The sequence below is a fragment of the Callorhinus ursinus genome, unplaced genomic scaffold (assembly GCF_003265705.2).
Source record: "Callorhinus ursinus isolate GAN/ISIS: 27379988/994484 unplaced genomic scaffold, GSC_fseal_2.0 scaffold10, whole genome shotgun sequence".
NCBI classification, from domain to species: Eukaryota; Metazoa; Chordata; class Mammalia; order Carnivora; family Otariidae; genus Callorhinus; species Callorhinus ursinus.
In genome coordinates, this window is record NW_027397072.1 from 15,369,855 (window position 1) to 15,514,033 (window position 144,179).

The window sequence follows — 144,179 nt, forward strand, 5'->3', positions numbered from 1 at the left end:
TTATTTACTGGGAAAACTGGGCCCTTTTCATCTGCGATCCAGGAGTTGCCACCCTTTGGAGAATGCTAAGATCCAATTTTAAATAAAGAAGGGCTTCTTGTATTTCTCCTTTCTATTTTAGGGAGAAGGAGGAGCAAGATTGATCCCAGTTTTCAACATGGATTGAAAATGGAGTTTTGCCAGTTTTCTATGTTTTACCCTGTAGTTCTCTGCCAGCCAAGGTAGGAGGAGAACAAGCAGCCTGTGTTCCTAGAGCATTTTTCTGAGAACAGGGAAATGGCAGTGATTTGGATAATTGAATGTCTAGATTAAAATTTACCTATGCCACATCTTTGAATAAAAAGGGTTTTGATTAACTAATACCAGCAAAGCAAACAGGACGATAAAGTAGAATTTCTGTCTGATTTAATGAAAAAACTATTTATATTGATCGTATACATAAGTAATGTTAATTGTGATCCAATTCAATCTCCTATTAAAACATATCCCATAAGGCCCTCTACTAATCAGGAAGCATTTATTGGTCTAGTTTGGGTATAAAACTGGCTTTCTTGGGTTTTGTTAGTTTTGATAATTCCGAGTTCAGTTTTCCTCTTGTCAGAGACTATTGGCGTCTTTGAGGTTTCACCAGGGTTTTACCTGGGGAAAGTTCTCGTGGGAAGAGCCTGCCAGAGAATCATTTGTCAGGACCAACCTTGGCCTGAGAAACGTGACGAAGCTGCCTGGGCTCTCTGGGTGTCAGAGGTAGGCACGTCGTGGGCTGTGAAAGGGGATGGAACATAGACAGAAAGGTCTTTGGACAGAATTCCAAGAGCAGATGAATCTCCACTTTGGTTTTGCAATCTTCAGTAGCATGGAGATCTTTCAGCATGCTGCTTTATGTGATAAAATTTTTTAAAAGAGGTGAAGAAATTGGCTTGTGATGCAATAATTCCATCTGTGCCCAAATATCTTGTAAACAAGGAGCGATTTCGAGTGCAGAGTGACGTTGCTTTTGGGGGCTTCCAAGGGCAAGGTGGTGCTGAAGGAAGAAGTTGACAAGGAGCCGAGGGAGTCTGATGAGGGCCCTTCCCCTTCATGGACCAGGGAACCCTGCCAACCATTTGTGGGCACCCTGACTCCCTTTACCAAACAAGTCTGGCCTCAGAGCTGGAAGACTCTCCAGATGTTACCTGGGCAACACCATACAATTGGCTGAAATAGAAACATCTGCCTGATAAGACACCCCAGTTTCCTGAAGAGACCAACAGAAAGTTAATCATACCGGATGGTAAGAACTTAGGTTTTCTACCACCTCAGCTGAAGGAATCATGTTATTCCACTCTGCTTCCTCTGGCCTGGCCCTACATGTTTACAGAGAAAATATCCGCACATAGCATCAAAATCGATCACACATCTTCATGCATCACAGATAGAAGTCCTACCATGGTTTTCCAAATAACTAGCCTCTGAAAGCCTGGTGGACTGTTCTCTCCTCTCCTCCTCCCACCCCCTACACACACACACGCACGCGCGCGCGTGCACACACACACACACACAGATTTGTGTTGTCTCAGCTCCTCTTCAAAACCTTCCTAGACCGTGCCCACCACAGTGGTCTCTCCATCAGCTGAATTCCCCAGGAACTCATTATTCTCTCCGCCAGAGATTCTTCTCAAAAGAGTGAAAGCTCTTAAGCAAGCACTTCATCTTTCACAAAGCTGGCACTTAGTTCTGGCTTTCTGGTTGACTGAGTCATTTCAGTATAGTAAATACACACAGAGAAGCTACTCCTCCTTCCTGCTCCTCTCCATATGTATGCCCCTCCCACCAGCCTTCTAGAGCCCAGGGATCCCTGCCCTGTCTGGTCAGTTGTGTGGTTGGGGCTTGGAGCCATTTGCCTCTCAGTTCCCTCCGCGTAAACTAACTGGGTTGGGCTTCTAGTGTGTAAGAACCTTTTCCAGTGTTACCTGACAGGTTTATGTGACACATGACTTTTCAAAGAGTCATTCAGTTAGTTCCCCAGGCAGTAGCTTCATAATTTCATTTTCAACCTTTGAAGGAAAGAAATTAAGCTTTTTTGGTCTCATTAGTCTTTGTGGCTTGTCTTTATCTTGATTATCCAAGCTCCTTTCTGCCCCAGGAAAAATGTCAAATACTGTGCTCAGCATTATCCTGGGATCTACTAAGGACCTGCTCAGTCCTTCTGCAGGGATTCGCGCAGACGTCCCTCCCCCTTGGCCTGGTAGGTAGAACTACCTCCCGCCACCCAAGCCCTCTGCCCATCCGTCCTCCCCTGACCTTCTCTAGTGCAGCGCCCCCTGACCTACTGGCCACATGGACATCTGAGTGAGGAAGCTCTGAGCACTTGACCTCCTGAACAGGCCCTGCTGCCTGACCCCCTCAATCCCCTCAAGACCGCTGCCTTTCATTTGAAAGTTGGATTGTTGTTGCTATTTGTTTCTGTTTGTCTCCTGCACACAGGTCTCTTCCCCTTTCCTCTCCACAACCTTCATGCTGAGATGACCACAGGGGCTTTCCAGGCCTTTGCTTTCCACTCACCTACAACCCAGACAACCATATGTGAACTGGATCTGCCTCTTCCCTCCCCAATAAATTTCTTTCTAAATGAGAGCCAGAAAGTCAGCTGGACAGTCGGCTAGAACCCTATCGGCCTAGGCTGGGGCACAACACCTGCCCACTCACACTGGCCCTGCTCCTCCCCCAGACCACTGAAATGCTCCCATGAATGCTCACAGCCACATGCACTACCAAATCCAGCGGGATGAGTACATACCATGCTTCCTAGACTGTAGCTCTCAGAAAGCCGAAAATATATTGCCATCACGTTGCATTGCCCACACACACCGGGGACTGGCACAGAGCTGTGAGCAGCAAACTTTGTTGAACGAACGAATGAATGAGGAGCCATCTGGGCCATGCTCCTTCCTCCACACACAGATTTCTCATTCCCTTCACCTTATGAGCCCTTCGAACTCCTACCCCGCATGCCATGACTGGCTTCTCCTCTGCTTCCTCCCTGTCCTATTCTCACCGCCTTCCGTAATAATATTTGTGAACTACAAGTTACCCCTCTAGGATTTAAACTAAGCAATCCCAAATCTTTTGCCTTTCTTCACAAAACTTGCCTTTTGACCATTATCTTCCTTCTATCTGGACTCTCTCCAAATGGTCCGCCTCCCTTCTGAGTTGTAAAGCTGAGAAAGAGGTTAGGCTTATAAAGCCAAATCATTAGGTTTTATCTACTCAGATGGGAGCCTCAGAGAGTTTGGTTTCTAGCTCTCGGAGGGTATAATAAGTCTCAATTAGCCAGAATGACAAAATTACCCCCAAAGCAGCAACTTCTTCTATGCACTGGCCATAGCTGCAGTGAGGTGTGACCCCTGCTCATTGCGTTCTGAGCAGATCGCAGGAGGTCGGTGACACCGTGAGACTGTCTTTACAATCAAGGTGGGAATTAATTGGCAAGAGCATGATGATCCAGGATACCACTGTGGTCTCGGCACTTCCACTGGGAGGCTTATCATCCTCTTCTGTTTACCAGGGTCTTCTAAAAATTATTATTATTATTAAACACCTAGGATTGTGGGGTTCATGAGCTGCATGATAGGAAGGCTTAAGCTCAAGTTGTCTAAGTTGCCTTTGGAAGAGGATCAAAACCCAAGCTGAAGCTCCTTCCCGCCTGACTCACAAGGCCATTGTTATTATATTTAGCTTTGGATAAACTTTCCTATGGAAGGTGATTGCTCACAGCAGTTCATTTGAAATGTGCAGGCTTAGATCTGGCTTCATGTGTGAGCGCAGGCCTGTCATCGTGCATTCCAGGTCACTCTCCGAAATGAATTTGTCTTTCCTCAACGTTTCTCAGAGCCAGGGAGCAGACATTCCTTCGGCTCTGCATTAATCCAATTACTAAACACCTGCAGACGTGCAATAACAGTGTGGGTGCCAAGAGCCTTAGAAATGGTTTTATAGCCGAATGTAATCTGCTGTCCTGCTATCAGGAGTCAGGTTACACACCTGCCAAGATCCAAGCCAAAAACATAACATTCACAGCTCTTACTCCAGGCAAGAATGTTCAGTGCACATTAGAGAGACAAAGTGACAGGCATTTTAACTGGACTGCCACAGAGCCCATTAAACATCTTGAACTTCTTAGTAATTATATTCAAAGTCATTTTAGTACTAAAATATTTATAAGAAATGTATGACAAAACAGGATTTTTCTTCCAGGGACAGTTACAGCAAAACCTTCCCCCGCCAAATAGAATTCAATGAGCATGATGACTCAGGCTGATCCCTTGTGCTGCAGAGGAGGTCAGAGGCGGCTTCTTAAGGATCATCTCCAGCATGCCCGCGGGTGCCTGAAATGGGAAAATAATCCTATCCCACATACGCATTCTACCACATACGCTTCCAAATAATGTAGATGTTCAGAGACCAAAGAGCCCCAGTGTTCCCAAAGATCCTGAGCTCAAGCCTAAAACCAGGGACACTTGGAACACACCGACTCTTTTTTCCAACACAGCCACCTCTGAAGGAAATGCAAGAAGAATTTGGAGGGGAGCTCTTTTTGAGAGTCAGTCAGAAACAACTCAACACTGGCCTTGATTGAGAAGTAGTTGTTCATTTTCGCTTTTGAGCCAGTTTTGAGGAAGTTCTATGGCTGTCTATGGCAAGCATTAAATAAACCATTCACAGAAAGCCCTTAGTTCCATGTCTCTCACAAGAAGCAAATTTCTCTGCAAGCAGAGCAGTCATGTTATCTAATTGTCACCAGCCTGAACTCTTAAAGGACAACGACAGTATCTCCCTGTGTCTGGCCTCAGGACCTCGTGGGGACCAGGCCTGAAATACAGTGTGCCTTCAGGAGATGTCCGCTGGATGAATTCCCGGGTCAAGGGTCACTTCCCATGATGCACCATCCTGGGCGTCCTTTCCCTCCTCCTGGTTGCTTCATCTGCATAAAAAAAACAAAACAAACAAACAAACAAAAACAGCACCAGAAACATGAGTGGCCAGGACATAAGAGAGTAGCCAGTATCCTGGGGAAGGAGGCAAAGAGGGGGCGTATCCTTTACACACGGCCTCCCTTGAGTTACCCACCCTCGCCTTGGAACAAACCTCCCCTTGAACCAAGATTTCCAAAGCCCCTCAGACAGCTTGCCACTTCCCCCAGCAGAGCATGCAGAACTCACAGTCCAGACCCCTCTGCTGGCTCTTCAGCAGCAGTAAAACAGGACATGGGATTGATCTCTGCACATGTGTGCGCCCTGTCCTTCCGACTGGATGCAAGCTGCCTCAGGGCAGAGAGTGGCATCATGTTTCTCACCCCCTCAGCTTATGTTCCACACGGCATCCCAGGTCCAGGCACTCAGCAAGGAGAGAGAGTTCCTTAGCATTTCCTCTCCTTGGATTTTCTTTCCAAAAAAAAAAAAATACACACACACACACACACACACACACACACAGCTTAGAGGCCACAGCTAACTTGGTTTCCAGCTGTTATTCCAAGGCCATGCTAGCCAAAGTGTGGCCCAGGGGCCAGCAGCACTGGCATCACCTGGGAGCTTGTTAAAAACACAGAATCCGAAGCCCCATTCCTAAACCCACTGGGAAAGCACCTGCATTTTAGCAAGATCTTCAGGAGATTCAAATGCGTGTAAGACTAGGGAATCTAGTTAAGGTATAAACCCCTGTTCTTGGAACACAACCCCTGCAGAGCTTTGAGATGTCACTATCTCTGGCAGAGAAGGTCTCAAAGCAGAGTGAGTTGGGCGCGCCACGCACCACTCAGTCTAGCTCCCCATCACAGAGAAACACACTGATGATCCGAGAGAGGTCTGAGCGGAAGAGAAGGCGAACAACAGCATCGCCCTATGCCTGAGAGGATGATTCTCGGTGTCCAGAGAGAGCGGGCATAGAGCCAGAGGCAAGGCGGCCAGAAGCTGGCTCCGGAGCAGCATTCCAGGGCCGGGGCTCCATCTGCCCACCCCTCCCGCGCAGCCCTGCATTCCCAGCCCACATGTAACCTCCAGCCCCTGCCCAGAGCAGTCAGCGTGACAGTAATAATAGTAGTCACAAGAAAATGCAACCTCGATCATGCTAACAACTTCTGAAAAGTAAAATGCTCGGGATATGATTTCAATTAAAACTCACATTGTCTGACTTGTCTCTCTGCATAGCAAAAGTTCACCGCCCCTTGCCCTCGTACCTCCTCGTTTCAAAACTAAGGCAGACAGGAGGAGCTGTGGCAATGCCCACTCTCACCTTGAGGCGCAGGGTTCTGGGGGCCCCGCATCACATCCCCCTGCCCTGGTCTGCTGATTCCCCACCACCAAAAAAAAAAAAAAAAAAAAAATGCCCTTCATGCTAACCTCGCCCCAAATAAATCCCAAGGATCTTGAATAGAACCCAAGTTCCTCTCTCTCCCTCCTTCTCTTTCTCTTTCTCTCTTCCCTCTCTCTTTCCCTCTCTCCTGCCCTCTCTCTCTCTCTCCCTCTCTTTCTGTCTCTGTCTCTCTCTCTCAATCAATTTATTCATAAAGCATTCTGAACTTAAAAGGAAACTGCTCTCGCACAAATGGGAAGAGCCTAAATTCTTTGCCCGGGCTTGTCTCACGCAGACAGGCCAATGATTTACCTCATTTGTGCAGAAGGTGGCTTTTTCTAAATCAGTTCTGATCACCTAGCAGGTGAGTGCCAGACAGCCAGGTGGGGATGGGGAAACACTGACCTAGTGGGAATCCTGGTGCATAATTTCCCCAAGGAAACAGAACTGCTGTCATCCTCAAGATCTCTAATGCCTCCTTTCAACAAGATGCTAAGCGGAATACAACAAATAAGGCCCACATCAAAACCATTTGAGTATGTGTAAACAATCAAACTTATGCTTCCTAAGAAATTTCTGAACTAATGCAGCAAGTATTTGTTTAGTGTTTGACCCTCTTTCTGGATCTTCTTCCCACCTTTTCTTACCCGAATAATGCCTGTTCACAATGCTTTAACAATTAGCTCAAATGTTATCTACACCTAAACTTTTGCAAATCTCCCCACATTTCCCAAACGCTCCCTCCCATTCTGCTTGGGGCAAGTGTCCTCCTTTGATGGGGGTTTTCAGGAAAAACAAAATTAGCAATTGTTGCTCAGATGGTATCTGTCTATTACTTTGGGAGGAATTAACTGTGACTTTGAAATTCAAATGAAGTAATTTCTATAATAATGTCATATTTTTGTTCCTGATAAACCTCACATTTTGTAAAACCACACATTAAAAGCAGCAGGGCTTGGGGGGAGCGGGGAATGTTTAAGGGCAGACCACTCAAAACATTTGAAATTTTAACCAGAACACTAACAAACATAGTAACAATCAGTAACACAAATAATAGAACAGTGAAATCACTGGCATTTGCTCCCAGCATCAAAGCCACTCCGCCCTTTGCATCTTTAATTCCTTTAATTTTTAACTGAATTCCTTCAATTTCTGCCTTTGAGACATAGGTCCTGGAGGGTATTTATATCTATGAGAGATCAGTTTCACCAAAGTGTAATATATGATCCAAGGTGTAAACCCTCCTCATCCGTTGATGTTTTATTAACACTAGGGGAAATGTATTTGCAGCTTCCTCATATGCATGGAGACCTTCCCCAAATAGTTTCAAACAGAAGAAAGTGTACTGGTCATCATATCAGTCACTTCTTGCTCTAAAGTAGAGCATTGTGCAGGATTTTCAGCTTCTTTTTTAAGGTCTTTATATATCACAAAGGCATTCTCTTTACTTGAGAACAAGCTTGCTTTCCTTTGTTCGAACATTAAAACATTTTGTTACAAATCACTATTATACTGATGCCACTTAGCCTATTGAAAGAAACATGTTGTAGCAGAATGGAGCGCATGAGATATTTGCAACTACTACTATATGAAGGTTTCAAGTATGAGTCCTGTGGTGGACAGAATAATGTCCCTTAAGCAGCAAAAGGGAGTTGACTTGGCAGACTTGATCAGGGATATCAAGATGGAGGGAGGTGGGTGGGGGATGGGCTAGATGGGAGATGGGGATTAAGGAGGGCACTTGTGATGAGCACCGGATGTTGTACGTAAGTGATGAACCACTGAATTCTACTCCGGAAACCAATATTGCACTATATGTTCACGACTAGAATTTAAATAAAAATTTGAAAAAAACGGGAAGATTTTCTTGGATTATCTAGCTGGGTGTAACATAAACACAGGGTCCTTACAAGAGGGAGGCAGGCAGGGAAACAGAGTCAGTAAGATGTGATGACAGTAGCTGCCACTGGAGTGATGTGGGGCCACAGACCAAGGGACGCAGGCAGACCTACCCACTGGAAAAGTCCCAGAAACGGATTCTTCTCTAGGGCCGCCAAAGGAACACAGCCCTGCTGACCCATCTTAGACTTCTGACCTCTAGAGCCATAAGAGAATACATTTGTGTTGTTCTAAGCCACTATGGTCATGGTAATCTGTCACAGCAGTGATACGAAACTAGTACAAATGGTAAAACCAGCACGGTGAGGTCAACAGGTGTCATTATTACTTCATCTGTCTTCTTTACCATGACCACCTCCCCAATTTTCCAACTGGGGAGCCATTATACAACTTTTTTTACTGTGGGCATACCACATCAAGAGTTTTGCCAATATTGTTTCATACCAGATATGCATTTACGCAAAGATTGAGACAAGAAAGTGATGAATAGAAAGCAAAAAGGTCTTTGTTAAATATTTAACATACACTGAATAAATCCTTATACTTACTTTAGGAAGCCCCGAGGTTAAATAATTCCTCAAGGTACCGCACCAAGTAATATTTAGACCAAAGAGCTCATCCAGCTATTGAATTCAAGGTCTTGGAATCAATTCTGTGTATAATAGGTGTAATGGGGCCCGAACTCTGTTTGATCCAATCCGGGAGAACTACTCCTTACCCTTGCGAAAGTGCATCGCTCCTGCCCAAGAAGACTGAAAAGCAGGCCCAAGCTGGAGGCTCATCCCCAGGCTGGGTAAGCAGAGAGAACCCATGCCCACAGTCGTAAGTAAGCAGGGTCAGGGTCCCCACCTCACCTCCTTATGCCAAGCCAGGCCCTTTCTTTCCAGGACCAGAAGCAAGCAGCTTGCAAAAGTATGTAAAATGTAACACACACCACAAAATATAATTCTCAAACCAAGGCCGTTGACTTTCTATTGAACTTCATTGTAATGAACAAAGAGGAAAGAGAAATGGCCAGAGGCCTTTAGCACCTCCTCAAGGGATTCTGCCTGATCTGAGAAGGCATGCGTGGAAGTCCCTCTCCTATCACTACCACTCTTTCTAGTTAAAGCACCAGGATCATGTCATTGCCTTTCAGTATAGGAAAGAAAAGCCTAGTGCTTCACATTGCCTGTGCTCATTCCACACATTTCCAGATCAAAAATAGACTTCATGGGGTGATGTAGTCAATAATCATTCAACAAACATACAAAGTAGCCCTGGGGATTTTATGCAAAGTCCAAATAGAAACATGGTTTTGGCTGATTGGGTAGATCTGCGTTGTGGTTGGCAGAGTTCAAAATACATACCCTATTCCCACACCTCCCCAGTTTCTTACCATGATGGCTCCTCCCTCACTTTCTAATATTTTCAGATTAGTCTAAGAGGGAACTTCAATTCTTCCCTCAAAGGTAGGAAAAGTGAGTGCTTTTCTCCCAGGACTCAGGAGCTCCCAGCCATGTCACCAACGCATTCGGTGACGCAGCATTGCAGGGAGCCAACTGCAGCTCTCCGAAGCACACGGAATGTGGTGGACTGTCTGCAAAGATGGTGCCTAACATCCCCCTCCCTTCGCAGTCCTGCAAGCTCACACCAGTCCTCCCACCAAGAAGGGCAATCTGCTTCCTCTCCTCTAAATGCCAGGCTGCCCTGTGACTTGCTTTGGCCCATCCCTTGGGAGGCCAGGCAGCTTCCACCTTGTGTCTCTCAGAGGCCAGCCTCCGTGTGAGGACACTCAGGCTGACAGGTGAATGGTGAGAGACCACATGGAGAAAAAATGGCCGCCTAGAGGACAACCAAGGTTCCCAGCGCAAACTACCTGGTACAGAAAGAGACAACTCCACCAAGCCCCACCCACACTGAAAAATCATGAGCAAATAAATGATGGGGGTTGATTAGCCATTACATTTTGGGGTGATTTGTTATGTAGCAACAGAAAATTGAAACAGGAAGTCTGGCGTGAGTGATGGCTAAAATCCCTTCTTGTTCTAAAATCCTTTGCTTTTCATTTCAAAACAAAGTACTCATCTGAAAGGGCCCAAACTAAGATGTGATTAGTTGAGAGGACATTATTTCAAGAGAAAGAGACATCCGCTTACCTCCACCTCAGAGGGGCTCTGCAGTTCTCACACCTAGCCAGGATGGAGTTCATAGGCTGAGCCACTTTCCACCAAGCTTTGGCCCCTGGCATCTTAGCAAGAAAAGGAGGTCAGGAGATGGGTACCCCAAGCCTCGATGCCCAGAGCCCCTGAGAGGGAAAGGAAGGGAGAAATAAAACTGTTACAGGAAAACTGGGTGGATAACTGAGCAAGGATTATGCTGTAATAACAATGAGGATTGGATTTCATAAAATCCCCAGTTCATAAGTTCATGGCTGGAAACAAGGTCCCCTCCGGAGCACTGAGTTCAGCAGTCTTGAAAAAGTCAGCCCGACGTTTACATCTCTGCTTTCTCCTCTCTGTGAGGAAGACCTGGTTTGTAACCACAGCCCAGGCAGACAACTGAGAACACACAAAAACATAAAACGTGACCCAGTGATACGGAAAAGCAGCTTGCCGCCGGGTGTGACTTAGAAATGCCACCCAAAGAGAGGAGGCGGAGGGTGCGAGCCATACCAGGTGCCTGGAATAAAGCAAAGAAAGGGGGAGACAGTCAGATCCTGGGGGAAAATAAAAACAAAATAAGCCTTGACAAAAAAGAGGTCATAAGGGCGTTCCAGAAAACATCCCCCAGCACACGTGTACATTTTGTGATTCCAGCATTTAATGATGTCAGAGGTTATTTCACAGGTTACCTGGCAGAGGTGGAGAGCCTGGGGTTTGAGGAATAGCAACCACCTTGCTCAGCTCTCCTCACAAAACAGGCAGAGCCCAGCCACCAGGGAGTCCCCCGGCAGCAGCCTCTGCTCTGAAAGGCAAATGAGCGTGCCACAGTCACTTGGATCTACAGCTGAGCGATCTCAGCATGTGCTGGAGGCCCCGCTTCTTGCTTGGGGATAAACCTGTAGAGCAGGACAAACGCACAGAACTGAGAACCCACCAGGAGACTCGGGCACCAGCCAGATTTTGTTTGCTATACCAACTGGGGACAAAGCCCTTCCCCTCTCTGGTCTTCACTCCCTCCTCTGTAAGATGAGATGGTGGGACAGAATGGTGTCTTAAGAACCTTCCTAACTCCATACTTCTTTTTTAAATCATTTCCTATATTTCTCTCTTTCTAAAAACTATCATAAAGTTGCCTGCAGTAACTTTCTATTCACTCCCTGCTGGGGTGTATCACTTCATGTTGTTCCCCTTGTGAAAATTCCAACAGCACAGAGTGCAAAATGCCTGTCCTTAAAGGCAAGGCTGTGATGGTCTGAACAGAGAGGCGAGGCGTTCACAGAGAGCTTCATCCAATGATGGATGCTGTATTCATTATTTTTTTATTAAAGCTTTTTGGTCAGACACAGTAGCCAGAATCCTTTCTGTTTGGGGCCCTGGAGGCATTTTTTATTGAGACGTTCTTTGTGGCAGAGAAAAGGAGTAATTCAACATTATAAGTGTCCTAAGAACACTTGTCTGTATGGAACCTTATCCGTAAGGACATAAAGTATATTGATAATGTAGAAATTCAACCTGATTTCCCCCAGACCCCTTGGTTCTTATGGTGTTTATCTCTTTCAGGTTTTCTATTGCCTACTTGAACTTTTACACACGGACGTGCTATGTTGACATCTAGCACGATGGGAGTGTTGGTTTTCCCTCAGATTTCTAAGTTTTAGCAGTACCTATGTGGATACTACTGTATTTGTAACAAAAGTGCTCATTATGAATTGACTCTTGGACCAATGGAGCGTGACATTTTGGGGCCCCCTAAATGCTTTTTGTCTTAATTTCTACTTTATCTGATACCAATGTCAGCTAGCTGATTTCTTTTGGTTTCCCTCAGATGTTATTGCTCATAATTTTATTTTTAATCCTTTTCTGTGATTTTCCTTGACTGATCTCTTATGAACATTCAATTTAACTTAAACCAATCTGATTGGATTTTTTTCCCTTGTTATACAAATCTGTTCTATTTGTTCTTGCTTCTGTCATCTCCCCACCGCCCCCCCATTTTCTTGCTATCTCTGTCAACCAGGGAGGTTCTGCTATTATTTATTTATTTTCATCCTTGTTACAGCTTTACTGTTTTCTCTTTCAGGAATTCTTACTGCGCATAGTTTGGTCTCCAAGGTCTAGTTCCAAAATTTCTTTAGCAATCTCTCATTTCCTTCTTAATTTTTCCTTAGTGCTCTAGAGGACTTTTTCAAGCTCTTGTCTCTTCACTGTTTTCTATAGTATCACATCAGCCATTCCTGTTGCAAAAGTAATTTTAAGTTTTTTAATAAAGTACCTCATCCAGATGAGGTTAAATACTCACCTTGATTTTCTCCCTTTTAATGATACTCTGCATGTCCCCTGCTCTCTACTGAGTTTAAGAATACTCGTCAAATACTTTCTCAAACGTTCTTGTTTTCTTATGGTGAAGTTATTTTAGAGCAAGCAGTTGTGCTTTGTCAGGGTCTGTGGCAGCCACCTCCTGACACGCCAAAAGCTCTCAGATGTCTGCAGTGTTGTCCTGTCTGGTCCCCTCGTGGAAGGAAATCTCCACTTTCCCCCTTGTGGCGAGTGCTCACTTCCCCACCTCAACTATTCACTAAGGCCTTCCAGGGTCTCCTCCTACCTGCTCTTTAGTCAAGAGTTCTTGGTTGAAAGTGGAAAGCAGCCAAAAAAATCAGGGTCAAATGAGGATGAGGAGTGTCATGGGGAATGCAGAAGAGTGGATGAGGCTAGAATGGCAGGTTCAGTGGTAACTAAGCTCTAGAATCTTAGGGTTCTCTCAGGACCATGGTCTAGTCCCTTATTCACAGTGTAGCTATGCAGTCAAGAGTCAGAGTGCTTGGGTTCAGATTATGTCTCCTCACTTGTGAGCACTGTGACTGCTCACCTCACTTTCTCCATCTATAAAATAGTCAGAAAGCCAATACCAACCTCATAAAATTGTTGCATCCATTAAGTGAGGCAATGTAAGCATATTACAATACCTAGTACATAATAAGTGTCATAATGTCACCTACCATTGGCTCATATTCAGGGAGGGATTTGTGAGAACCTGGTCTGTACCTTCCTGGTAGAAACTTTAACAGGAGAAACTCTAAACAGATTAAAGAAACCAAAATGGAGGGGAAAACCCAACTCAATGACGGTTTACCAATTCCTAGAACTAGTATCCTAGACAGATGGAGTCAGAAAACAGAGTCACTCCTGAGTAACAACTGGGAGCTTCATCTCAGCACAGAGGGGAAGACAGGATCCGCTGGCCAGGTCTCTGGTAAGTGTGACCACTTCCACCGGGAACTAAGCAAGTTCAGTGCCTCTTTCTCTTGTTAATGGGGAACCAACACTCCCTTCTTCAAGGAGGGTTTCACTGCCAGTGCCCTCGCACACCTGGAATATTTACTGGGCTCGGCCAGGATCAGTTCTCACTCATTTCCTGTCAAGACTCTTTGGTTGGAAGTAACAATAATCAAAATCACCATCTATCAAGGGGATAGTAAAGAGCAGAGAGGATGGGCTAGATTGGGAGCTTCTTCAACAACTAGACTGGGGACTCAACATCTTAAGAACTTCTGTAGAATCTCTACCTCCACTTCCCCTTGTGGAAATTTTTTCTCTTAGACAAGCTCCCCCATGTGGCAGGGGCATGGTTGTGGAGAGTTGCAAGATTCTCTACTATGTAACCTAAGAGGCAGCTCCCATTAAAAACAAATTATCTAGGTGACCTGGCTTGAGTTACCTATTCTTCCGTGAACCAAGCACTGTAGCCAGAGTAATGGGGAGATGTTTGTCATCCTCCAGCAGAACTGCATGTTCGATGTAGGGAAGAAGCAGTCCCCTCAAAGAAGGGGCTACTGTTTTGAGAAGATTAACACTCAGTGAGAGCAACACCTCTCTCTCACACACCATCTCAGCTGACAAATCAAGAGTGCTGACACTGAAACCATCTAACAAGCACATACAGCTTGGGCAATCACAATGGCCACTGAAGTCAAATTCTGGAGATGTCCCGTTGTGCCAAGCATTACCCTGTTATTTGCTGGATCGTGGAGGAGGACTGTTAGAGGAGGGACCCACCTGATGACAAGGACAGCATGAGAGCACTCAAGAGGCTCTGGGAAGTGGCCATCTACCAATCAATATAAATGCACTTCAATGTTTTCACAATTGTTTGGTCATGCCACTGTATACTGGTTGCATTTGGTTCCATGGACATTGCCTCTAACAAAACTCCCCAAGTGTCTAGACATGTGGATGACACCCTTCACTGTTCACTCAGGTCAATAAAGATCTCTTTTCCTTTTTTGGCATATTCTGTTGATTGTTTTGAGGTGAATTTGAGAGAGAATAGTTCAGCATCAGTTCTCATGTTAACAGCTTGCCTAGAAATCTCTGGAATTTTTAAGATAACCTTTTTCACTAAAAACCAAACCTCATGGACGCCTGGAAACTCAGGAAACTGGTCTGGTCCCTGCAGCTGAATGTGTGTCTACTCCCAGAATGCCCAGGGACAACAGGAAGAAGTCAGAAATCAACATTTGAGAGCAAGTATTCTTCGCATCACAGTCCAGACAAGTGAGTCCCAAGTATCTGATGTTGCTGGCTCTAAAAGCTAGTAAAAACACAGATATGGGTCTTCTAAGGTTTTGTTGTGTTTATTTTGTCATTGTTATTTCATTATTTTGTTGAAAATTTACCAAAACTAAAAACCAGAACTGAATATTCCTCACAACCCACTAATTGTTCTACAGAAAACCTTTCTGTTCCTTCCTAATCTCAACTGGACTCAGCCCAACTGGACGAAATTAGTGAGCTTTATCAAGCTGATTACACCCTCCTGCCACACACATGCGTTCCCTCCTCATTCCCCAAATGACCACATACTTTAAAGAAAAAAAGACCACAACTGATATCTCTAAGATATTTCAACTTGTTTAAAAAATATAATATGCTTTCCTGAGGTCATTATTTTTCTGTTCCTCTGCCTCTTTCAGAGCTATCAGAATTCTCTGAATTTTTTCCCCATAAAGACACCTTCAGCTTTTTCACTGCTATAGACTGCATAGTCATTTTTTTAAATAATAAAAGGTATTCTTTGTTAACAAAATACTGAGGTGCTTGTAAGTTATTTCAGGCATATGTGGAATTGCTATTTAAAAATAGAGAAAGGCTGGCTACTTTAAGAAGCATGTGGATTGAAGTGGAAAAGAATACCACATCTTCTGAGAAAGCATCACCCACCTCTTCCAATGTCCATGATGCATTTATAGGCCCCTCCTTTGTTAATGATGTCTGCTAGGTCCTCACCAAATCCATCTTTCCTGGAGCCATCCAATGACTGGGTTCAAGGTTTCTCCTTCATAAACCCCAGGTGAAAGTTTTGCTACAGACCATGCAACTCCAGAGAGCATTTTCCAGGGAATTGGGGGACCGATTCAAACACCAAAAGCCTGTCTTGATAAGCCTAATAGGGGCAGTTCCCACAAAAGTATCCAGAAAGCTCTAGGTATGACTCACGTAGTTCATAGAGTATTTGGAGCTCTTGGATGGTCTGGTCCTGATTCCTCTTCAACCTTATCTCGTACTACAACACTCCATTACCCTGTCCCTTGAACACACCAATGACTACTCTACACACACCAACACACAAAATGTTTCTTCTCATGCTCATTTGTCATCTGATATCCTCCTTGTCTGCTTTACCTATCAAGACACTAACATTGAGGGGCGCCTCGGTGGCTCAGTCGTTGGGCGTCTGCCTTCAGCTCAGGTCATGATCCCGGGGTCCTGGGATCGAGCCCCACATCGGGCTCCCTGCTCAGCAGGAAACCTGCTTCTCCCTCTCCCACTCCCCCTGCTTGTGTTCCCTCTCTCGCTGTGTCTCTCTCTCTGTCAAATAAATAAATAAAATCTTTAAAAAAAAAAAGACACTAACATTGAATCTGTTCGGCAAATAATACAGAGCCAGTAAATCATGGGTATTCAATGATTGGCAACTGTTCTCTCTCCCTTCTTCTTCCTCTTCCTCTTCTTCTTTTCTTCCTTTCTTCTCCTTTTCTCTTCTTCTTCTCCTTCTCCCCCCCTTCTTCTTCTTCATCACCACCATCATCATCACCACCACAACCACCCACTATCATGCTCACAATTATCCTCAAAGATGTAGTTCAAACACAACCGCTTCTGAGAAAACTTCCCTAATCCTCTAGTCAGAATTAATTGGACCACCTCCTCATACTCAGTGCTTCTTTATCTCGGCTCATCACAGATTTATTTTACTTTGCATTAAAGTCAGTTTATTGTTATCGTTACTACTGTTGTTGTTATTTTTATACATAAGCTCACCCATTGGTGTCCACTCTCCTTGAAAATAGAAATCATGTCTGAATCTTTTTAGAATACTCATCCACATCCTGGTCATGCTTTACGCTTTCCTTTGATAGGCACTTGGTAAACATTAGTTGAATTGGACTGGCTGCCAGTAAAATTTCCTTATTTTGTTGATGTTTTAATATTAGATCTGGGTTTTGGTTTTGCTGTACTGTATCTCATATTCAGTAACTTCTACAAAGTTAAACATGCTTATCTTTTCAAATATTTATCTCAGAAGTCAATTTTGAGATGGGTACATTGATGTTCTCAATAGCACAACCTGGCTCCTCTGGAATGAGCTTCATGCTGTTCAAATGTGTTTCCATTTTGGATCCACATAGAGGTAAAAGACTAGGTTGTTCTTGATATTTTCACAGGATATCCTCTGACCCCTAAATTAATTTAAGTGTACTGTAGGAAGGCAGTGAAACATTTGTTTGGGTTTCAAATCCCAAAACCTGACCTCCTAACTCTCAGCCCCCAAACTGCACAGGAAATTTCTAACAGTAAATCAAGAGCTGAAAGTGCATTTATGACAAAGTCAAAGAAAAGGAAAGAAAGACTGAGAATGACCAATAGGATCTTTCTATTGTAATTTAAAGATAGTCCGCCAGCATGGCAGAAATCTAGTCCTTGGCTGCATGGTGTAATTATGTAATTCTTTACAAGAAAACTCAGTTGTCCCATCTCTATCCTCAGTCATTTCAGTAGAGGCTTATCCTCCCTGGAACTGGAGGCACAGAGGACACAGACCACATGGGCCACTTCCTAACCACAGGATTCCTTACCCAAGATCCAGATCCATTTTCTTCACTTCTCTCTACTCTCTTCCTCTTTCCAGTCCCCACACTGATCTTACCTCGATGCAGTTGACTCTTAATTTTGTAATTGAAATCCTGCTTCATCAAGTTCAAGACCATATACCAATTGAACATCTACAACTGCATAATCCAGCAGGACTCACAATCAAATGTCCAAAACCATTGTCCAAAACTCAGCTTCTAACTAGTTCTCCCACACCAGACTGACCCTATTAATGTCATGCTACATCTCCCAGGCTGGAAGTCTCAGAGAACCCTTTGGAGACCTTGATTCTTCACATCCAATTAACTGCCACAGTTTATCATTCTTGGACCATGCTCCTCACTCAAAGTACGCAGCAGTTTTTGAATTACTCCTCAATTACCACATGTGGCTGCTCTTAAAACATAGCTCTGGTCATGATATTCCCCCTGTTCAAAAATGTCCTATGGTTCCTCACTATCCCCCCCAGTCTAGCAGCCAAGGCTGGCCAGATCATCCTCATCTCCCATTGTTACTATGCACACTAACCACAGATGTCTTACATACATTCTCCAGGAAGGCACAGTCTCTGTTCACTTCATTCTATCCCCCTCATAGCCTTTCACTGTGCTTAGCCTATAGTAGGTATCATTAAATATTTATAAATTGAATCTCATATGCCTATCTTGATTCCAGAGTCCTAGGTCTGGACCCACTCAAATGAAACCCTTCTTTCTTCATGTACTATTTTGTACCCGATCCAAATTCCCCTAATTGGAATTTTTGGTAATTTGGCTAGAAGCCAGACTAGATTTTATCATTGCACTAGCTACTTGAAAAGTAAATTAATACTGTGAAGTAGCTAGCATGGCATATATTTTACCTACATATATATATATATATATATATATATGCTTTTCTTATACATATCTAACCCTGAATGCATCTTAACTTTATCAAAATACATTTCTCATTAAATATTTTATAATTAGACCAATCCCATCCCCTGATCCCAACCAGTGAGGTTCTACTGTGTATACTGATTACTCAGCTCTTCCTCCTCCTTTGACCCCCTACTTCTCAGCGATCCATGCAAAGTGAGCCTCCTCTGCGTGACATCAAAACCAACTATTATTTTCTACTTTAAATTCATGTCACACTATCACTGCAAGACTGGGATGTCTTCCCAGAGGCAAGAGCAACAGCTTCAAAATCTTGAGTCACAAAGCCTTGGAAAACTGGAGTGACCCCGCGCTATCTGTGGGCTCCTCGTCTATGAAAAGGAAAATGGTGATCGGTGCTCTTGTGCCTAGGCTCCAGCACTCCCTGGCCCTTTGAACTTAGAAGCATTTCCCTTTGCCCAAGCCATGAGGACTAGTTAGCTGAGTTGCAAAGGGTCAATTCTGACCCCCTGGTTATTGCCAGGTGGACATAACTGGCTCCGGAACCAGCCTGGAATCAGATTTTACCTTCTTACCCCAATCTGCTGTCCACACCTCCTCAGCTGACTGATGAGGTTCCTATCATCCCAATTGCCCCCAGCAAATGATAATCATTGCTGAATCCAGCACAACATGGGAGCAATTTGGAGAATTCTAGGCTACCATGCCTACAGACATCATCGAACTGGGGGGAAATGCTGTGGTTGGATGCGTCATGTGGCATTAATTAAAAACAACCTGCATTTTTACAAATACACTGAATGCCCACTTACACTCCTCTACAGTTTCTAGCTAGCAACCACAAAAAACAGTCTCCGTCCCTTTAACTTCACAGAAACCACCACCCGTAATTCACTGCAAGGCACAGAATTCCAAAGGATTGGTTCTTAATTAATCTGTGCAGGGGAGACATTTTCCCATGCAAGTTACCATGTGAGTGATAACCCAGTGTTGCAATATCCCACTCAATTTGCCTTAATATTCACACAAGCAAGGAATCTGAGACCTAGGGAAACCAGTAACTCCTTGGAAGACTGCCATCTACTATCAAGTTACTTTAGCCTAGAGGCTGCCCTTCAGGATATATCACATTAGGAAGGACTTCCTTGAGAAAGGGGTGCTTCAGGACAAATTATTCTGTGTGGGCTCATGCCTACATACACAGATCTTCAGATGAGACCCTGATGTGTTAATGTTACCCTCTCGGCCTCTGTTTTCTCATCTGTTCAATAGGGATAATAATCTCTACTCAACTTTACAAAATTGTTATAAAAATAAATGGAAAACAGCAACTCAATATGCAATGCAAGGAAAGCAAGTGCAATGCCTTCTTTGGAAAAATGGGCACCCCACTGGTCGTTTCTACTTCCAGTCTTCAGTTCCCTTTTCTCCTTTCCTCAGGCACAAGCATGACATAAAATGACAGGTAAATGACACTAAGATACTGCCATTAAGAGAAGAGAAAGAAAAATTAAAGGTGATCGTTATCCATGTACCCAATATGCCTAGCATATTTTGAGAGAGGGGGAAAAGTGGGTCAGTCCATGGATAGCAAGCATATTGTGCTTTCTAAATCAAACCATCAAGATGGAAATGCTGATATAGTTGAAAAAATGCAATTCAACACTACCTAAAAAAAGAGATGTAGAGATAGTAGGACACGCATACACACACAGGCACACACATGATGGTAAATTGTTATTAGTAGGTCAAAATCAATTACAATACATATTAAGGACAACCTTGGAAGGTAAATCATCAGAAAATGGCAATCTGGAGGCTGGGTGTGGAAGAGAATGGAGCAACTCAAACTTTATGGTGTGTAATGGGAGTTAGAGTTTATAGGATTCTTGCAGAGATAGAATTTCTGTTATTTCTAGTTCCTTAATTATAGGGCCACCTCTTTTTCTCACCATCAGAAGTCCTGCCCAGAATCCTGTCACTTTTGGTGGCTTTGGCATTAGTGGTTTCATGGTTAAAATGATCCTTTGCTGGTAGAAATGAGCAAAAAGAACATGACCAACAAAGTTAGGTCTTGGGTGAGTGTTTGGGGGATTAACAGGGCATAGTGTTGTTTGAAGTCAGAAAAGATAAGAATTACAAGGGTTCTCACATAACATGTGGTCCAAACCCTTCATTGGAGGCATTAAAGCTCACAAAGAGGAAGAGACTCACCCAAATTCAAAGCAAGTAAAGTAGGAGCTAGTAGGAGTCCACCGAGTAAGGCTGGCCTCATATCACATGTGAGCAGAAGGAATTCACCACTATTTTCCCAAGGACTGATGCTCAGAAGATCTAATGTCTTTGTTATTCTGTTGAGTAACTGTAACTTAATCAAAAACAAGTATTTCGTTAGGAAAATGAGAATCTGACCACTCATTTTTCTCTTCTTGGAAATTTTGGTGAATCGTGGGCAATTTCTCAAAATTCTAGCTTTTTAATTCAGTATTATATATTTTATGGAATTCTTGGTTGGGGTGATGAGATCTGTCCTACTTTTTTCCTTTCATTTTCCAAGTATTTTCTAAGTTTTCCCCTTTTTTTCTTGTTCTTGCTTAGCTTCCCTCTCAAAATGAATCATCTGAAACAAATTTGTCAAAAATGAATGTTCACAATCACCACTTCACATTCTTTAAACCTGTGACTGTGTACAATCAAGATTAAAGTGCCAGTTTTGTCATAAATTTCTAGTTCTATTCACTCCCTCAGTAATTTGGACTTTTTCCCAAATTTAAAGTAATTTCTATCAATACTAGCTACTTCATGTCTTTAGCTATCTTACCACCTTTTCAATCGTACGTGGTTTTTATGCTTTAGAAATTCTTGTGTAACTCTTCTGCAACATTATATTGCAATCATTATACTGCAAACAAAACTAGTCTTTTCTAAAACTTGAGGTCATGAGGAAAAGCATGAAAAACCTCTGTAAAGATTTAGGGACAAGCTATGGTGAAGCTTTTAAGCCAGCTGTTGGCATTAAGGGCACAAACAAATGCAGAGGAGTGAGCTGTGACTGGCAAGGTGCCCTCTGAGTGAAGGACAGGCCAACAGCTGGAAATCCTGGAGACCGCAGAAATCCACATTGGACATTTGTGGAAGAGTCAGGAGTTGAAAATTGAGTATAAATTTTGATATATATTGGACACTCTGAGTTGATGGAGGTAAATTCGGCTTTATTCATGATCTAGATCTATAGTGGCTTTATTTATTTACATGTATCAATTTGTTTAATCCTCAAAAGAGCCCTAGAAGGTAAGCACTAGTGTGACCTGCATTTCACTGATGCCAAAATGCAGAACAGCTTAGTGATTTGCACAAAGTCACATGACCTTGCTTTCATATGCAAGGAGTCAGGCTCCAGATTTGTTTCTTCCATTGTCTGCAAGGATCTCACATCTGAAAAGCAGTCGTACTATGAAAGGGAAGGAGGGAATAATTCAAAGCCTAGGTTGTGAAGAGTGTTTTCTGAGCAAAGACAGGAGACCTCCCAGCTGTAGCTGCACTTTGGCCTGAGCTGAGGGACCCCGACCCCTCACCCCACCTCAGCATGGCTATGCAGGACCATGTGCAAGCACGCCGTCTGCGGGACTCTGCCACGCTGGATAACATGGCCAGCTCTGGGATGGGTGTGTGGGTCCTCACCCCGACAGAAGGACCTGATTGAAGAGGTGGCGTGCACTGGAAGCTCATGGGGATTTCACAGCCACGTCTTCCGACTTGGGCAAAGGGCACTGATGTTTGTTTTCAAGAGAACTGAGCTGGAGGAGCAGAAGGTGTTTCCAATGAAGGCCCACCTGTATCATGTTAAGGAACACACGGAAACCATGGCTTTGAACTTCAGCACTGATGACTGTTTCTCATGCAAGTAATAAAAAAGCAGACTGTGAGTATCTGTAGGGTCTATCACAGGCTGAGGATCACTGCTGACCCCTGACCCAATAGATATACCCCCCATGCTGGCTCTGGGCTGACCTTGCTGGGGCCAGAATCCATCACTTTAGCACAGGAGGCTGCCCTATTTCTCAAATCAAGAGCCCTGTGATTGCTTCCCCCAAAGTAACCACACATCACACAGACCAGCTTCCTTTTCTCCCAGAACGAGCCTTGGCTGGATGCTCTCCCCTGCCTGCGTGATACACCACTCTGCCTTCCCAGAAAGGTCAACAGGAAGGAAGCCCTCATTGTGCTTTGCTTCCTTCCAGGACAGCCTCAGAAATGTGGAGGTGATTTCTAAGGGATGCCCTGAGGAGCAGTTGTCCAAGATCGGATGAAATTCAAAGTCTCCGGGCCAGGAGCACCAGGATCTTGAGGCAAACTGGAGGATCTCTGTGTTCTCCCCAGCACCCCCTGTGCTACCTCCTCCCAATGTAGCCCACTGGTTTCACACAGAAGCTCCAAAGTTTTCCTAAAACAAACAAACAAAACAAATTTACTTCACCTTAGGGCTCTTTCCCAAGTAACTGGTAACTCAAATAATTGATAACCTGAGCAATGGATAACCCAACTGACATTGCAGTGATATTAATTGGTGGCTTCGATCTTAGGTCTTCCTCTCCTGCAGACATCTCTGGTTTAAACAGAAGACTGAGGCAGGCAATGTTTGATCCAATAGATGGCTTTACTAACAGTGGGATTTCTGGCACCGTGATCCTAAACTCGTGTTTGGTGACACGGCAGTTCCTTCCAGACCCTTCTGAAGCCCTAGTGGGTGCCCTTCATCACCCACATTTGTGAATGTCCACTCAAACCACAGTGAAGGCTAGCTCCCCTGAGACCACAGGCTGACTTGCTATACATTTAAGGAGCCCTGTACCAAATCAGGGCCATGAGAGTTGCCTCATTCTCTGGGTCGCTCCTGTGTAAGTTAGCAAAGTCACAGCTTGAGTCCTGGGTCTTCCCAGGGACAGCTCTGCTCTCTTGGGGAATTAAAAAAACCCAAGTTTCAGGTTTGTCTGCACTAATGCAAAACTATGACACTAACAAAGATGTCTGCCCCCAAAGTTCACTGTGAAGATCCAGTGAAGTACAGGACAATGTTTTGTGAACTATAAATACTGAGCAAATGGAGGCATTTCTGTTACTAGAAGCCAGGATGTTAAAACATATTTTAAAAGTTCACTGGACATGTAGCTTCATGTGTAAATGTTCGGTCACAATTTTATTTTTATTCTTTCGGTCACCAGCACTGCATTTAAATGAATGCCACTATGACCAGCCTTGTGTTGTGTGCACAAAGAATGTGAGACACAGTCCTACCCTCCATGCATTTACAGCCTGGTCAGAAGGCCAGGTCGCACGTGGGAAATAACTATATAAGCAATGCAAGACAGACATCCTCGTTGCTGGGGCCTCGTGGACAAGGACAGACTCGTGGACAATTCACACTCAGCAGTGTTGCCCATCCGACCTCCGCCACAATCGCAGTTGTCCAGGGCCCCTGGGGCAGGGTCCCCCACCATTGCCCCACCCCTGCAGCCAGAGCCCCGCTCCTCCTGCCTCCATGCCAAAGCCCCTTCCCACCCCGAGCCTGTAGTAGCATGTGGGTTTAGAATCACCCCAAAATGGGACTAGGAACATGTTCTTCCAAGAAGCAATGAGCTCCATGGTATTAGCCAGGTCTGCTCCCTGCAGCCTGGTCTAGATGACCCTTGTCTGCGCTCCTGGGAGCCCTCTCCCTCATTACACTAAGCACGCACTCCTGTAACTCCCTGAGATCGGAGTCTGTATCCAATTCATCCTCGTACCCACAATCCCTAGCACAGGACCTGACACAAAGTTACCCAAAACAGATATTAGTGGGAAAAACAAATGACAGAGCAACCATATCATGGGCTAACTGTGTTTGGGGAGGCTAGCCTGAGAACCAATGCTCCCCCAGGAACTCTTGTTAAAAATGACACAAAAAAGTGAAAATAGATATGCGCATTTGTGTTTGCACATAAATACAAGAGCGTGCGGAAATGTGGGAAAGAAAACGCTCTGGGTTGTTAACATAGCGGGGGGCGGCCAAGGGTGAGGGGCGGAGAGAAGAAAGAGAGCAAGAACCACAGATGAAAAGAGAGAATTGAAAGGAAAAAACTCGAGGATTTATAGTAGAAGCACCTATATGTATCTAAGTAAAATTAGGAAAGGGGAATGCTAACTCTCTGGGACAAACCAAGTAAGTAATGAGGACAAACCCAAGAGAGGAGATGAGGTGAATGTCCGCCAGGCACACAAGCGAAGGAATGAGCGCCACGCCAGGAACCAAAGGGCACCTTTACAGCAGCAACGTCGGGGCCTGGGTGCTCCCTAAAAGATCTGGGGCCCCCAGACTGCTGGCTCTGGAGGCTCCAGGCTTTCCCACTAGCATGTCCAACTCCAGCCGAGGACAGGTCCAAGTAAAATGGTTCACACAGCTACGCCTGCATCATATGAGCTGAACTAATATCAACAATTACATCAGGAAAAATGTGTTTACCTTGGTTTCCCGCCACAGAAAATGGGTCCAAAATGATGTTGAACATACGCCTTTCATTCCTGCTTCTATTAGAAGAACAAATAATTTAACAGGTGGGACTCAGAATTCCATGGTTCTTTTTTTTTTTTTTTTTTAAACTGTGGAGTATTAAACATTCCACTTTTGGTCAACGGAATCTGGAACCCTTCTTAACAGACCTCGGCGAGCTCTATTTATTTTGCAAAAGCCCTCCTAATGCTCGCATGAGCAGTGGGTTGGAAAGGCCTGTGGAGTCCAATCAGACTGTAGTTTCACGTGTTATCAGTACAATATGTTGCTTCAACTGAGAAAGCAAATTCTCTGACTAACTCCTCCAAGAATTGATCCAGACAGCTAAAAGAGAGGAAATCCATTCGACTTTAACAAGGCAATTGGTCCAGACTTCATACAATATCATTTCAGTCTAGAATTTTCATCGTCACTGCCAAAAACATCAAACAGAAACATTACAGGACTTTTGCTCGCTTTTCACTCTCCAAAGAATAGCCAGCTTGTTCCAGGCTTGAGCAGTAAGAAAGGAATTAAAGGGAGATGGGGTGCGCAATAGTCACATGGGGCATTTAACTGTTTCTCACTGTCTGATTTCTGAGCCTCGTGACAATTATTCCTAAAAAGTTGAGGTTTTGAAATAAAGGACAATCAGAAGTTTCCCCATATGTTAAATGCTCCACCTCTCAAAGACTCTCCAACCATATCCATCAGGTTATCATATTCACCTTTTCTTTTTCACTCATCTGTCCTGTGTCATCATTCAATAGATTACTCAGGGAACTGTAATGTTTATGCCAGATATCAATTAAAAAGTATCTCAATGATCTATGCATATTAGAATGCACTAGTAAAGGTAACTCTAACTACTATAATGAACAAGCCCAAAAATACATAATGTGCCAAACTCAATAAGCATAAATAACTTGTTCCCATGAAGTTCAAAACAGGTAGTACAGATTGGTAGCAGGCTGATTTCACATGAGATTTGGGACCCATGATCTTTCCATCGTATTCTCAGTTCTCAGCTAGGACTGTGGAGTCCTCTGTGTTCTGCCAGCAGACAGGGAATCAGAGACTGGGAGACTGCAATCCACTTCTCAAAAACCTCAGCCCAGAAGGACACACATGACTCCCACTCACAACCCATCAATCACCTAACTGCAGAGAAAGCTGAGGCGTATTGCCTAGCTGTGTGTTCCAGAAGAGGAAACATATTTAACGAAAAGCTAGCCACTGTCCACCACAGACAGCCAACTGGAATCATCCATACTCTAATAAGCCATACTTTAGAGTACTGGCTTTGTTATTACCATGGTAATTTAGGAATCACATTTTGGTTCGGGGTGTGTCGGTGTCTTGTGTGTTACCCAGATAACTGGGCTATAATGACCTAGCTCCAGAATCATGCACAGAGTTCAACACCTGATACTGGCCACAGATAAATACCCAGGGAATCCTGAGGCGGTTCCCTACTATGAAATTGAAGTCCAAAGTGATTCAGATATACTTAGGATAATCCAAACTCTGAGGCAGAGAGTTTGTCTAAATAAGAATCTGGGGATTGATACAAAAATTTTCCAAGCACTTTGCCTTCACTGAAGACACTGGCCAGACTGGATGCTCATGGGCTCCTGGCCTGCAGTTCAGACACCTGGGGGCTTTGCATGGACAGGGACAATACCCATTGTGTTCCAGCTTGTTACAGGTCACAAAGCATACCAGTAATTCTCCTTTGATCTTCAACAAAACTTTGTAAAATAGAGCAGAAATTACTGTCTTATTTTTAAAAATTCTCAAGGTGGAAACAGAAAGCCTAGTGATCTAAAAGTAAGTAGAGGTGGGACAAAACTCAAAACTCAGACCAGCACCCACTCACTGTCATTTCAACAATTACAGTTGGCTTCTTTTTTCCACACAGATTATTTTTCCAGATCATACCTAATGCTTTTATTTAACAAAAGAAACATCTACCACACATTGTTCCTAAAATATGATGGAATTCTGCCAGATAAAACCCATAAACCCTAAGACTTTGTGGCCCAGAGTATGGTTTGTGGACCAGTAGCATTGGAAGCCCCTGGGAGATTGTTAGAAATGCATATTCTCAGGCCCATTCCCTGACCCAATGAATCAGATTCTCTGTTTAAACAAGATACCCAAGTGATATGAAAGCACATTAAAGTTTGAGCAGCATTAACCTGAATGGTTAGTAGGGGAAAAAATGACCTAATATAAAAAGAGTTCCTACAAATCAATAAGAAAAACAGATAGGGGCACCTGGCTGGCTCAGTCAGTGGAGCATACAACTCTTGATCTCAGGGTTGTAGGTTTGAGACCCACATTGGGTGTAGAGATTACATAAAAATAGAATCTTAAAAACAAAAAGAAAGGAAAAAAGATAGAAATTGATAAAATATAAGAACAGTTTATTCACAGAAGAAAAGGAAATAGAAAATAAACATAAAGATAAAAGTGTTCATCCTCTCCAGCAGTTTGGGAAATACAAGCTAAAGTGACAACGTGATACCACTTTTCACCTGATCAGACTGGGAAATCTTGTAAAGTCTAATAATTTCAAATAGAAAATACTTTAGGAAAAGGGCATTTTCTTATGAGTGGGAGCTTAAATTGCTATAATCTCTTTTTTTAATTTTAAAAATTTTGACCAAAAAATTCCACTTCTAGGACTCCAATCTATTGAAATATCTGTTACAATGTCAAAGATAAGTAGAAAAGGATCTCCATTACTCAATTTGAATTGTGAAATGTATAGGGATTCTAAACAACTGTCTATAAGGAAATAGTTCATTACATTACTGGTATCCATACCAAGGAACTATGCAATAATTTAAAAGGAGGTCAGTGTCATGAAAAAAAAAAAAATGTCCATGACATCAAATGCCTAAACCAGTTGCAGAATAGTACATACAGTGTGACCTCACCCCTATATTTTAAAACTCAATAGGACATAGGTGTATATAGTTGTCAAAATTCAGGAGACGCTAAATCTAAAATTGGTGCATTCTACTTTATGGAAATTATACCTCAATAAAGTTTATTAAAAGGAAAATATGTATATATGTTAGTGGATGTTATGTATGTATTTTGGGGCCTGTACATACCTTACAAAATGGTCTGTAAGGAAATAAAACAAGCCTTTAAAAGAGGCAGAAGCCTAGGAGAGGAGAATGGGAATGGGGACTTTCTACAGTGTTAGTGATTTTCCAAAAAGCATGTACACTTCTTGTATTCTTAAGTCAGGAATCTAAATGAAATAATCAGAGTCATCTGCAGTGAGCCTGAATCCACGTGGAAACCCACCTCCAGCTTGGCCTCATTCATGGCTTCCATTGGCTGAGTTTAGTCATTTGGTATCTGGTGTGAGGCTCTATATTCAGAAGGGTGTCAACATCACACATACCATCGCCAGACTGGCTCTATAGAAACACCTGGTTATTACTTCATACATAACTACTAAGCATCCTTAAACATCAAGCTACAAATCTTATGGAAATTTGATACACAAAAGAAGACACAGTTCCAGCCCCCGGCCTTATCACTCTTCTACTGAAAAAGCTTAATGCATTCTGTACCAGGTAGTGTAATGAGTCTAAAAGCATAAACCCACCTTTAAAGACTCCTCTTTCTGCCTCACCCAGAGAGCATTGTTTATCATTACTTTTACTGGCCCTCTCACCTGGGACCCCTGTCTCCGGCATTATTGCATGCCCCCATCCACCCAACAAGACCCGTCTCTGTGTCTTCCAGGAATATCTTGCTTAGCCCAGGAACTCTCAATCACCTCCCTTTCCCCCACATTCTGCCTTGTTTGTTGGATGGTCTTGTCTTTATAAGGAGAAAGGGGATCAGGTCTTCCCCTTCCTTATCATTGCCATCGTCTTGTGCAATATCAAGAACATAGGAATAATTAACTGACAACTATCAATGATATATACTATCAATATATAGTATCAACATATCACTATATCAATGATATCTACAACTATCAATGATATGTTACTTTATAATTGTTTAAATGTTGGACAAAGGAGAGAAAATGAATAGGAAGTAAGTGTTTTTCCAAAGCCTGATGAGGTAGGTATTTTCCCCCATTCCATAGATAGATAGACTGAGGCTTAGTGAGATTAGGTGATCTGGTCTGGCTTATACAGCTCATAAGTAATAGGACCAGCCTTCAAATCTATTTCTGAATGCCTCTAAAGCCTACGTCTTTGCTCTGTACCACACTGCCTTCCTAACTTGTCACTTAGGTGATCTCACTGAATTCCCACACTGCTGTCTCAAGAAATACTTGTTGATTGATTGATGACACGTTCAGTAGCAATGTGGTCCAGTTCAAGGGTTTCCCACAGCTGAATTTGATGAAAAGCCCCTGCTGTGCTCAGAGATATTTAACCTGCTTCAAACTCTGGCTTTCCCTCAATATCATCAGTCTCAGTCTCAAGACCTGTGCAATACATAGCATGAACTTTTATAGACTCGCAGAGCTTAAATGTAGTCTGAGAGGACAGAGTTCAAGCTCAAGGCCTGGCATCTGGGGCAAAGGTTCAGTGCCAGGGAGTCTACCAACACTCAGCTTCCCAAGGTTCTCTCTGGGAGGCACTGGGCCATGTATGGGTCAGGCTGTCTCAGACCAGCTGCTTTGGCTTCACCTCCTGAGAAGTGGACTGTTGACACATCAATGAAGAACACTCATCCCTGGAATGCAGGGACACAGTGATGGCCTAGGCAAGCACTGAACACTCCAGAGTCAACAAACTGGGTTCCAGGTACAGTTCTCCATTAATTAGCTGCATGCTTTTGGGAAAATTCTCAACATTTCTGAGCCTGTTCACTCAGAGATACTATGGGAATAATAGCACTTCTCCTGCCTACCTTCAGGAGGTTAAGAGAACCAGAGAGATGCTATTTACGGAAAGACTGTAGAACCACAAATCCTTGCCTGTATACTATATGGTGAAGAGTCACTGTCATTATAGGAGGTGGCATGCTTCCATGGACAAAGCACTGGGAAAAAGTCAGGAGACCTGGGATCCACTCATGGCTGAGCTGCTAAATCTCTTCATGTTGTAACAGCCAAGATGCTCTAGACTCACAGATCCTGTGGGTCAGAAAGATAGATTTCCAAGATGGCTTCACCCAGAAATAACATATTCTTACTAGCAGAATACTCCAGAGGAGAAGCTTAAGAGGCTGGGACATATGTGGATAAGGCATGATAGCTCTGGCTAATTTCAGCTGCAATATCCTGGGATTCTGGGACTCTAGACATAATACTGGCCATCAGTGACCATTCAGTCTTGGTGCTTGAAGCATCTCTTTTGCATTGTGTTTTATTATTTTCGATTCTGTTGTTATTTTTAACCATCTTGACTTAAGTGCATTTTAATCCTATAAGCCACCTCAAATCCTTTTTTGAACCATGTCATCTATAAAACACATCAATTAACAAGCAACTCGCTTTGATCTTAGTAAGTCATAGAACTGCAGATCTGGAAAAGAGCTCAGAAATCAAATTGAGCCTCAAATGTTGTAAGTGGTAAGACAGAGGCCCACAGAGAGAGAGAGAGAGAGAGAGAGAAGGCATGTCCGAAGTCACACAACTGGTTGAAGGAAGAGCCAGAAAATGACCTCAGTGTTCACAGTCCATTGCTGTCCATATCATTCTATATCATGAGCCTGGGTCTCAGTTTCTCCAGCAATAAAATGGAAATAATATTGTGGTTTTGCAACATTATACAAGAACAAACTTGTATAATTATTACATATGGTTTTCAAAACTTTAATAACAAATAATGTTCTTCCTTGTATAAACATTGTATAAGAAGAAACTGTGAATCATTATTGCATATGGTTTTCAAAACTTTAATAATAACTCAATAATGTTCTTCCTAAAAACTCATGGAAAGATTCTTGGAAACCTAAGAACACAGAGTAAGCTTGACTTGTGCTACTCATCAGAACACTTTGAACTGGGCTGTTCAGACATACAATTTGTACACTGCATTAAGCTGGCCTTTGAAAGGGCCAAGGAAAGCCTGTATAGACCAGCTGCAGACTGGCTTTGAAGCTACGTCTTTTTAGGTGCAGACCACTGTGGCACAGAGAATCTCAGTGACAAATAACTCAAAAACTTATCCCTGAGGGTTTCTGAAGCGGGCAGAAATATTGGTGGCTGTGCATTGGAGGGTCCTCAGAAGACAAACTACATCTCATTGATACAGCAGTGACAATACAACAAAAGAGAGACACTGAGCTCCCTGATCAAGAAATTGGGCAGAGCCGTCAAAACACTGAGATGCAGACTCTAACATGGCTACTTACTAACTCTGTGGTCATGATCAGGTCACATGACCTCTGAGCTCAGGTTTATTGTCTCTAAAATTGGAGTAAAAATAGTCTGTCTCTCATGGGGTGTTCCTAAAAACTAAATTAGTTAATAATGTAAATCGCTTAAAACAAGGACTAATGCATGGTAAATACTCACTAATTGTCAGCTCTTGTTCCATGACTACAGGCAAAGAGTGCTGGGGTTGGTGGCAGAGTTTATAAATCCTGCAGCTGGACTCACTAGACATGAATCTCCAGCCCTCCTGTCACAACTTCTGCACACGGTTGACAGTTTCAGAGTTTACAAATATTCCATTTCCCCAACACCAATTTTAAACTGTATGACAGAAACTTCCCATTCTTCTTGAGTATTCACAGAGAAGGGTACAGGCAGAGGAGAGCCTCGGTGCCTGTGACGACAGCACCGGTAACCACTCCTGGACCCTCACCTTGCCCCTCAGGCCTAATGGCTCCCCATGGTTGCTGGTCCCTAGGTGACCAGTCCCCGTCAATTCCCTTCACTTGCCCCTGCTCTGACTACAACTTCTTCATTAAACTCTCTGCTGGGGGACACCTGGGGGACTCAGTCCGTTAAGCATCTGCCTTTGACTCAGGTCATGATCCCGGGGTCCTGGGATCAAGCCCCGCATCAGGCTTCCTGCTCAGCAAGGAGTCTGCTTGTCCTTCTCCCTCTGCCCTTCCCCCTGCTCATGCACTCTCTCTCCCTCCCTCTAAGAAATAAATAAAATCTTTAAAAAATAAAAATAAAGATCTTGGATACCAGCCCTTTGTCTGTAATGTCATTTGCAAACATCTCTCATTCTGTAGGTTGCCTTTTAGTTCTGTTGATTGTTTCCTTTGCTGTGCAGAAGCTTAATGAATGGGAAGAAATCAGAGAGGGAGACAAACCATATGAGACTCTAGGCTCCAGGAAACGAATTGAGGGTTGCAGAAAGGGAGGTGGGTGGGGAATGGGGTAACTGGGTGATGGGAATTAGGGAGGGCACGTGATGTGATGAGCACTGGATGTTATCTTCAGCTGATGAATTATTGAACATTATATCAAAAACTAATGATGTTACTATACCTTGGCTAATTGAATTTCAATAAAAAATAAAATAAAAATAAAAATAAGCTCTGCTGGGACTGATCCACACAAGCCATCAGCTGAGGTGGAGTCAATATTAGGCTCCACTAGCTGCCTTAAAGAGTCATTAGAGCCACAGAAAGGCTTCTCTAGCATTTGAGTAAAAATCAGTGGCTTCTCTAGCATTTGAGTAAAGATTCAGTTAACAGGTTTTGTAGGAAGATGGTTGTTACAAAAGGCAGGTAGAGTCTGAATCCAGTGCTCTCAACAAGAGAACATGCGACCAACTTTCCAAGGGCAGTTGAGATGCCAAATGCTTTCTCTCTTAACCCATTACTACTTGGCAATTAGGAGGAGTCAGAGAACACAAATGAACTTGTGAGTTCGTCAGGAAATCTTTTCTCAAACAAAACATAAAAGAGACAGGAGCAGCTACTGTGAATGATTGTGGAAACGAGTGTGATTGTGATGCATTTTAGGAAGCCGCATTAACTCCACACATCATGGTTGCTCATGTGTGGCCGAGGAACCAAGGGGTGTCAAACCTTGGAACACGCCAGGGGCTCCAAGCAGACATCTCTCTTATCACCAAGATCACAAAGACTTCTGGGTCTATGGCAGAAACATAGAGGTGATACACCCCTTCTTTCTACCCTGGAAGTTCTCTGAGTTGACCACTACCTCTTTCTGCCTCCCTCTTGGCAGAAACCGGAAGGGCCTAGACATTCATTCCCTCATTCCCAAATACATGGGAAACACGTCTGCTTTCCCAACCTCAGAGGACGTCATAGCAAAGAAGGCGAACTCTTCCTTTCTCGTCCCCCACAGACTCAGGGATGCTGACCACATCTCTTAGGGCATCTCTTATAGTCTGTGATACAGGCTGCTGACAATTTGGTTTTCATCTGAGTATAATCACTTGCTGTTTATTCACCCACTGAACAAATATTGATTGTGTCTACTTCATGCCAACTACATGCATAAACACCGAGGAGACAGTAATTAAGACATTTAACTTACATTAAGAGTTAAACTTAAGGTGGACAAATAATTTCAGCTAGTGAGAACTGCTCTGAAGGAAAGCAAGCAGAGGAATGGGCCTGCAGGTGCCTGAGGGCAGGAGAATGGGGCTACCTCAGGAAAGCAGGTCATGAGAGAAGCCACAGAGAAGAAACCTGTCACCGGCCCCATGTCGTGCCTCTGCCCACGATGAGAGTCAGCCCCTGCCCGGGCACACCGCACGTGGGTCACACTCAGTCACACAGCTCCGTGAGCCCATGGCTGCCTCCACACTTTACCTTCATTCAGAGCTAGCTCTCTAGACTGACTGCACCCTCGTTTCAGCCTTCAGGGAGGCCAGCCCACGTTCACATCCGTGCAGTCACCTGTGACGCTGCGCCCATTGTACTAGATGATTGCTCTGATCACCTGTCTTCTGGGGAAGCAGCAAGGCCCTCTTCCTCTCACTGGTCTGGGCCCAAAACACACTGCACCAAACCAAATCATCCTCCCCAGACCGTGTGAGTTTAAAATGGTATGTATCCTGATTTTACAAATGAGGAAGCAATAGCTCAGAGAGGTGAACTCACTTACCTAAGGTCACACAGCTAGTAACAGGTTGGAGCCGGAATTTACAACTGGATGTTCGGAAGCCAAATCCTAAGAGTAGAGGAGAGCGTCCAGCTAGTGGGAGTAACAGAGGGGAAGCTGGGTCTGAAACACCAGACTCACTGGCAGCCCCCACACAGAGCTCTGCTTGAGCCCCTTTCGCCACTAGCCAGAAACTGGAGCTTATCTGTGGTATTTAAAGGTCCAAGAAATTGGGCAAAGTTTCCTGATGGGGATGGAAAATGTCTGCTTGTCAGATTTCAAAATCTTGCAGTAATTGTCTTATTTTTTAAAAAGGTCCTTCGTTCTAAAAATATCCTCCCCGTGACCCCTGCAAGAAGTTCCCCTTTGTCATTTAATTGGTCAGAGAAAACCCTGAAGAGCTCAAAAAGCAGCAATGGAGGGTAAGCCAACCAGAGGCCTAGCCTAACCAGATGTCTGACATTCTCTAGCCCATTGAGGCTGCTGCAGCTGACCTTTATTTTAAAAGCCATTCTCCTCCCACGGCAGGGAAGGCAGCCTTCAGGTGAACACACTCCCTGGAAAATGCGGATGCCTGTGGGGATTTTGGGTGAGCATCCCAGCACCCCCGTGTCCCATCCCCGCTTGTCCACATAAGAAGTCAGGACCCTCCTCTCTTTTTCTATAACTTTGTCACCCCCAGCCCCAATTTTTCCCTGAAATCTGCAGCTGCGGTCCCCATTGATCCATCCTGTCTTTTCCGCGTGCAATGTGGTTTCACTTGTCTCTCTTCCAGAATGATCCATTGGAAGCCAGGCCCATGCCCCATACCTGTACACTCCCCACAGTGTTTCCCACACTGCTCTGTGCACAGTAGGTGCTTAATAACTGAGGTCGATGGATTGGTCCTCCACGCCTACACATCCACAGCTCTGAGTGGTCCCCACACAACACAAGCGGCTCTGATCATGAGATCAACTGTCCGGATAGGGCTCTTTCTGCATCTTCATGTACTATTCTAAGGAGGCACCAGCTGGAAGTGGAGAAGCACCTTCACCAAACTCCTGAGTAAAGAGTGAGGAAGGGCCCAGTTATTGGAACAGGAGTCCCCAAAAGTATCGTGTGTGTGTGTGTATGTGTGTGTGTGATAACACTGACACAGGCCACAGCCTTCCCTCCTGACTACCCTTCCATCCAGGGCAGACTGTAAACCCAGCTTTGGGATGGATAAGGCTGGGTTGGGCCCCAAGAGAACTGGGCCCCTTTTCTCCCCCACAGCTGCCTGGGTAGAACACAGGGAAGGATGGTGCTTTTCCTAAATCCAGCTTTGTTCAAAGAAGAAATTGTCCTATAATTCGGCAGTCTCCTTCCTGAAGCTTGGCCTGTATTTTAGGCAGTGTCTGTTCACAAGGGAAGGAACAATTGAATGATGAATGAGTCAACCACACTCTGAGAGGTGTTCCCTGATATATTTGCATAAATATTCTTTCCAAAAATGAAGTTAAGCTATACACTGGGCCTCTGGCAGTCTCTAGTGGGTCCTACTCATGCCACCAATGTAGCAAAACCAGAATGAAGAGGTCCCTGGGCTGTAGTTAAACCAGAAGGCCAGACTTTCTGCTTCACCTTCCTGAGTCTTCCCAGGTAATGTGCCCAAGAAGATCACAGGCAGGGTCAGGACAGAAGAGTGGACTAGTGGACTAGTAGCCACTGGTCCATTCTCACTCTCCCAGGTGGAGTAACAAAGGACCATGGACATAAATTCAAGAAGCCCAGGCCTCCTGATAGTAAGACCCTACCCTTCCCATTGTCTTTGGGATGTGCACTCAGAGCCATATCCCTGGGCAAGGATGCATCACCCTGGTTCAGCCATGCTTTTTCAGAGATTTCCTGTCTAGCTAGGACTGCCTGCTGAGTCTCACCTGAGAAGCTAAGTGGCCCATTGGACCCCATGTGAACATAACTGTACTAGTGAGACAGATTCATGGGCACTTAAAACTCAAGGCAAAATTTGCCCTCAGGGTGACAAGAAACTTTCAGACTTTGTTGTTGGGGCACCTAGAGATGGATGCCGCAAGAATACAGACTGACAACATCATGCATGAGTATGTGCATCGATGCCCGGGAGACAAACTGGGTTTACCTTGACTGTGAGCCCACACCCTTCTAGACAATGCATTATCTCCACTTCCTCATAAAATTCTTTCCTTCTGTGACCTCGGCTAAGTCGCATCATAAGCTACTTAAAACACACACACACACACTCACACACTCATACTCACACTCATACAGACACCAAAAGAGCAAGAGCAAAAGTGGAAACAAATATACATCTAGTGTAGGCAAATCCTGATAGCCTCTGTTCTGAAAGTGTGTGATTTATGGGTCTGTCAGTGGGACAGATGGGGAAGAGAAGGCAGTGAATTCATAGAGGTGATACTCATGATACTATGAGGTCCGACCAGAAAGAACAGGCCCAAGGCCTCAGGGGATTCCCCCAAAGGAATCAGTGGGCCGCTGCAAGCTTCTACTGCTTCTGAGAACCCATAATCTCAAGTCAGAGACACCACTTGGACTTCTCTTCTGCCTTCTGTGTGGAGGTTCTAGGCAATGGGAGCCCTATGAGCGAGGGATCTTCCAGGTGACAAATGGAATTCTTAGGGTGTGCCACTGTGGAGGTGGCCTGTACCCTTGGATCCAGCCCAGGCTGGAGGATAGTACAGGATACCCCTGGATGCAGCCTGGTCTTAGAAGGATATGGGCATGATTGCTAGTTTTTGGAAGATGATAAAAATTGATGCTCAGTACAGAGGAACGAGTGCAAAGTAATTCATACTGGAAAGGTCTGAGTTAGGGACCTTTACTCTGTCCTTAATGCACAGCATATGGTTTAGTTTGGGAAAATGAGGAAAGGTTTTGTGTGTGTGTGTGTGTGTGTGTGTGTGTGTGTGTGTGTGTGTGTATAAAGCCATCATAAAAGCATGATTGAAAAGAGTCCATCCTCTATTGTAACCCTAGAAAACTTAGCCCATGCTAAGTCAGTGGGTATTCCACTGCCAAGAGCCACTCTCCAGCCTCTTTCTCCGGGGCGCCCAGCCCTGGACTGTAGAATTGTACTGACTGGATGCACATGCCCCAGCAACTACTCATCTGTCTCCTATTCTTGTCTCCAGTGCCAACCACCTGCATCCTTCTGCAAACCTCTAACATCTAGATCTGCTCACACTTTCCATCTGTCTCCATTCAGGGCAGCCATTAGACCACCATCCTCTTGTCTCCTAGCTTCCTGGGAAAGTTGAAACTACAGTGATTACTCCATCAACACGAGAGACCAAACAAACATGTTTCTTCTTTAAAATCTGGCTTTATTATTCATTTTATGGAAGATCTTGGCAAGAAACTGGTTGTAGCTGAGTAATGTCATTTTCTCAACCCAAGACAACTGCAGAAACTGTGAGGTCTTGAGAAAAATGATGCCTGAGGGCATGTCCACAACCCTGGGTAATGTTTGGAAAAGCAGACATGAAAGGCCTGCTTCTTAGGCAGACTCCCATTCTGTCCTCCATATATAGGGGTCTAATTCACCCAGGATATGTAGGATGAGAGAATGAAGCACTAACTAGCACCCTATCCTACTGAAGAGTGAACTACTTCTGACAGTATGAGCCCTGGGGCTCCTTATCTCAGCAAAAGTCAAGGCAGAATTAGGTCCTGGGGCCAGACTTGCTCACCTTTGTTGATGGAAGTTGCCAGTGGACCTGGGCTCCATTTTGGTAGGTATTACTCTGTGAGGCTTCCAAGGTTTGCTTCACAAAAACTCTGGCAACTCGACTGATAAAGTCATTGTATAAAGCATGTTGAATTATTCCCTTGGGAGAAGTGACTGGAGAAACCAAGTCTTCACACCCTCTCTATCCATGTCTTCTGATGACCATATGATTTAGTTATGGCAGCCACCATTATGTGGCAACCAGAGGCAAAGAAGACTCTCCTTTTCTTCCATGTGAAAGTGACTGATGTCTAATTGGGAATCAGATCTGCAACTAAGTTTTATTGGCCCTAGACTCCCACCAACTGAGTTAATCTACCCCAGATCCATAGACAACCCAACTGCAGAATGAAGTAGAACCAGACTTAGTTTATCTTGCCAAAAGAATGGTATGATAAGTTCTGTTGCCAATGGCACAGTCTGCAATACCATAGTAAAATAAAAATCAATGCCTCTTGGTCCTAGACATAACCACAATACTTTTATGGATCCACATTCTGAAAACTATGATAGTGCATACCTTATTAGTTTGATTTTGGCAACTTCCAAAGATGTTGTGTATCTCTTCCTGCCACCCTCTAAGCCTCCCACCCTTGCCACTTCATCAGTGACTCCACATTTATAAAGAAAATCTGCATAAGAGAAATTCCCACTCCTCATAAAACTAAGATCTCTACACATAGGAATGTTTTATTGGAAAAAGTACTTTTAAATGAAAGTTCTCAAAAAAAATACTTAAGCAAGGATTGTCTCATTGTTTGGGTACCAAATAAAGAATAAATGTGTATCATAGGGAATAATTTTCAAGGTCTGTGCTCCATTTACAATGGTGAAAGAGATCCAACTCCAATGTAAGCACCTTGAGGGACCAGGGTTTAATTAACTGCATAGCCCCCAAAACTATGAAGGTTCCTGGAACATGGGAGACTATAAATATTTGTTGAAAGACTAAATGTCAGACTTAACCACACTGGGGGACACATAATAAATCCTGTGTGCCTGCTTTGAGCATAATCAACCCCCTTGCCCCACTCTCTCCCCTCCTCTCAAAACATGCATCCATATACATACACTTATACACATACATGATCAGCTAATTTACGCTGTTACATACAAAGAAAACAAAATAAAAGATATGGCATTATATCTGGAAATTACAATTTAGAAAGGTCAGGAAAAACCCAATATTCTCATTCTGGTAGCCACACATCGTAAGAGATTGCATATCTGGGGTAGGTCAAAGTAAAAGTACACAGTTCTATGAAGCATCCTTTGGTTACAATTTAAAACTTCAAATAAACTTTAAAAATTGGGGATTGGAAACCTACAATGAATTCTCTGCTTGTGCTCTACCTATTTTTTGTTAATGTTGTTGTTGTTGTTGCTGTTGTTTAGCATATTAAAACATAAGACAAACCTGTTTAAACTCTCCTGATTTTTCCATACAGAACAGTGAGATGACCTCAGAAGAAATCCCACTCACAAACAGACACTACACACTCTCAAACCCAAAGCCCTAGTTGCTCATATTTATTTCCCAAACTGATTAGCAAACACTGGCTTGTTGAAGACTAGACCCAGGGATCATTTTCATATATATGGCTCATTGGTTTTATGAGTTCTTGGTGACTATAAAGGTCTTGAATTCCTTTGCAAACAGCAAAAACAGATTTCCTCTTTGTAGGGTACCCACAGTTTACACCAAAGGTTTCGGTCTGTGCCTATGGGTAACTGAAGGCCACCACTCCACTGACACGAAGATAAGCAGGCATTAATAAAAGCAGAAAGAGAACATTTTAAAGAGAAAGACACATGTGATTTGAACCTGATCGATCTTGGAAATGACCATTTGCTAATGAATTGCCTCAATGATAAAGATACAGCACTAAAAATACAGTAAATGTATTTTAAAGGATAGAACTATGATTTATTTCTACATGCAGATTTTCTGACTTACATTTAAAAGGATAATTTTAAGAATAATGCTCAATAATTCAATAGGATGTTAGAGTTTGAGAAGCCTCTTTCCTTCCATGACCCCTTTTGAAATCTACCTCCACCCTGCAAGGCATACGAGGCAAGTTCCAATGTGATTTGCCTGCACCTCAAATGGAAGGGTAACAGGAGTTAAAACGGGATCCTGCTGAAATAACACATTATAAAATGAAATGATAGCCCTCTGGTGCAGGATTTGCAAAGGAAATGTTTCAGAAATCATATTTGCAATCCTTAGTCCAACATCGACTCTGAAAAACTCTGAGGTTGAAGAGACCTTGAAGAAAGGATGTCTTTGGCAAGAATGCTAAGCATTACCACCATCCCTACACACATTCCATGAAGGAAGGAAAGGAGATGCATCCCTTTACCTGCGGGGGGGCTTCAGAATGACAGGTTGGAGAGCTCGATCTGTTGTCTAAAGGCCAGAGACTGGGACTGGTTCCAAGCCTGGAGAAACTCGTGAGAGAGGCAGTGAAGGCCCAGTGACCCTGAGAGTAGAAGCAGGAGAGATACCTGGGTTTTGGGTTTCCCCTGGTTCCATATGGACCCTGTAGAAAGATACCAGAATATATCATGGTATGAAAAGCTCTGCCCAGGAAGTCCTTGTGGGAACCATGTAACAAGACAACCCCAAGAAAGGCTGGACATTGACATCTAGAGTCGTAAGTAGCCAATCTGAAGAGGCAGCAACCTTGGTAAGGGAAGCAGTTGATACTCAGTATGAGTAACAAGCATCCACCAAACCCAGACGGCAACAATATTGGATCATGACAGGCCCCATCAAGGAGTACCTTTCTCACTCCCTAACTCTCCCCCACAAACCCCTAGATGATCTAGAGCAGACTAAAGGCAGGTATTGGGGAAGGACAAACAGCGTAGATGGGAAACAGAGAAGACCAACATAGTCCCCCACCCTGAGCTGCGGGCTTTCCTGCCTGAGGTACTATTGAGTTGGGACAGGGGAAAGCTGTAGTATAAAATAAAATTCAAAGCATCAAAAATTCGAAATATCTAGTGGCTCCCCCATAAAAGCTTGACTGCCCAGCAAGTGGGCAGTCAACTGATTACATTTCCTGGCATACCCCTATGATACATGAATCTGGGGCTCTTGGGCTGGGACTGGGCTACCCCACAAGTCTATTATGGAGAATCAAATCCAGGATGAAAGGAAGGATAGTCAACAGAAATAGTTCCAGCTTTGCTCTTCAGAGACCCCACTCCCCCACAATCGAAAAAGACATACTAAGTACTTAGAATGCTCCTGGGCTAGCACCCTTGCCTAAAGGCTGGTCCTTCCTCAGAGGCTACCCTGCTCTCTGTCATGCTCCCTTTTCCCCATTGGGGATGTAGGGCATGAATCTGCCCAGAAGTGACCAGGGGAGCAGCTACTCAAAGCCCTATGTGCTGAGAGTCCCCAAAGCTCACAGTCATGTGTAAGTTTCAAATATGGAGAGAAGAAACTGAAGAGTGTGCTTCCTTTGTGGGATGGAGCTCATAAGGACCTGGAAAGTCGGTAGATTTCAAAGTCAAGAAAGTCAGGATAGCCCACAATTGCCTTCTTTTGATACCTACACCTGATTACCCTTGAATTTCATTGTTGTATAATACCTGAAGCTGTTTCATTTGAACTCATCCATCATTGGCTAGGTGCCTTCTCTATAACAGACACTGCTTTTTGTTGTTGTTGTTGTTGTTTGTTTTATAAAAAAAAAAAAAAAAAGCATCTAGGGCTCCTGGGTGGTTCAGTCAGTTAAGCATCTACCTTCAGCTCAGGTCATGATCCCATGGTCCTGGGACTGAGTCCCGCATCCAGCTCGCTGCTCCGCGGGGAGTCTGCTTCTCCCCACTGCTAGGGCTCACATGCACTCTCTCTCTCAAATAAATAAAATCTTTTCAAAAAATAAATGTAAAAAGCATCTAAAGGGAGTCGTATCTCCTAGCTCTAGCTTCAGCCCTGGCACTACCATGCCACATTACTTTGTGGGCAAATCCCTCTCTCCATGCCTCTCTTTCAGCTTCCTGCACATAAAATCAGAGCACTGAATGAGATGACCTCTAAGACTATCATTGCTCTAATGCAGTATAGCACGTATGGAGTCTGGAAGGACTTAAATGTTGCTAAAATATGTAGAATTAAGTAGCCCTTGAATTTTATAGCATTTTGTCACCTTTGCAAAATTCGTTCACACCCATTACCTCACTGGTTTGTATTTCCACTTCTGATGATAAGGCATTGGTATCATTAGCTTACTAAATAAAGAAAGAATCAGACTCAGGGAAGGTAAATGAATTATCTGGGGTCACACAAATAGCAGGAGGGCTTGGACCAGGAGCTAGGCATCTTGATTCCCAGCCTGGTCCCCTTTCCTTGCCCCACAAATTCTGGCATTTGCAGCTAATAACAACACAGGAAGCTCCTGGGAACCAGTCAGGGCCCCTTCTCACTACTGTCAGGTAACAACATTACACTGGTCTTTCTCAAAGTCCCAGTGGCTGGTCTAAGTGGGCTCTTCCCAGAGGGTCTTGTGAACCTCAAGTAACCTCTCCAAGTTTTTTTCAGTAACTCTGACCATTTGGAGAAAAAACAAATCCATACACAGAGGAATTTGAAGTGTTATTTTAACTTTGTATACCACACATAAAAAGTTACCCTTTAACTTGAATTTTTGAATGTAAGTTGGGGAAAAGAAAAGATTTTGGCACATGTTCATGTTCTCCAGGTGAATGTGCCAGGGCCTGAAGTTTAACTACAGGACCCCCAACCAAACTCCAGAGTCACCCTTTCCCTAACCCCTCCCCCTGTCCACACACTCCAGGCCCCTCCCCTTCACTGTAGCTCACCAGCCACCTGGAAGTTTCCAGACCTTCTCCAGGCAGGTATGAGCTTAAAGCAAGGAATTTGCCCCAAACTCTCAGGACCCAAAGTAGACGTAGACACACACACACACACACACACACACACACACACAAATGGTAAAGAACATAAATTACTCAATAGTTATTTCGAATGTCAGAATGTTGTTATATTCAATATCTGCTGATGAATAAGAGTAAGTTTTAAAGATTTCTATTAAAAATGACTAAAATATAAAAAATTTCCGTTCTTTGAGAAATAATCAATATTTGGGGAAAAGTCACTTATGGAAAAGAGTTCACTCCTTAACAATGTGTACGTCCTTACATTTCTTTCCTTATATACACAGATTCAACTCTGATTTTTGTTCATTAAACTTTTACATCAAACATCAAATAACTGGCTATAACCACACAAAGAGAGAAGAGAATTATATAGAAGCATTAATAAGATCATGTTTCCTAAACTATGATTAAGAAAAACTCATTTGAGGATTCCAAAACATGTCGTCACAACCAGGTCCATGAGCTCCCTGCTCAGAATTCTACTTGGCCTAGTTCTGGAAAGGTGGGGGGGGGTTGCGGAGAAGTCAGCTAAGAAGAAGAAAAACCTAGAAACAAATGCAGGTCTTCCGAGAGCTTTGACCACCACCCCCAAGTAACCCTTGGATGGTCTGAAAATGGCACAGATAACATTAGATAATTCTATCAGTACTCAGTTCCCAAAATTTGCCACTGCAACAAGAGTGTTACTGGCAAGTGAGCAGTATCCTGCAGAGCTGAGGGTGTACCCTGCTCAATGTCAGACTTTTCAGCTGAGTGGACAATCTAGTTTAACAGTGGGATGCTGGGAGCAGGGACACTGGACGCCAAAGCTCTCCTGGTCCTGTTGGTAACTTCATTTCCCAAACGTTCATAATTAAACAGCTTTTATTGAAGTAATCAGCATGAGCTCCTTAGCTTTGTTTTTGCAACCGGTATCGTGTTTATGGAGCCAAATATTGGAGACTTTGATACTGAATACCTCCTCGGATGTGTTAACGTTGGCAGGCTCTCTAGATTCTGAAGATGCCGGGCTGCCTCAGCATAGCCTTCCCTCCACCCTCTGGCTCATCAGCCCCCACCAAACCACAGAGCTGCAGCTCCCCTATAAGACTCCCTTTCACTATTTCTCCTGAAAGTCCCAGGGAATGGTGTGCAATTGAAACAGGGTGAAACCTGATCTCAAAGTGTCTGTCGGACCAGAAGTTTTCAAAGAAAACATTTCTTAAATCTTGTGTTCACTGCTGTTTCAGCAGGCCAATTAGGTTGGATGGGACTTGGGGGTAGCTGTTGCCAGTCACTGCTGCAGGAATAGCAAACAAGACTTAAAGCAAATAAACGAGCCCAAAACTGGCATCCCAGGGGCCCCTGGCCAATGACCTCCTTCACTCCCCAGTCGGATGGCCAGCCCACCCTCTGGGACCAAGAGCCAAACTACAGATTAATCAGCTGAGACATTAGTTAGCAGCCTCGATTACTAGAAAGTAATTAATCAGGGAAAGTCTCCAAACAGGAGGAGAATAAATAAACAGGAGGCACATGCAATCCCATTTTGGATCTAGATAAGGTTGCCATCCAGGTGTCCTGCTGGGGTAGAGCCCATCTGTCTTGTTCAGTTCCTCTTTGGAAACGTGGTGACATTTCTCACATCTGCCTAGAAAATGCAAAGCCAAGAGGGCTCTGAACAGGTAGATGATGAAGGACTTTGGAAACACTACTTGAGGAAAGTCTCCCGAGGGGGTTTTACTGGTAAGCCCTGCCCTACCCTGAACATCCTTTTGTATTGTATATAAACTGCCTCATTTCAACATGCCAAAAAGAAGGCTCTACACAGGTCTCCAAACTCCTTTCCATTTGGAGACAACCGAGGTCCCAGGGGGTCTTTTGGGGTCTGTGCCAAAGAAGCCCATTGGTTTATTAGCCCCAAGACTCTATCCAACCTCAGAGACTCTCAGTATAAGCTCAAAGGATTCAGACCATCTGAAATTATTGATTTCTTCTTCAACCTTGATTTGGGGGTGAGGAAGATTGGAAAGATGGGAAGAAAACGTAGTTAATGCCAGTATCAACCATTGGTCCAGCTTGACCTGACCTATCACATCAAACAGGGTCATTCATCTGTGCTGCGTCTTTTTCCTTCTGGAGGAACCAAAAAAGTCAGCAACTAGAGAATACGCATAATGTAAACACGGCTGTGTTAGCTCAGCGTCAGAGAAAACACACCCAAACGTAAGTCAGCACAGGACATCCTCTGCTCCGAGGACCAGCGCAATGATTTTAACCTGATGACCCCCTCTTCAACGGCTCTACAGCAAATCACAATTAAATAAATACCACTTAATAGCAGAGATTTGTTTTACAGCCCGATTATTTGTGGAGAGAGAAAGAGAAGGTTGGATGAGTCACTTCATTTTTAATTATAAAATTAAGGTAGTTTCCAAATATTAGTATGAATTCAACCCCCAGCTAAATTTACAAAATGCCGCAAAGATGAGTTGTAGGCGTTTGGGGACAACACAGAGAAGCAGGGCACAAGAGGTGTGGAGGGATACAAAAACCGAGGTGGCTTTGTCTTGTTGTCTTGCCCTAAAGTGCAGTGGGGTGGCCTTCCTTCAGCCCAGTGATCAGGCACGTTTTACCAGGGCTGGATAAAATCATGACGCAAGCACCAGTGAGTGAGTGAAAACTCAGCCACGTACATTGCTGTGGGACACTGCAGGACTGGGTGTCAGGAGCGCCAGATTCAAGGCCGAGTTCTGCCACTGTCTGGAGCACCCTGAAGGGGTTAGCCGGAGTGGAGGAGGGGGAGCTAACAAAGCTTATGGCTGACACCGAGAGATCGCGAAGGCTCCTGTGAACCCAGTGACCTGGTCAGCCCTCCCTAAAGAAGGCGCACAGGCAGAGCCGGCACCTGCCCTCCCTCAAGAGCTTACCTCCCTCCCTCTTCCCTCCCTTCCCTGCAAAGTCTCGCCCTCCTTGTTCTCTCCTATCTGGTTATTTAGCTCTGATATTTTGGATGTATTTGATTTTTTCATCTAGGTGCCAACAGGCAGGTGACTTGAAGAAGGCTTTGTGACCTCCGAGAGAATCCAGTGACACTTTTATCTTGCCCTCCACAGACATTTACAACCTCAAAAACTTGATGATTGTGTCTCTGGGAATACTGGGGCTCAACTGAAAGCCAATTCCTGCAAAACCTTTTCCTCCTAGTGCCTCAAATGATCCCTAAAAATTCAGAGTTTCCAGAACTAGCTGTAAGTTCATCTTCCCTGGTTGTGTGCCATTACTGAGATCAAAAAAGGTATTTGAGGCTGCAGACAAAGGGGAACCCTCTTGTACTGTACTGCTGGTGGAAATGCAAACCGGTACAGCCACTCTGGAGAACAGCATGGAGCTTCCTCAAAAAGTTAAGAAACAGAACTACTTACTATCCAGCAAATGCACCACTAAGTATTTACCCAAAGGATACAAAAATACAGATCCGAAAAGGTACGTGCACCTCAGTGTTTACAGCAGCATTATCAATAATAGCCAAACCATGGAGAGAGCCCAAATGTCCATCGAGTAATGAATGGATAAAGAAAATGTGGTAGATAGATAGATAAATAGATAGATAGATAGATAGATATAGATATAGATATATATGCAGTGGAATATTACTTTATCCATTCATCAGCATATATAGATATACATGCAATGGAATATTACTCAGCCATCAGAAAGAATGAAATCTTGCCATTTGCAATGGCGTGGATGGAGCTAGAGTGTATTGGGCAAAATGAAGTAAGTCAGTCAGAGAAAGACAAATACCATATGATTTCACTCATATGTGGAAGTTCAGAAACAAAACAGATGAAAAAAAGAAAAAAGACAGATTAACATATGGAAGAGGGAAAAAGAGAGAAAAGGAAACAGACCATAGGAGACTCTTAATGATAGAGACCAAACTGAGGGTTGATGGAGGGAGGTGGGTGGGGGGTGGGCTAGATGGGGGATGGGGATTAAGGAGCGCACTTGTTGTGATGAGCACTGGGTGTTGTATGTAAGTGATAAATCACTGAATTCTACTCCTGAAACCAATATGGCACTGTATGTTAACTAACTAGAGTTTAAATAAAAGTTTGAAGGAAAAAAAGTAAATAAAAGCAGAATACCAAGCCAAATGTTAAAAAAAAAAAAAAAAAAAAAGCCTTCATGCTGCTGGTAAACCCACAGCCTTCACTGGGGCACAGCAAAGCCCATGAGATTGTAACCACCACTTAGGAGCACTGCCTCCCCCAAAATCAACTTCTCAAAATTCACCACTTAATCATTCATTGATCATATCATGAGAAATCTTTGTCGAAGTCTTTGTGAGAGCAGGTGCCATGTTTTCTGCAGTACAGTACCTAGAATGAGACATGAACATAGCAGTTGCCATTTATTTCACATTTACCAAGTAGATGCCCGGGGCCAGACAGACACTCTGCTTGCAGAAGATGCACAAAAAATAAACTTCAGCTCCTCCTACAAAGAAGCTAATAAAGGAGACAAATATGTAAGTGGATAATTAGAATCCTGAATGGCACATGTGAGGCTAGATGTAGCTGAAACCATGTCATGTGTCACCGAAGCGTGCATATATCTTTCCCTTAATCTGAGTCAAATGATCTCCAAGTCTTGTTGGTCTCTAGATAATCACTCACTGAAGCAAAACTTCAGCCGGAGGCTCTTCCTGATGGCTGCATTAACAGGAGTTCAAAGTCTAGATGGGAGATGACAGCCCTAAACCACTCTAATGGATCCCGTTTGCAGAGGGATCCTGACAGACAAACATATATTCAGGGGAGAAAGATCAAGGTGGTGAGGAACCTCAGGGCCATGACTACGAGGACATGGTGGAAAGAGAGCTCAGAAGGTTTAGCTAGGCTAAGAAGGCTCAGAAGACTCCTGAGTAACCTGTGAGGGCCTCAAGGATGAGAACAGGTAGCGTTCGGTCAGGGCAGCCCCACGTGCCTGCACAGGCTGTGGTCTGTGTGAGCGGAGCCCCCTGGAGCTGTGCAGGACCCAGCTGTGAACTCGCACCCGTTGTCCTGATCAGCTCTCCACCCACTGTGCCCAGAAGAGCAGCCTCCTGATAAGTGTTTGATGAATAGGACACCCTGCTCTCTATAAACAGGTGAAAAACTGCCTGTGTAAAAGCTGGAGCCGATCTGCATTGTTTTAGTTGCTGCCCAAGATGGCAGAAAAAGGCCAGTGGATGCAAGAGCAAGAGAGAGGCAAAATGTTTTTTAAGCTTTGAGGAACTTTCTGTGAAGCAGAACAGTCTAATCATAAAAGGGATGATGGGGGGCAGCTGTGAGCTCCCTCTCATGGACATGCCACAGGTAGAGAGTAGATGAGTGGCCTTCAGGATTTGGGGTGAATATTCCATTCTTAGAAGAGAAGTGGAGGTTGGGCTGCCTTTGGGTCCTGATAAAGAGCAAACCATTGTGAGCAGACCACCGCGAGCCCCCAAAGCTGGGCAGGAGGTAGCCCAAACAGGCCTGAGAGAGTTAAATTTCTATTCGGCTCCAGAACATTTCAAAAAATATTTCTTGTCAAATCAAAACGTTTCTAAACAACTCAGGTCAGAGAATGCCAGGCTTACCACGTGGGTTTGCTCAGCCAGCAGAAGGGCCTACAATGCTGTCCGACTGCATTCTGCACATAGAGGAAGAACTGCCCCATCTGTGCCTCCTAATCTGATGAATCCTTGTCATAAATTCTGCCCAGGCAGTCAGCAGGGCGGCTGCTGGGACTGGGCTGCGGGGAGGGGCTGCTTTACGAGGGCCCGAGGAGACAGCAGGCCGCCAAGCCCTCTGTGAGAAGCTAGTAAATCAGCAGTCAGCGGAAGCTCTGTGAAGAAGAAGCAGCTGCACCTCTGGAGTGCCAGGGGCTCAGAGCCCAGGTGACATGGGCAGGAGAATGTTCTGGTCCGCTTGTAGTAGTGGGATGCTGGGGACCATGGTGGTGAGACCGTGAGGTGGTGAACATGATTCCATAACCCCTGAGCTTCCAGCATGCCCTGATCCCAGGCATTAAGCTCCAAGTTGGAGGTGACAGTGACAGAAAGGATCCCTGCCAATGAGTAGCTCACATTCCAGAAGGGAGACCCAATCAGGGAGGAAAGAACTTCTATTTGTCTGCTTGAGCTGCCCTAACAAAATACCATAGACTGGGTGCCTTAAACAACAGGTCTGAAGGCAAGAAGTCTCAGATCAAGATCCCACAGGATCCGTTTCTGATAAGGCTCTTGTGGAGAAGTGAGCTAAGCTCCTCCGTGGAGTTGCCGCCTCAGCATCTGTTCTGTGCAGCCAAGTGGCTGGCAGGGACCCACACTGACACCAGCCCCTCGTGCAAGAGTGTGCCCTGAGATGCAGCAGCAGAATCACCAGCAAATGTGAGCTCCTGGTAGGCTGTCCCTAACAGCCCTTGTGAGCAACAGTCCCCCTGCCCCCCAGTGTCTGTTTGCCTTATGTGCCCCTTAAAGAGGAGTCCCACACCCTGTTCTCCTGCTTTGAATTGACCAATCCAGCCCTAGCCTGGAAACCTCAACGTGCCTCACCCACAGACCCTCCCTCTCTCTCTCTGTCTGCACTCTGCCTTGACCTCCCCATGTAGTCCCTCAAGGCATGCCACATTCTTCCTTCAGGACCTGGGAATGATAAATTCCTCTTTCTCAATTTCTTTTGTGATCCATTGTTGAACTGAGGGTCACCATCCAGCACCCTGTGCTCCACGTGACAAATGTTAACTTAATGCAGTCCTAACAGCTCACTTCCTGGCTTACAGATGCCTGCCTACTTACTGTGCCCTCAGGTGGCAGAGAGAGAGGGAGTGAGATCTCTAGTCTCTTTGGATAAGGGCACTAATCCATTGGATCAGGATCCCAACCTTATGACTGCATTTAATTTTATCTCCATAAAGGCCCTATCTCCAATTATAGTCACACTGAGGGTTGGGCTTCAACACATACATTTGGGAGGGAGGCAAACACGAAGTCCATAACAGAGCTCTAGGAAACAAACCCTGAGAGAAGAGGTGAGAAATGCTGTTGGAGAATTGAGCAGAACCCTGTGGAGTGATTCATCTGACAGAGGGACTTGGAGGTGAGGGAGAAATCAAGCAAAGTGCCATAGAAGAGGCATCTGATCTGGGCCATGCAGAATAAGAAAGAGGCCATCCAGTGAAAAAATCAAGGGGGGAGACCACACAGGAGGGTGCTGAGGAGTACAAGTCTTGGAGTCAAGCTGTCTGAGTTGCAATCCTGCTTCTGAGCCTATGAGTTCTGTGACCCTGGCCAAGCATTTTAACTTCTCTGAACCTCAGTTTACTCATCTGTAAAATGGAAATAAAAGAGTCTGTTTGACAGGTTGTTGTCCCGTGAAGGGACTTAGCCAATAACGCTAGTGAATAAAGGATGGCATTCCAGGCAGAACATGGGGCAGAGCCTGTCAATCACATGGAGTCTTGAAAATAGATATCCTGTTGAGGTACAGGTATGCAGTTCAATGTGGCAGCTTTGGGAACATTGAGGAGGCAACAAGGACATGGGATCAGTCCAGATTGGAAAGTTATTTAATGCTGCACTTAAAAGTTTGAACTTTCTCTGAGAGCTCTAGGGAGCCGTTGGGAGACTTGAAGCAAAAGAGTGACACAAAGAGGCTTAGTTTTGAGGAAGATCACTCAGATGTCCATGTGAAGTGGGGGCCGTTGGGGAGGGAGAGCAAAGCCAAGGAACAAAGCTAAGGAACCCAAGATGGCAGACAAGAAAATGTCCTGATAACCATTCCACCTGGCAGTTAAATCCTTTTCCCTTCAAAAAGTATCTGCTGAACTTCCACAACATGCAAGACCCAGTGCCAAGGACTGGCACTGAGACTCTGGTACCAACCTCAATCTACTCAGGATTCAAGACCCGCCAGTCTTCTCCAACCCACCTTCCAGTCTCTTCCCCAACACTCCTCAGGAGGCATGCTGGGCTCCAGCCAAATGGACTGAGGGGCCTTTCCTAGTGGAATGAGCTTTAACTATGTCTTCCCTTTGTGCCCTTGTTCTTGTTGTGGGAAGCTTCGTGCCCACATATTATATGAGGTGCAACATGTATGGGGTTAGCCATTTAGTCCAATAACTAGGTTTGAAATACTCCTTTCCCACTCACTAGTACTCTGAGTCCTAAGACAGATCACTTAACCTTTCTGAGCATCCATTCTTTCATATGTGTAATTTAAATAGTGAGAGTACTTACCTCAGTGGCATATTATAAAAAAAATAATGAACCCATTTAGCACAAAATCTGGCATATTTGCTGCCATTTGCCTACAAGACTCCCAAAGCCCTCTCCCAGGACCTCTTTTTCCAGGAACCAGTTCCTGACGCACTGGCCTTCAGGGCCCACCACTGACAGCTACACCCTGTCCGCTCACTCTGCTCTCAGAAGCTAACACACATCACCATCTCTGGGCACTTTGTTTTCCCTACCCCCAAACCACTCCCTCATGGAGAGGTCATACAAGAACCATATATTTCTCCTCTATGGGTCCTCTCAACACTGAGTGTAAGAGACTGTGCATAGATCTGAACTGGGCAGATGTCTATATAATGTTAGGCTATGAGGGATTCACAGAACACCAAGAACCCCCCACCCAACATGCCATGTCCACACCCCCTTCTATGCATGCTTTTTTTTTTTTTCCTGCGATCAGTCTGTGATGATTGGACCAGAAGAGGGCCTAGACCAGATGGAAGCCTGCTAACAAAATGGCCAGTCACGTATGACCTGACCCAACCAAAACCATGAGCTAAGACAACCAGATTCTCTGTTAAGATTGTTGGAAATGAGAAGAAATTCAGGCAAAGACCAGAAAAAGGTCCAGCTGAAAGGAGTCTGAAAGCCTGTACATCAAGATAGAGACACTGAGGGGAATTTAGAGTTGGAGCCACAGGAGGTGACAGCAAGTGAAAGTTATGAGAAACCAAAACTCATCAATAATAATAGAAATCACATGTATTGAAGATCTTCTGTGTGCCACCCACTAAGCTAAACAATACATGGATTATCTTATTTATTTCTTTTAAAAAACCCAATGAGTGGGCACTAATATTAGTCCTATTAGGAGAATTAATTGTGTCACAGAATGGTGAAATACCATAAGCTCCCCATGACCTTTATTACCCCCTCAATTCCTAATAAATCCTCATGCTATCCCCTACGACCGCTGCCCAGTGCTTAAAGTAACCTGAGTAAATCTTTTCTCCTTGTAAGTAACAGGAACAGAAAGTACTATGGAAACAAGGTCTATGTACAAGACATGAAGAAATGTGCAAAAAGCAGAGGACACAAAGAAGTGCCCCATCAAATTTGGCGCAGACCAGCCCTACTGTCCAGAGTGGCTCCCCAGCCCCCAGCTTGGAGGACTCACTCATTCTCCTGGGCCCTGACGGTCTGTGCCATGCATGACTACATGCTGTCTAGTACCTTTAATGATCTTGTACTATAGTGCCTTTTCTTCCAAGCCAGCTTCTGAGCTTCTTAAAAACAGAGGCATTGTGCTTTCTCATGTTGTTTGTCCTTTGGCAAATGAGGGTGCCCTGATCATTTTCAGAAATCATTCCCCTTGGTTCTGTTCAAAGTACCAATGATCCCACCCCTGCACACAGAATCCTTCAGGGCTCTCTGAAGGCCTCAGAGCCCTTAGGTGTAATCTGAGAATCACCAGCAGAATAAATAAATCCCTGCCCTGGTGGCAAACACTTCCTTTTACTTCTTCCCCTATAAAAGCAAACTTCTCCAACCCAACCCCACAAGTGCTCTCTAATGGGTTCTTTGTTTTGTTTATGCCACTTAGTTGAAGCCAGAAGCAAACAAGAGAAAATGCACAAGGAACCACCTAGCACAGCACATGGCATAGAGTCAGGGACTCTGTTTCCTCCAGTACGGCCTTATTTGAAGAGGCAAACTTTCATGTTTTAAATGGCCCAAAAAAATGGTTGGGCAAGGAGTGGTGGGGGCCATTGCCAGAAAGCCTGCTTCTCAGCACTCGTGAAGACTTGCCACACGAGAGCAGCAACAATATAAACCAAGGCACCCATCTTTGGGGCTTCCAGATGCCCTCCCAGCAATCCATGGAGAGTTAGAGGAGTCCGCAACTCCCAAGAGGGGATCCAGCTCAGGATTCATTTGCAGGATCAGCCTCAGAAGAAGCTGGGCTGGGCTGGAGAAGTAAGTCCTATCCTCAGAAAGTGGTAGGTGCTGAGGCTGAAAACCTCATGCAGGGTTCAAAACAGCAAGAAGGGAATTGAGGAGATCCCCACTCGCTGGGGTCAAAGTCAAGCGATAAAGATGGGGCACAAGCAAGCAGACCGGGTGTCTACAAGGCTGGGGCAGTGAGAGTGAGGCAGAAGTACGGGCTTTCAGAGGGATCCTCAGTGCAGTGGTTTTCAATCATTTTTAGTAGATGAACTCTTTATAAATGAAAGATATGCAACCCTAACACAAAAACAGATTTTTTAATCAGTTATTAGTAAATTAGTATATTTACTAATTATAAAGACAACTGATAAGAATAGGAATTTAATTTTACTAAGATGAAGATCTGAAATGGAGGATGACCACTGCAATTTCCCATCACTCTCAGCATCCAGTTTAGTCCAGTGTTTTGTCTTGGTTCTAGTTTCAAAAGAAAAAAAAAATCCTGGTCACAGAGACAAACTGCTGCAAATGATAATAGCTATTTTTAACCAATTGTTTTACAATGAAGATAATCTTCAATTAGCCAGCAATGGTAGGAAAAGTTTTATTCTGAAATAAAAAAAAAAAGAGTAAATATGTTAAAGAACAAAACTCTATAATCCCTAAAAGAGAGAATCCTTTAATTTAAAAATCCCCAGCCAAGAACATCTACTAACATTTGCCACTTGATTTCACAGACTGGCATGGGGTGGAAGCATGAGCCAGTTGCCCGGGCTTAGAAGTTTCTGTATGGGGTGGACATAAGAGCCAAAGAGGCCTCTGGCGGGGAACTGATGAACAGCCTAAGAATTCAAGTTAAGAAGAAAGAAACAACCTAATCCAGACAATCAAGTAGCTTAAAGGGGTAGTAGAAAGAAGCAAAAAATGTAGAGTCTGACAGGTTCAAGGCAAAACCTCACATATATCATTTATTTGACCCTGGGCAAATTATTTACAATTTCTGAGCCTAAGTATTCTTATGCATAAAATTGGGATACTAATGTTCTTTCACTGGATTGTTAGAAATATTAAATGAGGTGCAACAGGTATGGGGTTGGCCATTTAGTCCAATAACTAGGAACAAGGATGGAGTGACCTCAACCTGAGCGGACACGGAAGCCCATTGGTCATCTCTGGGAGACCTGATCCAGACCTGAGACCTGGGAAGGTCTCAGGAGCAGGCCCCCATCAGGTGGAGAGGAGAGGGAGTTGATAGTGGAGCTCACTTGGTTCTTCCTGCCTCCATAGGGATCGATGCAGGGGACAGGTAGAGCCCAAATGAAGAGGTGGAGAAGGTAGAGGCTGAGGGCCACAAAGACCAGAACATGCTAGCAACAAACACAGGCAAGTCCAAGGAGGACCCTTGTGTCCCAGTGATCACTCTTCTGTGAATTCCTCTGCCTGCAGATTTTTACAGATAGACATAACCTTACTTACCCTCCACCGGAAGTCTGCAGAGAAGGAGAAATTGCAGCACCCATGCCAGACTCTTCAGCAGACCAGGAAGAAAGGGGCCACATGAGAGCATGCTGCCTGGAGGTGTCAACCCTAACCCTGCACCCCGAACCCACACACCATGAGGTCACCACTTCATCAGTGGAAGTCCTGGGTACCTCTCCGTGTTCAAAATCAACTTTCTACGTTCTCCTCTCTCTTCCCAAATTAAATAGCTGCTTGTCCCCATTCACGCACATGCTTCCTGGAGAAATCCCTTCCTGTATTTAATACCACTGGAATCTTCTTTACATGGGATCCTCATTTCTCCTTTGCCCTAAGATATTTACCACCACGACAGCCAGCTGACTCACTTTAGTCCACCTTCACCTTCACCTTGGCCTATCCAACCCCGACTGGAGCTGGATGGAGATGAGATGAAAGGGGAGATTCTTCAAGGAGAGGAAGAAAGCAAAGCCCCAAACACTACAGCCTTCCCTACAATGGGCAGGAAGGAAACACCCTTCAACTTCATCTGATACCTTCTCCCAGGCAGGATTTGTCGAGTCCCCGAGGTGCTTTTTACTCCCACACTGCCAATCTGGGACTCAAAGCTTCACGCCCCATGAATGAAGGGCCCCCTAGGCATGTGGCTTCTTGTTGAAACAATAGACCAAAGGACAGAGAGTCCATAACCCTTCTAATGGATCTCTTAACAAGCTTATGTAAAGATCACTGATTCTCAGAGATCATTGTCCTAGTGACAGGGAGCTATAATTGATTATTGTGACTTGGATGCCTAGAGAGTGATTCATTAGGGCCCCTCGTCCCTGTCATTTTTAATGGGAAGGGTTGGGTGGTATGTAAACACAATTATGACAGGCAAGGAGAGAACAAACAAACCAGAGAGAAAGAGAGAACCACAGAGGTCCCTGCAAGGTGAAGCCTTTCTTTCCCAGAAGTTTAAGAGAATTCTGTCAGAGATGCTCTTCCAACAACTACCCTGACCCAATGCAACAGCAAGACCTGGTCAGTGTAAGGCCATACCACCTTCCCAGGCATCTCTGAGCACCAAGCACAGAGCTCCACAAGAGACACAGTAAAGTGAGTGCCTGGGGTAGTATGGTGGCCCTATCTCGGAAGTGTACTAGGTTTGCCTAGAGGACATTTTACAGCAGAATTTATGGTCCTGCTAACCTTTATAGAGGGTGCACTCTAGGTCAGTAACTGATGCGCAACATCTTTATCCTCACTTTACAAATAAGATCACAATGAACCCCAAGGAGCTTGACTTCTTGTTACAGGAAATCATCTCACTGCTGATCTCTAGGAGAAAGTCATGTCTTAATCATCCTGAATCTGTCTCATTTTCTAGCATCCTGCCTGGCACATACTGGGTACTCTATATGGTTTCCTAAAGTACTAGGATTTGGGTGTGTAACCGGTATTACCCACTTCACCAAGACACTGTCACTTTTCTTCTTAACATTCAAATTGACCGTTCAAGTCTCTATCCTATCCAAATTATCAGGATATCCAGTGTCTCTTTCTTTGGATTTTCTCTGCCTAGAATTGTCCACGAGCCCGATATAGATTTAAACCAAAGGGGCTACTTCAACTTTCAAACACCAAGTAAACTGAGAACCAGAGAGTCAGATTGGACCACAACTAAAGGCCCAGGTTTTGACTGCTATGGCTTTTGACTTTGCCACATTGATTTCTGTCAAAAATAGATATATCCTCTTGCACAGCAGTGATAATACCCTGTCTGGTCCAGCTCCCTATTCAAACAGTGGTTTCTTCAAAAGGAACAATCCCGCCTACTCCAGAGTTGGGTTTGGCCAAGGATGTCCCAAGCTTGGTTTCCCAAGGTCTTTGCTTTACCTTCACATGCCTAGCTATTTCCTGAGACAGAAGGGGCTAGATAAAGGGAGGAGCTCTGAGCCCTAGCCTAACTCTATGCCAGATCCAGCCCTGCCCCTCTCCTCCTTGCACTGCCTGGCAGTCCCCTAGCCCCGGCACTGAGGTGGGTCACCAGACCCGATTCCACTGAGTTCTCCTGGGAACACATGGTTTGGAGGAAACTTAGTCAAAACACTCTCAATCCAATCTTGATCCCAAAAAGAAAACTTAAGAGTTTCAATCCTTTCCTCCTAAAGGAAGATTTTTGCCACTATACAAATTACCCAACAGCAACCCTGTACACCCGTGCTAGAAGGGACTGACTTGGTGAAGCCACAAGATTTGGTCTTACATTTACTTAGCAGAATCCTCGCTCAAGTGTTTGTTTTCTGAAAGAAATAAGATCCGCTCCAAAATGTTTTCCTGATTCCTCCTGGAAAGAAAAGCAGAGGAGTTGGCAACTTTTAAATGGAGACTTCTTTACTTTTTCCTCCTTCATTTCTTAAGATCTGAAGTTTTAAATTAACTGTGCTTCCCAATATAGGGCACATTATCATCATTAGTCCACACATATTCTCCTTTAATTATTTCTCCCCCTTAATGCCCATTCTGACTCATTGCCCTCTTAACCCGTAATGCTGACCTTCACCCTAACCCTTCCCCCACATGCGGACTATTTTCATGTGTTTAATGCCCATCCCTTTGTGTATTTGTTTTCTTGTAAAATATGCATTGTATTGTACACACATGGTATCGTGCTATGGATCCCGTTCTATTTTCTACTTTTTAACTCTGTACCATATTTTAAGGTCCACCAATATTTAGTCCATTGCTTCTTACAGCATGCTACCCCATCATATGCAAACCCACATTTTAACTATCCACTTGTCCAGTGATGGACACTGGGTTGCCTTCAACATCTTCCCCCATAAACAACACTGCAATGCCTCTCCTCACGCAGGTCACCTATAGACCTGGGTGAGCATTTCTGTGCAGGGTTAGAGTATGCGTACACTTACTTAGCCAAGCACTGCCCCCACGCTGCTCTTCTGAATGTCTCCAGAAGAGCAGGAGTGTTACTTGATATGCCTACGCTCCCCAACACTTGGCATTATCAAATTTTAGAATTTTAGCCAGAATAACAAGGGTAAAGTCCTCTCTCTTTATTGTTCAATTTTCCTTTAATTTGAATCTCTTCATTAGCCTTTGAGGTCTTTTCTCTGTTACACTAGTGATTCATACCTTTGGCCTGTTTTTCCACTGAGTTTCTCTCTTTTCCATATCGATTTTTAAGAGTCCTTTTTATATCCTAGATATTACTATCTTATCTATAATAATAAGAATGTTATCCGGTTGTTAAACTGTTCCTAACTTTATTCGTGATGTCCTTAAATTTGCCATGATTAAATCCATCAACTTTTCTGCCTTGCGTGCTGTGTTTTAATGGTTTTATTTAAGAAGTTTTTCCTCCCTCCTAGGCCTTAAAATATTCTCCTATATTCTCTTCAACTAACATTACAGTATTTCCTTCCACATTGAAGTCTTTACTCCACCTGAAATTCACCTTTGTATGCTAATGTCTATTTCTTTTTATATTGTGAGGCAGTTTTCCCAAATCCAACTATTAAACTACTTATCTTCCAGCCCCCCACCCGTTTGTGATTTGTTGTGCCAGTTTTCTGGAATATTAAGTTCCCAGATGTAATAAGCATATATGTAGATGGACATACGTATATAATACATGTACATAAAGATGATACAGATACGCATACACTATATAGAGATGATAGAGATATTCAGAAACAGATGTTTCTTTTTTTTAAGATTTTATTTATTTATTTAAGAGAGAGCAAGAGAGATCATAGAGGGAGAGGAAGAAGCAGACTCACCACTGAGCAGGGAGCCTGATGCGGGGCTCGATCCCAGAACCCTGAGATCATGACCTGAGCTGAAGGCAGACGTTTAACCAACTGAGCCGCCCATGCACCCCAGATACAGATGTTTCAGATACATATACAGATCAATAAATACGTAGATATACGTCTGTCTGTGAGTTCTCTATTCTGTTCCATTGGATTGTTTCTTTTTACACAAATATCAGTCTTTTTTTTTAAAGATTTTATTTATTTATTTGAGAGAGAGAATGAAATAGAGAGAGAGAGAGCACGAGAAGGGGGAGGGTCAGAGGGAGAAGCAGACTCCCCGCTGAGCAGGGAGCCCAATGCGGGACTTGATCCCAGGACTCCAGGACCATGACCCGAGCCGAAGACAGTCGCCTAACCAACTGAGCCACCCAGGAGCCCCAAATATCAGTCTGTGTAACATGTCTTAATCTCTGGCAAAATAAATATTCCCTTTTCTCTACTTTTTTAAAGTTCACTTAGCTATTCATGGACCTTATTTCTTCCATATATATATATATATATATATATATATATATATATATATTTAGTGCTGTGAATTGTCTTCCATATATTTTTTAAAATATGTTATTCAAGTTCTTCAAAATATCTCCTCACTGGAACTTTAAATGAAATTATATTGGGTTTGTAAATTAATTGGGGCAGAAAACAGCTTGATAATATTAACTCATTCCACACAGGAATAAGGAATGTCTCCATTTAAATAAATCATCTTCTATGTACTCTAATAGAATTTAACATTTTCCCATAGAAATATGTATACTCTTGATTAAGCTAACTCTTACATACTTTATAGTTTTTATTGATCTATGACGGTTACCTTCTTACTATGTTTTTAAATGATAGTTGATTATTGCTGATAAAAAATCATGTTAAACATACTTAAGCTGAGGGATCCAGCAAACTTGAACTTTATTATTACTTCTAATAGTTTCTGTTTTGTGGGGGAGATTTTTTATTAATGAAAGCTTCTTTTAGTTTTATCTTAACAGTTACCTCACTGAGTTAGAGAAAATATTCCTTCTTGGAATCTTTTTTTTCCCTTTTTCCCATATGAAGATTATAGATTCAAAAAGCTGCATGGTGAATAACTGGACCCAAGAAGAAAGATGTGACTATATTTTAATATGGAACATGTTTTCCATAGGAGATAAAACTGGAAGTAGATACTCCTCTTGCTCTCAGAAGATCTGTGAAAATGTTTAGGGTAAACTTTTGTTTAACAGTTGTAGAGATGATTTTACACATCAGTGATATAATCAGAACACAAATGTTATACCAGGGTTTATGAACATAGGTCTTTCAACAGCTTGTGTCAGGAAAGTGTCTCATGGAAAGATGATGCAGCTATGCTCACTATGCAGTAACACGGATAGATGTGCACACAAGGACAGTCACTCAGCCTGAGTCACCAGGGCAGGACGCTAACTATTCCCAAGAAATGTCCAATGGCACACTCTTTCTCCTTCCCAGGTCCATAGTGCCATATCCTTCATCCTCTGTCCTCTTCACTCCTCTGGCTATTGTACATACAGGTTAAAGTTATCCTGGCTGGAAATACTTGTGAAAAATGTTCCCAGTTCACTGAACTTTGGTCAGTTTTCAAACAGAAGCAGATATTTTCCCCTGTGCTATCCATAGCCTTCGCCATGTTTCTACAAGCAGGAAGAACCCTGAAGCAAACGAACAAACTATCTCTCACTAAAGGCAGGAATAGTATACACTAAAAGAAAATTCAGTCTGGAAGGAATATGTCACAAGTTTCATGATCTTTCTGTGGATTTTGAAATGATGGTAGCAGTCTTGATCACATGGAGGTCATCTGGAATAGTTATATTCTTTCTTTGAAATAGTCCTACTCAATCAGCAAAGGCTGATTCTTTTCTTATAGCCTATCAGAGAGCAGCTGGTAAGCCTCTGTGGCTCCACCCAACAGCAAACATGAAAGTCCATTCCCATCCTGAACAAAGGCCTGAAAATCACCCCACTCTGGAGGGAGCTGGGGCCACCATCCCCAAAGCCAGCTCCCTGAGGCCTGAGCTGAGGCAAGAAGGAAGGAGTGACTGGGAGTGGGACATGAATCTTGCTCAGCTCTTTTAAAACAGACACATGCTGCCACCTGGTTCCCATTACGGCCTCGAGACAGGGAGACTTGCCCACTGGGGCACCCAGGTGGAAGAATGAGGCTGAGGCCCTTGTGCTTGGAGCCCAGAGAATGTTCCCAGCATATCACAATTACAGAAACATCTGTGCCCAACAGCTTTCAGCTGAACTGCTGTGAAAATTTACAGTGTTCGATTGCTTTCAGAATTTCTCACTTCTCAGCCTGAGGCAGGGTGGTCTCAAGGCTGCCAGTGAGTTGCTGCAGGAAGGGAGAGAGATCACAGTTTCCAGTGTTTGGATGAAATGTGGCATAAGGGTGTGAGGGGTGAGCCCAGAGCCCTGAATGCTGTGGACCTCCAACAACTGGGCATTTTTTTTTAATTTAAATTTTGTTAGTTAACATACATTGCAATATTGGTTTCTGGAGGAGAATTCAGTGATTCATCACTTGCCTAAAACACCCAGTGCTTATCCCAGTGAGCACCCTCTTTAATACCCATCACCCATCTAACCCATCCCCCACCCACCACTTTCCATCAATCTTCAGTTTGTTCTCTCTCATTAAGAGTCATTTATGGCTTGTTGCCCTCTCTCCTTTTTTTCTTTTCCCCCTTTCCATATGTTCATCTGTTTTCTTTCTTAAATTCCACATATTCGTGAGATCATATGGTATTGGTCTTTCTCTGGTGGCTTACTTCATTTAGCTTAATAGTTCCATCCACATCACTGTGAATGGCAAGATTTCATTCTTTTTGATGACTGAATAATATTCCATTACACACACACACACACACACACACACACACACCACATCTTCTTTATCCATTCATCAGTCAATGGACATTTGGGCTCTCTCCATGGTTTGGCTATTGTTGATAATGCTGCTATAAACATTGGGGTGCCTGTACCCCTTCAAATCTGTATTTTTGTATCCTTTGGGTAAATCCATAGTAGTGCAATTGCTAGATCATAGGGTAGATATTTTTAGCTTTTTGAGGAAACTCCATCTGTTCTCCAGAGTGGCTGCACCAGTTTGCATTCCCACCAGCAGTGCAAGAAAGTTCTCCTTTTTCCGCATCCTCGCCAACACCTGTCGTTTCTTATGTTGTTAATTGTAGCCATTCTGACAGGTGAGAGGTGATATCTCATCATGGTTTTGATTTGTATTTCCCTGATGATGAGTGATGTTGAGCATTTTTTCATGTGTCTCTGAGCCATCTGGATGTCTTCTTTGGAAAAGTGTCTATTAACGTCTTCTGCCCATTTCTTAACTGGATTATTTGTCTTTTGGGTGTTGAGTTTGGTAAGTTCTTTATAGATTTTAGATACTAACCCTTTATGAGATATGTCATTTGTCAACTGAGCCATTTCTTTCTTCCTTTCTATTCAATCAACATACACCTCCTGAGCATGTTGTGAAACTACCTTAAGATGCATCAAAATCTGAGTCCTCAAAGAGCCAATAACTTAGTGAGAAATAACCAATGGTTAAAAGTCATTCAAATAATATATTATTTATGTTGAAACCACATGACAACAATAAAAAAGCCAATAATAAAAAAGCTATACTAAATGTAAACAGATTTTAGAGGACCATATAGGATAGCACTACACTAAGGTCCTCAAACAAGCAACAATAGCATCACCCGTTATCTTGTTAGAAATGTAAATTTTTTTTTAATTTTTTTATTGTAGAAATGTAAATTCTTTAACCTCCTCCCCCGACTGACTATCCTAGAATAGAGCCCAGTAATCTGTGTATTAAAAAGCTCTCCAGGAAAGAGGAACCCTCTTACACTGTTGGTGGGAATGCAAGTTGGTACAGCCACTTTGGAAAACAGTGTGGAGGTTCCTCAAAAAAATTAAAAATAGAGCTACCCTATGACCCAGCAATTGCACTACTGGGTATTTACCCCAAAGACACAGATGTAGTGAAAAGAAGGGCCATATGTACCCCAATGTTCATAGCAGCAATGTCCACAATAGCTAAACTGTGGAAAGAGCCGAGATGCCCTTCAACAGAAGAATGGATAAAGAAGATGTGGTCCATATATACAATGGAATATTACTCAGCCATCAGAAAGGATGAATACCCAACTCTTACATCCACATGGATGGGACTGGAGGAGATGATGCTAAGTGAAATAAGTCAAGCAGAGAAAGTCAATTATCATATGGTTTCACTTATTTATGGAACATCAGGAACAGCATGGAGGACATTAGGGGAAGGAAGGGAAAAATGAAGGGGGTGGAATTTGAGGGAGAGATGAACCATGAGAGACTATGGACTCTGAGAAACAAACAGGGTTTTAGAGCAGAGGTGGGAGGGGGGATGGGTTAGCCCGGTGATGGGTATTAAGGAGGGCGCGTACTGCATGGAGCACTGGGTGTTATACGATAACAATGGATCGTGGATCACTACATCAAAAACTAATGATGTATTGTATGGTAACTAAGATAACATATTAAAATTAAAAAAAAAAAAAAAGCTCTCCAGGGGGCAGTGTCTGGGTGGCTCAGTTGGTTAAGCATCTGCCTTTGTCTCAGGTCATGATCCCAGGGTCCTGGGATTGAGCCCCACAGCAGGCTCCCTGCTCAGTGGGGAGTCTGCTTCTCCCTCTGCCCCTCCCTCCCTGCTCCTTCTCTCTCTCTCTCTCTCTCTCTTTCTCAAATAAATACAATCTTTAAAAAAAATAAAAAGCTCTCCAGGTGATACTGTCTAAACTTTCAGAAGTAATGCTCTAGAATATACACAAAACCATAAACCAATCCTAGGCAAATGAATTAGCCAAAACAATCCAACCTGACTTTTCCAAGGGACCAGAGGAAACAGGCAAGAAGGACAGACTGCCTGGTGCAGTGTAGCAAAGGGTCATGGCACTCAGTACTGAAAGTGGATTAGGATTTACAGGAGTAGCAGCAACAGCTAGTCAAGGGAGGAATCAATAAAGTCTTAGAGAACTATAGGGATTGCATGTGGATATTTTCTTAAAACACTTAGACAGTGTTAATATATGATGTCATGCAAAGACCTCTCAACAATTAGAGGAGAAACAGTTAGAGGATAAGACTGTGCATGGCTGGGAAATTTGGCCAACAAGGCCTCTATCACAATTTACACAACATCCCCGCAACCATCACTACCACCTTCTAGGCTATGAACCAAGGGTTTTCACTTTTTCCTACTTTTAAATATTGTAACCCATTTGTGATGGTTAATTTTATATGCCAACTTGATGAGGCCACAGGGTGCCCAGGTATTTGTTAAACATTATTCAAGGTACATCTGTGAGGGTATTTCTGGATGACATGAACATTTGAATCAGTTGACTTAGTAAAGCAGATTGACCTTGTCAACATTGGTGGGTCTTATCCAATTTGTCGAAGGCCTGAACAGAACAAAAAGTCAGAGTAAAAGTAAAAGAGAATCCTCTTTCTGCTTGTCCTTGAGCTGGGACATCAACGTCTTCTGCTGCTTTCAGACGCAGACTCCCGGATACCCAAGTTGCTGACTAAAGATCTTGGGTCTCCTTAGCTTCCAAAATCACTTGAGCCAATTCTTTATAATAAATCTCTTTATATATAAATATATATACATATAAATAAACATGTACATATGTATGTGTATATATATACATATAAATAAACATGTACATATGTATGTGTATATATATACATATATATAAATAAACGTACATATGTATGTGTATATATATATACATATATATGTATGTATCTATATATGTATGTTTATGTGTGGTGTGTGTGTGTGTATATTTTTTTCTATTGTTCCTATTCTTCTGGAGATCCCAGACTAATATACCTTTGTTAAAATAATATTTAATATATTAATATTAATAATATATTAAATATATTAAATATTAAAATAATATTTTACCTGAAATCAAAATGCATAGGAATCAGCTGCTCTAGTTAAGAAGTACACTGGGCCTCCAAACTCTTCTATTTCCAGCTTTGAGAGGATCCAACAGAATTCCCAGGGATTTTAAACCACGTTAAAGAAACTTGTGTGTGCTCTTCCTTCTAGCTTACTGTCTTCAACAAGCTCACACATACTCCTTGCCCATCCCAGTCTAGCCTGGTCAGCCCTGTGGAAATAGAGGCTACTGGTTCCAAAATCATTTGAACCATCTCTTATAACCTCCATATGAAAGCCAAGTGTTTCTACTTTCAGTATATTCACATGCCTCTTTGTGAGAGAGAGTTTAATCATCCAGTCTTGTGAAGATTGGGTTCAATTTTCTGACCTGAATCTGAGCTCTGTTCTGAGGCCTGCAGAAGACAGAGACAAGACACTCCACACCACAGACCTCTCTGATGAAGGACAGAAACTACACAAAGGCAATGTGCTTTCAAAAGACTTCTACAACCACCACCACCACCCCTGATCAAGCATTACTCACTACCTATGATGCAAAAGTTCTTATCATAGCTACTTGCCAATTTTATACTGAGTTGAGCCTCTGCCACTAGAGCAACATTGGATGCTTAATTCATGGCCACAACTTGGACCTTCTGATTTCCCATTGCATCACATTTTTTCCTCCCTTTCAAGCTTTATTAAGATATAATTGACAAATAAAAAATGTACAATGTGATGTTTGATAGATGTATAAATTGTGAAGTGTTACCAAAAATAGGTGAATTAACATATCCATCACTTGATATAGTTACTGTGTTTTGTTCATGGTAAGAACACTTAAGATCTACTCTCTTAGGAAATCTCAAATAGCAATAGAATATTGACTATAGTCATCATGCTAATTTTAAATGACTTATCTTCAAGTTAGTAATTCTTTCATCTGCATGAGAGAGCCTGTTGTTGAAGCTCTCTGTTGGGTTTTTCAGTTCAATCATGTATTCTTCAGTTTCAGAATTTCTGTTTGGTTCTTTTTTATGGTTTCTATTTATCAAATTTCTCATGTTGCTCATATATTGTTTTCTTGATTTTGTTTGATTGCCTGTTTTCTCTTGCATCTTGTTGCACTTCAAGATGATTATTTTGAATGCTTTGTCAGGCAACTTGTAGATTTCCATTTCTTTGTGGTTGGTTACTAAAGGTTTATTAGTTTCCTTTGATGGTGTCATGTTTACATGATTTTTCATGATCTATATAGCCTTGCATTGGTGTCTTTGGCATTTGAAGGAGCAAACACCTCTTCCAGCCTTTACAGACTGGTTTTGGCAGGTAAGATCTCCTGTTAGATCTCTGGGTGTTGGTGGTATCTCTGGTATTGCAGTTGAGTAGGGTTGGAGCCACGTCATGTGGTTGCTGTTGGGTCCACAGTTAGCAGACCTGTTTCCAGGAGCTTAGGTGGTTATGGATACTGCCTGGTCCCTAGGAAGACAGGACTGCCTCCAGGACCTTGGTCAGTGAGGCTGGCACTGGGACAAGGGTCCACTTCAGGGTCTACAGTTGGGTACACAGACAGAGGGGCTGTTACCAGGTATGCAGAAAGGTATGGTTCCCACCATTGTCCCTGGGAGGGCTCCTACTTCATCACAGGGCAGATCTCTGGGTGGGTAGGACTGGCCTCAGACCACAGGAGGGTATGGCTCAAACCAAGTCACAGAGCTGCTTCAGGATCTATAGTCAGAACCAAGGTCTGTAGGTCTGCCTCTAGGGACACAGAAATACATCTCCCACTGGATCTCTGGGTAGGCAAGACCAATCCCAGACCATGGCTGAGAGGGGCTAGAGCAAGGTCATGGGTTGCTTCAAGGTCCACAGCCAAGACAGGTCAGTTGGCCTGCTACCCAAGGCATAGAGGGGTGTGGATCTTCCCAGTTCTCTTGGCAGATAGTGCTGGCAGATAGCCTTGGCAGGACCAAGGACAAACAGGACTCTTGCCAAGTCCACAGGGGGATGGGGCTGTTTCTAAGTCTATAATTAGGACCAGAGTTGGCAAACCTGCAACATGAGTGTGTGTGACTCCCTCCACTAAATGGCCCTCCTTGGTCTTGGGCTCCACTGGGGTTTCACGACATACTACCTAGATCCCAGAGCTCCCACAAAGGCCACTTTTGTCCATTGATGGCTGCCAAATTATTATTGCTGTTGAAGGATATGAGTGGAGAACTTCCTGTTATACCACCTTGCTGTCATCCCATTTTTCTGTTTGGTTCGGAGATCCCTGATCTGGTAAAAGATAAGGTGAGGTAGGAGCAGGTGTTGGCAACTGCACAAAAAATTTTAGTTGCTCATGTGTGATTCTTGGTCTAAATTAAAGGGTAATATTAGATCTGATAACGTATGTTGGGGTTCTTTTGTGGTGGTTTAGGTTTGGGTTTTCATTGGTTAGTTGGTTCATTGGTTTAGGGGAATTTTGTTTTGTTTTGATTTGTTGTTGCTTTTGAAACCATCGACCTGAAGGAAAACATGAGTTAGAAACAGCAATGAAGAGGCATGTAATAAATTATCCTAAAAATAAACCATGATCATATATTTAACTTTGTAGAAACAGGATGAATTTATATCTCCTAAGCTTTAAATTTTTTTCTTTATTCTACCACCAGAGAGGAATGGCAGAAAAAGAGAAGAGAGAGGCACCCCCTGGCACCTTTGACAGAAAAATCTGGATTCTGGCCAATCATAAGTATGTGTCTAACTTATAAATATTTGAGGGAATAGAAATGGGAGAAAAAGAGATCTTATTTTTAATTGTTAATGGGAATTTAAAAATAATCAATGAGAGCCAGAAAACTCTCATGGGCTATTGTATGGGAGACTTTTTCTGTGCTGTCCTTGACCTAAGGGGGCCATGAGCTGGCATCAATCCCTAAGACATGCAGCATATTTTAAAGAAAGGAATGCAACATGTGAAAGTAGAGAGCAGCATAAAAATATCAGATTTTGAATCACAGAGCATGTAATTATAAAGGCATTAGAGGGTTTCCAGAATAGTTCCCCTAACTATAAGAGGAGAAATGGACCCCAAAAAGGGAAAAAACAAACAGGCACTTCACCTAAGAGGAATTTCAAATAAGTATAAACATATGTAAAGTTGCTCAATTTGATTAGAAATGAAAGCTGCCAGCTAAAACACCGATAAGATATATTTAACACTTACCATATTGGCAAAAGACTTAAAATATGACAATACCAAGTGTTGGTGAAGATGGGGAAAAAATAGAAACTCTCTACCAACCAGACAGTAAATAGGCTACAATAAATTTAGAAAGCAGTTGGGCATAAAGTTGAACATACATAACTATGACCATCCCATTCTTAGGTGTATATACCCTGGATCCCAGCAGAAAAGTCTAATAATGTGCTTAACAGAATTATTTGTAATATCAGAAAGCTGCAATGACCCAAATGTCCACTGAGAAGGGAATGACTAAATAAACTGAGATAAAGTAGCATGCCATTTAGTACCGAAAATAAGTGAACTATAACTATATAGTTGAATTTCTTTTTTTTTTTAAGGTTTTTTTATTTATTTATTTGACAGAGAGACAGCAAGAGCAGGAACACAAGTAGGGGGAGTGGGAGAGTTTTGAAAAGCAGGCTTCCTGCTGAGCAGGGAGCCTGATGTGGGTCTCGATCCCAGGACCCTGGGATCATGACCTGAGCCGAAGGCAGACGCTCAAGAACTGAGCCACCTAGGCGCCCCTTAGTTGAATTTCATAAATACAGTTAAAAGTATAAAAAGCAAGTCAAAGAAAAATACATTACAGTGTTTCTCAGTTTAATAAGGTACAAAAACAACACTAATGAATATACTGTTTAGGAATAGGGTATGTGTGTTTGTGTGTACATATATAGAAAAACAAAAAAAAATCAAAATCTAAAATAATGGTTAGCTTTGGGGTTTAGTGAGGTTAGCATTGCCAAGAGGGAGGGACACACGGAAGGCTTCAAAAGTATGGGCAATGTTCTACTTCCTAATCTGCTTGAAAGGTACCCAGACATTTGTTTTATTAGTCTATAAACAATACATATGCCCTTTTATATATGTAATTGTCAACTTTAAAAACAAAATTAAACTTGTAACTTTAAAACAATCAACACAGACCAGTAGTCAAAGGTTAAGTAATTTTCCCAGGTCATTCCACAAATAAATGACCAAATATGGGTGATCTAGTTTCATCATCCAAACTTGTAATGACTGTTATTCAGCCTATCATTCCACTAGACAATATATACTAGACTCCTTACTTAACCCTGCTGAGTCTCTGTCTCTTCATCTATAAAATGGAAATTAATTGTAAGTTTGTAAAGCTCTAAGCACATTGCTTCACCCATGTTATGTCTTCAAGCAAAGGTAACCCTAAGAAGGAGGAGGAAAGCAGAAGGAAGGAAGGAAGGAAGGAAGGAAGGAAGGAAGGAAGGAAGGAAGGAAGGAAGGAAGGAAGACATAAATGGAGAGAGGGAGAAAGAAAAGAAAAATGGGAAGGTAAGAAATACCCATGAGGAATGGCATCCTTAAAGAAACTGCACATGCCCAATTTAGAAAATGCACGAAGTGGAAGTGTAAACTAGAAAATCTGTTTTCTCTTCATTGCTGCAGGCCCCAGAGCATCTGGTCTCATTAAAGGTGCAAAAGTCGAATATCCTATTGAAAATTCTCTTTGGTGTAGGAAATTAAGTTAAATTAAAAACATGACCTTTCTTTCAAACTGGCAAAAGTGATCTCGCTCTCTAAGCATGATCGTATCCATCAGCAATACATCAAAACCAGACGTCGCTGTGGGACTTCTATGGCAGAGCCATCAACCTCCTTTGAGACTCCCATTTATTTGGCTCCATTCAGGCAAAGAGGATCAGGTTCTTTATAAAATCCGAAAGAAGAAGGTGATATCCGCCCAGGGAGGAGGGTTTCAGGTCTTCCCTAACATTTCACAGGCCATTCACTCAAAGGGAGAGCTGCTCACAGCCTAGAGGGTTGCTGCCCCCACTCTTCACTTTGGATACAACATTGAGCAGGGCGGTGCAGACGGAACTGCTCTCTCTGGCAGAGATCAAGTCGTGAATTCAATTGTAATCTTATAAAGCCCAGCTGGGAGAGCCCTGGGGACCCGATGGGGACTCTGGGCAGGAACATGCATCCACGATCTGATGTGCCCTCCCTCTCCTTGTTCTCTGCTTTGCCCATCCATCCCCAAGCAGAGACTATCCTTTCCCTACACAAAGATCCTCCAGAGCAACAGGGCATTATCAGTCTCATTTTGCCATCCAACCAACAACTACAAAGCCCATCTTTTTGCAATCCCACTCATACCCAGGTCTTTCTGGAGGTCCTTCTATAGTCCAGAGAGAATGCAAGGGGAAAGGACTCTTCAAAGAGCAGAGCAGCAATGCTGATAAGACAGGAGTCCAGAGCAATGGCAGCCCAATGAGAAAGTAACTGGCCTTCTGGTATCAAACTCTAAAGAGGTATTCAGAAATGCAGACAAAGAATCTATGCATAAGCATAATTGCAGTGTTTTTTTTAATTAATTTATTTATTTTAGAGAGAGAGAGAGTGGGGGTGGGGGGCAGAGGGAGAGGGACAGAGAGAATCCCATGCAGACTCCCTGCTGAGCACAGAGCTTGACACAGGGCTCGATCTCATAACCTGATCATGACCTGAACTGAAATCAAGAGTCAGAGGCTCAACCGACTAAGCCACCCAGGCACTCCAATTGCAGTGTTCTTTACAGGCCCAAGTAGTCTGAAACAATTTAATTGCCCAATTTAGAAGATGGTTATGTAAATTGTGGCTAACTCTACCATATCACTTAAAATAGGCCATGTCATATGAACACTCTGGTCCCCAACAGGGGGATATTTTTCCAATTACATTATTATTACTATAATAATTTTATATTACTATTAAATAGAACCTTACAATTTACAATGAGCATTTCTTTTTTTAAGATTTTACTTATTATTTATTTGAGAGAGAGAGAGAGCACACAAGCAGGGGAAGGAGGGGCAGAGGGGAGGGACAAGGAGACTCCTCACTGAGCAGGGAGCTTGACGTGGGGCTCCATCCCAGGACCCCAGAATCATGACCTGAGCCAAAGGCAGATGCTTAACTGACGGAGCCACCCAGGCACCCCTATAATGAGAATTTCTTATGTCAGATTTATCCCATTTAATCAGCACAAATGTATGAGCTAGACATTGTTCCTGTTTATAGATAAGGAAACATATTTTCAGAAAGATTAAACAATTTGCCCAAGGTCAGATACCTAATAAGTGGCAGAGATGAGATTCAAATCCAGGTTCTCAATTGGAGTTGGGGGGAGTAGATATACATGCAAAAAATACTTGAAAGGGCTTCGGATAATTACGAAATGTACTGGAATATGCGTTTGACCAATATCAAGGGCCAAAAAAGACTTTTGACACTTTGTACTGGAAGAGCAAAACATTTACAACTGTGAGGAGGCTTTCATCCTAGAGCCTTTATAGTCAGGGGTCTGCTAAATAACCTAAAATGATGGGATAGCTGTATCTAAAATAAATAATAATAATAATGAGGAGGAAGAGGAGGAAAAAGAAGAGAATGGAAGAGGAAAAAATGGCACTAAAATAATATTTATTTCATAATTTTCTAACAAGCACCTTATAACTCCTGAAAAATCCCTTAAAAATTACATATTGGAAACCAAAATGACACTTTTGTTTTGATCACCAAAGACTTTTCAGAGTGAAAGTAAGTATAGAAAACTCTCCTCAAATATCTTAGTTATCTTCTGGTCTTGATCCTACTGGTTAGCAGGGGATGTGAAGTCTGAGGCAGTCATTTGGAGAAATGTTAAAAAAAAAAAAAACATGCAATAGCATTATTCACAATAACCAAGATATGGAAACAACTTAAGTGTCCATCAATGGATGCATAAAGAAAATGTGTATATATTATGGAATATATACATATGGAATGTTATACAACCATAAAAAATAAGAAAATCTTGCCATTTGTGACAATATATATGGATCTGGAGGATACTGCGTTAAGTGAAAGAAGCCAGACACAGAAAGAAAATACTGTATGATCTCATTTATATGCGAAATTTTTTTAAAAAGTCAAACTCAGAACCAGAGAGTAGTCATTGCCAGGGCTGAAGGACAGGAAAAATAGATGTTGGTCAAAGGGTACAAACTTCCAGTTAGAAGATGAATAACTTCTGGAGATCTAATGTACAGCATGGCAACTGTAGTTACTACATACTTGAAATTTGCTAAGAGATTAAATCCTAAGTGTTCTTATTACAAAAAGAAAAGGTAACTAAGTGAGGTTATGGGTGTGTATTAGCTTGAATGTGGTAATCATTTCACAATGTATATGTATATCAAATCATCACATTGTATACCTTAAATACATTCTCTTTTATTTGTCAATATGCTTTAACAAAGCTGGAGAAAAACACACACAATATGTGTAGATATAGTCTCATTCATCATCATCATCAATTCAGAAAAAAACAAGCAAACTAAAACGTGCATTGAAATACAAAGAGAAAATTATACTGTGGTAATACAATATGAAATGTTTTGAGTGTTTGTGTGTGTGTGTGCATTTATAAACTAAAGAGAAAAGGGTAGTAAGGAAGAGAAAGGAAAAAATGAGCATTTAATTCCACCCAAGGAGAGAAAGATTAAAGCTACTGTACAAAACACTAATGGGTTTCAAACAGACCCCTAATTTCTGAAGGTCATGCTCAATTCATATTTGTTCATCTGGTCCTTTCAATGGACCCATCTGCTACTCATGGAAACCTACAATTGTTGTTAATGAATCCAATGTTCTCTAAGTTTCCCATAAAAGGTTCTTTAAAATAAATGGAACTTGAGTAGCTAAACTGTTTTTAAAAGAATAGTCCATAGACTGTGCAGTGTTACTTTCCCCACACTCTACCACGCACTGAAGTCTTAATTAGAGCTGTAGCTATCTGAACTATTTTTGCCTTTGACTTTATAGCACAACATGTAATTCCTATTGGTATAGTAAACCAGTAACTTCAGTATTTGTTAAAACTAAATAAAGTTTATAAGCCTATCAAAATACCTCTTGTTTCTTGTAAATGTTTAGGAAACATTTCTGAAATGTTTCTGAAAGTTAAGGTCTTAAGAGTTAGCAGGAACCAGTGACCTCACTTTGCACTTTTCTTCCTTCCGAATGAAGCAAGCCCTTCACTCTACAAGGGGCAAGGAGAGCCATGGGCATCAGAGAGGGGAGTCAAAGAGGAGATGGACCACAATAAGAAGAACAGATCTCTTCCATAACCACACAAAGTCCCTGAAGATGGCATGCTTGTCTGTTAATTGCCTAGCATCATCCATTAAAATTGGTACCTGTGGGGCACCTGGGTGGCTCAGTCGGTTGAGTATCCAACCCTTGATTTCAGCTTAGGTTGTGATTTCAGGGTTGTGAGATTGAGCCCCGTGTTGGACTCAGCACAGAGTCTGCTTCAGATTCTCTCTTTCTCCCTTGTCCCCTCCCTGCTTTCTCTCTCTCTTTCTCTCTCATAAATTAACTAATTAATTAAATCTTTTTTAAAAATGGCACCTGTATCCCCAAGAACTCTAAGTAAAAGTGAAGTAGGAAGGAAGAGTGAGGTCTCAATCCACATAGTAGCCCTTGGGGAAAATAGCCTTTACTTATTCCCTATATCACTTCTGAAAAATTGTGTCATGTTATTGCTCTTTGGCAGGGTCTTGAAATAATGCCTATATGAAAAAGTAATAAAAATCAGAGTCTCACCAATATTCCAAAGGACTACACCTCTGCCTATAAACCATCAAGTCTGTAAGATAGAAATAACAGAGACACCACCCTCACTGGGTTCTGAGCACTAAATAAGATAATCCATGACACACACTCAGTATAATGCTTCACAGTGAGAACTCTAATGTATTATTATTAGTTGTTGCTACTATTGTGGTTGTTCTTATTATTAAGAGGCGCTACAAGGCAAGCCTTGAGTTACTTCTAGGGAAGCTATAGGGGGTGCAGCCTTTGGCTGATTCAACACTTTCTGACCTAGTTTTGACAGATGATGATCTCTCTTTAGGCCAATGTAGTATGTGGAAATATTAGAACAACATAGCAATAACAAAGCTATTCATGGTTTATTCATGGGTAACCCTTTGAAAATTATGAGAATCCCTGACATATTTTAGGTTACCTTGAAAGACTTGTCATTACTCTGTCTCCTTTCCTCTCTTCTTATTCCCTTTTGAACACAATCAGTCAGGCCTTTGATTCTATTATTCCACCAAAGCAGCTCTTACCAAGACCTCCTGTGATTTCCAGAAGTCAATTTTCAGCCCTCAACCCACCCTCCCACCCTCTTTACTGAAATATATTTTCCCCTTGACACAACCCACTTGGTTCACTTCTAAATTCTTCATCTTCTCCTCTTCAGTCTCCTTTCCATGACTCCCCTCATCTTCCCACCTTCTAAATGATGAGGGCTCCAGAACTCAGTCCTAGGAACTTTCTTTTTCTCTATACTGGCAGTCTCATATAAACTTGTGGCTTTAAATGACCTTCATATGCTAATGACTCCAAAATATGTATCTCCAGCCTGAACTCTGGAGATTTCTATCTCCAACTACATGCTCCGTACCTCCATTTAAATGCCAAATAAGTACATAAAAATTGTCATGTCCAAAACCAGATTTGGAATTTTTATCTCCAAATCTGCTCCTATAAGTCTCCTCCAACTCAGTAATTGGTAACTCTATCTTTCCAGTTGCCAAGGATAAATTCCTTGGAGATATTGCTGATTCCTCTCTTCTGGTCATACTCGATGTCTGATCTGTCAGTGAGTCCGCCTTAGGCTATACCTTCAAAATACAAAGAGAGAATACAAACTCTTATCACCTCCACCACTACCCTTCCCTAAGTGAGATGGGAAGCTATCAGGAGACTATGAGTCAAGAAATAACATGACATGACGTAGGTTTAAAAGGACCTCCGGCTGTACTGACAATAAACAGCAGCAGGTCAAAAAGACCCAATCAGATGGGGTGCCTGGGTGGCTCAGTCATTAAGCATCTGCCTTCGGCTCTGGTCATGACTCCAGGGTCCTGGGATCCAGCCCCGCATTGGGCTCCCTGCTCCACAGGAAGCCTGCTTCTCCCTCTCACACTCCCCCTGCTTGTGTTCCCTCTCTCGCTCTCTCTCTCTCTCTGACAAATAAATAAAAAAATAAAATCTTAAAAAAAAAGAACCAATCAGAAACCTAATTCAGTAATTCACACACTAGATAGCACTATTTATTGCTGTATCCCCACTACCTAGAATAGTATCTGGCTTATAGTAAGTGCCTAATAAATGTTGTTGACAAAGGACTAAATATAGCACCAGCAGATTCTGAAGGGGCTGAGTCAAAGGTCAGGGTTTGTCGTGATAACAGGTAGATTAGACAAGCTACTCTATTGGTGCAAAACACACAACAGAGCACCAGAGCATATAATATGAGGTAGATGCTCAATAATTGCATGTCTGACAATTGGTTAATTGGTGGACGGATGGATGAACGATGGAAGGAAGGAAGGATGAACTGACTACTGGGCAGACATTAGGAGGTAGGCTAGCCAACTTGGACTTTTGTGAGTTGGAGAAAATGGAGAACAAGGGCTCAGAGAAAACAATACACCCAGAATCATCACCAGAATAACCAAGGAAAGGAATGTGGGGGAGATGTCTTCCTTCAAAACTTCCAATTCTCAAAAAAAACTTACTACACTCAGAAGTATGTTTTGATTTTCAACAGTACATGAAATTGACCACACACATCATCAGGTAATAGTTTTATTTGTTCCGTGACATTGTGAAAATAACAAATATCTTATTGAGCCAAAATGTTTAAATATCTATTAAAATGTTGTTTTAACCCAACTGATAAAGATACCACACTTAAACAAGCTCTACTCCTCCAGGGTTCTGCCAACTACCCAAACTCATCATTCACATTAACACATGCACAGCCCTCTATCACATAACACATCCTGTAGCAGCATTTTGAGCCATGTCAGTTTGGACTTTTCCTTTGGTAATACAAATCTCTAAGAGAGACTAAAATATCTCTTTTTGTCCAAGGGAATTTCTCAGTGACTTATCCAAATGCTATTATCAGTCTGCTTCTCTACCATCTTGGCCTCTTCATTACATATTTCTAGCTCAGAATTTCTGGGAGAGACAGCAGCCATCAATGGTGGCCTGGGGTTAGGAGCTACAGCCATGCCCCATGCAATGATAGTTCAGCACTACGGACAGCAATGTGTATGATTGAGTGCCCCCACCCCCAAGAAATTTTATGTTCCAACTATACTCAGAATGTACCCATATTACACTAGTGTCTGCCCAAAAAGACAGCAATAATAACAGGTGAGATTTATTGAATACCCAATGTGTGCCAAGCATCATACTACTATGTTTAGTCTTCTCAAGAACTCTACAAGATAGGTATCATTATTGCCATTAATGGATGAAGAATCTAAGGTTCAGAGAGATTAAGTAACTGTCCAAATGTCAACAACTAATAAGTCTCCAGAGTGGGTCCTTGATCTCTTTGCAATACCATCTCTACCCCCACATACACACATAAGGTTTCCTCCCAAGAGCCCGATGAAGCTCTAGTTTAGTGGGCCACCAGTTCACTTCCTGATAACAATCAGTGACAGGAAGTTCCTCTCTCACAAAGGAAAATATGACAACCATCAGGTGCCACCCAAGGAGAAAGCCATCATTGTTCAAGGGAGAGAAAAGGGCCTCTAAAGACATGTTTTCCCCAGCCATATCTACAGGTTGCTCACAAGGTCTCTGGGCACATAAAACCACAATGATAGGCATATTCCATTTACAAATGCTTGCATGTTTTCATTTTCATGTCTCTGAAATCTACATTTTTTCCCAAGCATAGCAGTTTTCTAATCAATCCCTCATGTCTGCTCTCAACCATGTTTCTGAGGGCCAGCCAGACAAGCTGCAAAGTCCTTGGCCACAGAAGCACCTTGCTCCCCAATGATGTGGGCCTCATTGTCTTAAATCTAGGAAAGGCTTTTTGATCTCCCTGCTTAGACAAGATTGTGGCCAGGCATCTTTCCAGTATCCTTCCAGACTCAGCATTCCCTCTTCTCCCAGATCCGTCGCTACTCACTGACATCAAACTCTACCTCCCCTTCCAGCTTCATCTCCCATAGTTCTGAGCAGCCATACCTCTCTTTGGGTCCTTCTCTTGCCCTGATGACACATCTCATAGAGCTTTCATCCAGGGATATGCACATGACTCTCTACCTAGACTGTAAACTTACTGAGGACAAGAAGTACCTCTAAAGGAGGCAGGCTTGATCCTGGAACTACCCCAACTTTAAGCATTACTCCTTTGACTTTCTATGGAGCTATATTCTTATCAGTCCATGGATCCTAATTTTGACATTAAAACATGGTCAACACATTCACAACTTTGGATCTCTCACATTGAGTGTTGCCCCTTACCTTAGGACACCCACCTCCCAAAATAGACACACACACACACACACAAGCATATATGTATATGTATACATGAGTACTTGCATGTGTATGCATGCGTGTGTGTGTGTATGTGTGGGTAGTACTTTCTCTGCTACTGAATTACTGACTTCCTAAGAATGAGGGATGTGTTCTAATTCTTCCCTGAATTTCTAAGCTCTGTAACTGTTCCAGGCACACAGAATGTGCCAGGTATCTGAAAGGTAGGTTTAAACACAGATCATGTGCATTAAGTGGCTCAAATATTGAAATGTGAAAAACTCTCCCATGAGCGTTACCTGGAAAGAGCCTAACCAGCCAAGTCTAACCTGTCTGTGTGTGCTACTCAAGAGCTGGGAGACAGTGCTGAATCTCCAACCCACCAAGGGATGTGGACAAGAAACACCTTTACCCCAAGAACCACAAACAACTCATCCCCCACATACACCCACTGATCACCTTCTACATGCCAGACCCTCCAGCTAGGAATACGAAACTAATTGGCTTAATTTTAACTGCTTTTTAAAAACACTGAAGAAAATTAAATTCCTAAAACAGGACATAAAAAAGGAGAGTAAACTGTTTTTACTGAATACCTCTTGGGTGCCAGGTTTATTGCACATATTATCTCATTTAAGCATTGCAACCAACCTGAGAGAAGGAAATCACTTTCTCCATCTCAGGGAGCTCTAGAAAGATCTGAGACCTCATCTGCACACCTGAAATGCATGCTGCTGGCCCATAACACTTGTGGGATGTGAGACTGATCACACAAGCATCCCTGCTTAACTCTCTATCTGTTTCCATTTCTTCTACAGCTCATCAGAGATGGTGAGCCAACTTGAGCACATAATACAGTACGTCTAAGTAATGTTCCTTTATGATAGAAAAACAGTAAAGATTTCCTGTTGTAATATTAAATGCCACTTAAAGGAGTACAGATGCTGAATCTGAGTAGATTAGCCAAATTCTGGTATAAACTCCAACTCTCAGAGTTGTATCCCCAAGGCAAAGTAAAATGTCCAGTAGCAGTTACCCCATTCCTCAACAAAAAACAGCTTTCTAAAATGTGATGCAAATAAAATATTACATTTCTTAAACTATGTTGTCTTTGGGTTGGTTGCATATTTTCTATTGGAGTTAATACCACATATCGAGGTATAGGAACTTAAGACAGGCAACTAATACAGTGAGCCATTTTAGGCAAACCAAAATTTAAAACAACAATGTGCTCTGCACAATGTAACTTGTGTTATATTGCTTTTGGTCCTCACTGATTCTTTGCTGTGCAATATGAAATCCTTTACCTCTGGCTGCAGCTCTGGGCAGAGCAGAGAAGCATGTGTTGGCCAAGCAGATAAACCTGGTACATGTCCTCTAGGCCTTGCTCTTTGGGATGCCCTGTCACTGCCCTCATGACACCACTGTAGTCCAGCTTTGCGTTTCAATCCTAAATCCGGAAAAGGCATCCAAGACTCCAAACTACTATCTTCCCCCTAGACTATTCAGCATGTCCTCCCCACGTCACAGCATTGAAGTTCCAAACGAGACAAGAATTAGACTCACTTTCCACTGTGTCTGATCTCCATATAAACAGCTGACACTTACTGAAAATTCTGTTATGCCTGGCACTGGGCTAAGCTCATTATACAAATGATTGCGTTTACTATTCACAACTTAATTGAGCATATTCATTTTTTACCTCCACTTTACAAACAATGAACTGATGCAATTCCAGAAGTCAAACTCTACGAGGACTTTATTTTACACTGTGACTCCAAGGCCTGGAATAGTGTCTGGCACGTGAATGCTCAAGAAATAATGGCTGAGAAGAGTGATACCATCAACATGGTGGAATTGATAGTTTTCTACCATCTTCCTCTTCAAAAGCACTGATTTAATCATCCATGAACTAGAGTGCCTTTGTGGAAGTCTGGGAGTCCAGTGGAGAGGTTCCAGAACATAGCTGGAGCAAAAAAAAAAAAAAAAAATGAGATTTGATGCATTGAAGAGGGTAAGAGGAACAGTTTCACTTCACCCACATTACCCTTCCCCTGAAGTGGCACAGCTCATTGCCAAGGGAGATCTTCTCAGCCTGTGACTTCTCCCACAACGGAAAGTAAGAGCATCTGAGTGAGCGCCCAGCTTCCCCTGCTTTGTGGGATACCACAAAAGAGACCCAATTCTTTCTCATTTCAACCAAAATCCTGAGGTGTGCTGCCTGAGTGGGGAGTGGGAAGTGTCAGGGAGAAGGACAGCCAGGCCTCTTGGAGGGCATCAAAGAGACATATATCCTACTAACCATGTTGCACACTCCATCAGGAAGCCCACCAATGAGCCATTGGGCATATCTCACCTATAGATCCTCCTGCTGGTCCAGAGGCACTCCAAATGCGTTGCAAGCTCACCCATACCCTACCCACCATCCTGTGGCCAGCTCCCTCAGGACAATCCCTATGGCAACAAAAATGAGCCTTTGCAGACAGCTAGTGAGCACATGCAGAAAGCCAGCCCAATTTAGCAGGATTGTGATAAAGCACGTAATTTGAGCATTCAGCACTGTCCTAAAGAAAGCAAGTGGGTAGCTGACAGCCCCAAATCTGGTTTTGCAGGATCAAAAGAAGGCATACAGTCTTAAGAATTCACCCTCTATAGGGCGCCTGGGTGGCTCAGATGGTTAAGCGTCTGTCTTCGACTCAGGTCATGATCCCAGGGTCCTGGGATCGAGTCCCACATCGGGCTCCCTGCTCCTTAGGAGTCTGCTTCTCCCTCTGCCTCTCTCTCTCTCTCTCTCTCTCTGTCTCTCATGAATAAATAAATAAAATCTTTAAAAAAAAAAGAATTCACCCTCTATAAAGGAACAAGAACTGTGGAGCAGAAATATCAATAGAAAAGATCTGAAAAGGCTTAGAATCCCTAATATAAATGATGGAAGGTATTTCCCAAAGCCAGTCAGTAAAGACTGGAGGAGGCTAATTATTTCTTTAAATGTGAATTCAATGACACAAACTTCAAAGAAAATTAAAAAATAAGCAAGCATAACACCACCACAGAAATAACATTTTCTAACAACCAACTTCAAAAAAATGAGATTTGTCCAATAAAAAACACAAAATAATCATTTAAGGAAACTCAGTGAACTATAAGAAAACACAGAAAGGCAGTTCAGCAAAATCAGCGAAACAATAACAAAATGAGAAGTCTATTAGAGAGATAGAAATCATTTTTTCAAACAAATTCTGGAACTGAAGAATAAAATGAATGAAATTAAAAATTCAGTAGAGAGTATCAGACTGGATCAACAGAAGAAAGAATCTGTGAGGTAGAAGACAGATCTTTTGAACTTATCCAATAAGAGGAGTACAAATCAAAAAGAATGAAAAAGATTAAAGAAAGCCTATATGGACCATGGGATACCATTAAGAGAAACAATCATGCATTATTGGAGTCCCAGAAGGAGAAAATAGGAAGAAAGGGGCAAAAGCTTATTTAAGCAAATAATGGCTGAGAATATCTTAAAACTAGGGAGAGATTTGGACACTATTGGTGGGAATGTAAATTGGTACAACTACTATAGAAATCAGTATGGAGTTTCCTTAAAAAATTAAAAATAGAAATACCATATAATCCTGCAATACCACCCTGGATATGCATCTGAAAGAAATGAAATTATATTGAGACATCTGCCCTTCCATGTTCATTACAGCATTATTCACAATAGCTAAGACATGGAAACAACCTACGTGACAATCATGACAATCAACAGATGAATGGATGAAGAAATATGATAGACGATGATAGATAGATAGACAGATAGATAGATAGATGATAGATAGATAGATAGATAGATAGATAGATAGATGATAGCTAGATGGAATATTATTTAGCCATAAGAAAGGAAAAATGTGATATATCATATTATTTAGACATAAAAAAGGAAATCTTACCACATGCAACAACATAGGTGGACCTTGAGAGTATTATGCTAAGTAAAACAAATAAATAAATCGAAGAAATACTGTACGATCTCACTTTATGTGTAATCCAAAAAAGCTAAACTCATAGTAACAGAGAGTAGAATGGTGTCTCCTGGGAGCTGGGGTGGGAGAAATGGGGACAAACTTTTAGCTCTAAGATGAGGAAATTCTGGGGGACACATACAGCACAGTGACTATAGTTAAGAATACTGTATCATACACTTGAGAGACTGAGAGAGGGGGAAGCAGATTTCCCAACATTATGTGTGGTCACTGCTACCATGACCACTTGTCAGAGAAGCTTCAGCTCTAAGATCTGCCCTTTGTCTGCAGCACTCACTGAGGCTTGGGGCCACTAGCCAAAGCTTGGGCAAAGGATTTTACATCAGGAAATTTCAGACCTGGGCTTAACACCAGGATACTGATGTCGCCGCATTCCTATCTACAGGAGTTAGGAATCAAACCTGGCACAGGACTCCCTGCTAGCATGCTACCCTTAGCCCAACCAGCTTTCCTTATCTTTGCTGACACCTGTGTCATCTGCTTTTGGTTCAAAGCCTACCACTCTGGGTGTTCATCCAGTTTCCACTAAGAAAGTCACCTAATATTCTATACCAACTGTTAAGTGTTAAATCGTATCCCCTAAAAAAAAACAAAAACAAAAACAAAAAACCTAAAGTCCTAACCCCCAGTATATCTCAGAATTTGACCTTATTTAAAAATAGGGTTGTTACAGATGTAATTAGTTGAATTAAAATGAGATTATATTCGAGTAGGGTGGGTCCCTAATCCAGTATGACTGGTGTCCTTATAAGTGGATGTCCATTTGAAGACACAGAGACGCACAGGGACAAGGCCATGTGTGATGAAGGCAGACAATGAAGTTATGCAGCTGCAAGCCAAGGAACCCCAAGGATCACTGGCAAACTACCAGAGGCTAAGAAGAGGCAACAAAGACTTCTCCTACAGGTTTCAGAGGAAGCACGGCTCTGCCAACACCTTGACTGCAGACTTGTAGGCTCCAGAACTGGGAAACAATACATTTCTATCATTTTAAGCCATTTAGTTCATGGTGCTTTGTTATGACAATGCTAGAAAACTACTATAGAAATTATTCTATGATCCAGCAAGAGTGCAATAGCCCCACTCCCACCCCTGACTCACCATTAAGCACACTTCCCAAACAAAGCTCCAAAGTGGCATTATATCTCGTGTATCCAAAAAGCAGTACTTTAGCAGACTCGACTAGGGAACTGTGGCCAAGGACCAGAAAAGAAGCAAGAAAGCAGCCCAGTCAAACACATATGACACAGTTCACATTTTTAATTCCTAAAAGAGATCTTCAGATACTCATTTAGAACCTACTGACCCTTATCTAAGAAACTGCCCTAAAGCAGAGGGAATGCATAAACTCCTGGAGAGTAGGCATGGAGCTGATAGCAGAGGCAAGCAGTCACTGAGGAAGGAGAAGACAGACTACAAGTGACATTTAAAAAAATCTCAGCATCCTGGGGCCATTTAGAGCAGAAGGAAACATTTCCACATCTTAATAAATGCCTGGAAAAGAACAATGCATTTGATTCATCCAAAATGCATAAGTGGTTTTTTGCAGTCAATACGGAGTAACAGGGACCATTTTTATCCCTCTGCATGGAAGGAGTCAAAAGCCAGACAAAATATATGAAACAATAGTGTTCAGGCCATAGGACACCAGGCAACAAGGGACAGCGATTCCTGAAAGGAAAAAATGAGGTGAGCCCTACTGTTGCCTTGAGAGAGTTTGTGGGCTTTGGGACTGGGGGGGAGGGTCCAGGCAGAGCCCAGGTTCTCTTGAGTTGAGGAACAGAGCAGGAGCTCCCGTGAGCTCCAAGGGAAGAGTGCCAGCAAGAAAAGAGCTGCCGAAAGAGCAGTCCCAAGATCTGGAGAGTCTCTCTCACATCTTCATGGTGTTGGGGAATTACCCAAGGCTGGGGAAAGAGCCACCAGAAAGGGTCAACAAGAACAAGCCCCAGAGTTCATACACACCTGGAAATAATTCCTGTTGCCACAGTGGAGTAGAAAACCTCATAATTCATAGAGCATCAGGCAGAGTACTAAGCACTCCTGCCAAGAAGGCATGATCCAAATCAAATCATGGGGACACGTTAGGCAAACCCAAACTGGAGGACATTTTACCCTATAACTGGCCTATGGCCTTCACAAGTCACAAGGTCATGAAAGTCACGGAAAGACTAGAAACTGAGGTTGAAAGAGATGAAAGATGCATAACAACTAAATACAACATGGGATCCTGGATTGGATCCTGTTTCTCTAAAAGTCATGTTTGGGGACGCTGGTGGAACTGGAATGAGATCTCTGTGTGAAATGACAATCATATATAGATGTTGATGTCCTGATTTCGATTTCCATAGTAGTACAGAAAGTCTTTCTTTGTCCAGAATTACACACTGAAATCTTCCAGCAACTTATTTTCTAATGGTTCAGGGAAAAACTTATTTGTAACATTCCAGCAAATTTTCTGTAAAGTTGAAATTTTATTAAAATAGAAAAATAAAGCTTTCCTAAGGAACATGCAGGAAAATTCTAATAAGTAGAGAGACATTCTATATTGCTATAGACTATACATTGCAAAATCATCATTTCTTCAACGTAAATATTATGAAGTCAATACACTTCAAATTAAAATTCCACCAAAAATTCATGAAACCATTAGGGAAAAGGAGCCAATACAATATTGAACACTAAATAAAGCAAGGAGGAATTTACATTTCAATGTATTTAAATTTATTTCAAAATATAATAACCAAAAGAACATACTGTGGCACCAGCCTACAAAACAGAACAATTGAACAGAATGAAAAGCCACCAAAAAAGGCCAAGCATGGAAATGGCATTTGAAATCAGTGAGGATGAGTTACATGTTAAATATTAGGCTACTGGTTAATAAGTTTGGGGGAAAATTTTAAATATGTACCTCATACTATATATCAAAATAAATCCCATGTACATTAAAGTTTAAATACAAATAATTAATCTATAAAATAGAGAAATATGATCAATATATTTCTAAAATCTTGAGATGCAAATGGATTTTCTAAATATGACATCAAGGCAAAAACAGAAAGGAAGATATAAATGGAATTGTGTACCTATGTATTTAAAACCTCTGTACATCAAAACGTACACAAAGATAAAATAGTTGTAACAAAATTAGTGAGGTTATAATGTCCTTACTATTAAAGAACATTATATATCAATTAGAAGATAAACCCCAAAAAAGAAGAGAAACAATTCACATAAGAAGACAAATAGCTAACACATGAAACTGAGTGTTAAATTCCATTAGAAACAAAAATGCAAATAACAAAATATCAGTTCTTCACCTAGCGCATTAACACAGGATAGATGCTCATCCAAAAACATCACTTATAATAATAAAAAATCAGAAATAAGCCCAGCTTTTTTTAAAACAAAGAAACTGTTAAATAAATGGAAATAGTCTAGTAAGTAGAGGCCTAAGATGGCCCCACTATTTCTCCACCCTGGTAGGCATTCCCTGCACAACCCTGCCGACAATCAGTATGACGGCATTTACTCCACTGATTAGGTCACATTATATGACATAGTTGTCCTGAAAATGAAATTATTCTGGTGGGCGTGGCCTATGCATATGAGCCCTTTAAAAGCAAAGAGTTTTCTCCAGTTGATCACAGAAGAAGCCAGAGTCCAAACACAATAAGGATGCACTGCACCATTGCTGGCTTGCAGATCAAAGGGGCCACATGTCAAGAAAGACAGGTGGCCTCCAGCTGCTAAGAGTGTTCCTTAGCCAAAAACCAGCAAGGACAAGAGGACCTCAGCCCTACGGTCTGGAGGAACTGAATTCTGCCAACAAGAAAGAGCTTGGAAGCAATTTTTCCCAGCGCCTTCAGAGAACTTAGCCCCGCAGACACTTTGATTTTGGCCTTCTGAGATGTGAGCAGAGACCCCAATCATGCCATGCCAGACTTCTGACCTACAGAACTGTGAGCTAATACGTGGGTATCACTTTAAAGTGCCGAGTCTGTGGTAATCTGTTACACATCAATAAAAAACTAATGCAAATATATCCACACAAAGTATTAATAGGTGTTTTCATTAAAAGTGCAAGAAAGCTGGCAAATGCTTAGGATATAATATTTGGTTTTTTAAAAGGAACCAAAAGCAAGTATACAACACAATCACAACTTTACTTGATATGCACAGAAAAAAGACTGCATGAAAATACAGCAAAATGGCATGAGAGGTAATATGTGGTGAAAGAACTGAGTATTTTAAATTTCTCCCTTATACTTTTCTGACCCAAGTTTTCCAAAATGAGGTACATTACTTTAACAAGCAGAAATAAAATCAGCAATACGTCAATAAACTGCCAAGAACAAAGCATCTGGTTTTGAGGGGCTACTAAAGTATTTCAGCTAGTTTATCAATCAGATGAGGGGGGAAAGGGTACTTAGCATCTTTATACTAATATTATAAAGTAAGCTCTGTTGTGAAATAAGAATACATACACGCAAGTCTAACACATGGGACTATTGTGTCTCTGACCATTTCAGGGCCACTCCCTGTGACATGAATTCTGGAGCCTGTGCCTGCCCAGTTTAACAGCTGACCAGCCCAGCCTCAGAGGCTGTGAATGAACTTGGGGAATGCTACAATATTAGCCTTCTCTGCTAATCCTGCTAATGCACTCACAATCTATTTGACGGGCTGCCCATCACGGCCCCTCTGTCAAGGCGAGCAGCCTTCAGAGGTGGCTGTGACAAGGGGATTACAGAAAGGACGCCCGGGAGGACAGACAGGCCCTCCCTCTGCTGCATTCTGACCAGCTTTGTAGATAGGCCGCATACCACAGAGGGCATCGGATTTGTCTTCAGTATGGACCTCTTGGCACAGAGTACCAGAGGGAGAAGTTCACCAACCCAGGGGGATGAGTGTTTTCTGACAGCCACACCATTCTCCAGTCTCATCGAGGAGAGAGACAACAAGGCAATTGGAAGGGACAATTCACAGAGCTAAGGTTTCTAGCTCGTTCCTTAATAGCAGAGCCCTCCTCCTCTGCAGAGATCCTGTGTGCTCTAGAAAACTAGGAAAAGTTCTGGACTCTTGGGATGAGTCACCACATACCTCTGCCCCCTCCTTTCCCTCTGGTTACCAGGTTCTTCAGTGAGTGGCTGACACCCCATAAAACTTAACATTTACAGCTTGGTCTTCATTAAATTAGCAGAACTGCTTTATTTGCCTTCTCAATTTTCAAGGATGTCATTTTAAATGTTTCATTTAAATACAAGGCGAAATGGAAATAAAAGGTACATTCTTCGTACTAGCAGATTACTATTTGAAAAAGTAATATAGGATTTGTTCAAAGCAAAGCTGCTGTTCCTTTTTCTGAAAAAGTCCCTTCTAGCCAGCCCCCATCACTCAGGCAGCGGACAGCTCCTTCTACTTTAATTTACACATATGGTTCTCAAATGATCGGAAGGAGGCTTTTTCCAGAAAGAGTTAACTAACAGAAAACTTCTTTTCTCATGAAGTTTTCCTCACGCCTATAATCAGGCCAAGGCTCTTGAGCTTCCTGCTTGGCTAGGAACATGTTCTCGGTCTCAGGTGCCACAAAAGACATAGGGAGTGCTGAAACAAACAGAACTGGCCCAGGTCCTCAAGGAGCCTGCAATCTAGAAGAGACAACAGTGACCCAGTTTTAGAAGTGCTATGAGCGAGGTTTCTATGTGAGCACCTGGGAGAGATCCCCGGACCAGACTGGAAGCGAGAGGCTGAGGCCATGTCCCGAGAGAGTCTAGTCTGGGTGACCTAAGTTCCTCTTAGTGCCTTCTCCAGCTGTATTTTAGCCACATTCATCATTGGTGCCTCTACTGCAAGGTGAACCCCTGAAGCTTAGCTGTCTTAGCTGTATCCCATCAGGACAGCACCCAGAGACCCACCTGGGCCTCAGTTTCCACTCTACCATCTGTCCTTGCCATGCCCAGCTGAGGTGCTTCAATATTATTCAGGCTCACAAGCTTGTAGGGAAATGAAGAGAAATGCAGAGGAACATCTCACACACCACACTGCCCATCTCAAACAAGCCACACCCTCTGCTGATGGAAGACCAGCACAATAGCTCTCATGCAGGCAGGGATCAGCCACAGGCTCCCATTTCCCTTTCTCCCAGGAGGGCTTCATCCTGAATGAGACCCTTGGCAGATTGCTCCAGAGCAATCTGGGGCAGGAGCAGAGCCTCCGCCTTGTGCTTGGAGGCAGAGGCTAGGACCCCGGCCAGCCTTCATCATTCCTCAGCTTGTGCTCAGCAACCCCTGGGAGGCCCAGAGCTTCCCCAGCCCACCCCTCCTACCTAGTCTCTCCCTCCCCAGGAGAGGTAAAAGCCCAGCACTCTTCATCCTTCTGGGCAGGGCAATCAGAATCTTAGAGATCTCGGTGCACCTCAAGGACAGGGAAGCAGTAGAGGGTCTTGTGAGCTCATGGATTTTGGAGTCTGACGAACCTGGAATTGAAGGCTGGTTCTCATAACATACTGCATCACCTTGTGCAAATGTATACCTCCAGCCTCCATTTCCTCACGTAAAAAAATGAGAATAGTATCTGTAAACACCAATCTCTCAGCACAGTGTTCTGCATACGGGAAGGACTCAATAAATGGTAGCTCTATAAAATATCTCCTCCTAGCATATCTCCTAGGTCTGCATCTCAACATTAGCTCTAAGGAAGGAAGGGTTCTCATGAGAAAATGAGGGATTCCAGATCCCTGGGGAGCAGGTGAGGGTTTGTTTTCAAAGGAAGGTAGACTCTGAAATCATCCTGCCAACAGAAGTACTTTCAATTAAGGCAATTTCTGTTCATCACTTAGAAGCATGCCTCCCCAGACACAGGAGAGTATGCACCAAGGAACACACCAGACATTAAGCCCGCTGTGCGCCCAACTTTCTGGCTGCACATTTACATGGGGATTTTCTGTGAACCTCAAAGGACCAGGTGCCAGCCAAGCAGGCTGAAGACAATCACCCATTGTAGAAAACAATGAAACCAACAAGCTGGAAAAGTCAGAATGGATTTCACCTGGCCTCCTCAGGCTACACTAACAGATCCTTACTGATACTCATGCTCTGTGTCTTTCTGGCCCATACCTATTGTATGGCTCAGAGTGATTTAGGTGACAGGGAAGTAAGCCAATAGTAGACACACACAGAGAAAACTCGAGACATTGCTTTACATTTTTTCCTGCCATTCAAACGTGTGCTCTGCGACCAATTGTAAAATGACCTTAATATCCACAGATAAAGTTCATGTCATAGTTAGCTTTGGCTCACTCCCTAACTTCAGATTCTGAAGATCACAAAGAGCAGATGAAATTTACAGAGATTCTTTGTTAGTTCCTTGCCACAACTAAGAACCAGTCCAAAGAAAGGAGAAGAGATCCTGCCTACCATGGGGGGTTGGCGGCAGGGCATCTTGCCACCTACAGATGGCCTTATGCAGAAATCCCCATGTCAACACAGCAGGATGGTTGGTGTGGTCTAACTACCACAAATGCTTTCCTCTGAAATTTGAAATGAGTTTGCCTTGTTTCTCTAGAAATAAATATTTACGACTCAAATCTTTGTGTTCATTTTTTTTCAAAATTTGTGTTTTTGTAATTGTTCTTACTTCAAGACCAGTTGGTTTACTTCTATTGTGCTTCTGGGACAAGTCAGAATATCCACATGCTTCTGCGTAATTCCGAAGTGTGAGACTGATTTTCTAATTATAGCTATTTCGATCCACGTAAGTCTGCTACACAGTTCTGTAAACCACGTGTGAGGCTTCTGCCTGACTCTGCATGAGTGACGTAACTAGCTGCTGGGCAACTAAAGAATCAGAGTATCCAGGAGAGAAAAATAAATGTGGTTGCTCACTCACAGCAAAAATGGACAGAGTCAACTATGTCAATTAAGTCTGAAAAAATGTTTATGGCTATCCCAAGCACTTTTTGAATTCTCTTTGCTCAAAGACATTTTGACACCAAAAGAAGCCAAAAAGCTATGAGTGTTTATACTTTTTTAAGACTAAATAAAAAGAGGTGGATAGTCTTTAGCCATATTTTCTATATTTGTGGCACAAATCTAAATTTTCCCTAACCAAAGCTGTACAAGTCAGGAAAGAAAAATACTTTTATTCTCACGGACAGGTAAGGAAATTGAGGCCCTAAGAGGTTACGGGATGACTAAGGCGACCCAACAAAGTTAGCAATGAAATGTGTGCCAAGACACAGGCTTCCTGCTTCCCAGTTCCTTTTATCTGGGTTATCTATTTAAGTTGCCCTGACTCATGGAAGTAAATATTATGCTGTAACCACATATATCTGGAAAAAGCAAAAACTATTGCTCTCAATTTGCATGATGTTCACACTTAGCCTATGATCGGGCACAAGTCAGAGGTCTTAGTCAATAAATAATATTAACTGAAGAGAAGTTTTTTGCTTTAATAATTATTTCTCTCCCTGACCAAGGCAACACTAAGAAAATCTGTAAGGCACAAGAAGAAAAAAAATCCTGTCCTGTTAGGAAAATTTGGACAATGAAGGAAACTAACCTAATATTTTTAGGAAAATTTGGACAGATTTCTGAAATCCCATTCTCAAAAATTTTTAAAAAGCTTAAAATCCTATGGACATATTTACATTAAAAATTATAACCTGAACATCAGACACAGGAGTAGAGTAAAAAAGAAATCCATGCTCCCAGCAACTAGATGCATTAGATTTTTTTTCTTTTCATAAACAAAATAATAAAAGACTCAATTTTCCTGGGTCAAAATTCAAGACATTATAGCTAATCTAAAAATATCAATTTTTTTTTTTTTTAATCCACAAGGATCCTACATACCAACATTTGAGATTAGGCAAAGGTTTTGTAACTTTATAATAAAATACCACCCCAGAGCATTTTATGTCAAAATATAAAGTGAGAATTTCATATTACAAAATTAAAAACACCACAATACCTTAGAGTGGACACCCAGGATCATATTAGAACAATAAAAGAAGTGATGCCAGGAAATGGGAATTTATGGAGAAATTTGTCCCTTAGTGCATAGTTCCATAAGGCCAATACCAGTTCACTTATGCAACAAGATATTCAAAGGGCCATAGATAACCCATCAGGAAAGACGGAATGAGGACTCTGGACTTCTGTCTTTGTCTGCCTGCAAAGGTGGGCTCCTCCCTGCCCTACCCAGGTGTATCTGAGAAGACTGAGTGGGCAGCCAAACTTGCACCATCACCGAGAGGTAACAAGACCTTCCACCCTACCCCCAGCAGAAGCCCTGTGGGAACAACAAAAAGGATCTCTCCCCTCCTAGCCTAGGTGGTGTCAGTGGAGGCCTAGTGGGGAGCCTGAAATCTCACCTCTACCAAGTAGCAATGTGGCACCCCTCTCTTTCCAGGGTGCCAAGGGAGGCCAAGTGGGGGTCCTGGACATTCACCCCTACATGGTAGTAGTGAAGTAGCACCCCTTCTCCCACCATGTCACAGCAAGTCAGAGGAAACTTACTGAAACAGATTTGAATAAGATCCAGAGCTTCATAACACAATACCAAAAATTTCAAGGGTACAATCAGAAATTACATGTCAGACCAAGAACCAGGAAAACCTTAATTTGAAAGAGAAAAAATAACCAACACACATCAACCTCAAGATCACACAGATGTTGGAAGTATCAACAAGAATGTGAAAGCAGCCATCATAAAAATAATTTAATAAGGAATTATGAACCCTTGCAACAGCTGAAAAGTAGAAAGTCTCAGGAAAGAAACAGAGTATATAAAAAAATATGGAAATTTCAGAATTAAAAAAAATACAACCATTGAAATTTTTTTAAACTCTCAATAGGAAGTAGCACATTTTTCCAGTGCTGAAAAGAAAGAACTGTCAGCCCAGAATTCCATACCTGGTGAAATTATCCTTCAGGAATGAAGGAGAAATAAAGACATTCTCAGATGAAGGAAAATAATTAGAATTTTTCACCACCAGACCTAACCTAAAATAATGGCTTAAAAAGTTCTCTAAACAGAAAGGAAATGATAAAAAGAGGAAACTAAAACTATGAGGAAGGGGGAAAAAAACAATTTTAAAAGCAAGAACATGGCTAAATAGGCTAAATACAATAGACTTTCCCGCTCCTCTTGAGTTGTCTAAATTATGTTTGATGGTCAAAGCAAAAAATATAACATTGAATGACTTCGATGTTAGTGTATGTAAAGGAAATATTTAAGACTACTCTGTCATAAACAGGGAGGATAAAAGGGCTTAGAAGTTGGTGTTTTAGGTCAGGCTGCTATAACAGAGTACCAGAGACTCATTGGCTTAAAAGGACAGGCATTTATTTCTCACAGTTCTGGAGCCTGGAAGTCCAAGATCAAGGTGCCAACAGATCCAGTGTCTCGTGAAAGTCATCTTCCTGGTTTGTAGATGGCTGTCTTCTTGCTGTGTTCCCCACCCCCCATATGTTATGAAGCAGAGAGAGAGGAAGCAAGCTCCCTCAAGACTCTTCTTAGAAGGGCACATAGGGATTTGAGGGGAACACATTCAGTCCACAACAGGAGGTAAGGTTTCTACATTCACTCAAACTTCTAAAATATTGATACAAGTAGATCTTTGTGGTGATTTTATAGTTCTGTATCTTCATTGTGGTGGCAGTTAGAAGAATCTACCTATTCCTATTTGTGTGGGGAAATAGCATAAAACTATATGCATACATTGGACCAATATCAATTTTCTTGTTATGATATTGTATTATCATTATGCAAGGTGTAACCACGGGAAAAAAATGGGTGAAGGGTACTGAAGGGTACATGGAACCTCCCTGTATTATCATTGTAACTTCCTATAAATCTATACTTAATTCAAATTACAGGTTTTAAAAAAAGCATAACTGTTCTAGGTTAAAAAATGCTAAAGACACAAATGCAATATGAAATCTTTTATTGGATTCTGATTTTTAAAAATTCAACTGGTGGGAAAACTGGGGGAAACTTTAATGTAGACGGGATATTTGATGATATTAGGCAAAATTATTATTGATAACAATGTCGTGGTAATGTAGAATAATACCCTTATTCCTAAAATATGTGTGCTGAATTATTTAGGGCTAAAACATAATGAAGTCTGAACCTAACTTTCAAATGGTTCAGGGAGAAAGGCAGCGAGAGAGAAATATAACAAAACATGATCAATTGTTGACTTTATGAAGAAGATATGAGAGTGTTCTTTGTCCTATTCTTTCAATTATTCTGCGTGTTTACAAATTTTCATTTTAAAAAAGTTTGAGGGATGGAGTGATGGAGGAAATGTGATAAAGCAAGTATAGTAAAATGTTAATTGTGGAATTTAGGTGGTGGATGATTGAGTGTTAACTATAAATTTCTCTCTATTGTTCTGTATGCCTGGAAAGGTTTAAATTAAATTATGGGGGGGGGAGAAAGCTGAGGAAACATATCAAAACCCAGTGCCCTCCCCCAACACTCCCAATCCTCCCTGGCCCAGTTAAATACATACTTATGATAGTTAAAATAAAGCACCATTTGCCAAGGGAAAAAAGCTTGCCTGGCTGCCTGCCTGGAGAAGCCCTAGCAGGGCCTCACACTTTTCCCAAAGTGGTAAAGCCCCAGTCACTGCCATGGTCCCCAATGCCACACTGAGGAATCTCCCGTGAGTACTGCTAACTGTCAAGGAGAGACAAATCTTAACATGTTATATATATTAGAACTTCAACAACAACAACAACAAACAATTCTACCATCATGGTGGGAGTTTTTAACACACTAAAGTACCAAAGTTAGGAATTAATAGACAAAGAAATTGAAAAACTAAAAATAATATAGAAAATAAAAGATTTAAAAGATAGATCTATGGCACACAGATCCCTTTAACAGTTAACAAGAACTCTCTGAGCCACTCCACTCACTTTAGAGTGACTCTGCTCAAATATTTCAGTGTGGGCTGGTCTCTCTAACAAGGCCATAACAGAAACTGTCCCTGACAAGTACAGCACCACCCCTGCCCTGGTTCTTCACCCACCACAGACCTACAGGAGGAGCTATATATGCTGTGAGATACCGTGAAATACTGAAGATATTCTGAATTCTGCACAGACACATTCAGCTCTTGACCCAGGTTAATAAGAAGTGAACCAACCTCCCAAGTAAATCTCATTATTTAAGGATTCTCCAGAAGCTCATTTTCCCTCTCTGGTCCTTTGAGTGGTGAAGAATCTAGCGATTCCTGCCCTATCTCCTCTAGCTTTATTCCATGTCCCCTGTAAAGTTTCTCCTGCTACCGTCTACCTACAGTCTCCAAGTGGTACCCACTCCTACCAGTGACAAAAAGCAACCCATCCCTGCCCTTGTTATGACAAAACTCCTTATCTTATCTCACGAGTTCAATCAAACCAAACATTGAAAATTAATTATGCCTACACCTCCCCAGAGATGGCTTAGCTGCTAAGATCCAACTCCATGTTTAGAAATAAGAAACAAAACTCACTCCATTTGTCCATCCATCTCACTTTTCTAAGTCCTTCCATTTTCTAATCACTGGAGCTGGAACTAGCATTGGCCAAGAAAAATGGCCAAGAGTGGTATCAGATAGCCAGGGCTCAGGTGGCTGGGTAAGAGGAACATTCCTGCAGATCTGTCCATGTAACAACTGTGTACAACTATCTTTTCTGTAGGCCATGGACACTCTAGGACAAATCAAAGAAAGCACATATCCAAAGAAGACTGTAGTTGGGTGTGTCTGCAAAGTGAAAGACCCCCTACCACCCATTCAGTCCCACTTGCCACATATATAGGTCCCTGCCCTGACACCTCAGTCTGCCCCAAGTTTTTTTTTCACGCTAGGCATATGCCACAAAGGAGGGGTAAGTAGGGCACTTACATTTTGTCTCCCACCTTTCTCTCTCAAGCAAATTTAAAAATAATCTGTGAACTGATTTATCCGTTCTTCTCCATGGAGTTAAAGGCTGCTTCTTTAAAATTTTCTAGGAAGTTTCATGACTACCAGTCCAGGCGACAGCCTTCTTCCATCCCATTTCATTATCTCTGGGTGATGAGAAAGTAAAGACGGGAAGAAGATTCTTTTAGGAATAAGGCAGCTTGGGAGGCAGGCTACTTCAGGATGCTGAGAGAAGCATTTCTACTACCTTTACATGGTGCTTCAAAAATGCGAAAGTTGTTCTGCAACACATGAGGGCCCAGTTGTTGATTCGAGTGGTGAATAAATGATTGAGAAAATATGTATGACTTTGACCTTCTAAGTGGCAGGAAAAGCTACAACTGGGTCTTCAGGCCCCTTGCCGCAAAGGAAACGCAACTTCTAATTCTTCCTCTGCCATTGACATGAGGTTTGACCCCCTCATCCTATCTCATGTCCATAGTGAATTTTTCATCTGAAACATATGCAACCTGGGCCCAACCATCAGCCTGGCTCTCGCAGCGTCCCAGATAGCCAGGCTAAACTGGCAGGGTGGGTGACCAAGCCTGTGCCTCCAAGAGCTCCGGGGGACTGGAGACCAAGACCTCTGCCTCAAAAACCCTGCTCGAAAAGACTGGGGCCGCACTGGATCTAGGGCAGGGGCGGGCCGCACACTCCCTCTCGGCTCGAATCCCAGAGACCTCCATCGGACCACCGCAGCGTTGGATTCGAGGCGCCATAGGGACTCCAAGGGTCTCTAGCCCGCATTAACCCAGAGCAGCCCTCTTCGGCGTTAACATCTCTAGTGCTCATAAAGACGGATAGCAGGATGCGCCCGCAGGGCCAGTGGTACTCTGTGTTCGTTACACCTACAAGCGGGACACCGAAGTCCACACCGACTGCCCACTACCGCCGCAGGACGGGGAACTCCAGCGCCGGCGGTGCTGGGCGACGAGTTCCTTCTGCGCCTGCGCGCCGAGCATGCGCAGTGGTGGAGGCGGTGGGTAGGCCGGGGCAACGTGGGCGGGGCTAGTGTCGCGCCGCGGCTGGTGCAGAGAAACCTACCCGCGCAGAGAGCATTCTAAGCCACGAGATTCCAGAGGGGAACCCTGCCGGGCACTCTCCCTCGCTCAGGGCACCTACCCACGCTTCGGGTCTGTGGACCCTATTGTCCGGGAACGGACGAATTCTCCGCGCGTTTCTGGCAGGATTCTCAGGGCGGGGCCGGGAAATGTGGGAGCCTTAGTATCACCGCCCGTCTGTGATGTCATCGAACTGCATAAATGAGATCCCGCTGTAGACTTAGCGGAGCCCTGGCGTATTTTGCCGGAGGCCTGTGTGGCGTCACAGCGCCCTAGTGCTGTGGCAGGTGGGGCGGGATGCCTTTGAGCCGGCTCTGGAGACACCAAGATTCCGGGGATGGGGTTGGGTATGCTATCACAGGTTCCACGTTCTGGGTTCTGAGGTGCTATCAAGGAGCCCTAGACCAGTCCACTGCGTTTCTCCCTTCCCCACGACCCTATGTTAGCTCTGACTCCCGCGGCCAAGAGGTCCGCAGGGAAAAATGGTCCATCCTACGCCCCAGACCCCTGACTACATTCAGAAGGAGGAGGTGGAACCCTAACCTCTTCCTCTTGGGGAGAAGCGCCTGCGAGCTGTTCTTTCCCCAGAGCGCTGCTGATCTCCCAGAGCGAGCACCAGGAAGCTCCAAGATGCCTCGAAGGTCTCTTGCGCCTTCTACCCATCAGCAAAGAGGTCCAGCCGAGTAGCGCCCCCCCCCCACTCCGCCCCTCACAGGAACAGCTGGCCTAGCAGCTTGGGGGAGGGCCCCAGCTGGACTCTCCTTTCCCTTCCTTCATCCCGAAAACCGACCTAAGACACACTGGGGACCTGAGACCAAAGAAGCCTTAATGTCTGAGAACTGGGGTCGGGGAAGATGGGGAGACAGAGGAATGGTATCTTCTAGAGATGTTGGGGGGGGGAGTTGTCCCCTTGCCGCGTGGGGGACAACTCATTGCCTTTTCTTGCTACCCATAGAGTGGGAGCTGGAAACTGCCCCAACCACGTTGCTTGGGAACTGTAGCCTGTTTGGTGTCTGGGGCCCGAAGCCCCAGCTTGCCCTTCCACTTGTGCTGTTACTGCGCAATCCATGAAATCACTGTCAGGGGATAGACGCATCAAGCTATGCTGCGACATGGCTTCCGGGTCCAGCAGGATGATAGCGAGCCACTGGTAGGGCAAGACACGGTGGAGGCATTGTGAGTCAGTGCAGGTCTTTGGACAGTACCCTGCGCGACTCCCAGCGCCTCGCTACAAACCCTGTGCTGGGAATCCATCCTTTAAGGATGCACACTTGATGTTGCTGGGTCTACGAAGGACGGAAGGAAGGGGATTCAGGTTACCAGAGGTGGGGTGGTCCAGAATGGAAAAACCTCTCCTGCAAACCTTCCCCATTTCATAGCCTTCACGAGATCCTTGGGGCAGAGCTAACCGCAGAGGCTCTGGACGTCCTGGGGGAGTGGGAGGTGGCCAACGTGGAGGCCGCGGGGGCGGCAGCAGTAGTAAATCCTTGAGAAAGATGGAACCCCGGAAAGAGCAGAGGAACTGAGGGAGGCGCTCTCACAGGTCCTCAGAGGTGCCCAAAACTCTCCCTAGGGTTGTGTGTACCCAGGCACTCATCTTAGAACAGCCACGTCCGCCGACCTCACGGAGCTAATAAAGGAACTGCTGTGGCTCCTGCCATGGACCATAACATAAGCCATGGCCAAGTGCGCACACCTTGCTACGGGCTGCACTGGCTGGGCTAAAGACGTCGAAGCCCCAAGCCCACTGACTAACCCTCCCTCTCTGCGCCCAGAAATCACAGTGCTGTGGGATCCAGACTCCGTTTCTGTCCTGGGGAGCGTCCTTATGAAGCTGGGGAAGAAGGGCTGTGATCTTGCTCCACTAGGGGAGATCCCCCAGGCCGGTTCAAACCCGGACGGTCCTCATTCTCAGTGGGCCGTGGGACCGGTCAAGAAGGTTTTGAGGGCAAGACCAGACATCTAGAGGAGTGGTGGACAGGGCCTGCAGCGGAGAGTTTATCTAGAGAGTCCATCTAGATGGGTTGCGGGGCAGGAATACTGTGAGGTGCCCCAGTCCTGGGCCGCCCGTCCAGGCCTGTCCAGCAGGGGGCAGTGTGGCTCCGAACGCGGAGGGTCGGGCTCATCGGCGCCCGCCCAGCTAAGGCCACAGGGGCAAGTTGGGTTCCGGAACCGCGGAGTTCCAGCCCGCACTGGGCGGGGAGGCATCCCCAGAGGAGGTGGGGAGGGTGCAGTAAAGGCGAGAGCGTTTTAACCCCTATGGCCCGGGCTTCCTTTCTCAGGCCCGCAAGGCCCTGCCTGAGGCTGGGTCTTTGGGTCCCCGCGGCAGGGAAGCTCGGCCCGGCCGTCTCCGCGGCCGCTGAGAGCGGGGCACAGAAGCCCGAGAGGCCGCGCGCTCGGCTTGGGAAAGGCCGCGGGCGCCACCACCTGCGCCGCCCAGCGGTCGAGACTCTGGAGCTGGGGAGTCCCGCCCCGCCCCAAGCAGGAGAGCCCCCGGCGGCCTGGCCTCTAATTGTGGGAAAACTAGACGCCCCGGGGAAGGTTCAACTTGTGGAGGGCGGACTCAGATTTCCCTTCCTAAACTTCCCGGGCCTCCCAGGGCGCCCGCCCCCGCCATTCCTAACAAGGCTTTAAAAACTGTAGGGAATCTTTGAGGGCGTGGGGCCGTGCTCCGGGCAGGGGACGAGCCCCAGCCAGAGAACTGTGTCTGGGGGATCCTAATGGAGAGAGGGTTGTAGGTTTGGGGCTTTGGGTGAGGCAGCGGTGGTTGTGCACGTGCAGCAGGGTATGGGGGCCCAGGGGACAGTACTGGTCCTCAGGCTATCAGTGAAGGCACCCCCTTCCCTCACCAGAGCAGATGCAGGAGGTCAGTACGGAAGCCTTTGGTTGGAGAGGTGGGTGCCATTCTGTTCCCTTAGTGGACCCTAAGCGACCCCGGGACCCGGAGACGTTGAGATTTCTCACGGCCGACGTCCTGGCCTGGCCGCAGGCTTGGCTTCTTTATAAACCCCCAGCGGTTTGGAGGTGAGGACTGGGGACACTGAGACCTAAGACCGAAATGGAGGAGTGAAGTAAGAAAAGAAACCTGGGACGGAATCCGAGGTAGACCAAGACAGGGAGAGAGGAGGCTTCTCCATCCATCTCAACCCTAGCACCTCAATAAGGCGGGGGCCCGGAAGTGGGACAGGTTGGAGCGGGTAGGGAAACCTGCTCCTCTCGAGGAAAGGAGCCTCCCAGTCTCCTGTGTTTGGGAGGGAAAATACCCATCCTGCAATGCCTGTAAAATAACCGTTTATTTCATATTTTAAAAAACTCCAGTGATAAATGTCCGTTACCGATGGTCAGCATAAAGTGCCAATCGCAATACAATGCCCTGCTCCTAGCCGGCTGCTCGCTCGTGGTGACTGGGCGGCGGAGCAGGGGCGCGGGAGGCCGGGCCCCCTCCAGCCCCAGGGCCCCAGGCCCCCCGCCCCGCCGTCTGAGTCCGAGGGCCAACGACCCGCGGCCGCGCGGCGCCGCACGAACGGAGCATCCGCGGCGCCGCGGTCCCAGGGCCGGGCTGCTGAAGCAGATACATGGATTACACTTTTGCAGGCTCCCGGGGGTGGGGATGGGGACGGGAGGAGGGGGTGAAAGCTGCGAACGCGCAGAACTTCTTTCCCTCTCCCCTCTCTCTCCGCAGGCAGAGTTACAAGCTTATATAGTCAAAGAAAAAAAATAATAAAGAAAACGTATAAAATAACAATAGAAAAAGTAATACTTCTGGGAGAGGCGCCGCTGCGGCTCCGCGGAGCGTTCCTTCTTTTTTTAAATGCAGTTTCCCTTCCGCCACGTGAGTACCGCCTTTTGGCCAAGACTTTAGCCGCGTCCTGGGGGAGCCGCCCGGGTGGCTGGGGTCACGGCTCGGGGCGGGGCTCTCGAGTTCCGCGTGCGCCCGGGACCCAGGGGACAAGTTTGGGATAGGGAAAGGTCCCGGGAACCCCTCCCGCTGCCCGCCGGAGTCGCCTTCGGCTTCAGGTCCCTCTGGAGGAAGGGGCAGCGTGACCCAGGGTGCTGGTGACCCGGAGGCTCTCTTTAGCATTTGATCTTGGAGGTTTTGAGCTCCTTCACCTGTGAGTGTAGCGTCTTGTGGACAGCGAGAGTCCTGGACTGGCAGAATCCTTTCCCACACTCCTGACACTTGAAAGGCTTCTCTTTGGAGTGAATATATCTGAAAGCAAAAACAGAGACATTAATCTTTGCAAAATGATGTCATGTTATACACAGTTATCCAAGATCCCCTCCCACAGCAATGAGGCGCTTGCCCTCCAAAGAAAGGGGGGAGGCAGGCAGGGGGTACCTAGCGTGGAGTGGGCAAAATGCGAAGTTTTGTGGATGGAGTAGGGAGGTGAAGGAAATCCATAGGCAATGTCTGATCCATCGGATCCGTCAACAGGTCCAGCTAGGCCCACCCCTGCCTCCCCCAGAGGGACAAGCACGGTCTCCTTATAAGGCCCGGGTTAACAATAAAGGCGAAGAGGGGACCTGGGCGGGGGGTGGGCAATTTGCTGGAGCTGTGCTGTCCAAGCTGGGGCAGCACTAGCCACATGTAGTTATTTAAAATTAAAATTCAGTAAAACTAAAAAGTTAATCTCGCAGTCACACTGGTTGTGCATTTCAAGTGCTCAGTGGGGACATGTGTCATGGGTCCCGCTTTCCATCACTGCAGAAATTTGTAGTGGACAGCGCTGCTGATGGGAGAAGGGTGAGGCAGCTGTGCCTGCCCGTCTGGAGCTCGTGGAGACCTGACTTAGTCTTCCCAGGCTCTCTCCACCCCATGCTCCAAGAACCTATCCCTGAGCCTTGTCGGGCTTCGTTTGCTATGTTAGAGAATTCCCAGGAACTGTGATGCTTGGAGCCAGAGCTGGGCTCAAGAACCACCTCATTAGGGAGGAGGACGGTGAGAACAGAGACATACAGACAGCTTTTCAGGGGGGAGGGGGCACCCACAGTACCTGTGGTCCCGTAAGTGGTCTTGCCTCCGGAAGGCTTTGTGGCAGATGTCACAGGTATAGGGCCGCTCATCGGTGTGTGTCCGCTCATGGATAAGGAGGTTGTAGGACTTGGTGAAGTGGCGGCCACAGAACTTGCAGACGAACTCCTTCTTGGTCTTGGAAGGCAGGCGTCCCCTTGTGGGCTTCTTTTCTGGGGACAGCTTGGTTACATCCAGGAGAGCACCCAGCCCACCAGCGGGGGACCCAGGACCCTCCCCCCGGGCAAGCTTGGATGGATCTTCCTGCGTGGCAGCCAAAGCCAGGTTGGCAAAATCAAAGCGTGGCTTGGTCTTGAGTGCGGAGGGGCCGCTGCCTCCAACGGTGATCTCAGGCTTAGGCTGGATTACATGAGGAAACCAGGGAAAGGCAGGCAGTGGGAAGCGCGTGTCCACCAGGCTGGACACGGCGCCCGGCACTTTGGAGAAAGAGGAGCGCGGCAAGTGCATGGCGGGGTAGCCCAGCGTCCACTGGTGCAGGTGCACGGCGTGCAAGGCACTGAAACCATACAGGTTGGGCAGGTGGTCCGAGGGCACCGTGGGCAGGCCATTCACTGCCTGAAGGAAGGAGTAGTTGGTGAGCTGCAGGGATGGGTGAATGGGCACCGGCGCTGGCAAGGTTTTGCTGCCCATTGTGGTAGTTGCAGTGGGTTCTTGATCTCAATCTGCAAAGGAAAGAAGAAAAAAAGAAGGGAGAAAAAAAGAGAAGTTCAGGGTAGGTTGCCCTCCTCCTGAATTCCAGCCCAGCCACACCCAATTTCCCCCCCCCCAGGGCAGATGCTGGGAGTCTGATACCCCCGCGGAGGGAACCCACTGCCCTCACAGAGAAGATGGAACCCTCTCTGATGCAAGGGCTCCCTCCAAATGGCCTTCGCAGAGACACACAACTTGCTACAGAAACTAAATCCTACGGAACTCAACCAACTTAAGTGAGGGCCTCCAGTGTCCAGAGCCCTGAGAAAGGGAGGGGCACAGGGACACTGGTGTGTGGAAATTTACATCCACACAAGCCTGAGTCAACACAGAATTGCACTCTCCTGCAAAGAGAACAGGAACTTGGAAACACACTTACACATTCATGTGCAGATAAACAAACAGGGAAACGCGCAATGACAGATAAACGCGGATTCACGCGTTCTGAAGCAGTTGACAAGGTGCATCCCAGATAAACGGAGATGATCAGTGTTGTGCTACTCAACAAAATGCAGGAACTGGCCCGAATGTGGTCACACACACATGTGCGTGAACACACACATACACACACAGGGATTGCACCGAACCCATGAAGGGCCTCACAGAGAGCGCACACACAAACACACACAAATCTGTACGTCTCCCGCTACCCGTGCATTAAACTCTACTAGCTGATCTTCAATTCGGCTTCCAGAAGTCATGTCATCTTTCTCCTCAAAACTCTCAACTTCGACGTCAAATTTGCTTTTCTGCCTCACTATTAAGGAGCCCTGTGGACAACACCCTCTCTGCTTTTGGACTGACTCCTTACCTTAGCCCCGGGGGATCACCTTTGTTTCAGCGAGGACACTGACACCCACATTCATTTACTCACTCAAACATCTGCCGTCACACATGAGGGAGATTCAGTGCCCTCCCTACCCCATAAAAAAGGGGGAGGTGTCTTTGGGTTCTCTGGATGTTTCTGTGCGCAGTGACACCTGGGCAGGTGGGTATTGCCCATGGGCTACAGCATTGAGGCTGGGCCTCAGCTGCTTTGATCTCTGCCCCTCTGAATGCAAAGCCTGGAAGCTGAAGTGACCAAGCAGACAGGCAACTCCTGGCCTGCTTGGTCAGGGTCTCCAGGCTCTGTGGACAGATCAGGGCTCTGTAGAGAGACTTTTCATCCCTGAGCCTCCCAGACATGCCTGATTTTCAGTCTGTCCAGTGGAAGCAAAAAATGGAGAAGGAAAGTAGAAAGTACATGGGGGGCCTTGGGAGGCTCAAGTGCTGAACTCTCTGGGCTCTGAGCTGGGGGCTACTTAAGTCACTGCGGGAGCAGGGTACTTGGGGAGCCCTTCTCTTTGCCTGTCTCAATCCCCTGCTGCCCACTTCTTCCTTTACTCCTCATTTTCCCCTCTTCTCTTCATCAGCTTGTTCCTCTAACCCTCAGTAAGTCCCCCTCCCTGAGTTGTGCAGGCCACTGTTCTGCTCCTTCCAGGGACATACACTGACACCACCCAGACAGCTTCCCTGGCCTAGCTTACCCTCAGCACAAGGCCAAAAGTCCCAGTCGGAGACTCCGCAGCCTTTCACTGCAGCAAAGCTTTTAATGGGAGAGTGCCCTGCCCATTCAGGAAGGAGTAAGGACAATCTTGACCCAGAAATGCTTTCCCTTGGAAGCTGGCAGAGAGGTCACTGGCTGAATAGTGGGCTGGTAGGGACAGAGGTTCTACTTGGGGGGGAAGGTGCAAAACATGGAGAGCCTACAGAAATTTCCCCCTGCAAGTTACTTAGCAATCGTCTGAAAACCCAGCATCAAGGCAGCAATTAATTCAGCCTCCGGGCTAGGGGAGGCACAACTCTGTGGTGACCGAGCCTTGGAAGCAGGAGTGCCCACCCCGGTGGAGGAGCCAGGGCCTTCGGACCAGTCTTCTCTGCTGCTTGGATCACCGGTGGCCCCGTGATCCTAGAGCGACGGGATCATCCTAGAGCACTAAGACATGGCGAAGCAAAATACAAATGGGGCCAGAGAGAAAGCAGGGGCCCTTTGGGGTTGGGGAGGAGAGAGGAGGGAGAAGGGAGAAAGAGAAGACTCGCCAACTTCAAACGTGGGCCCAGACTTAGGCGAGGTGAGCGCTCTTTGATTTGCTGTCACCTCCTCTTCCCCTCCAGGCGCTGGAAATCAGATCCTTATCTCTGGCTCCCCGGGGCCCGCCCGGCGCCACCGGGGCCTCAGCTTGCTCCTCTCCGCTGGACCTATCCCCAGCCCAGCGAGCGTTGGCAGTGGTGCTGGGGCTCTGGGCTGCACAAGGGCCCGAGCCCGCTCGGTGCCCCGGTGGGGAGCCCACCAACGTCGGGTACTAACCTGGCCTTTCCTCGCCTACCCCCAGGAGCCCAGAGGACCTGGGGCTCCGTAGGGGGAGGGGGCGTTTGCAGCCATCACTGCTCTTGGGAGCCAACCTTTCCGGGCTATCTGCCCGATCTTGTTTCCCCCAACACTCAATTTATTTTCTTCAGCAGCGCAGCCAGTTTCTTATGTTCTGCCGCATTCCGAGGCCAGGGCTCCCCAGGCTCTCGCCAACGACTTTCCCGGGGACGAAATTCGTTCGAAACGTGGCTCCTTACACTAGTACCAAGAATGGGCGAAATGCACGATCCGGTTTCAGGCGGTCAACTAAGAGAAAAACACAGTCTCACACTCGCCTCTCCAGCCGGAGAGGATGGACGAACTCCCAGCCCCTCCGGGTCCCGTTGCCCTGACCCCCGGGACTCGTGTGTGAACGCTTTAGATTTTTAAACACCAGGGGAAACACCTCTCCTCGGGCCAGACAGCCACTTGGCAAGGAGCTTGAGCTTCGGGACCTGGGAGGTGCGGGTAAAGATCCCGACCGCACGCAGCAAAAACAATTCGCGCTTCCGAGCCTGGGTCCCCTGCGCAGTGCCGGCGCTGCTTCCCTCGCGCGGTGGAGCGCCAATTTCAGGTCTGCAGCCAGCCCTACGCTGGGCATTAATGAAGTGTGTAGAGTCTATTAAAGTGGTTTATTCGGGGCTAATTGAGCGTGAGCGAGTTAACTGCTTGCATTAATGAGAACGGAGCGAACTCCACGAGCTTGCGCCTGAAGGAGCCCAGCAGCAGCCCCAGAAAATCATCCTTGACACCGAATCCCCAACACACTCGCGGTGACAGGCGTCCAGACCCCTGGTGGGAGGACTAACCACCACCGGATACTTCTGTTGAATTCTCCCAACAAACGAGACCGAACGAATCCTTCGGCTAGGCGGCCAACCCGCGGCATTTTTTTAAACTCCCGCTGTGTCCTTAGCGATCTGTTCCCCAATCTTAATGAAACCGCGATTACTTTGAGGAGCCTGGGATAGAACATCAACCCACTGGTCGTCCCCTCTCCCTGTAAGCCCCTCTCTTCTCTAGGAGGCCGGGATCCTGGGAGACCAACTAGCTTTGCACGTGGTTTCTGTTCCCAAAAGCCAGCGCGCAGCTCATAGCCCGGTTGAAATTTACCAAATTGTGGCAACAAAGAAACCCTCGGAGCTACTTTACACCCTGAGAGCCTATCCCGCTACTGCGCGAGCTGCTGAAAAAGGACTGGGTGTGGGTTTTCATTCTTCTGATCAGAGACATTTCGGGAAAGAAATTAGTTCCGCAGGCAGCCCCTCACTTCTTTTCCTCTCTCCTCCGACTTCCCCCTTCTCTCCTGAAGGCTGAGTTAGGGGACAGTCCGGGGAGGAAACGAATCCTTCCCTTATAAGCGCCAAACCGGCGACACTCACGGCACCCATAGCGTTTCCGCTACATCGGCGTGCGGGTCACCGATTGGAAAGTAGTGTTTCGCGCCCCCCTGCACGCTTCCCTGCACCGAAACAGTGGCGGGTTACTCCCCAGGCCTTGACTACACAGAGCAATTATCTATAGTGAACACCCCAAAGTCAGAGCTCAAGTGCAAGGCTGGGTCAGGCACCAGGCCCTGCGCTCCCGGTCCAGCCGGCCTGATACCTGAGCGCAACTCCGAAAAAGAAAAAAAGAAAACTTGCACGAAAAGCGCGACCTGGCTGGGGCATGCACCTGTCCCTGGCGCCGTCGGCTGCGGCCGTGGCCATCCATCCACTCTCTTTTCCTTCTTCGTCAGCTAAAGTAGGTCAGACTGAGCTAGGCGTGCATCTCGTGAAAGTTTGTGCCCGCTGAAGTTTCTTCGGTTTCTTAGAGGGGGGCTCACAGTCTGACTTCCGAAATCCGCAGGCATCTCGCCCTGGATTCCTTAGAGCCTGGCCGCACGAGGAGCAGGAGTGGAGGCCCGCCCCCTCATTCCCCGGAGGTCAGAGGCCGAAGACCCCGCGCGGGAAGTCCCCGAGCCAGCACCCCCAACCACCCTGGGCTGCAGCTGCTCTCACTTTCACAAAGGTCCTGCAGCCTTCGTTTGGCAAGAGGAGCTTCCTTCTGGGACCCAGAGAGAGGAGACACCCGCCGCACGCACTGTGACAGGGGACCCGGGAGTGCTGCCCGCATTCCCCTCGCCGAGCAGGGGCTCCCAGGGCTGCAGTTACCTTGTTCCTCGGCGGTCCCGGGCTGGGGAAGTCTCTGGGGCTCTGCTGCGGGGGACCCGGGAAGCCAGAGGCGCTGGATTCCACAGGCACCCCCGGAGCTCTAGAGTCCTGGCCCCTCTCCGGCTGCGGGGACTCGGAGCGCCCGACACGCGCGGGAGCGCTCGACTGCCCCGGAGTGCTGCCCTTCGGGGGATGGTGAGCCCCGCTCGCGGCTCCCTGGTTGGGTCTGAACCGGGAGCGGCTGAGAACTTGCTGGGGAGAGACCGAGCTCCGACTCACTCATCCCTTAGCACCGAGCCGCCTACTTATTTTAATCCACCACCCTCCTCCCTCCCTCCCTCTCTCCCTCCCTCCTCCCTTTGCCTCAGGATTCCTCCCCTCCCTCCCCTGTCCCCCAACCCTGCCCTGCGCCTGCGCACTGAGAGACAAAGTTTTGCTGACCGGGGCAGCAGACTTTGGCAGCCGCGCTCACTTGGCCCCGGCCTCTCCAGACCTGCGTCCCCTGCTTTTCAGTCCCGTGAGACCCCTTTTGCATTGTTAGGCCCACTAGGGCACCCCTGGCGTGCTTAGAGGAAACGGCCTCAAGCGGAGGAGAGCAGGCTGAAACTGCGCATTTTGCGGTCCTATTCCTGCGCGCCTGGGACACAGCCTATGCAGAGTTGGGGGGGGTACACCGGGATCCCCGCCCTGTAGCTTGGACTCCAGAGCTCTTGGCCCCTGGCAGAGTCGCCCTTTCTCCCAGAATCCCTTCCCAGAGGCGTAGGGCCCTGGGTATGGAGCAGTTCCTGGACATCAACGGAGTGCTCACCCCCAGGGCAGCCCAGACCCCAATGCCTAGGGCTGACCCCAGACTCTGGGTTGTGGAGTTCGGTGGAAAGATCAGAGGTGGAAGGTGGGGGAAGGAGGTCAAGAAAGTTATTGTCCTAGATTCCAAAACCCTCTGGGATTCCACCCTAAGGCACTGTCGCACCCTCCAATCACGTATTCATTTGTTCTGGGAGGATGGGTTGGGAGTTTGGAGAGCAAGCTGCAAAGTTACTCAGCTTCAGGACCTCTGAGCCCAAGGAGCTGGTTCAGGTGGCATTTGGGACCTAAAGAGGGGTCAGGATTCTGGCTGCAAGAAATTCTGTCTTCCCTGCTTCCGCCTTAGGGAGAGTACCCATACCTTACTGACTGCTGGGCTCTGAGAGCTGACCTCCAGCTGACCCCAGCCCTGACCTCTTGCTGCCACCTCTCTGCAACACCAGCCCCTGAATTCAGGAGGAGGCAAAGGTTTCCCAGGGCTTGGGTGGGTCCAGATTTACACCACTGCACTCCCAAGGTTTGCCCCAAGGTTGCTGCTGAGTGATCCACCCAGCCCTTGGGGCTGGATCCTGGCCTCAGTGGGTCTCTAGAGTATTACTTCTGTGTCTCTGGGGAGGAAATGGTGCTTTGTCCAGCTTCGCTCTGCAAGTCTGATGTGACAATTTTTGGGTGTCATTCTCTGACCTAGGGAAATGATAGTGGAAATGCCCCCAAAAGGCATAGTTGGAAAAAGACCCTTGTCTTATCCACAGGCCTTTAGGACAGAACCTAGCCTCCAGCCCCTAGGCAACTTTGACTTGGGTGGGGAGGAGGAAGAGGGGGTGCAGTTTTTGCCCCAAGGGACTGCACTCATCCCCTGCCACAGGTTAGTGCTGAGTCAGGGGCCCACATAAATTTGTCTATGCAGTTGGAATCCTAGCAGCTGCCAGCATGGGGCGACATGCTGGCCAGGGAGCAGCCCCTTGGGAGCAGAAAGGAGTTGAGATCACTCCTTTCCCTGAGATTCCATGGCAGCAAGTTCTAAGAGGAGGGGAAGGCCTGGAAGGAAAGCCCAGCAGGGCATTTCTGGATTGTACTCGCTTCCACCTTGGTCCAGGGAATTTGCCTGTACCAGTCTCGGGCTCTCCTAGGAGACAAAGCTCAGGAACCTCCATTAGCGGCCATGAAAGCATCCAAGAAAGGCCCCCACAGTGGGCCCTCTGGCTGTCCAGACTGCTTAGGAAAAGCTCCGAAGAGGACTTTCAGGTGGGATGCAGCTTCCCACGTGTACAAACCCCATCTCCTGCTCAGAACACACAGTATACCTATTTCCTCCATCTTTCCATTTGCCTTTTTCTTCTGAATCAGGGCCCTTGGCCAACATGCTTCAAGGACTTGTAGAAATCTCCAGGTAGTAGGATCCCTAAAGAGCTCTTGGAAAGAGAGTCTTTAGGGATTCTAAAGAAAGGACCATGCAAGTGGGTTGTTTGACGCCACTTTTGCCAGCATACCTGGAAAACTGATTTGGACTCAGGGCAAATCTTGGGATTTAGTGGGTGTAGGGCAAGATGGGGATGCAAGGTTGGAGCTGGCTCCTCATAGCCCAGCATCTCGGGCTTTGCCTCCCAGAGGCCTTCTGGCTGCCTCCCCTGGAGCTGGTCTGCAAGGTAGGACAAGACAAGGTGAGACCTGTGGGACTCTGGCACAGCTGGGGCAAAGATGGGCCTGTTTCAGATACCTGGCTTGGAAGATGCTCCTTCTAGGTCTTGCTCTGACAATGAACAAACCCAGAAACCTCAGAAATGAAATGAAAGATTTGCTAGTTGCTGGAGTCCTCCACCCCAATCCAAGCTCCCAACGGGGTGACCCACAAACCATGGCCTCAGTCTCCACTGGAAGCCAACCAGGTTCTGGTTCCCTCTGAGTAGGGCAAGCAGAAGAAGCCCAGAAAGCTAAGAACCCCTCTGCCCTCCATTCCAGGAGGAATAGCAGAGGATCCCCTCCCCCGACTATTTAAGAGAAACTGATCAGCTTAAAGGAGGTCTATTTAAGAGAAACTGACCAACCTAAAGCAGGTCGCAATGCTACCGGACTCCGACTTGGCTGGATTGAGGAAGGCAGGACCCAGGACACCTAAAGACTTCCATGTTACTTTTTAGAGAAGTCAGATTCATTTAGGACTCACAAGGACATCACGTTTGGAATTTAGTAAACGTCCTCCGTAGCCGGGACCCAACCATTCTATGGCACCGTAGCCCACTGCAGGTGATGAAACTCCTGTGTGGACACCCATCCCCTTCCCGGGCGGCCAGCGCACTCCGCCACCGGCGGCTGCAGCTTCTGCTTCTTTGAGCCTGCAAGCTCCCGCCGCCGGCAGCTAGACCCGCCGCAAACTCCGCCGGGGCTCCCTCCGACTCTCCCGCCCGCCCACCGCCAGCAGGGCGCAACCGCGGGGGCCCAAGGGTTCCCAGTCTCCGGTAGAACTGAGCATCCTTCGGAAAAGGTCCCCACACTAGCGACCAGGCCTCCAGGTCCGGGATACACCCCGCCAATGCAGGTGGGGTCCAGCGGAGATCCATAGCCGGGGCTGCAGAGCTACCGCAGTGAGCCCTCCCCGCCACCTTTTCTGGGCACACTGGGGGTTGTGACAGCCTCCCTAGGTCTCCCTGCCCCTGCTCCAGCTCCTCTCCCAACCCCTGCTTACTGAGAAGGAAAGAGCCCCAGCCTGTCTGCAGAGTGAAAATTGAACAGCTTCCAGAAAATTAACTAGAACGTGGCCTCTGTGGCTTTGGGTGTGTTTTGGATAAAACAAAATGAACCCCACTTCTCCCTACTCCCCAGCCACACAAAAATGACCTCATTTTTAAAAAAAGTAATTTACTTAGCACTTACTACGAGTTTTTGCTTCCAAGGAAAGCTTTCCTGTAACTACTTTTTGGACAATTGGGGCTCTGCTCATTTGACCCCCCTTTACACATGTACAGAGCTTTCAAATAACCTGGAGATTTAGGTATCCCTCTGTAATCATTTAGATGATGGATTGTAATGGCTCAACAGTTCCTCTGGAACCATTACGATCAATCAGGTCAAAATCCAGCTTGGGGGGGGGTAGTTTTTAAGCAGGGGAGGTAAGTAACACGACATCCACACACACTTGTACAGATAACACGCTCTGATAACGTACAAACAACTCCAGAGTCTTAGCAGAATAGATCCCAGGTGAACCCAAGAGCTGGTGTTTATTGTGACAGCGACAGACAAGTTACAGTATCAAAACTGAAAGGGAAAGTGAACTGTTTTTCCAAGCAGTTCCCGTTTCATAAGTTCTTTATGAGTCCGTAAATATCTTGTAACTACTTGTCACCTTACTAAATGTAACAATACACGTATGCATATATCTACCCTTGGCTTATAAGAATACGTATAAAGCACGAATATTCATGTGAAATTGCATGAGTCCTGGCCATACTATCATCTGTAAAATGAAATGTTGATGATGTCTTATATTGTGAGGAGCAAGTGTAAAATGTGTGTAAAAGGTGTAGTGAGTTTACACTTTTTGTACAAATGAGTTGTCAGAATTATTTTAGACACTTAAACACATCTACCTTCTAAGACTACTGAACTTTTCCTCTTATCCAAAGGTGGGAATAAATGTATTAGAAACGAAGCAGTGTCTAATCAAACGGAGGATGGTGAAGAGAAGTTATTTAAACTGAATTCTGTATAGTCAGGGTGAAACCCTGGGAATAGAATTACCTTACCATACCCGCGGCGCTGCGTCTTTAACGGGGCTACATCGGCGGCGGGCGGCGCTGGAGGAATCAGCGTTCGCGGTAATTAAACATTTCCAGACACTGGAGGGTTATTATCTGCATAGCGATTTCCGGCGAAGGGACTCCGAGCTAGTCTGGCCCCGATGTTTTATCGAAAGATTCGGGGAAGCAATCCTAAAGAAAACGCGCCACCTGCTGGCAAGCAAGTGGCATCTCCCGGCCCCCTTCCTCCCAAACTCTCAAATCCAGTTCTATTTAATCTTACCTACAAGTGGGGTTTTTCCCCTTAAATTTTCCTATGTGAGTTACGAAATTCGCCCTTCCTCGTTTAAAACCACGCACACTCTTGTGCCTCCAAGGAACAAACAAAAGAGGCATTCCCTTTTGCCATGAGGTTTCTGGTTTTCCCTGCTCCAAAACCAGATTTGTGAGTTTTTGTTTTGTTTTTTAAAATAATTGGAAATCCTTAGCAACTATCTATCACCATTAGTTTCTGGTCCTGGGAAAAACGATGATCCAGGATCTGTGAAACTTTTCTTTATTCTCCCAGCTGGGTTAGCCTACCTTCCAAGTAGCCCCCAGGTTGCCTGCCAGGTGAGGGGAGGAGGATCCCTGCGCCCAGGCTTCCAGCCCCGCGCTGGTTAGTATTCGGTCCCTCCACGGATTCTAATTCTGGCTTTCTTAAGAACCATAGGAATGAAGAGAGGGAGTCCGCTTCTGTAATCAGTTTCCCTGAAACACGTGATGCTTCCCTACCCTTGTGCCTCCTCCCAAGCCATTAGAGTCCAGGTCCTTTGTCGCTCCCTTTCCATCCGAATTCCTTCACAGAATGTTATAGCTGGACCCTCTTTTTTCCTTGGCATCAAAACTGCATCATTTAAATTTTTTTTAAATTTTTTGTTGAGAAGTAATTGACATACAACGATGTGTAAGTTCAAGGTGTATAAGGTGTTGGTTTGATACATTTACAGTTTGCAATATGATTACCACCATAGTGCTAACACTTCTGTCACTTCATATAATTATTTTTTGGGGTGATAAGAACACTTACAATCTAGTCTCTTAGCCAATGTGAAGTTTATAATGTGGTATTGTTGACATATAATCACCATATTGTGTAATAGCTCTCCAGAACTTATACTGGTTGCAAGTTTGTACCCTTAAATAACATCTCCCCAATTCTCTCAGCCCCTGCCCCTGTCCCTGGTAAGCACCATTCTACTCTGTCATGAGTTCAACAAAGCTACACCTTTGAGGTTTGCTTTCCTTGTCATCAAAGCTCCAGCTTTTAGGTTAGGGACAGAGAGAAGTCTTCAGAATATACCCGATAATGTGCTCTTCAGTCTGACCTCTGCCTACAGAGGAAAACAGGGTAGGAGATCCTTGGGAGCTTCAGCTGTGCTGTTCTTGTAGGCCTGTGGCCACCTTCCTCACACTTGAAAACCGATGCAGAGGAAACAAGCTAGGGACTGAGGGAAAGACAGACACCCTGCCCCTTCCCCAGACTGTTAGAAGAAGGCTCGCTCACCTACCACCCATCACTCTCTTTGCTCCAGTAAGAGGTAGGGTCTCCCACTTCCACATCCTGAGCTTGCAACGAGGGGAGGAAAAGAAGGGGACCCGACTCAGACATTCCAAAGAACTACCAAGGCTGTCAATGCCAACACTCCCTAGGTGACGTGAAGCTGTGGGATGCCTCAGTTTGATGCATGAATAAGGGTATTCACTGGATAGAAGGAGATTGGGGGCTTCTGCCCCTTTAGTGTTTATGGCAGGAGGGCTTCCTGAGTATAGACTGTCACACCGAAGTAGGGTTGAGTCCCGAGTGGTGGCCCCACTAGGAGAGAGGCGATTGCCCTGGGAACTTGAAAGGCATCTGGATGAAGCTCTAATAAGTGGTGGCCCTCCTCCCCCTGCTATGACTGAAACCCAAGCACCAGCTTTAGGGAGGGGGAGAGGTGAGAGACTGGAATTGAGAATGTTCCCTAATATTGGCCCCTTGAGCAAATCCAGAGTGACCAGCGAGCTGTGAGAGGGCCACCCCCTCTGCTAGAAGAACCCTTGTCGCTCTGATTTCTACAAAATCAGACTTCATAGGAGGGGGAACAAGCGGTATTTGTGGATCTGAGTGGCATTACAGAGCAGTGCAATATCTGCATGGGGCAGGAAACCACACTCCCTGTTTTAACCAACCACAAGGGTCAGGCACCCTCCCTCCGTGGTCTCAGCCTGAGGTTGTGCGGACACTGAATGCGGGCTTTGCTGTAGCTCCCTTTATTCCTAGGTGATTATTTTGCTCCAGGCCAATCCACTTGCTGTTCATGCGTCCCATTCATTCCCTACATGTGAGCCTTTCCCCTGAAGATAAAATGTCTGCTGAAACACTTTGAACAGATCCAAAATACAAAAAGGGCAAATACATTAGCATATGATTTTTCACTTCAAAATGACTAATGGTTGGGTTCCTTTGGTATATTGGGTGTTAGTTTTCATATCATGTGTCAACAGTAAAGAAGTGGGGAGAAAATGCAAAACTAAAGCGTTATTATCAAATTATCATCATATTCCAGATAAAGAATTTTCAGGAATCATGACTTGGTTTGCCAAAACTTCAGTCTATAATGAATATTTCAAAAGATTTATCTTTAAAAAAAAAAAGGATAAACCATGAATTGTAGTAGCGGGGTTTGTTCTTTCTTGATTTTCCGAGAAGCTATCCAAGGATGAGCTGCAAAACCCAATGAATGGAAAAAGCTTGGTTCTCAGTGCCTCTGGTCCTGCAAGGGCAACAAAGTGACTAGGAGCTTGAAACACCACAGCAGAAGGCTTGACACGGGGCACTTGATTCTTAGTTAACCTGATACAAAACCCACCCACTGAGGAAAGGAACGATGAACCAAGGACCCGCAGCTCGGCAGCTCCGTTTGGGAGCTGGCCGGTCAGTTAATTCCTGCTGGGATGGTAACCGACAGGCAGTTAACATGTTACTGGTTTCAGAAGGTGCTTTTCAAAATCCTGTAGCACAGAGTCACACCCAGAGATTTTCCACAGTGCAGATTCCTGGGTCCCATCCTCAGAGTTTCTGATTTAGGAGGCTTGCTGTGGGCCCTGAGTGTCTGCATGGTTTCAAAGCTCCACAGATGATTTGGATGTCGGTGGTCTTTCGAGCACATACATACTGAGAGTCATTGGTAAAGTAGGACTCTGGCCTATGGTATACGGGTCTGGCTAAGGAAAATTCCAAGGACTGAAAAGTTATCCAGAGTCAAAGAAATGGCTTTTCATTAAAGCATCTTATACACTGGAGTAGGGGTGTCTTTTCATAAGCCGCCTTTTCTTTACCTGCAAGAGAACTTTACCCGATAATTAACAAAAGCCTTCTCAGTTTCTCAATTTTAAGATTCCACCTCGTGCATGCTATAGGATGATGAGAGATTTGGGGCAGGTGCTTGGGTTCCAACACTCGCATCATGGAAGTTCCATGTTGCCAACATGTGGGATTTGTCCCATGAAAGAGCCATCCTGGGTCTTGGGGAAAAACACCCATCTCAGCGCACAAGAAAAAGGTCGTCACTTCTGCAGGAGTGTTCTCTTGGGAATACAGATGCCCAGGAGAACGGAGGAGCAAAACTGCCCTCTAAAGTTAGGTACACAGAGTTTATAACTTGGTCCATGAGTGTTATCAGAAGTTGCAAGGAGAAGGAAAGGGTTGTGGGCCGAGTGGGGAGTCCTTGGTTTGTCCATTCACCCTGCACATTCCAGACTTTGTAACAGACAGCAGAATGGAAACACCACAATAGTTGCTTGTTCCCTGCGTTACTTGGGGTCAGGACAGCAGGTTCTAGCCAATAGGGGTTTTTTTTTTGGTTTTTTTTTTAATGCTCTTCTTTCATTTTGACAGTACTTTCCAATTTGGTTTGGCAACAACTCATTTATGTGTCTATTAATTTTAAAAACCGTGGGAAGTGTTCTGTGTGAGTACTAACAATTTGAGTCACCTATCATGTATGTAGGTAAGGTAACCTACTTATCTCTTTGAAGGTGTTTATATTAATTTCCTTAAGTTAGGTGTCTCCAGGGCCCTAGTTTGATGGGAAGGACCTATGATTTCAAGCACTAACATCACTGGAGTAACTTCTGCAAGAAAGGAACTCTGTGTGGTGCTCCAGGAGGAGGCATCATTCCTGTTACTCCTAATAGAGAAGTGAGGTTCAGAAGCCTCCCTGTGGCACGAGGCCAAGGCTCCTGGGTACAGTCCTAGAGTGGGATGAAGCCTCAGAGGGCATGGCCAGACACAGTTTTCCCAGGGCCTTTTTGTCTCCTGAGCTGGTAGGCCCAGCACACCTGCATCATCTGCCTGAATCCTCATGGCAAACCAGAGATGTCGGTACAATGATATTCTCTCTTTCTGTGTGAGGAGTTCTGACTTACGAATATCACATAACTAGCCCCAAAGTCACAGAGTTAGGCAAGCCTGGAGCCAGGACTTAAACCCAGTGGTGTTTGATTCCAAGGCCAAAGTTCATAATGAAGGTACATTCGGTAGGGACTCAAAGTGTGCTCTGCTGGTGGTATCCGCATCACCGGGGAACTCGAGAAAAATGCAGAAGCTCAGGCCCTAGGGCAGCATTTTAGCAAGATCCGCCCTTCCCCTAGAGGTATGCACATGAAAGTGGGCCATGCGCACCATTTGATGCCCTGCTCACTGTCTTTGCCCTAAACACACAATTTAAAGATTTTTTTTTTTTAATTTGAGAGAGAGAGAATGGGAGATAGAAAGCATGAGAAGGAAGAGGGTCAGAGGGAGAAGCAGACACCCCGCTGAGCAGGGAGTCCGATGCGGGACTCCATCCCGGGACTCCAGGATCATGACCCGAGCCGAAGGCAGTCGCTTAACCAACTGAGCCACCCAGGTGCCCCTAAACACACAATTTAATCTCAGCTTCCAGAATAGAGAGGAAAAGCTCCTGGATGTACAAAATCAAATCAAAGAGCCATAGACTAAAGCTTAGAAAAGCTGTAGCCCCAAACCACAGGTGCCCTATGGAACCACAAACCCTGCTTTGGCCCAAGAGTAAGCAGTGTGGGCCGATCAGCCAGCCAGTAAACTGGTTCTGGCCTTTTCCCGCTGTCACTGTCCTCTCCTGGCTCTCCAGAGTTTAGGGTGCCTGAGCAGAGCACCCACTGTTAAGCTGGGCACAGCTTCTCTGTAAGACAGGCAGCCTTCAGAACTTGCTCGAGGAGATGGGCGATGAGAGACGTAGCAGCCCCTGATGGTATTTTGCGAGCAACGGTACTTGCCTCTACCTCCCACCTCCTAGTTGTAGAGAAAACAGGAAGGGGCTCACAGGATCTTCTTTGGTGAGACATGAACTTACAACAGTAACATACACATTATTGATGATATTTGCACATTAATAATGCATCACTGATGTGGCATTTTGGCACAGATAATGTTTTGAAATTCCAAAGGCATCCCCAATTAGGGATGGTGCATTGAAATTACACGAAAGGTCGCTCTCTCATAAATCCTAAAGTTCTTAAATATGCACTCTTGTTTGATTAGCCCCAATCTCTGCTAAACTCAGTGAAGTTATCATATCATCCTCATCAACACTCTGCCAACAAAAAGGAACCAAGTTTCAGCAAGTCTGTCTCAGCTTCTCTTTCAACCCCCCTCTTTAAAATCACATGCAGGGGCGCCTGGGTGGCTCAGTTGGTTAAGCAACTGCCTTCGGCTCAGGTCATGATCCTGGAGTCCCTGGATCAGGGAGTCTGCTTCTCCCTCTGATCCTCCGCCCTTTCATGCTCTCTCTTTCTCTCATTCTCTCTCAAATATATAAATAAAATCTTTAAAAAAATAAACATAAAAAATAAAATCACATGCAGGAGATGCCTAAGTCGAGGTGCGAGGTGCGGTGGCCGGGGGTGCCACGGGGACAGCCACCAGCAGGGGCCGCACAGGGACATGGGGGCAGGTTGCTGGCACCCCTCTCTCCCTCTCCAGGTGTCTTCTTCTCCAGGAGCTCACGGCTCTCCGGCTGACCCCATATGACTCCTTCCCTTATTCTGAGGTTGGAGGGGTTGCGAGAATCATCACATCAAGGAAGATGTGCCTTTTAAGAGCAGGGTCTGGAAAGAATCATGTTTAACCTACAGGACTGGCATAGAAATGATGGACTCGCCTCTCTTCCAAAAAGCACAGAGTTATCAACTCCAGGAGGAAACTTAAACATCTTTGACACCTCCATTTCACAGATGAGAAACTTGAACCTCCAAATATTATTTACCCAGTACCATGATGGCAACACGATCCAGTGGGTACTCTTTCCATGTTGCTCCCTGCTCCCCATCTTTATGAGTGAGGTCTGGGAGTGAGGGGTCTCCCCAGGGCCGCCCTTTGTTCTCCACCTTCAGGGCACAAAGCCTGGAGCAGGCAGTGATGTCCCGGGGAAGAGGCCCTGCGTGACCCGGGCAGGCACGTGGCGGTCTCCGGATGCACGATGGATGCCTGCGCCTGGGCTTTGGATGATTGCTGCTCAGTGCAGCAGCTTTATGAAAACATTAAATGTCATTACTTATTTCTTCATGTCCAAAATGTATACTTCAACATTTTTTCTCTGTAGACAAGTGTCCCTTTTCCTGCAATCTTCAGGCCAGATGTTCCTGGTGTAACTGGTAACAGCTGCCAAGTTGGCAGGCATGTGGCTCCGGCTAAGTCACTTTCCAAAGACCTCAAGGCCCTCTCTGCAAAACCCCTGGCATGACAGGATAAACCCATACCTGGCCCTCGCAGGCCGCCCGGGGAAACCCCGGGGAAGGCTGGGACGGGACATCGGGGTGGGCAGGTTGCCAAACCACGACTGCATTTCCCTCTTCCCCGGGGCTGAGCTGGAGTCCCTGGATAAGGAGAGCTGCCTGAGCTCCTGCCCCTCGGGCTTCCCTTCAAAGCAGTGTTTATAGTGCCATCCCCCATTATCCACGTCCTCATTTATCTGGGCACCGAGTCATTTCCTTGGCTCTCTGTCACCCTCGCCGTAGCCTGCTATGATCTCAAGTTGACGTTCTATTGTTTTTGAATTTTGCTCCAGTTGTAACCGCCTGGTAGCATTTATCTTCTCTGCTCCCTTGGGCTTTGGTGAATTCCTCAATAAGGTCCCATCTCAGCGCCAGTGTTTCCAGAAAATGCAGGCACAATTTGCTTCCATCTTCAGTGAACACTGGAGACGCGATTCGGCCAAAAAAATAACTCTTGCCTTTCCAACTTTTGGCTCTCGGGCTAGAAGAGCCCATTATGCGAGAATGTCATCCTGGTAAGTAAGGCTGAATTTATAAGACGTGCAAATCCAAGGAAAGACACAAACACTCTCCGGACATCACACAATGTATCTATAGCTGGCTGCAGCATGATGCTCCCTCCAAGAGGTGGCGAGCTCATTCAAAGTTCTGGCTCCTTCAGACAGGAGTGAGGCCAGCACTGGGCAGGAGTAAACCAATTTGGTGAGGCTGGATGCTGGCTAGATATGAACTCAAAGGGCAGAAGACCTCCTAGGCCTGAACTTTCAAGAGGCTGGTAGTGGCAGAGCAGTCTCCAGGAGTGGTCCAGCCACTGTCCCTCCATCCAGGATCCTGGGTCTCAGCCCTGGGAAGAAGCAGCTTCCACCACAGAAAGACCAAGAAGTGGCAGAAAGGCTGGGCGTTGGGTCCTGACCTTGCATCTCACTAGCTACTTGGTCTTGGGCAAGCTACTTAACCGCCTGAAACTTTATCTGTGAAACGAGATGAACGCTTGTTCTTTGAGATGATTGTGATTAATGAACCAACATCTGTAAAGCTCCTGGCACAGAGGGAAACCCTGATCAAGGTTATTTCCTTCTTCTGGAGGGACCAGATTGTGGTTTTGTAACTTCGTGAATGGAGTGGTCTTTAAGGTGAATTCCCTCCTCAAAATCAGGACCGTTTTCAGCCTGCTGCGACAGTGCTAGTTATTATACCGATATCACTCAGCTTCAAATCCACCTTCCTACACCCCACTCTGTGGCGCTGGAGCTGGGACCCTACAAACCCTATTTCTCCTCTCCCAGCTGTTAGGTTTGTGTGTCAGGTGGGGGAATCCTGGAGGCAGTCTGCTCACCGTTTCTGTCAGCATTACCCTAGCACTGCCCTTCACTCAGTCTCCCCGGGTGGCTCCAGTTTCCAGTTTCTTTCCTAGCTCCGAAGCCACAGCCTCATCATGCCCCAGACAGGTGCCATCAACAGCTGCCACTGTCCCCCCATGGACTGGGAGGACTGAGCCCCTGACCCATGGATTTCCTCTTCTGAGCTCCTGAGACTTCTAGAAGCAGTAGGGATGGGCTACCTCCCCAGAGGGCTGAGCTCCAGTTCTGCAAGGTCCCTCCTCTGAGCTTCTAGGTTCTGATAAGCCCAACCTCTGCCTCAGTTTCCCCACCCCTACTATCTTTGGGTCACTGTGGTGCTCCCACTGCACTTCTTTATACTCCTCCATCCATTTGACCCATTTTCTCTATTGAATTCTCTCTGTTGAAATGCCTAGCATGGTTACTGGTTTCCCAGCTGGACTCTGACCACTACAGGGATCATATATCCCAGTTTGCCTAGACTACCCTGGTTTCCACTAGTTTTCCTGGCATCTTGTCTTATTTAGCATTTGTCCCATATAAAATTGTCTTGGTTTCCAATGCAAAACAAAGTCAACTTAGATGTAGTTGTCCCCTTTAATAGGCCATAAGGGAAGGACTGTAAGCACTTACATGTATTAGGCTTCTCTCTATAGATTTCTATCATTTCTCTTTCTTTGATCCAGAGTCCTATTCATATTCACTTACTTTGAAACAGGCATTTGCATCGATTGTTTAAGAAGAGAGAGCTTTTTGAATACAGCTTAGAATTGGAGCAACAAAACCATTGCTCTTTCTTGTAATTCTACAAATTAGCCCCTGGTGGGTATTTTCATCCATCCATCCCACCCCAGCCTGATCTACTAGGGAAGCAACTGTTCCTGCTTGGAATGCTTTATATACAAAGACTTAATTTTTTTTTTTTGAAAATGTTTCCACACCATGGTCACCCTTCCTGTGCAATCCTAAAATGACTGGAGTCACTGCTATCCCCAAGACTTTGATCAAAGTATTCTCTTTGCCTGAAATGCCACTCCCCTTCTTTCCAACCTACTCACAGATGATCCTCTTCTGCTCAAGTGTCAACCTCCTTGAGCCCTTCCTTCTGGCAAGTGCCTTTATCCTCTTACAAACTGATTTCATGAAATTCTCTACCTCACTTTTGGCACTTTACCACTTTTTATTGGGCTTGGTATCTTTTATTTTTTAAAAAAATATTTATTTATTTATTAGAAAGAGGGGGTGGGGGAGGAGCAGAAGGAGGGGGCCAGAGAGAATCTCAGGCAGAATCCCCTCTGTGCACAGAGCCCAACATGGGGCTCAATCCCACGACCCTGAGATCATGACCTAAGCTGAAATCAAGAGTCGGACGCTCAACCGAATGAGCCACCCAGGTGCCCTGGGCTTGGTATCTTTTATAATGTGGTCTTATATTGCTGTAACTTTAAATGCATCTTTAATTGTCAATTTGGCCAGTTGGTAAGTTCCCTAATAGAACTGTCTATACTTCATCTTTGAATCCCTCACAGCACCCATCAAATCTTTTCCAGTCTAGTAACATCTGGCTTCTTCTCCTTAGTCCTTCTCGGCCCATCCCTCTCACTTCCCCCCTTCCTAATTCACATGTGTACTAGGATATTTTGCACTTCTGCACTTTTTTATTCAAGTTGTTTCCTGCGCTTGTAGCTCTCCTTCCCCTTCACCCGACGCACCCCTCCAGACTCCTGCTGAAGCCTCCTCCGATCCCCCAGGCTGAGCTGAGTAACCTCCTCTATCCTGCCATCATTCCTGTTACAGCCTCTGTCATTGCGCTTAGCACATTATCCTGAAATCACCTCCTACATTCCTGTCTCTTCTGATGGGCTTCTCCATAAGCTCCGAGGATAAATGATGTGTCTTGTGCACCTCTGTGCTCACAGGACGTAACACAATGCCTGTCACATAGGAAGCACTTGATAAATGCATGTTGACCTAAACTTAATACATTTTTGCTGAGTGATTGAATGACATCGAGGCAGCAAATCCATGAGCTGCCATTTTTCTCCCCTGGACACATATTTATCTCCTTCTTCCCCTGCCAAAACCCCAATGATGGCTTCACTATGCTGTATAATCTTTCTGTCAGGTCTCTGACACACAAAACACATGTAATCATTCCATTATGAGGGCTGGCACTAAGTTTAAGCTGAGTGTACAGATTTATTAGATCTTGTACCAGGAAACTAGTGAGGCAGAGAGTTTAGGGGGATTTCCAAAGGGGATGTAAACTGTTCATGAGCCCTTGTATTTCGAGGCAATTCTATGTTCCTGTGGGGGCCTCAACTGTCCTTGCAGACTGTGTTCCTCCATCTTCCTTCGAGAGATGCAGGCAGGCTACTGCTGTAGACTGATGTGTAGAAGAAAGGAAGGGCCAAGGGCAACGAGCAACCTGCACATTCCATACTTGCCATAGCCACACTTAATGAACTAGAATGCCCCACACTATGGGCTCACTGCTTCTGGGTAAAGACAAGTTGCACATAGTGTAGACATCTGGTCACTGAAAGCACATTTTGCACACTGGCTAGTTTGCTATGCTGATGCAATTGTGAGTTCCTATTCTTGGAAAGGAAAGGTATTGGGTGCGGATGGCAAGAACGCCTACCTAGCAGGGGTTCTAATGGTCTCCAAGTGTTTGCACATCCCTGTTGCCCCAGGAATCCAAACTTTAAGGCTCCATTTAAATCCCATCTCCTCTAAAAAGCTTCATCAACCATTTTGGTTTCTAGCACTCTCCCTTAAAGTTCTGAAGATGAATAGTTCCCAGTGTGGCACTCCATTGCATTATCTTAAAAAGACAGTATAGTGCAAAGAGCCCTGGATTGGGATTTATAAAGCTTACCTACTTGTTCCAGGTCCTTTCGTGATGTCTAGATCCCTTCACACCTCCCTTCTCTCCTCCTCTCCTCCTGCCCCCTTCTTCCTCCTGCCCCCTTCTTCCTCCTGCCCCCTTCTTCTTTGTCCCCCCTTGCTCTCTTTTCCTCATCCTTCTCTCCTCCCTCCTCTTCCTCCTCCTCTTGCTTCTTTTCTTCTATGACACAGAACAAAATATCTCTTTCATACTGCATTGCCAAATTCAGGGGAAGGATCTTCATGACACATTTGTGAAAATAGTGTGCAGGATACAGAGTGCACAAGAGCAAAAGATGGTGTCAGAAGGGAAGGCTTGTAGATGTTTTTATTTCATGGACCCCAGCTGCCTTCAGGAGGGGGGTGGCAGCAGGAGGCGGGGGCTGGTTGCAAAGAGTCAAACAAATTTGGGAAGAATGAATTCCAGAGATGGAGTTCAAGTTTGAATTGAATGAGCAGTCACTGCCAAAGTATTCCCCAAGGAGGCCTTAAACCAAAGGATGGATCACTGGTATGGTGGCCAAATTTTAGGAAAAACCAGAGCAACCGCTGATTCTTTCATTCATTCAATGTACAGCTCACAAGTTTCACTGAGTACTAGACACTGGAAGTCACCAGAAACATGGTGGTGAAGAAGTCACAGTTCTTGATCTTAGTAAAGCTTCTAATTGCCTGGGGGAGATAGGCATGACAAAGCATGGTGGGTATTACAAAAGACGGGAGCACAGGGTACTACTGAAGGACACAGGGTGGGCACCTAGCTTGGTCTTGGGAATTCAAGGAGGGTCTTCCTGGACAAGGTGACATCAGACTCAGGGAAGCAGATTGCAAATAAGGAATAACAACTAAAAAGCCTGAGAGCAGGTGTCTGACCCGCCCCCCCCCCAAATTCATTGGACTGTTCAGGGAAAGATTTAGCATGAAACTGGCCAAGCTTCCTCTCACTTGTCCCGGGCCTTTCCAAGATCCTGGCAGCAGTCAAGCAATCTATAATCTTATCGTATGTTCTTGTAAAATTGTAAAAAGTAAGATATTTAACTGAGATTAGTTAAGATTGCCGTTTCTTTCATTTTGACTATCAGACATTTCCTATTATGTATGGATGGTCTCCTACACCCACTTTGCAGAACAACCATGCACTGTAACATGAAGGTGAAGACCAGAGGTGCCATTGGGCTATGCATGAGTTCTGAGGTGCCCCCACCAGAAGTATGTGGGTAGAGCAAACAAACAAACAAAACCACATAACTGGAGCTAGAAGCTAGTCTGTGGGAAAGTTTTTCAACTTTTAACTCATATGAGGGACACTTGATGAAGGTTTTCTTAAACTTTAAACATTTACAGTATTACCAATAGCAAGCTGTAAAGCTAAAATAAAGTTGCCTAAACTATAAATGGTAAAAAAAGTAAATTTTGGTCCATCATGCTAGAGGAAAGACTAAAGTATCTTTTTATTCTCTATATATCAAAATTTTTCTTCTATGAAAAGGTCATCAAAGAGTATATAGCCAAAAATGTTGGGATAATTCACTATGGAGGTATATCAGGCAATTATTAAAAATAGTTATTTTTCTGGATTTTGTGACACAGGTTATATTTGTCAGTTCTTTAAAATATGTAAATTTTGTGCTTTCTTTTCTTATTCCAAATAAGTATCACATTCATATCAAATTTTGTTTTTGCAATTTTGAATTCTTTTTCTTAAAGAGGGCCTCCCAAATCGGGCAAGCTTTAGGCTTTTCCAAGCCTCAACTTACCCTGGTTAACCAAGTGAGTTCTTTGAACTGGTGGGACTCATCTTTTCTCTAATGGACAGTTTCTCCATAAATCCTCATACTTCTTGCTTGCTGTGCAAAACCAGTGCCTGAGGCATGTAATGAGTCTCTTCTGGGTGCTGTGTCCCATTGTCTGAGAGCCACTGGCTTCCTTACCCCGGAGCTGAGCCCTTAAGAGCCTGGGGAATCTAAGGTCCCCAGGAAGGATGCTGTCAAGTGGAGGGTTTTTGGGTGAAGACACCAAGATCCTGGGTAGGGTGCAGCTTGGGTGGTCAGGAGAACAGTGTGGTACATGCACTCCCAGGATGCTGCCTTCAATGAGGTCCAAATAGCACTTGGTGAGGCTGCAGACAGCAGCTGACTCCAGCCTGTGGGCTTGTACTGGGAGGAATGGTCACAGTCTTTAGGCAATGACAGCTGGATACCCCGGGCAGCAACAGCTCAGGGAAGAATGAGGGAGCCAGTGGGCAGAGCTGGGAAGGCTGGAAAAGCTGGAAAGGCTCAGTTTGCCCTGGAATTGGTTGGCTAATTGCAAAGAGAGATACTTTTCTCTCCCTCTAATATTTTCCCTTTTGGAAAATGCCTAAAATTGTACTTTGGACTTTGATAAACTAAAGGGCAAGACCACTGTGTTAGTCAGCGTTCTGCAGAGGAAAAGAACCAATAGAAGATAGACACCCATACACATGCATATATGAATGCATTATGCATAGGTAGGTTTATGCATATGTAGTCTCATGATAAGGAATTGACTCATGTGATTACGAAGGCTGAGAAGTCCTCAGATCTGCAGCTGGCAAGCTGGAGACCCAGGGGCTGATGTTTAGTTTCAGTCTGAGTCCAAAGGCCTGAGAAACAGAGCTACACACAGATGACATGCATTCTGATCTGAAAGCTGACCAACAGCAGACCCAAAAAGAGCCAATGTTTCACCTCAAGTCCAAAGGCAGGAAAAGCCCACTGTCCCAGCTCATACAGTCAGGCAGGAGGCCGTCCCTTTTACTCAACCTTTCTCTTCTGTTCAGGTCTTCAACTGACTGGATGAGGCCCCCCACTTTGGGCAGGGCAAGCTACTTTACCTAGCCTAAGGATTCATGTGTTAATCTAATCCAGAAACACACAGTTACACCCACAATAATGTTTGACCAAATAACTGGGTACCCTGTGGCCAGTCAAGTTGACATATGAAATTAACCATCACAGCCCCCTACCTCCTTTGTCTTGTCTCCTGGAAAATGTTAGTAGTTGGAAGAAAATGAGGGACAATGCAAAACTGGCCTTTTAGAGCCTGGAGAAATAGAGGTTATCCTACCTCATCCTTTTACAAGAGCAGGATATACTTCATGTATCCCAAACATAATTTTAACTGTTTCTTAATTGCTTATGTTCCTAATTGGATTTAAAATTCTCTGAGGGCAGAGAACTTCCCCTTTCCCCCAAACACACACCAGTCACCCAAAGCTGAGCTTACTAATGGCCGAATAATTCACAAAGTGCCAAGGTGTCAGCCAGCATTGTTACTTGAAACACTTATTGTGCTCTTTAAGGAGGAATGGTCTCCTTCTTCTAGAATCATCTAGAACTCTATTCTATAGACAATGTATAAAATCTGTAAAGATCCTAAAACAGCTAATTTCTACAATAAGGAATTAAATTAAACAAATCCACAAGTCCATTGCAAAAGTAATCTTTCTTTATTGAAGTGCTGTCTCATGTCTCATCATAGGGAATACAGAATAGTGTTGTCTAAGTCTGGACCCCTACACTATGAGCAGAAATTCAAACAAGCTCATAAGAAATTCAAGTACCTAATTTGTGGGGTAAGTATTAACTATTTTAAAAAAGGAATAAAACCTTAACTTAAATAACAATTACACATGATTATAAAAATCCAAACAAACCCTATGTTAATAATTTTATGTTTTTCCTGCCAAAAAAAAGCTTTAGTTATATAGATACATGAAATATATGCTATTTGGTAAAATAGCATATATTTTAAAATTTTTTTATCTTATTTTTGATGCAGTTATATTTTTAAATCCCCATTTATAACAAGGAAATTGAGATAAGACTTCTATTTCATTTCTTCTAGATTTTATAAATTCAAAAAAATCAAAAAAATAAAATATTGAAGCCACACTGTAGGTGACTCTCCTCTATATTTAGCAGAACAAAAAGTTATTTGGGAAAATTAAGTTGAGGGCCACAGAATGAAAAAAAAGTTACCAATTCAAATCTTTATGTTCGTGTTCAAAAAAGAAAATAAAATATTTTGGATTCTATGTGAAGCATGAGTCTCAGGGTCGCTAAGTGCCTCCAAGATCACACGTGGGCACTTACATTTTAAAAGCACTAAAGAAAGTTATGTGGAAATTCTTCTGAATGGAATAATAGGCACTTGGTTACCAAGGAATGATCTTTATCCAGCACAGGTATACACTTACTCAGAACTTGGAATACTGAGGTGTAAACATATTCTGACCCCCTTCTGGGAGCTCGCTCACGTTTACACTGTGCCATGGGGCCAACAGAAGTGGAGGCATGGGAAAGAACGGGATTCTGGTCCCAGATGGCCAAGGTCAGGAAGTGCCCCTCTATTCTGACTTGGGCTGTTTCTCACAATCAGCGGGGACTGCTCTCCTGCATTCCTGGCCTCGCTCTCAGATGGCCGCACTGTGTCCACTCACAGTTGACCCCGTGAGTCCGTCCTGCAGCCTCCTGCATACACTCCTCTTGCTGGTCTGCTCTCCCGGGCTCTAATACACTCAGCAGCAGCTCCTCTGCTGGGGCTCCCAGGCCTTCCCGATGGTGCTGGAGGACGGTATTATTCCGTTTCCCTGTTTTTCCCACCTAATGACATAGATCCTGGCCCCAAAGCAGCCAGAGATTGCCCACATCAGAGCACTCAGGCACTTCCCGGCCACTTCCTGATGTGGCCAAGTCTGGGGTCACAGGAAAATAAAAAGGAGTAGGGGAAATAGCCACTCCACAGTGCTCCATGTGGATGGCTGCTTTCTTGCGGCTCACCTCCAGAGAGTTTTGCTAAATGAAAGAGCCCAGAACGTCAGGCTTTGACAGGACCCTTGAGATTTTATTCACCCCCTAATTTTATGGTTTGGAATATTAAAACTAAGGGAGATAAACTTTCTAAAGTTAGGATGTTAGAGACTGGCTGGCTGGCCCCGGAAGCCTGGTCAGGGTGACTCCCTGCCCAGTGCTCTCTCTACACTTTAAGGCCACACCCTCGAAGAATTATTGCCTTGAGAACATCATCAAACCAACTTTGAACACTCCCATTCTTAACGAGCAAGGTGCTGGCTAAAATGTCACTTTGTCCATGGACGTGAGAACTGTTTTGTGGTCTCCACACTCAGCGATTTGCTTAGATGGATGCTCTGTCTTCCAACAAATGGAGAAATGGGTGACTGACGTTCAGGCTGGAGAAGCACCTAGGGGGATTGCTTCTGCAAAACCACAGTAGGCAGAAACCTCCAGCCTATTTTTAACCTCCTCCCCTTTTAAATAACCATATTTATATTTTGAATACGTGAAATGGTTAACTCTGTAGAGGAGAGTCAGAGAGGGTACCTAATCCCAGCTTGATGCAATTACTTTAACATGAATTTAAAATAAAATTAAAGTTAACAGTTTAAACTGATGTTTGAGGGTTTTAAAAAGATTTAGTTTCCTTTGGAACCACTGTGTTATTTGATCCAGTACAATCATTTTGAGCTCCATGCATAACATCTTTACCCAAGTACCATTACTACTAGATTATGCCCATAGGTTGAGTTACAAATGTCTAAAAATCTTAAAATTATTAAGCTCAGATTAAAGTGTTCAAAGACCATGGTGTTATTTTAGTCTCCTGCCATATCCTCCATTTACTATAAACTTGTTATATTGGCATTCAAATAAAATGTCATAAAGCAAGTATGTAAGGAGGTGTTTGGGGTTTGTTTCAGGCTTCTGCGAGCCAAGTTTGCATGGCAACCAGGATGTATAACAGAAACACTCAAATAGTCTTCATAAAAAGAAATGCTGAGCAGAGCTCAGGAGTGGGACAGCTTCTAAGTTGGGGCACACCATCAAAGCTGGTCAGAGCAATGATGGGGTCTAGATAGGGACAGCATGTCACCCAACATTGTCTCAAGAGTACACCGAGGCCCCTCCAAGCAGCTGCCAAGTGCTAAGGCATCAGAGGCCAAGCCTCTAGAGATGCAGCTTCATAGAATTTGCAGAGGTTATAGTTGGAAGGACTCTTTAAGTCCATTTCACCAAACCCCTTGTTTTATAGGTGAGGACATGGAGACCCTGAGCTATGATTTGTCCTCCATCTCAGAGGTCTGCTGTATACTCATAGCAGAAGAACATGGGTATGCCCTCCCCCATGTTCTCTGGTTTAGTGAATTCTCTTCTCTTTTCCCAAATGAACATAAATTGCAACTGTTCTGAATTAGGGCAGAAAAAGAAAGGGTGGAGGCAAAAGTCTTTCATTTGGACATTGCCTTAACAGTACTCATAGGGAGTCTTTCCGGGCTTCCCAGACCAATCTGCTTGGTAGATCTTTCCCTAGAAGACCCATCTCATGAAATCGGACAGATGGTGCTTCATTTTAACTATGGAGAAGGCATTTGTTGAAGCTAAGTTAACCCATCTACCATCATAAGGAAGAAACTCTCCTTTGAGGTCCTTTTGGTTTCTGAAACCCAGATGAAGCGTACAAGAGTGGTTACTTGGAATGAGGCTGCCCCAGAGCTGGGTGAGGTGGGATCCATGAACTGAGAACTTATAAAAAAGCTTCAATCTATCAGTAGTCACCAAAGAGGATGCAGCCTACATGGACAGCATGAAAGTTGCCTATTAATTTCTAAACCTCCTGATAGCCCCATCATTTTCTCACCCAGTACTCCTAAGAGATGGACTGACTGAGGCCCATGGTAAAAACTACACTAACCTGTGAGTACCTCTGAGACCAAAAACTGAAACAAGAAGAGAAGCAGGAAAATGGATGTTTGGCACTGCTGGGAAAGGCTGCTTCATTGTACACGAATCTATTGCATAACATATTTTTTAAAAAACCCCATATTTACACCCCCTCAAATTAACAATCATGACAAGTTTCTTCTATTCCTATCTTTTTTTTAAATTCAAAACTGATATTCTGCAACCCCATTCCCTCTCCATTCTTCCCTAAAGGCAATCTAGCAGAATTCCTCTTGTTTCCAAGATTTGTGTTTATGCATATGTACAAAAACAGACTCCTAGTGTACACCTTTCTCCAGATTTATTTTATCCCCACTCCTCATAGTTCCAAAAAAAAAATCTCTATTTCTCTAGTTTTATGTTTTCACAAGAAAGAGCTTTCACTACAGTAATATTTGGGGCTGATGCACATTCCTTACTCATCCCTTCCCACAGATGTGAGGTGAATTATCTGATTAATGAGTTTGGAAGAAATAATCTTGTTATTATCTCTCTATTTTGGGTGTCAGTTTCTGCAGGATGCAAGTAATCAGCTGATCTTCCACCATGTGGCAGAGGGTGGCCCTTTGCAAAGAAGGCCCATGATTGTGAACTATGCCAGCAAACTACACAAGATTGTCTTTAGAGGAAGTGCTAGGGAGACCAATCAGACCACTGAAATAAACCACATTCCTTCAATCAGCTATTTTAATAATATATATGAGATATGTTAGGTAAAGAACTTGGGAATTTTTTCAGTCCTCCATACCCTGCGGAAGGTGGAGAGAACCCATGCAAAGAAACTTGAGTATGGTTAAACCAGATCCTTTCAGGGAATGAAAACAACAATCGTAGAAAGGAGAGATTGGTGGCCACTGAAATAATAAGACACAAGTTTCCAAGAGCCCACAAGATTTTGTTTGGTACAGCTAAGAGCCTGAATTTTAAAAATAAAAATGAAAAATACCAAGGGGTGCCTGGGTGGCTCAGTAGGCTAAGCATCTGCCTTCAGCTCAGGTCATGATCTCAGGGTCCTGGGATGGAACAGTTGGGCTCCCTGCTCAGCGGGGAGTCTGCTTTTCCCTCTGCCCCTCCCCCTGGCTCGTGCTCTCTCTCAAATAAATAAATAAAATCTTGAAAAAAATAAAAAATATAGAACATTTTCTGGGGTTTGCATTCTGGTGATCCTTATTTGAAGTGAAGTGGGATAGGAAAGCAAGGACACCATAAATATCTAGAGTGGATTTGCCAGGGAAAATCCGGGACACCCAGTTAAATTTGAATTTATCTGGAATTCAAATTTAACTGGGTGTCTTAATTTTTGACATCTTCATTGAGTAATAATTCATATACCATAAATTTAACCAATTAAAGTCTACAATTAAATGGTTTCTAATATATTCACAGAGTTGTACAACCATCACCATGATTTGTTTAGAACATTTTCATCACTCTAAAAAGAAGCTAGTACCCGTTAGCGGTGTCTTCACAGCTGGCCCCCAGCCCTAAGCAAACGCTAATCTACACTCTGTACCATTAATCTGTTTTGTGCCCATACACTCACCTCCCTGGACATTTCACATAACTGAATCACACAATCCGCGGTGCAAGCGTGTATCTTTAGTTTTGAAATCTGACAGCCCTAGCCCAAGCTATTTGTGTAGAGCAATGAGGAGTCATGGCAGCCGGAGAAAATGTAACGGGAAAATAAATATGCTAGAGCAGGTAGGGAAAGTGGCATGCTGAGAACCTGGCGGGGCTGCCCATCCCCACATTACGGATTCTTCACACTGGCACCAAAATCCATGTGCAGCCAGTCACTCTGGCTAGTTTAAGGGGGACATTTTGTCTCCAAAAGGAAACCCACAGCCACTGCAGGAGAGCCAGAGACTCGGGCTGGCTGCCATGCATCCTGGAGCGATAGCCATGCACATTGGCGAACTGCTTGCGGAGGGGATCTCATCGTCTCCACGTCCAGGTGCTGCGGGGCACCCCCGCGGCGGGGCGGGGGGGCTGCACCACAGGCACTGTCGCCAGGACCCCTGCCACCTCTGCATCTGAAAGTCTGTGTCCACCATGCTCCCTGATTCTCCCAGAACAGGAAGAGAGTCCACGTTGACTTTCGTCTTCCGCAGCATGTGAAAAGTGTGGCAAAGACACAGATTTCACTAGGAGGTCCAACTTCAATTCTTGTTGCCCAGGGTGGCGAGCATAATTGACAGTAACTGGAGTCCTAGTCCTGTGCCTTGGCCACATAAAGATTCAACAATTGATTTCTAGTTCCTACCTCAGGGAGACAGGACCCATCATGTGGGAAAACCACAGGACAGGCGTTCAAAAGATTCTGGGCCGCCCCAAGTGCAACACTTTTACCGTTGCTTTTTCCCGGCTCGCTTGGGATGATGTAGAAATGGCTGCCTGCATCAGAAAGGCGAAACTGGGTGAGGGAACGCCGCCAGGCAACTTCCTGGCTGAAGCAGAGGATACAGGGCCCTTTGAGCAGAGAAAGCACCAGCAGCCCAAGAACACTGGGTGGGACACTTAGGCTGCCCGCAGCTCTAGGCAGTCTTGTTTTTGGAATCTCCACTCCAGGATAACAAATGTATTAAAATTCACCTGCAACCCCCATTAAACAGAAATGTTGCCCATACATTCTTCTGGGAAATTCCTTTTACATTTAAAACTATTTTTGTTTCAAATAATGTAACATATGTTAAGAAAAAAGAAAAAGAAGAAGACAGCAGGAGGGGTAGAATGAAGGGGAGTAAGTCGGAGGGGGAGACAAACCATGAAAGACAATGGACTCTGAGAAACAAACTGAGGGTTCTAGAGGGGAGGGGGGTGGGCGGATGGGTTAGCCTGGTGATGGGTATTGGGGAGGGCACGTTCCGCGTGGAGCACTGGGTGTTATGCACAAGCAATGAATCATGGAACACTACATCCAAAACTAATGATGTAATGTATGGTGATTAGCATAACAATAAAAAAATTTTAAAAAAACCTATTTTTGTTTCAAGTACTTTCTTCCACTTAAAAATTGTAATGACTAAATCAAAAAAAAAAAAAATGTAATGACTAAATCATAATGACCATGCAAGCTCGGGAAATCTTACAGAATAAGAAAGTCGAGCATGCAGTTCAGGTATAATGAATTTTTATTTTACTAATATCAAATTTAAAAATGAAAACATTTAGCATAATGTGACATTTTAATGACATCGTTAACAAACCCTTGCTTCTGATCTTCCAGTTTTCTATTTGTCCTTTGGATACAAATAATAATTTCCTGTTTCCACCCTTTACAGGGAACGCTGAAAAGCTTAATGGATAAAACAACACGAGGCTAGGCACCTGGGTGGCTCAGATGGTTAAGCGTCTGCCTTCGGCTCAGGTCATGATCCCAGGTTCCTGGGATCGAGTCCCACGTCGGGATCCCTGCTCAGCGGGGAGCCTGCTTCTCCCTCTGCCTCTCTCTCTCTGTCTCTTATGAATAAATAAATAAATCTTTGGGGGAAAAAAACAACAACAACATGAAGCTGTTTCTGTACAAAATTATCTGTGGGATTCGGTGGGAAAGATAGTTTCACGAAACCCTGGAGAATAGAATCCAACTGCAAACCAAGGCTGCTCATGGTCCCGGTGAGGGTTTTCCTCAAATTGCTAACCCCTCTTCTCCCTCCTCTGGTTTTTAGGTAGCAGAAAACCCCATGTGAAATGCACCTTTCAAGGGAAAGACAGTTCACAGCCAAGATCAGAAGGGACTTGAAGAGAATTTAATCACGTTGTATCAATACAAAGAGAAGGCTAGACAGAGCTGCTCCCCTTCAGCATGCAAAAGGCCAAGAAGAGCTTGCAAATACAGTGTAGAAAGAGAAGGTGATGAGGTTGATGATAATATGAGAGAGAAAGGGGCACCACACACAAAAGAAAGACAGCATCTCGTCAAGATGACCTCAGAGATGAGATGTTCAAACAACAGAATAAGAAGAAAAAGGAGTTTGCAGAGTCAAGGAAAGAAACCATGGACCAAGACAACACTTAAGACTAATTAATTTTATTTTCTATATCACAGAAATCAACAAATCATACTGTGTATCATAGGAAATACATATCACAGATATGTATCTCTATATTTTTATCTTGTTTATATATCTGTGATATAAAAACAGGTTTAACAGAGCTGACTACTTCAAAGTGAATTACTGGCATGAAGGAAAAGTCTAAAATAATCCTACTGAATGTGAAGGGAAAAAAGGTTACAATTTAAAAGTAGTGGGAAAGGGGGTGATACCATCTAACCTGAAGATGACTGGAGTCTCTCAAGTGGAGAACCCTGTACATAAAAAAAAAGTATATACTGAAGTCCTAATAAAGAAAACATTCAAGGGATAAAGGAACTATTGAGCCTCCTGACTGAAAGTCACACTATTTGCAAAGAAAAGCAGACACAGAAAAATTGAATCTATGCTGTAGCCAGTTTAGCTAACAGATTCCAAGAAGCATTAAAAACTAAAAACATAGGATGACAGAATTAAGACAAAATATGTATATAATATTAATTATACTAATGCATGTAAATTGAACAAAACAATCTAGTAAAAGTTTCATAGATTGTGTCACAAAAACTAAATCCAAACATATTGCATACAAGAGCAGCTTCTAAAACAGGTAACAGGAATATCAAAAGTAATAGGATAAACGAAAGCACCTCGTAGAAACCCCACACCCAAGTTATAGAGGAATTCTGCTATGTTTTTGGCTCTACTCGTAGAGTTTCATCTTTTTCCTTTACATTTACATTTTTGATTCATTGTGTATTGTGAGAAATGGATCTAGTTTTACCTTTTTACAAATGACTCTCCAGTTTTCCCCAACATAATGATATAAAAGGGTTATCTATGCCCCAGTGATCCCCGGAACCACCATTATCGTACATAGTTTCACCCGTTTCTGGACTTTCTATTCTTGCAATTGTTTTTTCTGTCTATCTGCACACCATTACTGCCATTTTGGGTATCAAGGTATTGGGATATGTTTAGGTATCTGGAAGGCCACTTCCCTTCTCATGACTATTCCTTTTCAGGGCTTTCCGAGTTATTCCTGCAGGTTTTGTTTTTCCATACAAACTTTGGTATCACCTCGTCCAGTTCTTACCAGGCTTTAATCAAGGCTTATTGGGAATTAATCAATTTTATATATTCATTTATAAAGAACTCACATCTTGATGGTATCGAGATGTCCTGAGCAAAAATGAGCAGTATCTTTCCATTTATTCAAGCCTACTTTTGGATCTTTCAAGAATGATCATAGTTCCGGGGCCCCTGGGGTGGCACGGCCCGTTGAGCGTCTGACTCTTGGTTTCAGCTCAGGTCGTGATCTCAGGGTGGTGAGATCGAGCCCTGCACAGGGCTCCATGCACTCAGTGTGGAGTCTGCTTGAGTTTCTCTCTCCCCCCTCCCTCTGTTCTGCCCCTGCTCATGAGCTATCTCTAAAATAAATAAAATCTTTAAAAAAAGAATGACTATTGTTTTTTTTCATATAGCATTTGAACACTTCTTCCTAAATTTATTCCTAAAATATCCCATTTTCTATCACTATCATAAGCAGGTTTTCTCTTTCATTTTATCTTCTAGCTGGTTATTATTTGCACATGTGAAATCTATTGGTTTCCATAGATAACAAAGCACCTCAGAACACACTATGCTGAGATCTACCCTACTCCACCCTCATTATGTCATGGGCTGCTTAATCATCATCATCGAGTCCACATGAAGACAGAGTTGTTGACTGAGGGAGAGCTCCAAGTTAGGGCACGGGCCTGGCATTTGCTGGCTTAGTTTTGGTTTATTTGCTCTGATCAGGTGAATCCCTACCATCCAGAGGAAGGCACGTGTGGTGAAGGTAAGTCATGATCTTTTCTGATTCTATGCAATCTGACCTGCTTCTCAGAGGATGGGAAGTCCAAGAATATTTTTCTCAGTGCATCACCATTAGAATGCCATTTGCATAAATTTGGCCTAGACTTTTTTCTATGGAACTCCTTTACATTTGAATTTCGATGAGGTTTCCTGGATTAGCTTCCTATTGCTGGTGTTAACCACCACAAGTTTAGAGATTGAAAGCCATACACATTTTTTCTTTTTTTTTAATTTTTTATTGTTATGTTAATCACCATATATTACATCATTTGTTTTGGTGTACTGTTCCATGATTCATTGTTTGTTCATAACACCCAGTGCTCCATGCAGAATGTGCCCTCCTTTAATACCCATCACCAGGCTAACCCATCCCCCTACCCCTCCTCCCCTCTAGAACCCTCAGTTTGTTTTTCAGAGTCCATCATCTCTCATGGTTCGTCTCCCCCTCTGACTTACTCCCCTTCATTCTTCCTCTCCTGCTATCTTCTTCTTTTTCATTCTTCTTAAAATATGTTGCGTTATTTCATACACATTTTTTCTATATACAGGTTAGAAGTTCAGCATGGGGCTCGTTAAGCCAAGCGCAAGGTGCCAGTAGCACTGCATTCCTTCTGCAGATTCTAGGAGAGAAAGCTTTCCTTCCCTTTTTCAGATTCTCACGGCCAGCTCTATTCCTCAGCTCACGGCCCCTTCTTCTTTCTTCAGAGCCATCACTCCAACCTTTGGTTCAGACTTCACATCATTTCCTGACTTTGAAGCTTTTGCCTCCCTGTGATAAGGACCCTGTGATTACATTAGGCCCACCCAGAGAATCCAGCATAATTCCCCCAGATCAAGATGCTTAATTTACTCACATCTGCAAGGCCCTTTTGTCAGGTAAGGAAACATATTCACAGGTTCTAGGAATTAGAATGTGGATGTCTTTGGGGGGCATGTCTACCACATTTCTCATTTACATTTTTTTCTATAATTTCATGGTTGATGGAATATCTTGGAATGGATGCCTCCTGGGAAGCAACAGAGTGTAGGAAAGAACCTACACTCCAGAGTCTGATCAACCTGGATTTAGCCCTGATGCTTCATCTAACTAGCTGGGTGACTTTATGGAAGTAACTTTTTTAGGCCTCATTTTCTTCATCTATAAAATTGAGGAGATAACAATAATGTCTACTCCTTAAGGTTGCTGTGAGAAATAAAGGAGCTGAAAATGTAAAACATTTAACTCTGTCTGGCCAACAGTAAGCACTCAATATCTGTTAGCTGGGGTCTGCTGCACTTCAATTCAAAAAAACTAAATGACTTTTCAGTGCTGCTGCATGAATATACTACTTAACTTACTTGGGCATTCTTGGATTTTAAAAAAGTAAACTAATCTTTCCGTAACCCAAATTGGCCCCTGGCTTTCCCAGCCCAAACAGGGCAAACCATCAAAGTAGCCATTTATCAATGTAGGCACACACATATATCCTTCTATGTCTCCACTCCCAGGAGTGTCATAAATTATTCCAACAGAGTGGCAAAGACAGTGGTGAGCTCTGCTCTCTTAAGTCAGCACATGAATAACTAAACTGGAGGGCATTCCTTATTGACATTGTTATACTTGGTATTTCAAATATTTGTTATATACCCCTGTAACTATACAAAGAATCATCTAATCATCATATCTCATCATATTCTGGTTTGTTCTAGTCCCTGCCCACCTCCCAATAACTATTCTCCTGGGCAGCCGGCTATCAGAGAGAAACTCTTTTCATGGTGTGGTCCCAGCTTTTGTTACTTTATTTTGCAAGCTGAACTTGGTAAGTCTGTCTGCCAATGTACCCGCTCCTACATCTGCAATTATAATTGAATCCACACATTTAGATTTAATCATGCAACCTCATATAATACATTGGTTGCCATAGTTTTCTGCTACTTTAAGCATATTTAATTTTTAAGCTACTGTATCTCTAGTGACTATTTTTGGCAAAGTATTTTATTGGTATCTACTATACTCTCTTCCTTCCCGTTGGATCTAGTTGATGTGTAGGCACATTTACAAACACATGCAAAAGAAACAAGTTAGTGTGGTTCTGTCTTGATGGCACTTAAACTCTTCCTGGTTCAATTTATTTTATTCAATAAGAAAGTAAGAAGAGATGAGCCATAACCTAATCCCTTCTTGCTTTACATGGAAAACAAACTTGCCCAATATCCAGCTCTCAGTGATTTCAGAATTAAAAGTCTTTGAATTTTATTAATATGGATGATCCAGCTCTGCTATTCTGTGTGCCATCATAGTTATTTTAGATTCTTTGTAGGAATATATTTTTATCTTGATCAGCATTTGCCTAGAATATTTTATTTGGCGAGATCTGAGTAATGGAGTAAAACTCAATGAAACAAATATTTACGAGAGCCTTTCCATGACACCATTATTCTCTAGTTTGCCTAGGGTTTCCCAACAAAACATCCTGACAATTTTTCCCATCCAGTTGGGTCAGCAAATAGCAAAGATGCCTGCTGGATGCAAAGGGACCCAGTTAGTTGGTAGATCATATCGCTGTAGCAGCAGAGCTAATTCTTGGGCTGCCTCTATCACCGTCCTGAGCCATAGCCCTCCCTGTATATCTCATCCTCCTTTTCATTTCTCTCAAAAAGCATTCAGGTTAGCAGCTTGGGCCTGTTTCCTGGGTGGACCCCCATTTCGGCAGCCCTCTCCAATGCAAACCACTTGCCCAGCAAGGGACTCTCCTCTCCTGGACCAGGAAATCCCAGCTCAGAGATGATATTACCTGCTTCTGTTCCCTCCCTGCATTGTTTTGCATACATCCAGTTGGCAAGTTTCACAGTGGCATTTATCTTGATGTCCCCAGAAACCCAATAAAACTCAGATAACATCCTATGCAGGCTGCAACTCCAGACTTTGTTTTCAATGAGAATATATGAACCCTGGAGGCACTCTTATGGGATGTAGGGGACTTAACATGACCTCAGAGCCCCCAAAGCTCAATATAGGCCTGGATACATTCTGTATGTGAAATATTTAATTTTTATTTTGTTTTGTTCTATATTCTCTATCTTGACTTAAAGGCAGCAAGATACAATACATTCTCTTAATAAAACTTCCCAACATCGACTTAACCTTTTCATATGACTGCATAAAGACAACAAAGCATTTGTGTTAAATGCTAAAGATATTAGAAAATAATACAAAAGTCAAGGAAAGTTATCTTCATATCTGATTTCAAGTGAGATGGAAAGTGTAAAAATTACTATGGATACCACTTACACAGAAAGAGAAATGCAAGAGTCACATCATACATAAATGCAGACACTGAAAGTTGATAACCATCGTCTAAGTACAACAGTAAACATAATTAGGATAAGACTTATGGGGGGAATGAAAGTTGCTGATGGTATTAAAAATTTGCAATCAACCGTTTGTTGCTTGTGTGAGATAATTAAGATCCAGAGACCTAAAGAGACTCAAAGTGAATGCATAGTCTGAAGTCAGGGGTCAGGTATCACGCCTGTGGACATAGTGATTTCGATGTGGTAGGTGTGAGAGGAGATACAGTTTCACATAGAGATCCAGGTGTCGACACAGATAGAGAAGCCCATGGCTTTCTCTGAGAACAAATAAAATCCATAGCAAAACACTTTCGAGGACACAGTCATGGCCAAAGGTGTGGTAAGGACTCATGCACTAGGTGTTTGCCCCTCACCATCCCAGGAAAGACACTGAGGAGAACAGTGATGAATATGCCCCCCTTTTCCCGCTCCCCCCCCGGGAGTTTGTTGTCAGGCAGGGCGATGTGCCGTCACTAGCAACCACCGTCCTAACCTATGCATTTTGGTTCACCGGAAGCAGAAACCTGCTTGGAATTTTCCAGTGGTTCAGATTCCGAGATTTTCTCTGATGGAGATGTTCGGTAGTCTGGGTATATTTACCAAGCAAAGACACTCTGGCCTGCATGAGCAGCCTCAGTTGGCAAGATATGCCCCCCAGAAAATTTCCATCAGGTTATGACTAAACAGTACTTTAAAGATTTCACAGGAAACATTGGAAAGTCTATTACTAATTTCTGTAACACTGACCACATTGTCAAAAAAACAGGATCGTTTTTCCACCGAGTCATAAATCACTATATATATATATATATATATATACACACATATATACATATATATATATAACTTCACTGTTTAAAAATTCATTTTCGTTTGACAAAACAATTAGCATTCTTTCTGAAGTTGAGATCAACATGTGAAAATGTTGTCTGATTCTGTAAACCAAGATGACAGATTGGATATACTGTGCATACCTCACAAAATCCTAAAAGGGAGAGAGGGCACAGCACGTGGAGTTGCTCAGAGTTTGTTTAGAATGGCCCGCCAGCCTCTATTGTAGTTGTAAGGTGGGGATTCCTTTTCAAAGGAATTGAAGGATGGCTTGCTGACATGGCTATCTTCTTCAATATCTTAATTGGAGACGCTTTCTTATAGGTCTAGACATGTAACTATGTCTTCATTGTCTACCAAAACCAGTCTTGCTTTAGTGCATCTAGGATGTTGATGAGGTGTCTTTGACTCAATAAAAGGGTCTAAAAATGAGAATGGGAAAAATGAAGCCATTTGCAAATGGTTAACAAAAATACTTTATCCAACTGCCAACCTCTCACTTAGCACTAAGCACCTGTACCACAGAGGCTTTGCTCATTCTTTCTTTTTCCGGCATTCTTTCCCAAGGTTTGCACGGGCTCTGTAACATGTTCTCTGCATGCCTGCACAGGGCCCTGCATGGGCTAGCATGAGGAATTTGGGGTTTGGGTACAGAGTGGACAAGTTCCCCATGCCCATCAGCTGAGACCCAATGTGATAGTTTGTCATTTTCACACATGGTGAACTTCCAGAGCGTTTATGGCGGCAGAAACCTTGGTACCTGTGCAACTGCAGTATCTTAGCAATTCCATAATGAAATTCACATGGAATCTCCCAACCCAGCCAGATTTGTGTCAGCTTTCTTAACATGTTCCAGTTGCATGAAATACTAATTAAAGGCACTCATTGTTAACTGATATAAATAGTCCCCACTTAGCCCATTATAGGTATGGGCTGTAAAACAAACAATTACGTGACAGATGATACATGTGAACATAGAGAAATTCTGTAATGACATTTCTGTAACTCTGTAACCTCTTCAACCACCATATGTTCTACATTAGGAGCTAAAAGGGGTGCTGATTGTGAAGGTGACGCTCCCCCCAGTGTGTGACTTTTCTTCTAAGAATAGAAAGCATCTCTGAAGGATTTACATTACAAATGGAGTTGAGGCAATGAAATCATTAATGGGAGTTGGTTTTTAACTCTTTCATGTGTTTGGGATTCTTTTTGTTTTTTAATTTTATTATGTTATGTTAGTCACCATACATTACATCATTCGTTTTGGATGTGGTGATCCACAATCCATTGTTATCGTATAACACCCAGTGCTCCATGCAGTATGTGCCCTCCTTAATACCCATCACCGGGCTAACCAATCCCCCCTCCCCCCCCCTAAAACTCTGTTTGTTTCTCAGAGTCCATAGTGTCTCATGGTTTGTCTCTCCCTCCAATTGCCCCCCCTTCATTTTTCCCTTCCTTCCCCTAATGTCCTCCCTGCTATTCCTTATGTTCCACAAATAAGTGAAACCATATGATAATTGACTTTCTCTGCTTGACTTATTTCACTTAGCATCATCTCCTCCAGTCCCATCCATGTTGATGTAAAAGTTGGGTATTCATCCTTTCTGATGGCTGAGTAATATTCCATTGTATATATGGACCACATCTTTATCCATTCATCTGTTGAAGGGCATCTTGGCTCTTTCCACAGTTTGGCTATTGTGGACATTGCTGCCATGAACATTGGGGTGCATACGGCCCTTCTTTTCACTACATCTGTGTCTTTGGGGTAAATACCCAGGAGTGCAATTACTGGGTCATAGGGTAGCTCTATTTTTAAATTTTTGTGGAACCTCCACACTATTTTCCAAAGTGGCTATACTAACTTGCATTCCCACCAACAGTGTAAGAGGGTTCCCCTTTCTCCACAACCTCTCCAACATTTGTTGTTTCTTTCCCTGTCCATTTTTGCCATTCTAACTGGTGCAAGGTGGTATCTCAATGTAGTTTCGATTTGAATTTCCCTGATGGCTAATGATGATGAACATTTTTTTCATGTGTCTGTTAGCCATTTGTATGTTTTCTTCAGAGAAGTGTCTTTTCATATCTTCTGCCCACTTTTTGACTTGATTATTTGTTTTTTGGGTGTTGAGTTTGGGAAGTTCTTTATAGACCTTGGATACCAGCCCTTTATCTGTAGTGTCATTTGCAAATATCTTCTCCCATTCTGTGGGTTGCCTCTTTGTTTTGTTGACTGTTTCCTTTGCTGTGCAGAAGGTTTTTATCTTGATGAAGTCCCAAAAGTTCATTTTTGCTTTTGTTTCACTAGCTTTTGGAGATGTATCTTGAAAGACGTTGCTGTGGGCGATGTCAAAGAGGTTACTGCCTGTGTTCTCCTTTAGGATTTTGATGGATTCCTGTCTCACATTGAGGTCTTTCATCCACTTTGAGTTTATCTTTGTGAATGGTGTTAGAGAATGGTCGAGTTTCATTCTGCATGTGGCTGTCCAATTTTCCCAGCACCATTTATTGAAGACACTGTGTTTTTTCCATTGCATGTTTTTTCCTGCTTTGTCAAAGATTATTTGACCATAGAGTTGAGGGTCCATATCTAGGTTCTCTATTCTGTTCCACTGGTCTATCTGTCTGTTTTTGTGCCAGTACCATGCTGTCTTAGTGATCACAGCTTTGTAATATAGCTTGAAATCGGGCAACGTGATGCCCCCAGCTTTGTTTTTTCTTTTTCAACATTTCCTTGGTGATTCGGGGTCTTTTCTGATTCCATACAAATTTTAGGATTGTTTGTTCCAGCACTTTGAAAAATGTCATTGGAATTTTGATCGGGATGGCATTGAAGGTATAGATTGCTCTGGGTAGCACAGATAGACATTTTAACAATGTTTATTCTTCCAATCCATGAGCATGGAATATTTTTCCATCTTTTTGTGTCTTCTTCAATTTCTTTCATGAGTGTTCTGTAGTTCCTAGAGTATAGATCCTTTACCTCTTTGGTTAGGTTTATTCCGAGGTATCTTATGGGTTTTCGTGCTATTGTAAATGGAATAGTCTCTCTAATTTCTCTTTCTACAGTTGCATTGTTAGTGTATAAGAAAGCAACTGATTTCTGCGCATTGATTTTGTATCCTGCCACATTACTGAATTGCTGTATGAGTTCTAGTAATTTGGGGTGGAGTCTTTTGGGTTTTCCACATAAAGTATCATGTCGTCTGCAAAAAGAGATGTGTCTTTGCCAATTTGAATACCTTTTATTTCTTTTTGTTGTCTGATTGCTGTTGCTAGGACTTCTAGTACTATGTTGAACAACAGTGGTGAGAGTGGGCAATCTGGATGAAATGGAGGCCTTCCTGGAAACCTATAAGCTGCCAAGACTGAAACAGGAAGAAATTGACAACCTGAATAGGCCAATAACCAGTAATGAGATTGAAGCAGTGATCAAAAACCTCCCAAAAAACAAGAGTCCAGGGCCTGATGGATTCCCTGGGGAATTCTACCAAACATTCAAAGAAGAAATAATACCTATTCTAGTGAAGCTGTTTCAAAAAATAGAAACAGAAGGAAAACTTCCAAACTCATTCTATGAGGCCAGCATTACCTTAATCCCCAAACCAGGCAAAGACCCCATCAAAAAGGAAAATTTCAGACCAATATCCCTGATGAATATGGATTCCAAAATCCTCAACAAAATCCTAGCTAATAGGATCCAACAATACATTAAAAGGATCATCCACCACAACCAAGTGGGATTTATCCCCAGGATGCAAGGGTGGTTCAACATTCACAAATCAATCGATGTGATAGAACACATTAATAAGAGGAGGGAGAAGAACCATATAGTCCTCTCAATTGATGCAGAAAAAGCATTTGACAAAATACAACATCCTTTCCTGATTAAAACTCTTCAGAGTATAGGGATAGAGGGAACATTCCTCAAGTTCATAAAATCCATCTATGAAAAACCCACAGCAAATATCATCCTCAGTGGGGAAAAGCTGAGAGCCTTTCCCTTAAGATCAGGAACACGTCTGGGATTCTGCACTCTGGTGCCAAGCAATGGCATCAGGCTACCTACAAATTCTCCAATCTCAGGAGAGGGAAATTGAGGGGAACAACTGTGTGCAATGGAGCACATCTATCTTCAAAAGTCACTAATTTGTCCCTGTGCATTCAAATTGAAAAGAGATTTTGGCACAGTGCAAAATTAAGTTTGAAAGGTGTTATTTTTCTCCAAGAGAAAAGTCAATTGTGTGTCAAAATAACCAATGAATATAATCATTGATGAATAGCCATGAATATAATATTCCTGGCAGTCAAATAAATACACAAATTAATTAAACTATGCAATTGCAAACCATCTCTTACTTTCTTTTCTCTTATTCTCCTAACATAGATTATAGGTATTTCTTCTGAAATACTGACTAAAGAAGGATTGTGTGACAGCTGAGCCCAACAAACAAGAGAAATTGAAATATACATTTTAGTTGAACAACCACTTTGTTTAAGAATTAACATTCTACTAAATTACAAATTGTTCATGTACAAATGGCACATGATCTCTACATAGTCAACCTTTTGTAATTCTGGAAAATGGCATTTTTTCAGAAGTACTAAATTCATTACCATGAATTTCTATTTCCTGGCCTCTTATTTTCCAGTTTTTATGTTAAGGGCTTTATTGGGTTTATCTTGTTTATTGCTTAAAAGCCTTAGGGAAGGCATTATTATTATTCACATTTGATAGACAAAGTAATTTAGGCATAGAGTAAGAAAAGTGCTCAAATTTTTGATCAGCTACTATGAGCTCAGCTCTGTAATGAGTGTTGGGGATCCAAAGGTAACAAGATAGGAATGTCCCCCATCCTCATAGTATTTACAGTCCAGTGAGGGAGGTAGATGTGAAATCATTAGTAATAACTAATTAAATGAAACTATGCTAAGTGCCATGGAGGGAAACTTTTGAGACCTCTGAGGACATATACAAAGGGTGGTATATCCCAGTTTTGTGGGTCAAAAAGGACTTGCCTAAAGAAGTATCCTGAAGTATGAATATGATCCAAGCAGGCAAAGTGGGGGTAAAAGAGCTTCCCAGACAGAAATGATGCCCTGTGTCCTCAGAGTGGAAGGAGATAACAGTATTTGCAAAAAAGAGAGGAGGCCAAAGGGCTTGGAAAAGAATAAACAGGAAGAGAGTGGAGCAAGAGGAGGTAGGGAGTGGGGTGGGGGGAGCCTGGTCAGGTCACTGTGGGTTCTGCACACTTCACCAAGTTTTGTGGACTTGGTCTTTTTTTTTTTTTAAAAGATTTTATTTGTTTATTTGAGAGAGAGAGAATGAGAGATAGAGAGCACAAGAGGGAAGAGGGTCAGAGGGAGAAGCAGACTCCCTGCTGAGCAGGGAGCCCGATGTGGGACTCGATCCCGGGACTCCAGGATCATGACCTGAGCCGAAGGCAGTCGCTTAACCAACTGAGCCACCCAGGCGCCCTGGACTTGGTCTTAAGAGTGACTGGGAACCACTGAAGCAGGAGTGTTGCTGATCAAATTTGCATTAAAAAAAATCCCCTAATCAACATAAGGAAACAGGCAAGTATAGAACATGGAACATTACACTACACAACTGGCCTATTTTCCCTAGAAATTCAATGTCACCTTTTCTTGACTGGATTATTTGTTTTTTGGGGTGTTGAGTTTAAGAAGTTCTTTATAGATCTTGGATACCAGCCCTTTATCTATAATGTCATTTGCAAATATCCTCTCCCATTCTGTAGGTTATCTCTTAGTTTTGTTGACTGTTTCCTTTGCTGTGCAGAAGCTTTTTACCTTGATGAAATTCCAGAGGTTCATTTTTGCTTTTGTTTCCCTTGCCTTTAGAGACGCATCTCCAAAGAAGTTGCTGTGGCCATGTCAAAGAGGTCACTGCCTATGTTCTCCTCTAGGGTTTTGATGGATTCCTTTCACATTTAGGTCTTTCATCCATTTTGAGTTTATCTTTGTGTATGGTGTAAGAGAATGGTGTGTTTCATTCACTCATATGTGGAACATAAGGAATAGTACAGAGGACCACAGGGGAAGGGAGGGAAAACCGAATGGGAAGAAATCAGAGAGGGAGACCAACCATGAGAAACTCTGGACTCCAGGAAACAAATTGAAGGTTATAGAAGGGAAGAGGGTGGGGAGATAGGATAACCGGGTGATGGATATTAAGGAGGACACACGATGTGATGAGCACTGGGTGTTATTGGCAACTAATGAATCAATGAGCACTACATCAAAAACTAATGATGTAGTATATGTTGGCGAATTGAACATAATAATAAAAAAGAAAGAAAAAATAAAAATTGCATTAATGAAAGAAAGAAAGAGAGAGAAAGAAAGAAAGAAAGAAAGAAAGAAAGAAAGAAAGAAAGAAAGAAAGAGAGAAAGAAAGAGAAAGAAAGAAAAAAATTCAATGTCATCAAAAAGGTGTATGTGGGGGTGGGGATGAGAGAGGATTTTTTTAAAAAATGTTAAGAGATTCAACAATCGAATGCAAAGAGTGATCCTTGATTTGTTCCTGGCTTCATAAGGAATGGCAATAAGAGAAATTTTAGAGACAATATGGGAAATTTTATTGAATATTTGTTACTAAATTATAGTAGGGTATTATTTTTAATTTTCTTAGGTATAGAAATAGTGTAGTTAAGTAGAAGCATATTCTTACTTTTCTGGACATGTGTGCTTAAGTATTTAGAGACAAAATGTCATGATGCCTGTAATTTTTTT

The 144,179-nt window shown here is 44.1% G+C and overlaps 1 protein-coding gene across 4 annotated transcripts; it reads right to left on the minus strand.

The window, feature by feature from the left end:
* Nucleotides 1–20,721: 20,721 nt before the first annotated feature.
* On the minus strand, nucleotides 20,722–105,291 carry OSR1 (odd-skipped related transcription factor 1). 4 transcript variants are annotated; one of them, XR_012379633.1, is made up of 7 exons: nucleotides 105,013–105,291; nucleotides 102,818–103,126; nucleotides 99,743–100,442; nucleotides 98,859–98,958; nucleotides 93,631–93,794; nucleotides 56,542–56,622; nucleotides 20,722–20,771 (listed from the first exon to the last, which is right to left on the minus strand). XR_012379633.1 is itself a non-coding variant. In XM_073897027.1 (5 exons), exons 3-5 carry the CDS (start codon nucleotides 100,408–100,410, stop codon nucleotides 78,599–78,601), a joined length of 822 nt encoding a protein of 273 aa, XP_073753128.1. In that variant the 5' UTR covers nucleotides 100,411–100,442; nucleotides 102,818–103,126; nucleotides 105,013–105,291; the 3' UTR covers nucleotides 77,949–78,598. The 4 variants fall into 4 exon arrangements, 2 of the variants coding, with proteins under 2 accessions (XP_073753128.1, XP_073753126.1); XR_012379632.1 differs by lacking the exons at nucleotides 20,722–20,771; nucleotides 56,542–56,622 and adding an exon at nucleotides 77,949–78,652; XM_073897027.1 differs by lacking the exons at nucleotides 20,722–20,771; nucleotides 56,542–56,622; nucleotides 93,631–93,794 and adding an exon at nucleotides 77,949–78,652.
* Between the last annotated feature and the right edge of the window lie 38,888 nt (nucleotides 105,292–144,179).

Excerpts from the sequence above, each read along its gene's own strand:
- OSR1 (XM_073897025.1), bottom strand. The coding sequence starts at position 100,410 with ATGGGCAGCAAAACCTTGCCAGCGCCGGTGCCCATTCACCCATCCCTG. Across the intron at positions 98,959-99,742 it reads GACCACTTACGGGACCACAG|ATATATTCACTCCAAAGAGA; the intron begins GTACTGTGGGTG and ends TTTTGCTTTCAG. Across the intron at positions 97,796-98,858 it reads ACAAGACGCTACACTCACAG|GTCTCAGTGTCCCCAGTCCT; the intron begins GTGAAGGAGCTC and ends TTTCGGTCTTAG.